This window comes from Adiantum capillus-veneris, chromosome 24, assembly GCF_014529385.1.
Source record: "Adiantum capillus-veneris isolate H3 chromosome 24, ASM1452938v2, whole genome shotgun sequence".
In the NCBI taxonomy this organism is placed as follows: Eukaryota; Viridiplantae; Streptophyta; class Polypodiopsida; order Polypodiales; family Pteridaceae; genus Adiantum; species Adiantum capillus-veneris.
In genome coordinates this window covers 79,532,886-79,677,064 of record NC_140954.1, presented here as the reverse complement: position 1 = coordinate 79,677,064, position 144,179 = coordinate 79,532,886, and the positions used below count along the sequence as shown (strand labels likewise).

Here is a 144,179-nt window from a genome sequence, read left to right as displayed (position 1 = left end):
TGTTAATTATATTAGGGTAAGTGGGATTGGGATCTATTATCGGTTTTGTTGAGCCCACTATGTGGGATATGGTGCACACCTCGGGAGAGGTCCTTAAGTAGCCTATTAATGGTTGATTTTGCTAATTATATTAGGGTAAGTGGGTTTGGGATCTATTATCGGTTTTGTTGAGCCCACTATGTGGGATATGGTGCACACCTCGGGAGCTTTGGTCTTAATAATGGGATATTTTTAGACTTGCCTACGGGTTTACCATTATTGAGCCATAAGAAGTCTGAAAGGAGCTATCCCTCATAAATTCTGTTGTGTTAGACCCACCCCTCTACTCTATAATTAACCAATTCGAGCCATGGGTGTAGATACTTAAGTGCTTATTTTCAAAGGCTAAGAGAAGTAGCAACTAAGGTTTTGAATTGCAAAAGGATACACTAAGTAAACGCCTAAGTATAATTAGCATGGTTGAAAACAATAACCAAGAGAGTAGAATGAACATTGATAACTTTGATTTTGCACATGAATGTGCTAATGATGATGCCCCCATGTTTATCAATTATCTTATTACTAGGTTGCATCAAGCTATGGGCAACCCTAAGTTGCAAGCCAAAGTTACACAACAATTAGCATGGTTGAAAACAATAACCAAGAGAGTAGAATGAACATTGATAACTTTGATTTTGCACATGAATGTGCTAATGATGATTCCCCCATGTTTATCAATTATCTTATTACTAGGTTGCATCAAGCTATGGGCAACCCTAAGTTGCAAGCCAAAGTTACACAACAACTTCATGCTTATGGGATTTCCCTTCCTCTCCAAGAGGAGAGAGAGTTTAGGAGGCCTCTTGATGAGACTCTCAAAAGGGGACTCTCTTCCATAAGAGAGGGGGAATCCAAAGAACGAGAAAGAAGTGAATCCCTAAGTTCCTCTAAAGATGTGGCTCCATGAAGACGACGGTTTAGATTATCACCAACTCGTCCCAAGAGGAAACGGTCAACCCATAGTCCTTCTGCTCGTCACTCCAAAAGAGAAGAGAGAAAACAAAGGAAGAAAAGTTCAAGAAAGAGGTCACCCTCTTCTCCTTCTTCTTCTCCTTCCTCCTTTTCCGATAAAAGCTAAAGTAGGAATGAGTGGTTGATTAGAGGAAGCCCTTTCCATGGCCTTTCTCTATGATGAGTAGAAGGATCCCTTGCATCCTCTATGTCTATACATCCTAGGCTCGTGCTTCCCTGCCCTAGCCAGGTTACCGATCCACAATTTGACAATTTTGTGGGTTGTGATTAGGTCGTGCTACAACGCCTCCTTACATTTGGCGCCGTTGCCGGAATTCGATAACTTGAGCTACTGAGTTTAGGATGTGTAGAATAGAGTAATTTCACTACTAATTTTGTTGGTTTTTGAGTGTGTGTAACTCATTTTTTGGTTTGATTTGATGATGTTGTGCAAGAAATTGATGCTAATGTTGAGTTATGAATACCCCAAACCCCCAATTCCACACCCAATTTCACTAATTTCATGCTAACCCTTGCTAATTTTGCTTCTTTCCATGCTAATTTTTACTAACCTTGCTAATCTAACCACTAACATTTGAAGTGTAGAGTATGTGAAATCCCCTTGCAAGAGGTGGAATCATCACTCTAAGTAAGTTAATTGTGCTAATTTATGCCTAATTTGATGATTTGAGTGTTTGATTTTGACCTACAAATGGTCAATTTTGGAGCCGATTTGATGGTGCACACACTTGTGTGTGTAATGATGCGTCTTCACGTGGAGCAAAGGAATAGCTTGGAGTGTAATTACGATGTAAGTGCACTCACTTATTGTGTCAATTCTTGATTGATTAATGAGGTTCAATGTTGTTAATCATTTGCTAAAATTAGGTGTGTAACACAAATTGACCTACACTTTGCACCTAATTTGATACATTTGGAATGAAGTTGATAGTCAAATTGTGACTAATGAACTTGGGTGTATCCAAATAATGCTTAATTGTCATCAAGAATTCATGTGTGTGCATAAAAATCATTGTGTGTGTGCAAACACCAAAGAGGGAAAAAACTGTCAAAAATTTCAAGTGTGTGTGCACCTAATTTTTAGTATGTGTATACATATAAAGTGATGGAATTGATGATACATGAGAATGCAATCATGTAAATGATGTGTATGTTAAGCTAATTCAATCATTGGATAAACCTAATTGCCAAAAAATTGAGTGTGTGTGCCCATCCATGACCACTTGATTTTCAATTATTGATGGTCAATTGGGACATCTAAATGGTTTTTTATTATGGATTTTTCATAAAAAGTGTGTACAATTATTAGGTGTAATCTTAAATGCATTGCCAATTGAGCCAAATTTGATATTTTGTGCTTAATTTTTGAGTGTGTGCATTGCTTGAACGGGTTAAAATAATGCTAATTTTTTAAAAATCGAGCATGTATGCATTCAATTATGCTTAATCAAGTTTGCAATTTGGCCATTGCAATGTGAAATTGATGGATTAGTTGCATAAAATTTTGGTCTAAATTTGGGTGTGTGTGTCTACTCAATGGCATGTGCAATCGGTGCTTGAATGAATAAATGGTATTTTTTACCAATTATGATGATTAATTTAGCCAAATAATTGATATGTGTGCCACAAATTGGCTTCGGGAATTGAGATTCATCACTTAATTAATGCTCAATTGTGGACATTTTTCACTCATGAGTAGCCATACAAGCCAAATGACAAATTCAATTGAGTTTGGATGAATAGAGAAATCGGAAATGAGCAATTAATTTTGCAATGATTAATACTCGAGTTTGAATTGACCATGTTTTGTGCCAATTATGGACAATTATATAAGAAACTCATGAAATGAGTGAAAATAAGTTTGGTTCGGCATATTGGAAGTATTGAACTATATTATGTGTATCCAATGCATGATTTGCAATCATTTTGGATTTCTGTATTCATTGTTTTGAAAGAACATTGGGCATCGAATTATCTATGGCTTCATAATTGGAGAAAATCGCAACAAAAAGTTGTGCTTATGTACATTGATGCCAAATCGATCAATTGTGAGTGCTTAAAAGGCTATGATTAACTTAAGAGGTTAATAAAAAGAAAAAAAAAATTAAAAAAATGCATCCCCTTGCGCTCTCGCTCTCTCTCTTGTAAGCAATTTGCGGCCTTGTTTGGCATAAACCCTACTTGCCTCTGCCCCTAGTTTGACAAACCATGCCAGTTCATTCACACACACACTACTTTGTGTGGGAACACATCTTAAGATGATTTTTTTTTTTTAAAGGGGAAAAAACACACACACAAATACCCGACACAAATACCCGATTCTGGCTCGTTCTGGACCCGCCACTTTTGGCGTGAGTGGCGTTCACAACACACACCCACACACACGCAAGTCCCGGACTCTCTCCGACTTTCTCTCTACCAAGTTGACTCGTGCCTGCGCATAGTGATAGGCTGTTTTGGCGCTTTTTGGAGATTGGCCGCTTCTCGAGTCTCTTGGCCACCTAGTCTTCGTCTGCCATAGCTGCTTGCCATTTAACACACACCTACCTTATCTTCCCAATCATCTCTCTTTCCTCAGCCCATTGCAGCGCATTCATTGCTGACAGCTGGCCACTGAGATCGGGCAGACACCCGGAGAGCTTGCCATGGCCCCTTGCAAACACACACACACAGAAGCGTTGACTGCCTGCTTGCCTGGCTTGGTGGCACACCCCACACACACACAACATGCTCTCTCTCTCACACACTCTCTCTTATCCCCGTCTCCCCTCATTGGACCCTCGAGTCGTCAAGTTCGTTGTTCTGCAGTCCGCCAATACCGCCATGTCAGTTCATGCATAAAGTGAAAAAAATAAAATGAAATAAGCTCACATTTTTTTGGAAAATGATTGCTTTAGAGGGTGTTTCCACCTCCTTTCCGGGAAAAAACCGTGCTCTAAGTTGCAAATTTTGAGAGAGAAAAACTCAAAACGGCCAATCAAGACCAAAAGTTACATTATTCTTTCACAAAGGTCATTGTAGGGACGTTCATTGAGATAAAATTTTGCAACACATTGATTTGTATCGTGCTCTATAGATCTTATGGATCACACTATATGTGTTAATTGAACAACGAATGTTGCTACTAAGAGCATGTGGGCATTGATTGTGTGTAATATGATTGTGTCTATGCACAAAGGACCTTACTCGCATCAATAATTTGACTTGTGCATGGTTTAGTGTCGGCTTGATTGAAGATCTCATTGCACTAAATAGCAAGCTCTTTTTGAAATGCACAAATGAGCTTCATTGCCTTGGGTTGAGCATTAGGAGAGTGTTATTGGCATGTAGGCATGAGAGTTACATTGGATGATGAGTAGTGCTTGCTTCATTGGGACTTTGTGCTTAAACTTAAGATTGCTTGTACATTTTGGTGCCTGAATTGAATCATTGCAAAGCACTAAAATTGAGCTTGTTTTAACGGCCAAAAGAGAGCATTTTTGGACTTGTGATTGATTGTGCATTTTTTAGTGCTTGCTTTGAATGACAAATGCTTAAAAGCACTAACAATTAAGTTGTTTTGAAGGTTGTGGCAGGAGTGTACTCTCATTGATCCAAGAAGGGGGCATATTGCAAAATTTGGCTAATTAGAGACATTCCAATTAATTGGATTAAAAGTTGTATACATGCTAGCTCATAGCTTGGTCAAAAGTTAATTTTTTTCATTTTGACCTAGTGTTTAGCCAACTTTTTGAGCTTTCAAGTACAAATTTGGCTATTGAGAGCCATTCATTTTCAATTCATCAAGTTGCAGTCATCTCTAGCTCATAGATTGCTCTAAACAATGTAAAATTTCATGTGAGCTAGTTGTTAACCAACTTTTTGAAAAGCTTTAAATTATAAAATTTGGCTATCGAGAGTCACTTCATTTCATTCAAAAGTTGCATTATTTTCAGCTCTTGACTTGCTTTTTCCATATTTGATTGAGCTAGAAATTAATCGACTTTTGAACCATGCATGAGAGATGGTAAAAATTGCAAAATTTGCTTATGTAGATGCTCATTTTATCTCTCATGGTTGTTATGTATGCATAAATTTGCTACTTTAAAGCATCATGTGCATAACCAAAGGCACTTTTTTCCCTTGGGTTTTTTCCCTTTGGAAAATTTGGGTATGCAAGACCCTAGCTTTAGGTTTTCATTAATGCTTTTTGTGTGTTTTTTAGCTTTCAATAATTGGTTTTTGTAGCTTGTGTTTTCACTTAGCTTCAAAAAGCTTGGATTATAATAAAAGATCAAGAGACTTCTCTACAAATGGGATGCTTGCTCAAGGATGCACGAAGAGCATGAATAGGTCCTTCCATGATTTTGCTCTCTTCTCATCTCTTCATTCTCTTGCTTGGCTTAAGTGAAAGTTTGCTTCTAAGCTATGGTTTTTTCATGTTTGAAAGCTAAACATCCTAAAGTTTCAACACTTTTCTTTGTGAAAATTAACTCATCAAAAAATTAGGTTTTATGTGTGCTATTCATAGGTAATTGGCCTTGACCTTAGGTTAATGTAGGTTCATTTCTCATTAGTCCTAGACTCTTAGTGATAGTCTTATTACTCCATTTATTTTTAACATGACATAGGGCTATGATTCGGCTTTAGTCCTTTCAGTCCAATTGCCATTAGCATCTCAAGTTGGAAGCAATTAAAAAAATGCTAAAAAATGAATCAATGAAGCAAACAAGTGTCAAGAAAAAGTAGAAAAAATGCTACTAGACACATGCAAAGAAAATCTTTATGTTGTATTGTGTCTATGTGAGGCCTAGCACCTTATTGGCACTTGGCAGGTGAAGGGTGGCTCGCTTGGTCAAGGCCCTAAACCTATGCCCTGGGCTGATAGCTGTTAGTCGTCCCCTTGGTAGGCTAGTAGGCTTCTGGAATACCTTCCTCAAGGTTCAAGGAGCCGAAATTCGCACCTAGACTTGCCTTGGGGTGGTAGCCTTGTGATTGTGCTTTACTTTTTTCAATGAATGACAAAAACAAAACTTCCATGATCTTCAAAAATCTTTGAGAATGTACTAATAGATTATGAGATTTTTTATAGCCCGTAGACATGCTAGAGTTGGATAATTTATTAAGATTGTTCACATAGTTTTTAGGCTAATAGATTTATGAACTTGCATTAGCATAGGGTCATAATTGATTGCTTGTGTTTTATGTATAAAACTGAAATTTCAAGTGGTTTAATCTTCACAATAGTTTACGTGTTTTTTTGCTTTATGTTGTCTAGTTTTTTACTATGATTGACCCATCTTTTAGAAGCAAAAAATCACTTTGCATAATTGTTCATTTGTGCTTCATGTTTTATTCATTCTTGGTGGCCTTTGATGCTCATTACTTGTTCTTATGTTTTGCAGCTCAACATTTCTTCCATGGACTTGCTTTCTACCATGTCACCGTGTCTTGCTTCACTGGCAAACGAGGACGTACGCCAAATTAGGAAGGGGGGAATGTTAGCAGTGGCTAACACAGGCTACACCAATTATGCACCAAGCTGTAGATGTGCTATAGTGCACAATATTTCCTTTTCATTGTATAGGGCCTTGGGCTCATTTAGGAGTTCCAAAGTTGTATAAGTCTAGGCTAGAGAGCTCAACTTTGTCCCATAGTTGAAGGGTTTGAAGCCCAAAGCTATAAAAGATCCCTATGCTTAATGAGAAGTCATTCTTGGGTGAGTTCTTCTCTTTCTAGAGTGGATGGTCATCAGGCTCATGGGCTTTCCATGCCCATGTAGCTCTTGATTTCTAATAATCAATTACACTTTCTTTCTTATTAGTCTTCTTTGTTTGATTATGTGAAGTGAGATTGTATTAGTGTGATGGTAGATCTCTAATCCCTTTTTTGAGTTCATCTATTCTATCCACACCATTGGCCATGGTGTGTGAGGGCTATGCCTTCCTTCTCTTCATATCTCTCTACAAGGTGTGTGGTTAGTGTGTGTGCATACGCATTGAGGGTTTGTACCAGAATTGACACACTAATGCGGAGTAGGTATGTTAATTGCATGCTTGTGGAGTTGTGTGATTAAGAGTTGTGAATAGAGTGATTGATGTGAGAGGTTAATTTCAACCACATGATTATGTGCAAGTGATTAGTAAGTAGGAATGTGTGGTTGATTAGAGGAAGCCCTTTCCATGGCTTCTCTCTATGATGAGTAGAAGGATCCCTTGAATCCTCTATGTCTATACATCATAGGCTCGTGCTTCTATGCCCTAACCGGGTTACCAATCCACGATTTGACAATTTTGTGGGTTGCGATTAGGTCGTACTACAACGCCTCCCTACATCATATGCAATGAAGATAAAGGGTATGTACACATGTAGACAGGCGGCCAAACAATGGACGTCCGGGCGGACAAAAGGTGGAGCGCCTTTACCCCAACAATTTGAAGGGAAAAAGGGAAAGCCCCCTGCGTCTGTTAAGTATGGAGCCTAATTTATCCCTTGTAATTTTTTGTATTAAAAACGCTCATTTGTAACGCTTCCATTATGAGGAGAAGCCATCATGCGTGAAGAAAAATCACTTGCCAGAAATCAAAATTTTAACCGGAATTTTATGGTCGGACGGCAGCCGAAAAGTGGTGGGAAAATGGCCGGACGGTTGGCCGGTGGCTGATAGTCAATAGCTATTGGCCGGTGGTTGGAAGTCAATGGCCGAATTCAATGGTTGGTGGCCAATTTCAAGATGGACTTGTCTTCTCAAGACGTCCACACATCGGCACGTTGGAAAGTCCAAGTCGGACTTGTCAACACAAGGACACTACACACGGCTGCCTCTCATAAGAGACGGCAGCCCTTTTGGCCTATAAATAGAGGCCTCTTCTACACACAAAAGCGGATTGTGAAGCATTGTGGTGCATTGTGAAGTTGATGTGAGGTGGTGAGAGTGAAGCAAGGCGGGAGCTCCAAAAGGATATAATCCCTTTATAATCTACTTCTTGTTTTGAAGTACCAAAGTCATTGAGTGGCTTTTACGTGGATGTAACCCACATTGGGTGAACCATGTATATCGTGCTCTCTCTCTCTCTCTCTCTCTCTCTCTCTCTCTCTCTCTCTCTCTCTCTCTCTCTCTACTCTATACTCTATAATCTCTCATGTGTGAAAATTATCTCTCTCCATTAAGTCAATTACTCAATTATCTACTTAGCTACATCATATTCCCTAACATCATCACCTCTATCATGTCAGTCGCCGCCCTCGTCTCCTCTGTCAATGGCTTTCTCAGCTCGTCCATCATGTCGCTCCCCTAGCCCATCGTCCTGCACCTCCCCTTCTTGACCATAGATTGGACATAGTGTCGGGCATCATCTCCATGTCAAGGAAGAGAGAGAGAGAGAGAGAGAGACCATCATTTGAACGATATCTCCCACCATCAGAGTTTCCCTTCTGTAACTGCAGACGACCGTCCCCTCGCCATGGTTGGTGTGTGCAATCTTCTTCCTCGGTCCGCATCCCCTCTCCTCAATTGACAACTACATGTACATGCCATCTCTCTCTCTCTCTCTCTCTCTCTCTCTCTCTCTCTCTCTCTCTCTCTCTCTCACACACACACACACACACACACACACACACACACACACACACATCAGGATTCCATGGGATGTCCCACTACTCATCGTAGCTCAGCTACAATCGATTGCGCCATTTTCCATTGAAATGGTCCCCCTCTCTTCATGCTACTCTCTCTTTTGGTCGACCGGTGTTGATGTGCTACCTACATATGGGAAAATCTCCCTTTCTCTACACTACTCGTGACGCATGGCATCCCACGTCCCACCTCCTCCCTCTTCCCCCAAAGCATCTTTCAACACTCTCTGTAATACTGTTGAACTCAGGGGTCTTGTAAATAAAAAAACAAAGAAAAGGTTCTCTTTTCCTTTGAATGAAAATGAAGCACCTTGCTACATTCCTATCAAAACAAATTGGAAAAAACGTTTTGGCCACCTATAGCTAGTGATCCACTTACCATGACTTTCCTTTGCATTACCTTTGCCCCCTTGAATTATTTTCATAAAGTAAGGCTAGGTTCACAACAGGCACGTACCTGCAGCCAATCACCACCAGCTAGGACAGCTTGTTCACATCAGGTGGAAGGAAGTGATCCACGAAAGTGCCAACGCATGGTAGAAAACCTCAGCCCTTCCCCCCCCCCAACAACCAAAAAAACAAGTCTTGCTTGGTGGGCCTTGCTATATAACATCTATAGAATACAATAGGACATATGCAAATTGACATTTAGTATTTAACACTAAAGGAAACAATAGCATGACTAATTTGGCAAGGGCGGCACTGCGCGTGAAAGGGATATACATTTGAAATAATGTTTATGGGAGGAGACAAAGTTAAGTGCATCAATTATTCGAGATTATAGGGATAATTACACTTGAGATTTTATCCAAGCGAGTTTGTCTACTGAGGAATGTTTTTTTTTTCTAGTATATGTGCTACATGTAAATTCTTGCAAATGGAAAATATTTCAAAAAGAAACTTTTCATCGAATGGTTGGTAGCATAGAAGGTGGATGTTGGCTGTGTTTTGCCTTTCTTCTTTTGTAGTTATTGTGAGTACAATGAATGAGGACAATGATACATATAACCTCACCTTCTTTGTTTTGTGTTATGGCATCGACAAAGCATGTTGCACCGTTTGCCACACCGATTGTCAAGTCGGTGTTTTCAATGATCATGCATGCACACACCAATTGCGATCAAAGCTAGCTTGTTGAACTTAGGGTCTCGGAGCCAATGCTGAAGGAGATTTATGTTACCCCCGTTCGTCTTAATTTCAACTTTCGTAATGTCAGTTTGACTGTACAACTTATTCGAGGCCAGGTTGTCATAGTATTGGAAGTCTCATCTGTGAACCTCGTACAAATTATCAGAGTAGAGTTGTTGATGTAGTCATGCATATGTGCTTCATCTGTAATACATGCACCCAAGGTACAATTGATCTCATCTACAGCTGGTTTTCTTCACAAATAATGGTCAAGAGAACTGAAGCAATTCAAGGTCCGTTGCATATCTACAGGCCGATTTTTGAGTCGAGCTACAAAAAAGCAATGTGAATAGTTAAACATATCGTCTTGCAATGAAATGTCATAGATTGGAAGTGCAAAGTATACAGTGCACGTCATACAGAGGTGACATGCAAAACTATGGTGGAGAGTTGGTATTGTGGTCTTTCCAAAAAATTATAAGAAATGAAAGCCGTGCCTTGCCCCGTAGCATTTATGTGTTGCGCCAAGCAAACGCATGCACGTGGGAAATTGGATGCAGATAACTAACCTTGCAATGTTGTCGAGCTGGAGTCACGCTTGTGCCGCTTGTGCAATTGGATCGTGTAGTGTTGTGAATATATGTCCTCCCTACCATACACAAAACACGTAGATGTAACTTTATGTTCTATGTCCTTTGATCAGTATTACCTTCTGTGTGTGTGTGTGTGTGTGTGTGTGTGTGTGTGTGTGTGTGTGTGTGTGTGTGTGTGTGTGTGTGTGTGTGTGTTGTAATTTGCTTCGATCATCAATTTTGTCTTCTTGCCATAGAGACGGTATATTCAAGCCCGTCACCAACAACTGTAAAAGATCTATTGATTCCTTTGACAACAATCTCATTTTCAAGAGCAATAGATTTGTTTTCTGTATTGAGCATCTACTTTCGAACTTCTGCGAGTCTCGTGCTTTGAGCAGTAACGAGCAAAAAACAACTCTAAAGATTCATCGATTTTGGGCCTCCAATAACCACTTTCCACGTGCAGGAGGCGCAACGTCCATCCATTAGAAACTAATATCTCTAGTCAAAACATGCAACTTGAAGGCTCTCAAGGTGCAATCCCTCCAAAAGATGCAGAAGTTAGTGCTTACAACAACGGTACTACTAGTTTTGTTAATGATGCAATTGAGGTGGCGGCATGAAGCCTGCGAGAAATCTAGCCCTTTTTTGCATACGACCAGATTCCATATGTTCAATCCAATTGATGTCGCCGCCACCACCCCATGCAATCAACTCTCCTTCTCAAGCCTTGGCGGCCCTCCAATCCACAACACCCCAGTCAACCCCTCTGTCTAGAAAACCCTCCTTGAATTTTTGCCGATGTAATGGATCTTATATGATGCTAAGCCAGTAATAAACAATGCAAAGAAAGCTGACTCATCTCTACAAGAAAACCGAGATAAGATGTAGCATCATGAAGAATGTATTTGTAGAAGAGGACGATTGGCACCGATCATATATGTATATTGAGTGTATAACTAAATAAAATAATTTCTGAATCTTGAGGTTGCAAAATGCATTCGATAATAGACAAACTCTGTACAACCCTCTTGACGTTGAAATTGGTCCTGCACTCAGACAATATATTAACAGCAATATTCCTTGTGCTATGGAACATTAAGTCGTTGTTGGCGACAATTGCACTCGATCTGTTCGGCATATTATAGTTGCTATATGGGGTTTCTACCTCAACTGCCTGCTGCACAAAAGACCTTTGAGAAGATGTGAATAGATTATCACTGCCCGCCCTGGAGTATGTTTCCTCCAAGGGAAAATGAGGGTTTGTGTTGGCTACAATACCAAATTAATGTCTATCATCTGCATCCATCGGAACTTGATTCGATAGCTGCTGTGTACATGGACCTTTGCTCATAGGATCTACCATGGAATCATGGCTATTAGCAAGAGAAGCTCTTTACAAGCCGCAATATTGGCCATATTGTCTATAGAGTTTCTCCTATCCCACCCGGTTGTTGAATGGGCAGTAGTGAACTGTTCCTGGAGGCTAATAGGTGCTGACATATTAGAATGCTTGTCTCCAGAAATGCATTACTCCATAGTCTGTGTTCGTCAGCTTCCCCAGCATCAAATCTTTTTGTGTGGAAAAAAGAATTACCCTCTGCTTCTGCTCTTTGACTATTCGATCCTGATAGGAGCGTAGGCGCCTGCATGATTTACTACTTGACTTCCACTGCAATGGTGTTGCATCTCCTTGGAGCTACACATTAACCAACTCCCGCAGACACCGTATTCTGCGTTGAATTGGTCATGAGAGATGTTTCTATTTCTTTGCAGATCATTTTGAAATGCTTGCGTCGTCAAATTTTCAGATAGGCTATGAACAAAGTTGGACGAAAAGTGCGACTGAAGCCAATGGCTCATCAGACCATGACTTGCACTAGTGGCAATATTCCCCAATGACTTTCCCTCGACATTGAGGTGTCTGCCCCACTGATCCCCTTACACACTCTGCTAAAAGTGCAAGTAGCTAGCACTGAAGTCGTTGGCTTAATTACTTGAGGATAACCATCATAAGCTTTGGTGTGATTGATCCTGCTAAGCTTTCCTACCCTCATGTCCACTTTGACGTTTACTCGTTCCATTTCTTCTGCCTCTGCCGTCTGCATTGCCAACAGCCTAATAGCATCAGTAGAAAAATGTGTTGAACGGGCTTGGGAAGGCAATGAGTGTTGGTGATTCGACTCCAGATTAGGCCAACTGATCTTTGATTGAAATCTGATATCTTCTGTTTCAGTAGCACTAGAATAAACCTTTGCATGGGTTGATCGCACGAAATATCTGAGTGCTCATCACGTTGGCAAGAATCCAAAGTAACCTTCAGCTTGATAATCTGCGACTCCAACATAGGCAACATAGAGTGCTTTTTTTATTTTATTCACCTGGTAGCTTTTCACGGTGGAGTTTTTTTTAGAGCTTTTCATGGTAGCAATGTTTTTTGATTAAAAAATTATATATAATGCCACGTGATGGCTTCTATGTTTAGATAGTGGAAAGAGAGCCCACGACACTAAGTGACACAGGATGGGACGTGGGGGCGAGTAAAGGGATCGACGGTGAAAGACGATGGCGGGGATCTCGAGGCGTGCAAGTCCACCCAAAAAATGGCGGCGCTATTGGAGGGCGGGGGTTTGAACCCAGAATGTCGCCCCTCAATGCTTTTTGAGGCATGGGCTAACCACTACGCCCGCCCGCGCACATTTGAAACCAAAGCCGTTTTACACAATGATATAAACAATAAACCTGGACGGCCTAGAACTAAACCCGGACGGGGCCCTTGTCCAGGTTTAGTTCTTGGCCGGGTTTAGTTTTAATAAGCCATCTACGGCCCAAAACACCTCGGCGGTCGCGCGTGGAGTTCCCATCCATTGATCCCCTCACCCCCCCCCTTAAATGATCCGTGTCATTTAGTCCTGAGGAAAGAGAGCCTTGAGCTCACCAAGTAAATAAACCCCCACTTTCACCCTCCACGTGAGCATGAAAAGCAAGAAGTATTCATTTTATATCATTTTTGTCAAATAAGGAAAGGGTATGTTCAACTCTTTCATAGTTTCTTTCACCCGCCCTATATTCACATTGGGCGGCAGAGGCAACCACCATTCCTTCTTCCACTCTCTCTCTTGAGTGAACAATTAGGCGGTGGAAGAGTGCAGAATGCATCTCTTCCACCCAGAGGATGGGATTTTCGGGGGCATCATCCGCCCCCCCACTCGTGCTTGAAAAATTAAGTGTAATCCCACCTACAAATTTTAATTTAAACTTTAAATTTGAAGGTGAGAAAACCTACAAATTTCGGAGAAATCTAGTGCAATTTAATGTAAAAACCTTCAAATTTAGTCAATTTACCTCTAGTATTGTAAGTTTGTCAAGTTTTTGGAGCAGTGCAGTGTGAACTCAGCCTAAGGTACTTGTGTTGTTCTAAAAGAGTCGAATTTCACAATCATTTTCTCATAAACCTTTTGGCCTACCTCACCTATAGGAGCGCATTCGCACGGTGGTGTTGGCATCGTTTTGCCATCGTCAACACCATTTTGTCATTTGAAGAGAATGCTGCCTGCATCCCTCAACTCAATCAATTTCGGCAAAGTTGGGAAAACTCTTCCATCTCTCTCTACTCTCTCTCATTCGGAGTCCAGAGAAGACAACTGCCATGCCTGGGAGTTAAGCACAATAGCAAAGATTGTTGATCTCAACGAAAATGCTGCTTTTGTAGTGTGCGAATGAGCCCTAACTTTAAGCATGGTCATGTGAGGCTTAGTTATCAGTTATATATAACTATGTGAATGCGCCCTAACTTAAATCATGGTCATGCGAGGCTTAGTTATCAGTTATATATAACTAAACCAACTATGCTCAAACAGAGCATTAAATGAATAACTAAGCCTCTTGCATGGTCACAGGAGGCTTAGTTATTCATTCATCCCCCAACTAAGCTTTGAACCTCACAACTATGCCAAAATATTAAATATTTGTTGGTTTTTACATTAAAACTTGTAAATATTTATAGGTGTTGGTCAAGCCCATCTCATAATCTAGCCAGGATTTTGCAAATCTAGTCACTTAAAAATACACTAAACCTTGGTTTTTTTGGAACACTTCTTAGGAAGTAAACTAAATTTCACAACTTTACAATAAGGAATAAATAAAAGATTTCTTTTAAACAGTACCGTCCCTCTCTCTCTCTCTCTCTCTCTAACTTTCTCTTTGGTGGATATCAATATGAGCTTTTACATTTTCAAAATATATTTTTAACTCTCATGACCCCTCAATAGTCACCTTTTGGCTTTTTGAAGGCCCATGTGAATACTTCACCTTGTTTAAAAAGTGGGAGGGCCGCAAGCATCATTCAACTTTGTCTTGCGAACTTCGCTACGTGGGGACTCAAGTTAGCGAGGTTGAACAAGGTGAACCCTCACCCGGTGGAGCACAAATATCCTAAAAGTACGGCAATGGTAACATGAGGGCTAGGTATCAATTACTTTTAATGATAGTTGTGGGGCATTGCTAATGATAAGTATGGATCTCAAAGGTCCTATATAAGTGCACAAAAGTTATTTGTAGCTATGCCGATTCGGCATAGTTGCACCAAGTATGTTCCTACGATTTTTGAAGTAGGTCTCATTAACAAGAATCTGGGTAGATAATCAGGTGCTTTTGAGGAGAAAAGAGGGTTTTATGGCACGTGGAAGGTAGAGGGAAGGAGAGAGAGAGAGAGACTCAGAGAGTGTGTGTGAAGGTCGCGCGTCATGATGTGGGCAAAGAGACACAATGATTTTTTGGAAACGTGCATATGATGCAAAGAGACGACGAGACAGAGAGATGCTGCAGGAGTCAAGGAGAGCGTTATGCAAGAGCAATCAAGTGAGGATGACCATGGAGAAATTAACCTCTCTAGTGGTGTTGAGTAAAGGGCGTCGTTAGAGCTCTGTGGCGGATAGGACCAGGAGAGGAAGAATTGTTAGACTGAGCACCTCTCTCTCTCTGAGGAAATCCAAACTCCGAGCGAATCTTTGCGAGCTAAAGAAAACCCGAGTAAAATTATTGGGAATAAAGTGTTATGGAAGGAGAGACAAAAATGAAAATTATATTTTTACAACCCTTTCTAGCCTCCTTGCCATGATTGCAAGGTGATGAATGGGATGCTTAGACCGAACGTAATCGATTGCGAAGGAGCTTACATACCCATAGGTTTACAAGTGCGATTGTCTTGGTATACAAGAAATAGTAGAGGGTGGTATCCAAACTAAATCTCAAACAATGATATCACATGTGTTGAAGGGGTATTATTAAAATCTTTTATCTATGAATTATCCACAATTACAATCACATCCTTTTCCTACAATCTAAATTATCTTTTCAGTTCTTTAAATGATAATTACATATATTTATAGGTGACCTCCTTGAGAACTAATTCGTGATTCTAACCTGCATATATTGAGAATCTTTGACATTTTTCCTTAATAGCCCAAGATATTGTTTGCATGATGCAAAGATTAGAGGGAGTATGCATACTACTACTGCACCACAATGACTACCACAAAAACAAAAAAGTACTAGATACCAATTACACAAAATCTATGCAATTGAGTATACAAAAAGTTAGTTTGCCCAAGTAACTCGAATGTTTACTTCGACCCCTTTTCCATGCCAACACTGTTATACCACATCCTTATTTTGCACTTTCATTCTAGCACTCTTCAATGCTTCAGCCTAATGAATGTACTCATGAGCCTAAAGATATGATCAAGAGTATGGACAAAAACATGCAATGTGCATGTAATCGAAAACACATATACAAGCAGTAAATATACTTGCCATGAAAAAGTAGTAAAAAATTAAAAGCGACGACATTATCTTTCCCTCTATTCAATCTTTCACACAAAAAATTCGATAAATTTGTGTTAGTGTAGATTACCAGGGGATGGGCAGTATTCAATAACTTCTCATCGTGTCTGAAAAAGCCTAGAAAGTGTCAACTTGGTCCTTCCTTCTCTCAACTCCTTAATGTCTTACTTTTCTGGCTCCAATTCAAAAATAAAGATAAGCTTACTTTTGTTTTTGTTTAGTGTGAGAATAATCTTGCTTAGTCGCCATGGCTGCTAGAGTGCTAGTAAACACCCTAGTTGAAAATGTAAGCTATTCATGGAATTGTAATCGCAATGTTGACATTTTGACCTTGAAAGTAAAGGTGCAATGAAATAAGCCCAGCTCATCGAATAAACAGGCCGCAAACTTTTTGAGCCATGGAGTCCTCCGACTCAATAGCAAGCCATCCACACCCTACTTGTAGCCATCAATGGTCAATGACGGCGTGCAAGATAATGACAACTCTAGCCTATAGGTTTCAATTGTCAGTGTTCCTCCCAGCTGGCAGGTACGCATGATTGAGGGGTTGTTGATAAAAAAAATTATTTACGTGGCTGCGTCCAATTCCATCCTTGCTCGTGAACCTACCTGTAGCCATCCGCAGCGGCGTGGATGGCTATAGGTAGTTGTCAAGCTTAAGGTCTCCACCCAGCGGCCATTACACGAGTGATTAACTTGCTAGTTAAATGGTTTTTCATGCGGCTACATCCACCCTATCATCTAATTCGAACCTACGTGTAGCCATCCGCGCCGGCGCGGATGGCCACAGGTAAGTTTCAAACTTTTAAGGGCTAGCCAGTATGTGCTACCAGTTTTCAAAAAATCGATAAATCGACAAATTTAGCAAGATGTTGTGTGGCGCACATGTTTGGGCTAGGACTCAAGGAGCAGAAATCAACGAGCGTCTGCAGCGAAGGACGCAAGCAAGGAGGCGATGAGCAGAGACAGGCGACCAACCACCAAAGGAGTCTGGATTCTTTTTTTATTAAACAACATGTTCGAGTCTCCCATCAAGTGTGCCTTGATGAGCCGCTGGTTTACAGTGTCGCAATACTTTATGTTACCGTGTCGCTCCGCGCGACCGAGTTCAAGTCTTGCCTTGTCTTTTGTGAAATGGTTAACATAGACTAGGCATTGGAGGAATCTCCAGAAGTATCTGTGTAATAACATAAAAGTGGAACCAGTATCCTTAAAGGAACACTTAAATTGACTTGCTAATTAAATTGTTTCCTGTGGCATGCTCCTCTTTATCCTTGTGCTTGAAACCTATGCTAGTCATCCCAAGTGGCACGGATGGCCGGGCGGGCCATAGGTAGGTTCCAAGCTTGAGGTTTTTTCTACGGCAGGAGCTTACTTGGGAAAGTGCATGACGGGGATGATGCCTTTGATAGTTTTGATTTCGTTACAAAAAGCCCGACCATGTATTGGACGAGGGATAAATAAAAGTATAGCACCCCAAGGGATCCCTTGCCCAATCTTGTGCTTATAGGAAATATTGGCAACACTAGTGCAAATCATTCTAGGTAGGGCATCCACGACGACCACAATTGCTTTAAAGGAATCGCTTGGAAATGATTCCCAGTTACTCTGCTTGAAAATTCAAGTCGTAAGTGGGTTCCTACAAAGGCAATCATCGTATGCTTGCCGGCTCTCCCCCTCGCACAACTTATGAGGACTACTTACTTCATGCCATCCAACTCCAGATTTATCTCCCTCTATTCTTCTACTTTATTGAAAAGAGAAGATGCTCGCTATGAGCTCACAATCTCCAACTTGTGGATATATTCTTATTGGCAGAAGAGAGCGGGAAAACGACCTTGGTAGAGAGTATAGACCATTATGATAGAGCTGGATTTGAGCTCGCCGAATAGAGAGACACAAAGAGGAATCTAGAGCTTATCATGCAAGAGATAGTTCGTCGTACAACATTCTAGCCTTCTGCTGACATGTAGCATTGCACATTTGTGCATGGCAATTGTTTGTGTAGTTTCAAAGTCTCCCACAAGTAATAAAGTAGCAACTAAAGAAGAAGAAGAAGAAGAAGATAATTTTTAACGTCGTGGGAAACTATCCCCAAGAGAGAAGGGATGTTTTTAATGTTGTAGAAGCAACCCCAAGAGAACTCATCAATCTATCCAAAAATCCTAAATTAACACTACGATGCAAAGGCACACATTGGACCTCAAACGCCATCACAAAAGGATTGAAGGAAAAAAGTTTTCACGAAAGATCAAACCATTAGCAAATTTAAAGGACAAAGCACATCAAGGCTATCAAATAAGTTTACAAATATGCTCGGTTATTGCCTCACTCGGAAATATTTGCTCGTGATTTGGTAGGACTCCTCTCTCTCACACTAGATGGAGTAGTAGCAAGAACACAGTGCAGGGCAGGGAGGGGAGAGAGGGAGACATACATATAGAATAGAGCGTGTGCATCGGCTCCAAGTGAGTGCCTACTTTTAAAATTTACAGAGCCGAAGGAATCTTCATGTCAAATTAATTAATGGATGCAACAACGACCCAGTATGGGATTAAATATGTCGTTACGATTCTGGATGCATTTTTTTAGTAAGAATCTAGGAAGATACAGATGGGAGCTTTAAGTGAGAAGGAAAATATTAAAAAACTCAGTGGCGCCATCTAGAAAGGCAGGCGGGGGGGGGGGGGAGGGGAGGGGGGATTTTTTTTATTGGGAATGCTGTAGAGAGCAATGACGAAAGCAAGATGGCTCCATCTCGCCACGAATGCACTATGACCAAGTGGGTTAGCCTAGCGATTCGACGTCACTCATGTAATGGGCTTGAGTGCTCTCGTATAGGCGGGATGCCCATTGTATTTTACAATTACAGCATGCAACCATTGTAAGTTTGGGTGGAATCTCTGAAGATACCACCTAATGAAGTGCAAATATAACTATACTAGCCACTTACTCGGGCCAGTTTCAAAAACTTTATCAATTACACACGCAAATTCCAAGGGAATCTCCAATTTTGAAGGGAAAAAGGGAAAGCCCTCTGCGTCGTCACCTCGGTCGTGTCAATCGCCGCCCTCGTCTCCTCTGTCAATGCCTTTCTCGGCTCATCCATCCTGTCGCTCCCCCAGCCCACCATCCTGCACCTCCCCTTCTTGACCATAGACTGGGCATATGGTCGGGCATCATCTCCATGTCAAGGAAGAGAGAGAGAGAGAGAGAGAGAGAGAGAGAGAGAGAGAGAGAGATGGCATGTACATGCAGCTGCCAACGGAGGAGAGGGGATGCGGATCGAGGGAAGAAGATTGCACGCACCAACGGCGAGGGGCCCGTCGTTTGCAATTACAGGAGGGCAACTCTGATGGTGGGAGATATCGTTCAAACGGAATGGTCTCTCGGAAAAAGGGAAAGCCCTCTGCGTCGTCACCTTGGTCGTGTCATTCGCCGCCCTCGTCTCCTCTGTCAATGCCTTTCTCGGCTCATCCATCGTGTCGCTCCCCCAGCCCACCATCCTGCACCTCCCCTTCTTGACCATAGACTGGGCATATGGTCGGGCATCATCTCCATGTCAAGGAAGAGAGAGAGAGAGAGAGAGAGAGAGAGAGAGAGAGAGAGAGAGAGAGAGAGACCATTCTGTTTGAACGATATCTCCCACCATCAGAGTTGCCCTCCTGTAATTGCAAACGACGGGCCCCTCGCCGTTGGTGCGTGCAATCTTCTTCCCTCGATCCGCATCCCCTCTCCTCCGTTGGCAGCTGCATGTACATGCCATCTCTCTCTCTCTCTCTCTCTCTCTCTCTCTCTCTCTCTGTGTGTGTGTGTGTGTGTGTGTGTGTGTGTGCGCCGTCAGGAGTCCACGGGATGTCCTGTTGCTCATCGCAACTCAACTACAATCGACTGTGCCATTTTCCATTGAAATGGGTCCCCTCTTTTCATGCTACTCTCTCTTTTGGTAGACTGGTGTTGATGTACTACCTACATATGGAAAAATCTCCCTATCTCTACGCTACTCGTCCCACCTCCCCCCTCTTTCCCCAAAGCATCTTTGAACACTCTGTGTAATGCTATTGAACTCAGGGGTCTTGTAAATAAAATAACAAAGAAAAGGTTCTCTTTTCCTTTGAATGCAAACGAAGCACCTTACTACATCTATACTTATATAATGCAACTTAAAATTTTTGAGCAAGGAGAAGATATCCACGTGTCTTTCATTGGGAGCCCTACATTGGAGTCTATTAAACAAGTGAAAGGATCACGATGGCTTTCTAAAACAAATGGCTTATATATTATGAAAGGGCCTCAATAATAAGGTAAATGGTGCACATTGATTAGTATTTTGAAACAAAATAAAACAAAAAAGAAGTAAAATAAAAAGACACATTAAAAATCAAAACAAAATAATATTTTAATGCTTTCAAATAAGCATAGAAAATAATTAAACAATTTAACGAAATGCTTTTTTTAAAAAAATCTTCAAATGAGAGAATCGTTTATCAATAGAGCAGTGTTCGAGAAAGATATGTTTGAGGTTAGACTTAAGCCGATTGAAAATTGAAATTAGCTAGTTGCAAAGGATGGCAAAGGAGAAAAATCCGATAAAATATACTAGAAAATAGTTTGAATATTTTACAATTTTAAAATTTTCTACTAGTATTCAAGCATGCAGAGAAAGTAAATACTTCCTAACATTCTAAAACAATAAAATGCAAAGAAAAGTAAAGACATGATGTGAAATGAAAGGTAAGTTTTTATCATGCAGTGAAAACTATGAAAGTCCCCCTAACCTAGCCCAACCCTAAGGTTTCTTTTTAAAAAGCCAAAAATCATCACTTCAGTCACCTTTTTTAGGAAAAGGAAAACCTTTTGCCATTTCTTGGAGCCTTCTTTTCACTTCAACCTTTGATAACACTCACTTGAAATCTCTTGGATAACAAAATAATAAAGAGAAAGGAAGGCCTCAATCCCGTTGACTTGCATTGGAGAGTATTCTCTCGGAGAAAATTGATTAGCATCACATGGGAGTTAGCGAGGCTAGGCGGCGAGTGAGAGAGAGACTCGATAGCACGGCTGGTTGTTGGCACCCTCTGCATGTGTGTGTGACAAAGAGAGACGAAAACTTGCTCGCTTCTAAGGACTCTGACTCAATGATCATATAATGCAGCTTAAAATTTATTAGCAAGGAGAAGGTATCCACGTGTCTTTCATTGGGAGCCTTCCATTGGAGTATATTAAAAAATCATTACTTCAGTTCATCGTTTTAGGAAAAGGAAAACCTTTTCAATACACACTGCCATTTCTTGGAGCCTTCCTTTCACTTCAACCTTTGATAACGCTGACTTGGAATCTTGGATAACAAAATAATAAAGAGAAAGGAACTTGGATAACAAAATAATAAAGAGAAAGGAAGGGCTACATCCCGTTGACTTGCATTGGAGAGGATTCCCCCGAAGAAAATTGATTAGCATCGCATGGGAGTCAATGAGGCTAGGCGAGTGAGAGAGAGACTCGATAGCACAGATGGCTGTTGTTTGGCGTCCTCTGCATGTGTGTGAGTGAGAAAGAGACGAAAACTTGCTCGCTTCTAAGGACTCTGACTCAATGATGAGGAACAATTACGCGTGAGATAAAGAGAGACAACACTTGAGTTGCAGCTATCGAGGTTGGAATGTGTGTGTGTGTGTGTGTGTGTGTGTGTGTGAGAGAGAGAGAGAGAGAGAGAGAGAAGTTTTATGGCACATCGTTATTTTTTATCATTTCTACCTCCAAAAAAATCATCGTTATTTTTGTCGTTTCTACCTTCAGAAAAATCATTGTTACAAACATACAGAATTTCTTTCCTTTAGTCACTATTTTTTTCTATTTTGGGGCGGAATTTCTCCTTCGTCTTTTCTGGATGTCTCTACTTAGGGAAAAGTCATTGTGACAAACATACAGAATTCCTTTCCTTGAGTTTGCCAAGAGGACATTTTAGGAAATTAGGGGTGTTTTACAAGTTTTTACACTATTTTTTTCTATTTTGGGGTGGAGTTTCTCCTTTTCCTCTTGCCCTTAACCGACATTTTTAAACTTCGGCTTTTTGCACTATTTTTTTCTATTTTGGGATGGAATTTCTCCTTTTCCCCTTGCCTTCAACCAGCATTTTTGAAATTGGAAACGGCACGCTATTAAGCTACGACACATTTCCCGAGCATTGTTTATCTTTGAATCATGCCGACATTTTCGAAATTCAAAACGCCGACAATTAAGCTGAGACACATTTCTCCCAAACAATGTTTACTTTTGAATCGTGTGTATATCAACCGTCGATGTGAGAGTATTTTTCAGGTTTTTACACTATTGTTTTCTATTTTGAGGTGGAATTTCTCCTTTTCCCCTTGCCCTCAATTGGCCTTTTTGACATTTTGGTTTTTGCACTATTTTTTTCTATTTTGGGGTGAAATTTCTCCTTTTCCCCTTGCCCTCAATTGGCATTTTTGAAATTGGAAACGAAAGGCTATTCAGCTAAGACACATTTTTTCCGAACGATGTTCCACGTTTTTTACCTTTGAATCATGTGTATATTAATCTTCAATGTGTGTGTGTGTGTGTGTGTGTGTGTGTGTGTGTGTGTGAGAGAGAGAGAGAGAGAGAGAGAGAGAGATAAGGGACGGAGGGAGCATATCCAAGGGCACCGTCAAAGTGAAACCAAGGCAGATGACGAGCGGCCCCAATGCGGCGTATGCAGACCCGAAGTGGCACAAGAAAATCTGAGGTGCAAAGGTGGGAGACGGACAAAAAAACTTGACATTATTTGAAGGTTCTTTTGCACTAAATTTCTCTACTATTTGTGCTAGACCTGAGTTTTTTCTCGCTTTAAGTTGCAATGAATAGCTAAATTTCAAAATTTAGCGGTGTGATTATACTAAACGTAGGTTTACTTCCATCTCACGTTCAAGTTACAATGAATAACTAAATCTCAAATTTATCGGTAAGATTACACTAGCCTAAGTTTGCTTCCAGTTTAAAAACCAACATATGAAAAAAAAAATGTCAACTTTATTGTGTTTCAGTGTTCTTTCCCTAAAATTTGTAGGTTTTCTCGTCTTTGAATCAAAATTAAAATCGAGACTAAAATTTCACGATGAATTTTAAATTTGAGAGTGTGGGAATATAGAAAATCTACGTTTTTTCAAGCAATCAAATACCACCTAGATAATAATGCTTGCCCATAGTGGACCGACCAAATGCGAGGTGGCAAAGGCCCGAGATGGACAAAAAAACTTGACACTATTTGAAGGTCTTTACAATAAATTTCTCTAGGATATGGTCGCCTTAAACTTACAATGAATAGCTAAATCTCAAAATTTATCAATGAGATTACACTACACCTAGGTTTAGTTCTATCTCACCTTCAAGTAATTACAACAAATAGATAATTTATCAGTAGGATTACACTAGACCTAAGTTTACTTCTAGTTTAAAAATTGACAGATAGAAAGATTTAAAATTTATAGCAACTTCATTGTGTTTCAATGTTTTTCCCCTAAACTTTGTAGGTTTTCTCATCTTCAAATCGAATAGAAATTGAAATCAAACATAAAATTTAGAGGTAGATTTCAAAATTGAATATGTGGGAATACACGAAACCTACATATTTTTCAAGCAATCAAATACCCACTCAAATACACAATGCTTTTGCTTGGACACTTGGAAAATGTGCATACAAGAAATTTTAGATACAACCTACTTTTACTTTACAACAATAGGGACAATGCCCAGTCGGATCGTGTGTGTGTGTGTGTGTGTGTGTGTGTGTGTGTGTTCATCCTCTCCTCAAGAACCTCCTCTCCCTTCACAAGGAGCGCAATAGTTTCAATTGAGAGAGAGAGAGAGAGAGAGAGAGGCTCCTAGTAGTGGTGTTTGACTCATTATGGGGGAATGTTGAATATTATGGCTTTTGCATACATAAACGAGTAGATTTGTGCGTCTCTTTATGCATGTATGCAAGTGATTGAGAGCTAAGATATTGTTACAAAGTTAAGAGCTGCAATGGTATTGAGAGTGTGCTCTTTTGGTTTGCACCAACATATGGGTCACATGCTATAGTTATTATGTTGATTCAATTCTCTATACACTTTGATTTTCATGAAAAGCTGATGTTATGATGTTTCTTGGATGGGGTTGGAATGTTCTATTTATAGATGCCACATCAAAGAAAGCATTGGACACTATCTACATTTGGTTGGATGCTTCATCATCCACCATTTTATATATATGGTAACATCTAAGTATATCCACTTTCACATCAGTGTGGCTTTGAATTGTAATGCAGGTTCAACTCGCATATGGGTTCGCGAGCTCCGAGATCGCTTGCCGTCCAATACATAATACTCTTATAGGGATAGGTATGAGAATTGGAGGATTGTATTGTACACCTTGCATAAGGAGCATCGTCGTTTTGGTAGGAACGCTCATTGTGTGGGCCCATTGGTTCTACGAGTACCAAATCCAACATGCATTTGTGTGTGTGTGTGTGTGTGTGTGTGTGTGTGTGTGAGAGAGAGAGAGAGAGAGAGAGAGAGAGAGAGAGACCCATTTCCTCAATGTGTGTGAATATAAGAAACAAAGTCGACGTGCCATTCCCCGAGGTGTTGGCGCATTGCATGAAGGCTTTCCACATTTGCATTGCATTAATGAAGTACATTGAGCTCGCCAATTTAGCGATAGGAGTCCAACAATTTGTCATGGATGTACTGCACGTATTATGTGTGTGTGTGTGTGTGTGTGTGTGTGTGTGTGTGTGTGTGTGTGTGTGTGTGAGAGAGAGAGAGAGAGAGAGAGAGAGAGAGAGAGAGAGAGAGCACCATTCACTACAGCCTGTGTGAGTGAGTGTGTGTGTGTGTGTCTATGAGAGAGAGAGAGAGAGCACCATTCACTATAGCCTGTATGAGTGAGTGTGTGTCTATCTATGAGAGAGAGAGAGAGAGAGAGAGAGAGAGAGAGAGGGTAAGAGGGATCTCACACCGGCAGTAGAGAGAGGGCAAGGAGAATAAGCATTGATTTTACAATCAGCAATCGACAAAGCGACAATCGACAAATCCACAATCGAGAATCAAAAATAAAAAACCAACATCGACATCGACATCTACAAAATTGAGAATTGAGGCAATATGGAAAGTTCAATCCGACAAATCCAAAGCAGAAGATGTGCAAGCCCAAGCTAGGAGCAGACCTCAACAAACGGCAAAGGTGGATGACTAGAGGGAATTCCGACAATTCTCATCTATTTTTGAAGGTTTTTACGTTAGATTTCTTTGAGCTTTGTCAGTGCTATCGCCTTTGGGTTGACTTGGAATTCAAAGGTGAATCTGAAAATTTATAAGTGGGACTGCACTAAATCTAGGTTTTCTCGAGCGTATAAAGGCAAATAATTTTTTTTAAGAAAGCTCAAAATTTTGTGAGGGGGGTTACACTAAATCGAGTTGAGGCAGAGTGATTTCTCCTAAAAACATAGAAAACTTGCATATGAGAAATTTTAGAGACAACTTGATTATATTTGAAGGCTTTTACACCCAATTTCTCTATACTTTGTAGGTTTCCTCACCTTCAAATCTATAATTTAGAGATAAATTTCAAAATCTGCATGTGGGATTACACTAAATTGAGGAATTTTCAAGCATTTGGCTATACCATACCTTTTTTCAGACATTTTAGAGGCAAATTTACTATATTTGAAGGTTTTTTCTCTAAACTTCTTTGCACTTTGTAGATTCTCTAGACATTAATTTATGTTCTCTAATCTTTGTGGGTTTTTTTTTAATGCTCTTAAGAGCTTGATTTGAATTTACTTTAAAAGAATACATGCAGACCATGTCATATCCTTTGCACAGTTGTCTCCAATCAATACAACATATGCTTATTTTGACCCAAAACATACCCGAACATTTTTGCAAGTATACTATATTTCTATCAAGGACCTATCTGCTTCTTCTCGGCAAGCATCTTCCTCCTGCTTGATTAAAGCCATTTGCAATTAGAGATAAACCTCAAAAAAATTAGATGGGATTATCATAGATCTAAGTTTTTTCCTCCAATCGTTGTGAGTGTCCTAACATTCAAATTAAATGTTACGAGTGTGTGGCTCTTTCTACGGATAGGGATAGAGAGAGAGAGAGAGAGAGAGAGAGAGAGAGAGACACAGAGAGAGAGAGAGACCCTTTTCTTGGCACCCAATCCACTCTCTTTCTTTCTTTGCCTTGGTCTCCCCCCCCCCCCCTCCCCCCCCCCCAAAAAAAAGCCCTCTCCTTATGTCACGTGGCAAGGGCCTCCAAGGTGCATTAGATATAGGTGGGATTATACTAAACCTAGGTTTTTCTTAAGCACAATAGATTTTTGCTATTATTCAATAGTCCATTATCTATACTCTTTATGATGGAGTTTGAAAAATTAGAGGAAGGAGAGGGCCTCCAAGATTTGTTTTTTGATTGATTTGCATGGCCTATCAGATTAACACCGAAATTGAGTTGTTGAGAGTCCCTATTGGGTCATCCTCCTTACCATAAACACATTAAAGGTCCTTAAATAATTGAGTGAAGTAGTTTAGATGCTATGCGATTCCATCCTTTTTCAATGACTTGCAATAGTCAAAATTGTACGCCTGACAACCTGTTGTCAGCCTGTGTGTGTGTGTGTGTGTGTGAGAGAGAGAGAGAGAGAGAGAGAGAGAGAGACTATGCAAATGACCTTTTTTCAACATTTGCAAACTATAGTAGTCAAAATTGTATGTGTGTGTGTGTGTGTGTGTGTGTGTGTGTGTGTGTGTGAGAGAGAGAGAGAGAGAGAGAGAGAGAGAGAGAGAGAGAGAGAGAGAGAGAGCTCTGCCACTAGCAAGTAGACAAAGAAAGAGAAAGAGTGCGGTGGGTCATTGGGACCAAGACCAAGACCTTGATCAAAATAGCTACTAATGATCATGTAGAGGCGTAGAGGGGACAAGCATTGTCCATTGATGGGAAGTGCTTGGTAGTAGAGGATGGGTGCTCAAGGCAATAGGTGTGCATTGACTTAGGAGTGAGCAGTTGTAGCCACAACTCAGACAGACTGTGTGTGTGTGTGTGTGTTAGAGAGAGAGAGAGAGAGAGAGAGAGAGAGAGAGAGAGAGAGAGAGAGAGAGAGAGAGATAGGAACTCATTCCATTGTCCAAACTAGGGGACACATTCGTCTCCATGCTCTCTCTCACCCCCTTATCAGTAGCGATGGAACTTCCCTCTACATTAGAGCACTGTGGGAGCTGACGCATTGAGAGATATTTATCTGCAGGTTATGATGGTGATGTAATAATTGAAGCAAAAAGTTAAAATGGGTCCTTTTCTTGCAATGGTGAATACAAAAAGACCTTCATTGGGGATGCAAGGATGAAGAGCATCCTAGCATTGGATGCATTTGGGCTTCTTCTATGGCGGGCTAACAATGTTGTTTTAGCTTCTAGGATCCATTAAAACCGACTACTTTAGCTTCACATATTTGGAGAAGTTGTAGATGTTTTACATCTATCCCAAGCTCTGTGTGTGTGTGTGTGTGTGTGTGTGTGTGTGTGTGTGTGTGTGTGTGTGTGAGAGAGAGAGAGAGAGAGAGAGAGAGGCATCGTTATCTTCCTAGAGTACTTACAAGGACTACAATTTCATTCTCCTTACACGTGCACACGTAGATACACATACACACCTACCTATATATAACTTCGTGTGTATGTGTGTGTGTGTGTGTGTGTGTGTGTGTGTGTGTGTGTGTGTGTGTGTGTGTGTGTGAGAGAGAGAGAGAGAGAGAGAGAGAGAGATCCAATAACTATGCTTTTCTTGGCTGCAACAGCGCACGGGTCACATACTAGTTCCTATCAAAACAAAACAAATGAAAAAAAACGTTTTGGCCACCTATAGGTCTGTACGCATGTCCTTTTAAACGGAATCTCAAAAGATCTCTTGGAAACTAAAGGTAAAGAAAGAAAAGTGATTGCCTTTTACAATGAAAATGAAGAGGTAGGCCTTGGGAAGAAAATGAAAATGAAGACGAGGAGAAGAGCGGCTAGCTGTGGCGTAGGGGATAGATGGGGAAGTCTGAGCACAGCGCTTGTTCATCAACCCATACGATTTAATTGTGGCTTCCATGTTGATGGTTCGATTGTGGATTGTTACCCGCAAGTGGAATCCATGAAGATTCCATTTGATTAATTGAGAGTGGAGTGAGTGAGTGTAGGGGGTCTAGAATTTTACATTGATTTACACTAAAGGTCTCTAAATTATCTAGGTCTCAAATTTAGTAGATATAAGCGTATTTTGGGAATTTCTGAAATTTGTGGGGTAAAGTGGGAATTTTCACAAATTAGAGGGGTATTTTGGTAATTTCCTCAATTTAAAACTTAGAGAAAAAATTAATAGGTGGTATTCCAGTAAACCTAGAGTGCTATCGAAGAGGGGGATATTTTTCCTTGTTTCGTGGAGGGTAGGCCACTTGTTTCTGTTGCCTGAGGTTCATGGTGCGAAATGTGCGCGATTATAAGATTGGGCAACGGTGTAGTGTTGTGGAGGCCAGACCATGGACCGAGGCGGAGTCAGTGCTAAGATCTACAGAGGGCGGCACAAGAGACAGAGGGGACAAGCGACAGCAGGCGCACACAACTATTGAGAGATGGGGTGGCACAGAGGACGCAAGCGAATGTAGATGCAAGTGGTAGGAGCTGTAGAAGGCGCAACCTAGATCGGAGGTCCTGTCGCAAGATGGGAAAGGTTGTTGTGGAACAAAGCAGACGGAGGTGCATGCACCTGTTGAGATTTGCGGTTGGCATAGAGTCGAGCGGGATTTCAAAATTTTGATCGGTTAATATTTATCTTTAGACATGTTTGAGAATGGGGATTTTGGAAAAACTGAAGGGCACTTGGGCAATTTTTGGAAAAAATATGGGGGGTATGTTATACTAGGAAATGTTTTAAAATTGAGGGGTATTTTGGTAGATTCGGATCGTTAGGCGTGTCGCTTTGGGCATGCACGAGAAAGAGTGCATGACATTGAACTGCAGAGCAGGCAAGGCGCGATGCAAAATTTTAATAAACAATAGAGGCTCGAAGGGTGAGAAAGTGGGAGAATTTCAAGTTTGCACTTATTTTCATCGGAAACTTACCAAAATACCCCTCTAATTGTGCTAATTCCCAAACTACCCCTAAAATTTCAAAAATTCCCAAAATACCCTTGGTTGTGAGATTATTTTTTTCGAAGGAAGACTAATTGTCTATCAATACAAGATGCTTTGGGAATGATTTTCTTCATTGCTTTTAGACATAAATACTTTGTTTTGCAAGGTGATTTTCTTTGGTGAGGGCACATGTGGCCCATGAATCGGTTGGTTACGTGCAGAGGAGAGAGAGAGAGAGAGAGAGAGAGAGAGAGAGAGAGAGAGAGAGAGATCCCATCTGTAGATGCCATGTGGCTGATACTGCAAGCCAACAAGGACCTGCGTGGTGGAAACACTGCTGAATGTGTGCGAGCGCCGAGCATAGATGAACAGGGAGAGGGAGCAATGTTGCAAGTCCTTGCATGGGCATAGAGAGGTATGGTTTGGCCCCAATGATTCTTGCTCTATCGCAATCCTAGGGGGGAGAGAGAGAGAAAGAGACATTGCCGATGCAAGTGCTCCTGTTACGGTCCTGATTGTGACGATCCGAACAATCACACACACACACACACACTAGTATACTGGTTATAACTCACTTTCTTCCCCCCGTTGGTTCTTCCCCCCCCCCCCCCATTTTGCATAGTAGTGATACCTTTTTGCTATGCCACTAAAACCCACCTTTTAATGGGGCAATACCCCCGCTTAAACAAAGCGTGAAAGAATAGTGTTATCATCATACGGAGTAGGCGGCCCCTGTCCACTCTCTATCGCCCTCCCCAGGCGATGGCACTCTCGCAGGCTCACGCAATTGAGGGCGGCCGAATGCATTCATCCTACCTGCTCTGGAAGCGTGCACACCATCCTATATAAACTGAGGTGATGGCATACCCTGGCCCTCACTTAGCCTTGGATTAGGTTTTTTTCTGCTTATTCTCATCAATGTCTGAACTTGCTAAAGAAATGGAGCTTGCAGCTCAAGCAACACAGGTGTTATGTTTTACCTTACTACCAATTCCGGTTTTGGTTTGTTTTTTGTTGTAATGCTATGCATGGTTGATAAAAATTGGAGCCGTCTGTTTTATACATTGTATATTGGTCGTGATCATAAGAAGAACAAACTGTTGTGCCATGGCATGGATGACTTAGGTCTTGAGACCTCGATTTGCATTAAAAATAGGGATGGTCTCTGTTGAATACTTGCACGGACGGGGCGTAGTTTGCTGCAGGTGGTTGTACTTGGCTCTGTACTAGCCGCTAAGGGTTGCTTTTTACACTATATAATGATCCTTTTTAAACAAACTGTTGCGCAATCGCATGATTGGCCGGGGTCTTGAGACCTCGTTTTGCATCTGGTGGCGGTTTCTGTTGAACACTGGCACGGACTGAGTTTTTTCTTGCAAGTAGTTATAGGCTCTGTGCTAGCCGCTGAGCGTTGTTGTTTTCACTAATGGTTATCATATCTACCTGGGATATTGCCGCTGCAGGTGTGTCAGGTAATGGGTTGCTCTGTACTAGCCCTGCTGAGGGCTATTTTTTTACACTATATAATAATTATAAAAAAAAACAAACTGTTGAGCCATCGCATGGTTGGCTTGGGTCTTGAGACCTTGTTTTGCATTTGGTGGCGGTTTCTATTGAACACTGGCACAGACTGAGTGTTTCTAGCAGGAGGTTATAGGCTCTGTGCTAGCCACTAAGGGTTGTTGTTTTTCACTAATTGGTTATCATATCTACCTAGTATATTGCCAATGCAGGTGTGTTAGCTAATGGGTTGCTCTGTTCGTAACCGCTGCAAAAATCTCTTGGGTATTCAATTTTTTAAAAAAAAGGGGGGGGCATGACTGGTAGGTTTGGAAACTATTGGTCTTTCTCTTTGATAAACTGTTGCCACACTTGGGCTTATGTACAGTATCACCATCGGGATTTCATATGAGATGAAGGGTTGGGGTGTTTTTTAAGTACTTATGGCTGTTGAAACATTAAGGCATCATACTCAAACAAGGCCGGACACTACCGTTCTTTATGGGATACTAATAACTTGGGATTCTGAAGGTAAGTATATGGCTGTTACTTTCGTCTTTGGCATAACTACCAAGCTATGGCTTGTGATTTATGAGTCCACTTGGTATAGATGGAGTTTTCGATACTCTGTTGATTGGTCATACTGTCATTTTAATTGTTGTAAAAAGGGAGTTATTCATTACCCTCTTCTGGTACCATTGGTCATGAACAAAAGATTGGGCATCTTACACAGTTAAAGTCGTTCTTGACCTCTCTTTGTGTAAAGGGATGCCAATGACACCTTGAGATTGTTACTCATGAAGGTAAGTATATGGTTACTACTGCAAAGCATAGCTACCAAGCTATGGTTAAATAAATAAATCTCACGATGGTTAATTTTTCTAAAAGAAAAACTCTTGATATATGGATTCTTGGTGGGCTTCACAGCTCAATATAAAAGGTAGAAGGTAACACTCATTTTTGATGTAATAAGTAAAGACTGCTAACATACAAGTTCTAATAAATAACCTAGTTTGTCTAAAGTAATTAAAATCTGTAAGATGGACATGGATAACAACTGATAGGGTCCATTGATACCTGTAAAACACATCCAAGGCTAACTGAATTGTTGTCTTGTTTGGATGGATGCAGGTAAGGACTCTATCTTATCTTGGAGGGTTTTCTTTTCTTTGGCAAGCTTCCCTACTTTAATGAAGCACTCACTGAGGACCGAGGAAGTTCTTTTACCACTTGTTTAATTGGAAGAGGCTCTCTTTCCTACAATCATTGTACCTAAATAATTCTAATACTGAGTTATTTTTGTACTTATATGTTCATTGTTCCCTGGCCAACTGTCTTTTGAATGTAAAAATTCAATTATGTCTTATTAGTTAAGATTTAAACAGCTGCACACACACACAAGGATGGAGGGAGAGGGGAAAATGGCTCTTTGAATGCTCCTACAGCCTGCACGCCTCCCTCGTGAGCTTAGACAAAGAGAGAGAAGAGAGAGGGAGAAGGACAGAGCGATGGCGTCAGGAGATCGAATTTGGACAATCATTTTCCTTTAAAAGAGGGGACCTTTGAAATGGGAATTTGTGAAGATTCGAGCTATTAGAAATGAAGTAGACCCAGTAGCCTTGCTCATGTGAGCATGAATAGCAAGAAGTATTCATTTTATATCATTTTCGTCAAATAAGGAAAGGATATGTTCAACTCTTTCATAGTTTCTTTCGCCCGCCCTATGTCCACATTGGGCGGCGGAAGACAACCACCATTCCTTCTTCCAGTCTCTCTTGAGTGAACAATTAGATGGTGGAAGAGTGCAAAATGCATCTCCTCCACCCAGAGGATGGGATTTTAGGGGGCATCTTCCGCCTCCCCACTCGTGCTTGAAAAATTTAGTGTAATCCCACCTACAAATTTTAATTTGAAGGGTGAGAAAACCTACAAAATTTGGAGAAATCTAGTGTAATTTACTGTAAAAACTTTCAAAATTTAGTCAATTTACCTCTAGTATTGTAAATTTGTCAAATTTTTGGAGCAGTACAGTGTGAAACCAGCCTAAGGTGTCTCTAATCATAGTGTTGTTCTAAATGAGTCCAGACTCCAGATTTCACAATCATTTCCTCATAAACCTTTTGGCCTACCTCACCTGTAAGAGCGCATTCGCACGGTGGTGTTGGCAGCGTTTTGCCATCGTCAGCACCATTTTGTCGTTTGCTGAGAACGTTGCTTGCATCCCTCAACTCTGCCAATCTCAGCAAAGTTGGGAAAACTCAACCATCTCTCTCTACTCTCTCTCATCCGGAGTCCAAAGAAGACAACTGTAGCACATGGGAGTTAAGCACTATAGCAAAGATTGCTGATCTCAACAAAAATGCTGCTTTTGTAGCGTGCGAATGTGCCCTAGCTTAGAGCATGGTCACACGAGTCTTAGTTATTAATTATGTATAACTAAGCCAACTATGCCCAGACAGAGCATTAAACGAATAACTAAGCTTCTCACATGGTCACGCGAGGCTTAGTTATTCATTCATCCTCCCAACTAAGCCTTGAAACTATGCCAAAATGGGCATAGTTACAAAGGGTGGGTATAATTATCCATTTAATGCTTCTTTTAGCTTGTGACCAAGAATGAGGCTTAGTTATTTGTTCAAATAACTGATAACTAAGGGCAAATTCACACACATGGTAGGAGGGGGTAAGGATGCTGTTACTCTTTTTGGAGGTTTTTGCCAGCGAAAAAGCTTGCTGCACCTACGCGCCTGTCTTGTAGCTGCAAAACAAAGCTTACCATGGCTAACTCTGCCGTTTTCGACAGAGTTGGACTAACGAAGGCAATGTTAGAATAATAACGTCAAAAAAGCTGACGTAACTTTTAACCCCGCCTTCTCTACGTGCGGATCCACCCTAAAACTCGTGTGACCATATGATTATCTTGCTCCTCTAGTTTGTATTGGCAAGATCACTCCTGAGGCCTGCCTTTGAAAGACAGAGTCAAGACAGAGGACTACCACTATTTTAATGTGTCGCTCCTTTTGACTTTCTGGGCACACTCAATATCTCAAAATAGTAAAATATAAATATGTGGAATGGAATCTTGGTGGTATATTCCAATCTCCGAGTGTTTTTGACAATTGGCTTCACAAATAGGTATATTGAACAGAATCTGGAACTCTATGCATTTCCTAACATATCTGATTTTATATCTGCGAGAGTTGCCTTTACATTGTTTTATCTATAATTTAAGAGAAATTGATAAATACATTTTCTGGTACGTAGTAGAAAATCTAACTTGAAATTGTCTCTCCTCTACTTTCCACGCTATTTTTAATCAGCATGCCAAATTTTGCCAATCAAATTTGTGGGCTTCAATTCAGCTCCTCTTCTCTACTAAGAACCCATTTGTAATGTACATTCAAGCAGAGCGGCAGAGGAGCTGCGCCTGTTTATAATCTCTGCAAATCATTTCTTATTAGCAGCTCCACTCACAATTTGTCTTTCAGTTGTATGTCAGCAATCATTCAATTCTTACTTCATTTTGTACTCCGTATGTCAGTCCTTTCTTCCTTCACAGCACCTAGAGTCTACTCTCCAAGTGTAAATTTGCTGGTTCTGCACTCTCTCTTGAAACCGCTCACAAGACGATGAGTGCAGGCCCTTCCCTCCTGCCCTCCGTTGAGAAGGGCACCGCCAACAACACCAGGTTCAATGGAGAGCTTGATTTTGCAGAAAAGCCCACAATCAACCCAAGCTTCAATGGAGAGCCTGACTTTGCAGAAAAGCCCACAGGTTGGATAAGCAGCAGGTTGAGCCCCAGGTGGCTCATCTTCTGGCAGGAGGTGAAACTTCAATGCCACCTTGCTGGCCCGCTCATAGCGGTGAGCTTGTTGCAGATGGCATTCCAGATCATTGCCATCATGTTTGTCGGCCACTTGGGCGAGCTTGCGCTCTCGAGCAGCTCCATTGCTACCTCAGTGGCTAACGTCACTGGCATGTGTGTCATGGTAACATCTCCATCTCTGGCTTTAGAGTCTTATTTGTTTTGAACTCTCTCTCTCTCTCTCACACACACACACACACACACACCTCTCTCTCTCTCTCTCTCTCTCTCTCTCTCTCACACACACACACACACACACACACACACACACACACACACTTTTTTTTTTTGTAAATCAATTTGATTTAACTATCTGTGGGAAACCTCAAAGAGAGGAAAACCGACCAAAAAGATGTACAAGGAAAGGAACACAACTCTCTCTCTCTCTCTCTCACACACACACACACACACACACACACACACACACACACACACATGCACACGCACACACATGCACACGCACACGCGTGCACACACACACACACACATGATGGATACATGCATCACGTTATGAGGATTGTTATATGCATACACAGATACATATTTATGAAATTTTACATATCAAAACACACACAAATACAGTCTGTTTTACTTTTATCATAGCATTAGAGTACTCATATGCATGTGTGCACCATACAGGCACATGCATGCGTGCAATTGCTGGCTGCTATGATCAATGTTTTTGATTGAACACTTTATAAGTTCTGTGCATGTATGATCATGGACGCATATGTAACACTATTTTCAGCTCAACGCTCAGCTGGTATTGCTGAAGCAACAGAGTCATTGTTGAATCACAATTAGTATTTGGGCGATGATTAAGCAATCGTATACCCATGATTTTTGATATCAGATGGGCATGGCAAGCAGTCTAGAAACTTTATGTGGGCAAGCATTTGGAGCAAAGCAATATCGATTGATCGGGCTCTACTTGCAGACAGGACTAATAGTATTAAATATACTGGCTGTGTTTTTGTCCTTCATTTACGGATACATGGGGGAGGTACTGATTGCTCTTGGCCAAGATGAACAAATATCGCTTGAAGCAGGAAAATATGCAAAGTATTTGATACCGACTCTCTTTGCGCATGCCTCTTCGCAAACTTTGATCAGGTTCTTGCAGACACAAAGCCTAGTCTATCCTATGCTTGTGTGCTCGGGCCTAGCGGCGGCTATTCATGTGCCACTCTGTTGGCTACTTGTCTACAAGACGAGCTTGGGCTTCACAGGGGCTGCACTCTCAACAAGCATCTGCAATTGGATTAGTGTGATTCTTCTCTACGGCTATATCATTTTTTCTCCATCATGCTCCCTGACTCGGGCCCCTCTTTCGCTGCAATCATTGAAGTACATGGGAAGCTTTTTCAAGTTAGCATTACCTTCTGCCGCCATGCTATGGTAACCTAATTTTCCTTGATGACTTATGAGTAATGACAGCCTTTATCAGAGTATGGGGAATTGCCCCTGTAGGGCTCAGTATATGGTCATCGTCTACTTGTACTTGATAAGATGTTCTTAGCTTGTAATACATGTTCATTGGTATGGCTGTGTGTATTGTGAGGTGCAATACAGAAATAAGCCCTAGTTAATTAGCACTATTCAGCTTATTCACATTCAATGCTTCTGAGAACTAATCCAAGACATACCTTGAGAGAGAGAGAGAGAGAGAGAGAGAGAGAGAGAGAGTTTTATTAACGTCTTCTAGAGGCCGAACTCGGCCTATGAGACAAAACCATGTACATGTGTGTATCCTCTGGGTATCTAAAAAAGGATAAAAGTGCTGAAAAGGAACTGAACTAAAGTGATACAAGACTAGAGGTGAGGTGGTACAGTGCTGCAGTAATCGGATAAGAGGTGGGGTAATACATGTGCCAGTATACTGAGGGGATGGAGCTCTATCTCTAGTAGATGTGAAACTATATGCTCAGGGGGTACAATGATGAGATGCAATCTAGCTCCCATCTTGTAGAAAACTGAGGGTGTAGGATATCATGCATAGGAGGGTAGGGTGTGAAGAGCCCCTATAGTATGGCAGCTGGGTCGGAGAAGACTCGCTGTATCTCTCTCTGTCTGGCCTGCTCATATTGTGTCCGAATGTGGTAGATCTCCCTCTGGTGTGCTCATCGAGCATGGTATCCCTCTGCTCTAGGTCGTCTCCTGGCTCGGATCACATCTGCCTGCTGGAGAGTGACCCCTCTCTGTGTAGTCGTAGCAAGTGGTGCTGGAGTCGCTCGATGAAAGAAATCTGTAAGCTGGGACTATCTACTCCCATTGGATGACTGTAGTATCGGGTCTCTATGTCTCTGAATCTCAAGGAGAAAGCGCTCAAGCTGTCGCTGGTCTCTGGACTCCCTAAGCTCTTTGAGTGTAGGTTGCCCTGAAAACAGAGCAGGGTAGCGGCTGCGGATATCCTGGTAAGCTCGGCATCTACAAACATAATGCTCCTCGCTCTCCGCCTCTGCTGTACATACCCTACATATCCTCTGGTCTCTGGGAGTATGTGATGCTCAGCCTGTCTCAATGTCCAATCTGTGTGATGAAACTCTAATCTGTCCAATGGCTACTCTGGCACTGTGAGACATGTAAACAATGAACATCCATGTATCTAGGCCTCTGGATGAAGCCACCCTCTAAAATGGTCAAGAACTGATCCCTGTAGTACATCATCTTCGGTGGAAGAGACTGTCTTGGTGTGATCCATGTCTCTCTGATATACAGCTGCCAGAGATTCTGTTTGAGGATCCGATTCCTCTCCGCATGAGAGAGGCGAATGAATGGTGAGTCGGGGTCGTACTGAAATGGTGGTAGCTGCTCGATATCCAAGCCATGTGTGCTAAACCATTGTGTCATCTGTGCATACCATGATCCACTCTCTCCAGCCGCAGCTAGCTGGCGGGATGCCTCAAGTGCTCTGTATGATAGTCTGTCGGATGGCAGCTGTCGCACTCTCTGGACAAAGCATACTGTATGGAAAAGGGCCTCTACCAGCATAGGCAGTGCAGCTAGCTCTCCTCTGATGATGTCGTGGGGCACTGAGGATTTCCCGCATATCAGACGGGATAGCATGATAATCTATGGCCTCTCGACATGTGTCCACCAAGAACCTGTAAGGCTCGGCGCCCAATCTGGTGTTGCATACATGAGAGCTGGGAAGACTAATGTGTCGAAAAGCCACCCCTTGGTGCGGGGCTCCTGGAAAAAAGCCTGGTGGCATCGCCATCTCTGCTTTCCATTCCTTCATGTCCCTTTCCACTTGTGTTATCCACTTGTTTGTAAGCATGAAAGTAGCCTTCGTACAGGACTTGCAAACTGGTGAATTGCTCATGACCTCCATCATAACGGCCCTTGTTGCGCAGGCCCTCAGTTCTACTCGTGTTTAGTAACACTGCTGAGTACTAATGGGGTTCTGTTGCTCCAACCCGCACTGACTAAATGCGATGGCTGATGTTGAGAGCTCCACGCGATGGGCTGGCTGGCACCTCACGTAGAGAGAGAGAGAGAGAGAGAGAGAGAGAGAGAGAGAGAGAGTTTTTTACATTCTGTTTCAGGTTTGGTATTGAGGGCCCGGTTTACGTGCTGAGAAACAATTTTCTTCCCAAGATTGTGTGCATAAGCACGCAGGTCTTTCTTCTCTTTAGGAGAAAAGGAAACTGGCGATGGGCAGGCCGACCTTTAACTGGGGTGATTGCAACATCCCCTTCTTCTCTCACAAGCTCCTCCAACTGAGCGGAAGAAAACAGGAACAAGAAACAAGAAACAAGAAACAAGAAGAAGAACAAGAAAAACAGAGAGAAGAATCAAGAATCAAGAAACAAGAAACCAGAAACAAGAAGAAGAAAGAAGAAAGAAAGCGGGTGGGCAGCAGGGCAGCAAGGGAGGGCGCGCACACAACTGGGCAGCATGGCAGCGCTAGCGGGAGGGCGTGCAGGTGAACAAGGGGGGGAGGGCGCGCAGGTGGGCAGCAGGGCAGCGGGGGGAGGGCGTGCAGGTCAGCAGCAGCAGGGCAGCGGGAGGTGGAGGGCGTGCAGGTGGACAGCAAGGGAGGAAGGGCGCACAGGTGGGCAGCAGGGCAGTGGGAGGGAGAGGGCATGCAGGTCAGCAGCAAGGCAGCGGGAGGTGGAGGGCGTGCAGGTGGACAGCAAGGGAGGGAGGGAGGGTGCGCAGGGCAGCGGGAGGGGGAGGGTGTGCAGGGCAGAGAGAGAGAGAGAGAGAGAGAGAGAGAGAGAGAGAGAGAGAGAGAGAGAGAGAGAAATGAAATGAAATGAAATGTTATATTAACGTCTTCAAAAGGCCAAAGTGACCTATGAGACCAGAAAGTTACAATGTGGTGGATCTGATACAAAGTCAGAGTAACAAGATGACAAAAATGAAATGACAAATGTCACAATAAACTATGGAATCCTAAACTGCTAGGTGTGAACTAAGCAGCTAGCTGGGATAGCTAGATCACAAGAGATCCAGCATCGGTCGCCGGCGGATCTCATCAATCTCCTCCATGGTCAGCAGTTTGACCGGGCGTCGTGCATGTCGAGCCAAAGTGATCCGAATCCTCTGATGCAGCCTCCGCCGATGCTGTGTAGTCCTCCGCAGTCGTGGGCGTCTGGATCTCCCCAGCTCAGTCGCTCGGTCGATCAGTGTGCCTCTGGTGTGAGACGACGAGCTCTGCTGTGGTAGTAACTCCTGCGGGTGTCCAGTGGTGGCAGCTCTAAAGAAATCTGTGATCTGTCTCTGAGACTGGCTAGCCTCTCCTCTCATCAGGCTCTCTTTGTGTCAGCGTAGCTCGAGCAAAAACAAACCTAAGCATCTCTGATCCTCGTATTGCATGACTCTGGAGAATGGTCCAAAGCCCTCTCTGAACAAGCAATGGAAGCGGCCTCGTATCTCGTAGTAGACGGGGCAGTGGCATCTGTAGTGCAACTTTGTCTCAGGCTCGATGTCACATAGGGGGCATGTCCTGGCCTCTGCTGGTACTCCACTGTATCTCCTAGTCTCGATCCGCAGCTGGTGTGAAGATGTGCGTATCTGGCCGATAGCACATCGTATCCCATGAGACAAGTGGGTGTCCATGTATCTGGGCCTCGTCACAAAACCATCAACCGTAAGCTGGAGGAGATGCTCTCTGTAGAAAGCCATCTTCGTGCCCAGCTCTTGTGCTGGCTGTATCCATGTCCTCCTGGTGTCTAGCTGAGTCAAGTCCTGGCGGATGAGCTTGGTGATCTCGGACTGTGTAAGAGTCAGAGAGGGTGCATCGAGTGAGGACTGGAAGGGAGGCAATCTGTCTATGCTGAACCCATGCGCGTGAAACCATGATTTCATCTCCCCATACCAGCATGCTGTATCTCCCTGCATGGCTAACTGTCGAGAGGACTCAAGTGCAAGGCGGGAATATCTGTCTCTGGGAAGTTCCCACATGCGGTGTATGAAGGAGACAGATCTGGTGAGCGCCTCAACCACTAGTGGGGGGGCCGCTAGCTCTGCTCGAACAATAGCACGTGGTACCGAGGCCTTGGCTCTCATGAGCCGCGAGATCATAGAGACCAGAGGCTTCTCCATGTCCCCCCATCCATCACTGCGGCCTGTCCTCCCGTGATGATCCAATGAAGGTCCCCAAATCTCAGCTCCATAAAGCAATGCAGAAGCCACCAGAGTGTTAAAGAGCCAGAGCTTCGTCCGAGGCTCCTGAAACTGAACCTGTGAACACATCCTTTCCAATCTACCCAATGCTGCATGGGCTCTGGTCAGTCTAGTCTCTGCTGCTCTCCTCAATGAGAATGCTGGCCCACTAAAAACCACTCCGTGGTAAGTGTACGCAGAGAGAGAGAGAGAGAGAGAGAGAGAGAGAGAGAGAGAGAGAGAGAGAGAGAGAGAGAGAGAGAGAGAGAGAGAGAGAAATGAAACGATATATTAACGTCTTCAAAAGACCACAATGACCTATGAGACCATCAGATACAAAGTGGTGAATCTAATACAATGTCTAAAGTACAAGTACAAAAAGTACTGAATGTAATATGTGAAAAATGAAAAATGAAGTGTGAAAGTGAAATGTAGAATAGGCCCTCAATGACACTCTGGGTGTCGTGCTAGAATGCCTCTGATCCTCTGATGGAGTCTCCGTCGATGGAGTGTGCTCCTGTGTCTCGGTCGTGGTCGTCTCGATCTCCCGAGCTCAGTCACCCTGTCAATGAGGGTGCCTCTGGTATGAATGTGGGTACAACTCTGTGCTGGTGGTTGGTCTCCGGGCTCCCTCGATCCAAAGAAATCTGTGATCTGTCTCTGTGAGACTGTCGTACTCCATGTCTCCTCAACAGACTATCTCTATGTCGATGTAGCTCAAGTAGATATAAGCCAAGGCATCTCTGATCCTGATACCTCATGACTCTATCAAAACCCTCCGTGAATAAGCAATGGAGGCGCCCTCGTATCTCATAATGCACAGTGCAGTGGCATATGTAGTGTAGCCCTGTCTCTGGCTCTCTATCGCATAGTTGGCATATCCTATACTCCAGTGGTATCCCTCTGAATCTACCCGTCTCAATCTCCAGCTGGTGTGAGGATGTGCGAATCTGACCAATAGCACATCGCAGACCATGAGACAAATGAGTGTCCATGTAGCTCGGACGAATCACAAACCCATCTCCCGAAAGTTGGAGAAGATGCTCTTTGTAGAAAGCCATCTTCGTGCCCAACTCCTGCATCGGCTCTACCCATGTCCTCCTGGTGTCCAACTGTATAAGATCCTGACGAATGAGTCTAGTGATCTCCGTCCGTGTGACTGGCAGCGAGGGTGCATCGAGGGAATACTGAAAAGGAGGCAGTCTATCCATGCTGAAACCATGCCTCTGAAACCATGAGGTCATCTGCGCATACCAACATGATGCGTCTCCCTGCATCGCTAATTGTCTAGAGGACTTGAGCCAATCTAGTATATCTGCCTCTATGTGTATCCCATAGACTGTGCATAAAGGACACTGATCTGGTAAGAGCCTCAATCTCTATAGGAGGGGCGGCTACCTCCGCCAAATAATCACATGTGGTATGGAGGCCTTGGCTCTAATCATCCGGGATATCATAAATACCAAGGGTCTCTCCATGCTCCTCCAACTGTCATGATTCATAGATGGTCCCCAAACCTGGACCCCATAAAGCATAGCTGAAGCAACCAAAGTATCAAAGAGCCATAGCTTTGTTCGTGGTTCTTGAAACTGAACCTGCGAACACATCCTCTCTAGCCCTCCCAATGCAGCATAGGCTCTGGACAGTCTAGTCTCTGCTGCTCTCCTCAGAGTAAATGTCCCGTGAATACCACCCCCAGATATGTATATGCATCTGTGTACTCCAGTGTCCTGACCATATACGAGTGTAGGTGCCGATCTCTTGACCCACTGTGGTGTGGTGTTAAACACCATAACCTTGGTTTTACCAAGGTTCACAGACAATCCACTATCCTCTGCAAAGCTGTGCAATGCATCCAACTGTCTCTGCATGCCCTCTGGTGACTCTGATATCAACACAATATCATCAGCATATAATAACAAAGGCATCCATGTCCCTGCTAGCTGAGCGCCTCTATCGCCCTCTCTGTCAATGTAGTGAGAAACCTCATCTACATACATACCAAATAGTGTAGGGGACAAAGGACACCCCTATTTCACTCCAATAGTGGAATGAACAATGTCAGAAATCTCCTCAAGAGTGCGTACATGGTCAGTCACTGAGCCGTATAAAGCCATGATCCCCCATATGATCTTTGTGGGTACTCCCAACTTTAGTAGCCTGCGCATCAATCTGGCCCTCAGCACTGTGTCAAATGCTTTGCGGAAGTCCACAAAGCAACAATACATCCGTCTCCCATGTGCCCGACCCTCCTCAATAATGGCTCTGAGTGTAAGAATATGGTCCAAAGTGGAGAAACCCCTCCTGAATCCAGCCTGTCCTGCTGCTCGTATGCCCTCATTTTCTGCCCATTTACTCAGTTGCTGTTCAAGAATGGATGCATACAACCGTGCCAATGTGTGCCCTATCATAATAGTACGGTAGTTCCCTGGCACCGTGGGGTCCCCTGCCTTGAAGAGACGTACAATAGTAGATAATCTCCAAGACTCGGGTAGTCCCTCACACATGACACGGTTAAACACCGTGCAAGAACCTCTGACAGTAAATCTCTAGCATGTATGAAGTGCTCTGCCACCAAACCATCATGATCATATGCTCTCCTAGTCCTCATCCTGTCAATGGCGTTCTTCACCATCTCAGTGGTAAAGAAGGTACTAGTGGCTGGACATGGCTGGATTCTGGGTAAATGTATAGTGGATATCGTCCCTTCGACAATGGAGAACGATTACTCTCATGTCTTCCGCGTATAAGATCTTTGCTCGCATGATCGGTATGCGCCTGAAACCCTTTATGCCCGATCTCATCCAACAAACAGGTTTTGTGCAAGACTGTTGTATTTTGTATAACATCTTCGCTGTCCATGAGGCAGTCTAGTGGGCTTGTCAGACAGATCAGCCTATAGCGTTAATGCTTCTTGATTTTGAGAAGGCTTAGGATAGAGTAGATTGGGGTTTCTTAAAGGGCACTATTCAGAGGATGGGTTTCTTGGTGTGTGCATTATACCGAACTGATTCGAGTGCTGTCACTATTAGAGGCCACACTCGGACTACGTTTTCCTCTGTCTCGCTTAGTCCGATAAGGATGTCCCCTGGTAGCCTACTTTCTGTTTTTTGCGAAGGCCATGTCTCTACTCTTGTGGCACAGGACCCCACCATTGAGAGGTCTTACTATGCCTTTGGCTGACACATCAGATTTGTTGGATCAGGAGTATGTAGAGGACACTATGCTCTCTGTACGATAGGACACACCCACCTTGGACAGTCTACGGGATTTCTTGCTACCTTTTGCTTGGCGAGTGGTGCTCTCATAAATTGGCACAAGTCTTTTGGTTTTCTTGTAGGAGTGGAAGAGGATTGTTAGTGGGGTGCATGAAAATTGCACTTGGTTACATAGACAGAAGACTTGCAGATATTTGGGTTTCCATGTTGGCATAGATGTGTCACTTTAGCCACAGTTTGCCCCCGTTTATAGTCTATTAGGAAGAAACTTTTCCATTGGTCATCCTTGCATTTATCTTTGGGTGCTGGCAGAGCCCTTGTGGTGAATCAGATTCTTCTTGTGACGGCTTGGTTCACCACATTCTGCATGACTCTTCACTTTGGCATTATGGCGAGATTAAGGCACCTTGTATGCAACTTTTTGTGGGGTCGCTTAGCTAGCTTTACTGATACTCGTCCGCGAGTCCATTGGAACACAATCATTTCTTAGAGAGGAGGGAGGATTGGGGATTATTGAGAGAGAGAGAGAGAGAGAGAGAGAGAGAGAGAGAGAGAGAGAGAGAGAGAGAGAGAGAGAGAGAGAGAGAGAGAGAGAGAGAGAGAGATTAATACTTGTTTCCTTTTGGCAGTTTAGAGTGGTGGTGTTACGAAATTTTAGTTCTTCTTTCTGGTTTATTACAAAACCCTGAGCTCCAAACTTCTACACTTTCAATATGGTTGGTTCAATTCCACTGATATGCTGCAAGAGTTAAAGACAGTTAATGAGTCCTAAATTTTTTATCACTTTTTGGAACAGCCTCAACTTTGCCAACATAACGTTTCAAATACCGTTTGGTCTTGGAGTGACAGTAAGGTCAGTTTTGTTTTTCCAGGTCTGCAGAGGAGGGCATTTTTAAACTGCTTGATTTTGAAATTCTTTAGTGGAACATTTGTTTGCACAAGAGCAGTCTTGCATGGAAGTCTTAAGTCTTCAAAACTTAAGGCCTCATTGCTTTTTGCATTTTGGTTCCTGCAGCACAAGGGTATCCAATGAATTAGGGGCAGGCCGACCTCAAGCAGCTTATCGTGCAGTGCTTGTTGGAGAAACGCTGACTGAAATTCAAGCTTGTATCGTGTCAATTCTCGTCCTGTCATTTCACCGTGTGCTGGGGCATGTTTTTAGTGGAGATAGTGAAGTCATAGAAGCTGTGTCTGGGATGCTGAAGCTACTGGCAATCTCTTCATTTCTAGACAGCAATCAAGCAGTTCTCTCAGGTTACTTATTTTCAGCTCTGATTTAGTATCTTTGGTATTTTTCTTCTTCAACAGGATGTCATATGCTGTATCATGAAATTTGTTGTTTCATGAATCTAGTGACCCAGAAAGTTAAGTTTCAGCGTTGTGAGTGGGAGAACGAGGGTTTAGGATTTGGCCCTGCTGTCAATGAGCTTTCTTTTATGAAATCTACTCTTTCTTTTGAGGGGGAAGTTACATAAGTTAAGGTCTAGGTACAGTGGTTTTGCATGCCAGCCTGAGGCCACAATCTACAAAGCTCAAATCACATGCATGCAAGAGTTTCTAACTGGGCAGTATGCTGGTATTTGGGCTCCCCACTACCGTTTCTGAGTTGGCATATGGCTGATTCAGATGGTACTGGTTTGGAAAGGAGTCTGGAGGGTCTTGTGATGTAAATATGTGATACATCTCTTGGGAAGCCTTCTACTTGCTTTTAGTAGGAGCAGACATGCTGTAAATATCTACTTTTTATGTAGATTATGGGCTTATAAATAGAAGGATATTTGTTCATACTAGGGAAAAACATCCTCTTAGCTAGATAGCGTAAGCCTGCAATGAGGGTTATTTTACAGGTCTTGAACCTTTGAGCCTTTAAAATTTGAGCTTGACCCAGGTCTTTGTCATGGTTGAATCTTAGTTCAAGAAGCCACCTTCAAACTTAGGTAGAAATATGTCATCTAACACTACAAGGTTGCACTCTTTTATCTTGCCAATGGTGACCGGCTAATTTGAGTATTCATCTTGATTAGTCTGAGTGAAGTTCACTCTTCAATTTTGTGATAGTGTGCAGGGAAACCTTTTGGTATAAACCATGACCCATTTGAAAAATTTGTGTTCTTAAGGTATCAGTTTATACAATTGAAACGTTCATACTGAAAAGCGTGAGCGAGAGCGTGTGTGAGTGTGTGTGCAACAATGGAGAAGAGAGAAGAAGAGGAGACCTGTGTTTGCAGGGCCAAAACTCACTTTGAATATGTGAGCCTCCTTATTTTATTATGTACATAAAAGAATAAGTGTAGTGGGTGGGCGCCTAGCCTAACCGGCCACATGGGGATTTACCTCAACAACCTCCCACGTAAAGGCCAATATGGCCGTGAGGGAGAAAATAAAAGGAAACCATACAAAACCTGTAAAAGGTCTTCATCAAGTATGACCTCAGCCAACGCCCACCACTGGCTCACTGAATCTGTGTGCATCCAGCTCTAACAGTGGAGCGATCAACCACATACTCCTCACCAAAGCCTCACACATCCCGCAGGTATCTCAACATACACTGCAAAGTGTCCCTATCTCAAGGCCAACATCAGCCATTGCATGGCTAACTACTCCCACTGCAAATGCACCTATTGCAAATGCAATTTCGGGTCTCGAGATCAACATCTCGTACATGAGACTCCCGAATGCTGATGCAATCCTGGGAATCTCTGCCAATCTCACCATCTTAATCAAATCTGGCTCAAAAATTCACTCATGGCAATCATCACGACATGCGGACTCCGATCCCTGGAACCCACATCGCATATCACATGTGTACCAAAAGCATCTGTCTGTCTTGAACCCTGTGTGTCGAGAGAAATATCCAGCTCCAACTCATACGCATGAGCCTCTGGCCTAAGCATATCCATGAATGACTGAATCACGACGAAATCCTCAGCACTCAAGCCATCCATATCCGTCATCGTATCCACGAATGACAAACCCTGCTGCATAACTGTCTGCACAACTGGCTCAACATGCTCACAAACTAGAGCATCATGCATCCTATTCGCAAAGGAGACACGTCCCGTCTCTATGCATGGTTGCATACTCACGAAGACTATACCGTCTCGAATGTGATGTACTCGCATCGCATGAATCGTGCCAGCACTAGCAACTCTCGCTATGACTAGATGTCCGCGATGCAATTCGAAACTGTGCTCGTCGAGCACCACCTGGTGTTCGCTGTTTCGTAACTGACTCATAGAGATCAAGCTCCTAGCACATGGCGTACATCTCGCAACATGTATGATGTACCACTCGACAATAATAGTCTGACATCTCATACACCAACTATGTCATGTGCTGAACCATGAGCTAGACACACACGTCTAAGCATACCACTAGCATATGTGCTAAACCACTCACGACTCGACGTGACATGAAATCTAGCACTCGCATCTAGTATCCAATGCAGACAGTCTGAATGACATATCTCAAAATCGGTGAGGATTCCGAGAAAACTTTCTTTGCAAAGTGAAGAGCATGAAAAATCGGTCAGGAATCTCGACAATCAGCCTGAACGGAAACCTTTTGACATACCAAAATAGATCTGCAAAAACATGTTGAAGTTTTTGCTGCTTCCCCCGCCTGCTTTCTTGCCAAGCTCCAATGGTGCTCTCCAATCCTCAAGCTCTGATACCGGCTGAAGTGCCCGAGCAAGAGCGTGTGTGTGTGTGTGGAAGAGAGAAGAAGAGGAGACCTGTGTTTGCAGGGGCAACTCTCACAAAGCTGTCCAAACCTGGCGAGGGCTGAAAACGCAGGTTTCTGACCTGATTTCGGCAGCACAACGGCACAAAAACCCTGGTAGGTCCAAAAACACCTGTCTAGGACGGATTCCCTCGCAATTTGGGAGCTTTCTGGTGAGCTGTAACAGAATTTCAGCGTGCTGTAATTCTCTGTTTTTCTGCTGTCGGGTGCCCAAAATCTTGTACACGCATCCCAAGGCTCTCACGGAGCTCCCCTGGTGTTCCCTTGTAGTTTAGGTGCGAAACCCTAAACCTGTAGAAAAACACAGCAGGTTGTAATTCTCTGTTTCGGATCGTTTTAGCGGAGCGAACACGCCTATGCGTCTCCCTAGGGCTCCAGCACGCAATGGGATAGTTCTTCTATAAATTGGACGAGTTTTCACCGAGAAAACTCTCCAAACTCGCAACCTTCCGCAATGGAACTATGCGTACCTGGGGGATTAGCAGGTAGCTAATCGGTTCCTGTTCAGAAGGCTCTTGCCTTGGCAAACGCGCATAAATCCCCAGAACTGTACATATTCATCTGAGTAGCCCAACTAGTAGGGCATTACCATATGTGCCAAAGTGGAGAGAGAGATGCATGAGAGTAAATCATCGCGCTACATGAGATAGAGTAGAAGGCAAGCTTTCCATTAAAGCTGTCAACGTGCACCCACAACTCACACACACACTATAGGTCACTTAATGAACAAAAATCAGCCCTTGCCTCAAAATGGGCACCCCCTCTTGCTGGGGTGTCCTGCAGATGGCGCTCCTTCTGTCAAGTGTCCAATTTGCCCCTTTGAGTTAATTCCCTAGTTCGGACTGGCCCGACTAGTCCTAGACTAACCGACCTAGACTCCCGATGTGATAAACCTGTTTGGCCGCAGCCGTTTCACATCTGGCCATGCAATATCCACTTGCATCTTTTCAAGGGTTTCGGGAAAACAAGTAAAAATAAAATAAAGAAAAATATATAATACATATTTAGAGAAGGCAACAGGAAAAATACACCTCCTAGTGACAACTTTGGCCGTAATTGTTTAGTAATGCATAAGTTTCCATGCATCATGAGAAAGTCATTCTTAAGCATATAGTACTCATGATGTTGCCCATCAACAAGCTGATCACAGATCCTTGCAAAATCTAAATCTTCAGCATATTGTGTCTTCATTTCGTCTAGTTCACAATGGTACGGAATTGACACTGCTGAAATTTGGGGCTTTCGTGACAACGCATCAACCACCACGTTCTTTTTCCCTTGCACATGCACAATTTGAAAATGGAACATTGACAAGATGTTTGCCCATCGCATGTGCTTCTCAGACAACTTCGTTTGTGTGAGAAAGGTTTGATGATATGTTTGGACAACAAAATAAGCCCCTAGCAGATAGTGTTTCCAACTAGTGAGAGCTTGAATTACTACCAGCAATTCTCTCATAGACTTGCACGTTCCCTTTGGTCTTCAAAAGAATTTTGCTCTCATATGCGACTAATCGGCCATTCTGCATTAGAACTACACCAAGACTATGGCCACACGTATCACACTAAACCACAAAAGGTTTCGAAAGATCTAGCAAAATGATTACCGGATCTGAAGTCAGCTTCTCTTTCAAGTGTTTGAAGGCTAAAATTTCCTTGGCAGTCCACTTGAAAGTAACTCCTTTTCCTTGCAGTGCATGGAATAGAAAAGCAATCTCTAACAACATTTCGGATGAACCTCTTGTAGTAGGAACATAAGCCTAGAAAGCTTCGAATTTCATGTACGGACTTTAAGTCTGGCCATGATCTAATTGCTTCCACTTTGGCGGGATCCATGCGTACCTCATCCTTTGAAACAATGTGCCCAAGGAAGTGAATCTCTTCCAAAAAGAATTCACTCTTCTTCGCATTAATGAGTAGCGTGTTCTTACATAACTCATTGAAAACTGCGGTCAAGTGATCCCTAATACCTATGCTCCTCTTCGGACTTTGAGTAGACAATCATGTCATTAAAGAAGGTACCCACGAAGTTTCTGTGGGCTAAAAATTCTGGCCATCATTCTATTAAACGTGGCAGGAGCATTTGTGAGACCAAATGGCATGACAAGAAACTCATAGAGACCAAATGTTGTCCTGAACGTAGTCTTATGGACATCTTCTGGCCTAATGCGTAACTGATGGTACCCACTCTTTAGGTCTATCCTTGTAAACATTGACGCTCCCTCAAGCTGCTCAAGAATGTCATCTATCCTTGGTATGGGGAACCTGTTCTTGATTGTATTCTTATTCAAGGCGCGATAGTCAATGCACATGCACCATGAACCATCCTTCTTCCGTACTAGGAGTACAGGCGAACAAAAAGGGGATGAACTGGGCTGAATCAGCTCCTTCTCTAAAAGCTCGTTGACCTGACTCATAATCTCTTTCTGTTGGACTGCACTAACCCTGTATGGGGGTCTATTCGGTGGACTAGAACCTGGCACAAGATCTATGGTATGATCCTCAGGTCCTTCAGGAGGTAACTCCCATGGCAAAGAGTCCGAAAAACAATCACTGAAACCACTCAAAAAAGTTGACTTGTCTTTATCTAAGGTATATCTAAGGTAGACAAACTAGATACAACTTCAGGTACTTCTTTTGCAAAGATCGGCTATTTCATCTGTAATAAAAAATCATCTTACTGCGTACTGGAACGGACTCGCCTTCAAGCTTTACATCAAGGACATGAGTCTTTCCTCTATGTACAAGGGTAATCTTTTTGTTGTAAGTATCCACCATAGCATGCAACCTGTAACATCATGGGATACCCAGTAACATATCACAACCCTCAAGTGGCATAATATGAAAATCTTCCGCATCCACATAGCTCTGAATGTGCAGACGAAGCTTCCCCAAAATGGGATTAATAGGCTTTGAATGACCTGGGCATTGCAAACCTGCTTCCCCTGTCATACCCATCTCCTCTGCATGAATGCCCAACTTTGATGCCAATTCTGGTGATATGAAATTTGCACGGGCTCCTAGATCAAAGAAAACTAGCACGGTCTGGTCTCTAACTTTACCCCAAGCTCTGCACAGTTCCGTGGCATCTATGTTTGGCTGGTCACTAACCAAATCTGGAACAAGTCCTGCACTCGGCTTTGGTTTCTTCCCTTTATGGTCTGACTTGTCATCCTTATCCTGTGACTTCTTTTGTGGGCATTCATTTGCAAAATATCCTTCCTCTTCACAAATGTAGCATTTCTTGGCCTCCCTAAGAGCTTTCCATTCTTCAAAGGTTTTGCCAAAAAGATGCCTTTTTTGTCCTTGTCCTCGTTCCCAAGAAGATTTAGACTGCTTCTTGGACGTGTTAGCTTCTTCATTGGAGGGCTTCTTTGTGGTAGGCACAGAAGGCTTTGCTGCAACATTGCCCTTGGCTGAAAACTGTTTGCCTTGGGACCCTTTCTTGTGTGTATTAAATCCATCAGAATTGCCACTCTTGCATTCTCAATCAACTGGAACATATTCATAACAGTAGTATTTGTGCAGTAGTCCCTGATTTTCTTGGGTAATCCGCAACAGTACTTATCAATCTGTTTTGACAATGGCACAAATCTGTAAGAGGTGACTAGCAACAATGCGGCCCCAAATTGTTTATTGTACTCTTCCAGATTCGCACACTGTTTAGCATTCAACTCGTGCCATTCTGTCATCACATCCACTTCAAAAGTGTTTGTCAGCCATGCAGGTGCAAAAAGCTGTTTGAATTGGACCCACGTTGTTGGGGCTTGACCCTGGTTCAACGATGCGCTCCACCATTGGAGCCCATTCCCTTTCAAGAAAGTGGCAGCCTTGCGTATCTTTGAAGATTCTGTGAAGTTTCCTCCAGCATAAGCTGCATCAAACTGCTGTATGAAGGTCAAAGCCTTCAATTGCTCTTCAGTTCCTCTGAAAGTTTCAAACTTCACTCCCTGCCCACCTTCCTTGTAATCCTTTGGCTGACTCAAAGGAGCCACATTATCATAAACAGGTGCCTGAAAAAGTGGTGCTCCACGATTGCCCATTCCAGCACTCGTGTTTTACCTGTCATACCTGCATTTTGGGCGTATGGCTGCGAAAAACCAGCCATACCAAATTGTGTTCCAGGCACTCTAAATTGACCATAGGCACCCTAAAATCCTGGTTGGACACCCATGTTCGCGTACAAAGGGTTACCCATGCCTGTTTGCATTGTCCCGAACACATTCCCTGGCATATAACCTGTGGAAGGTCAAGCCATAGCTTGAAACACTGAACCACCTCCAAAATAACTAGGATAAGTAATAGGTAATGGAAGGGTCTGACGCATAGCCTGTTCATTATTCCCTTGACCATTCACAAACGGTTCGTGTCTAGCTAAAGCAAGTTGCTTTGGATCATTGGACACGGCTGGTTGCTCAACCACATGGGCTTTCCCTCGAGCATCATGAGTCCTCTGCGCATTGGAAATCTCCTTTTCCTGCAACGGCTTAGTCATGCCCTATGTAGGAGGCTGAAAACCCTGTGTCAGAGCCTGAAATTCCTGTGTAGGAGCGTGTAAGAACTCCTGCATCCTTGGATTGCTAGCCAACTACTGAAACATGTCCATGCAGCAACGCAGTTGAGCTCTAAACAACCTGTCCTCTTCTTGAAGAGTTGAAGGAACTTTCTTTGTGCCATGTGAGGAAGATCCCTCTTCAGGTACTTGGTCTCTCTTCTCTGCCATAACGACAAGCTCTGTGTTGCTTTCACCTACAACAATCCATGGTGCACTTTTTGAAGAAAAAGCGACTATCTCGTCGATGGAACCATATAACCGGTCTGTACAACGTAGAGGGCGGTACTATTTCAAATACCTGCTAACTTTACATAGAGCACTGTGAAGAAAAGAGAACAGAGTTGCGTCTAACGACTAGAATGTCACTGCGCACATGAGACTGACACCCTGTAGGCCCCAAAAGTTGGCGTTCCTTTCCGTATTTCTTTATTCAATTAATAGTTGACGATCCGTACACTCAAACCAAACTCTTACAAAGCTGTCCAAGCGAGGGCTGAACAGTGAAAACGCAGGTTTTTGACCTGATTTCGGCAGCACAACGGCACAAAAACCCCTTTAGGTCCAAAAACACCTTTCTAGCACGGATTTCCTCGCAATTTGGGAGCTTTCTGGTGAGCTGTAACAGAATTTCAGCGTGCTGTAATTCTTTGTTTTTTTGCTGTCGGGTGCCCAAAACTCTGTACACACATCCCAAGGCTCTCACGGAGCTCCCTTGGTGTTCCCTTGCAGTTTAGGTGCGAATTTCTAAGCCTGCAGAAAAACACAGCAGGCTGTAATTCTCTGTTTCAGATGTTTTTAGCGGAGTGAACATGCCTATGCGTTCCCAAGGGCTCCCACACGCAATGGGACAGTTCCACTGTGAATTGGACGAGTTTTCATGCGAGAAAACTCCCAAACTTGCAATCTTCTGCGATGGAACTGTGTGTACCTATGGGGGATTAGCAATTAGCTATTCCGGTTCTTGTTCAGAAGGCTCTTGCCTTGGCAAACACGCATAAACCCCGAGAACTATACATATTCATCTGAGTAGCCCAACTAGTGGGGCATTAGCATATGTGCCAAAGGGGGGAGAGAGATGCACGAGAGAAAATCATCGCGCTACATGAGACAGAGGAGAAGGCAAGCTTTCCATTAAAGCTGTCAAACTGTACCCACTACTCAGACACACACGGTAGGTCACTTCATGAACAAAAATCAGCCCAAGCCTCAAAATGGGCGCCCCCTCTTGTTGAGGTGTCCTGCAGATGACTCTCCTTTTGCCAAGTATCCAATTTGTCCCATTTGAGTTAATTCCGTAGTTGCTACTCACTTATAAAGTTGTAAGTGACTTTTCGAGTGGCCCAGACTTCATTTGGCGCACATAGGCTTCCATACTCATTAGAATTCAGTGCTAACTAGCCCGACCAGTCCAAGACTAACCGACCTAGACTCTCGATGATGTGAGAAACTTGTTCGGCCGCAGCCGTTTCACACTGGCCATGCAATGTCTACTTGCACCTTTTCAACGGTTTCGAGAAAACGAGTAAAAATAAATTAAAGAAAAATATAAAATACATATTTAGAGAAGGCAACAGGAAAAATACACCTCCTGGTGACAGCTGTTGCATACTCTTCGCAGTCATTGGGATTCCTCAACCTGCTCCTCTAGGGCAGCGGAGCAATGTCGATGGGTCTTCCTTCACACATGGGCGAGAGCTTAGTTCTTTTCTGTTGGAAGTATTACCATATTACATGGCATCATGCACCCCCACATTGGTGTATTTTACACTCATCGTACAAACCACCTTGATGTTTACATAGCCTACACATTGTTTTCCCGCTTTTGTACTTTCTCTGGGTGATAAGCCATTGAGCATCTTCGGAGGTCTCTTATGTAGAGAGAATACAACTCCTTTTCTTGCCAAAAGAGAGAGAGAGAGAGAGAGAGAGAGAGAGAGAGAGAGAGAGAGAGAGAGAGAGAGAGAGAGAGAGAGAGAGAGAGAGAGAGATGATTGCACATACAGGACTTCCAGTTGGGACTCGGCTAGCTACTCTGGGTCATGATCCGTTATGTACTCGCTGTCCTTTGCGACTACTTGAGTCACCTGCACACTGTCTTTGGTCGATGCTCAGCTTCCCATGTAGTGTGGCTTGCAGTTTTCTTTCTACTTAGCAGAGCAGGTGTTCAACATGGATTTCTTACTTGGGGATCTATCTCATGGTTGATGCCGATGCTCGGCCCCCGTCTTTTCTACGAGGGCTCAGACACAGATCCAGCCTTTATGCTCACCTCGGCTGGTTATTGGCGAGGGACTTTGGCTATGTTACCACAGATTGCTTGGCAGGGGGATTCTCAGACACGTGATGAAGTTTTTTCAGTCATCACTAGTATTACACTATGGAATGTTTGGAGAGCTTGTTGTCTCCACATTCTAAGTGCGGCTCCACAGCTCCTTCAGGATACCCTCACTGCCATTTGGCTGGACATCATTCACACCCTGATTTGGCAGTGGGATTCTTCCTCAGGTACATCTCGAGCAGCCGAGGCTCGCCGATTTGCCTTCCTTCGGCGTTGGGCACGATCCCCACTCTTCTTCACACTTACAGGTGGCGAGATTACGTGGCATTATGCCCCTCCTCGGTGGTTTCTCCTCCACTTGTCACACCGACCACCATGAGATCGTTCTAGTCGAGTTGTCACTATAGTGGCTCTCCTCCTTACATTCAGCTTGTACACCCCACGTGATAGGCTATTTTGGCATCCGTTGGGGATTATATTGTACTCAGTAATATACAGCCCTAACTTTTTCCCAAAAGAGAGAGAGAGAGAGAGAGAGAGAGAGAGAGAGAGAGGGGATTGATTTTCCACTATGACGAACGGCTTTCCACCTTAAGCTGTCACAAACTACCGACGTGTCAAGCCAGTGAAGAACGAAGCCAACTTGCAGATCCCGGCTGAGGGGCCTAAACCCTAGAAGAAGCAGAAGCAACAGAGGAAGTCTTGCCAAGTGGCCTATTTTCAAAGAAGAGTTCCCACCAACTTACGGGACCCCGTCCGATGGGGCCCAGGGGACCTAAAGACAGTAATAAAGCAGGACACACACTCTCAAACTCTCTTGCGAATTCAAGTGATGACGTGGCATTGCTGTACGGATCCCCTGCAAAAGGCGTTGATATGCTGACGTGGCAGACTGGACGGACAATCCCGCAATTTACGTTGACAGTGCCACGTGGAAGCTGTATGGATTTCCTGCTTTTGTGCAACCTGCTTTGGGCCAGATGCTTTTAGAACTTGAAGCTTTTCATGTAACTGCTTTTTATGGCCAAGGGTCTTTAAATATGAACCAACGGCTCATTCTCTAGCATGCTTTCGCGTGAAAATGCAGAGGTTGGAGTACATGCGATGTACAGAGTTCAAGCGTTATAAAGAAATATCGAAAGGGGCACCAGCGCTTGGGGCCAGTGCTCTCTCGAGGTGGAACTCTGCCACTCCCTGTCTCCTGTATCGTACATCTCTTTTAGTTCAGTTGTTATTTGAAGCACAATTACTCGGAACGGGAACGGGGAACGGGAACGGGAGGGTCCGGGACGGGGAGTAGGAGGGGGGTTGGAACAGGAACGGGGCTAACCTCCATTCAGCTTACTCCCAAATCAACTCCTAAACAACCCCAAATCTGTCCCCAAACCTACCCTCAAATTGCCCCAAATATGTCCCCTAAACAGCCCCAAATCTGCTCCCAAATGCCTACTTTTTCTTGTTCCACCTTGCCCCCCTCCCCCCCTTTCCGGAACACCATTCCGGAACGGCGTTTCGTTCCCGACTCCATTTCGGGAATGCCACGGCCACTGGCCACCGGACGGCCATTTTTTGATTGTCTTCCGGCCATTGTCTGGCCAAGATATTCCGGTGAAGGGGAAAAAAAATCTTGGGGGCTTCCGTCCCCGAGGCCCCCAAAGTTGCCCCTGAATTTGCTCCGTACCATCCACGATCACAAATAGAGATCTCATCAGCGTGCAAAGTTGGAATCCACCAAATATATGTGCACCATTGGCTTCTCCTCATATGGGGGCCTTACAAACTGTGCAACATATATTGTGGTGGCAAAAATGAGAGAGGTGGGCATTGCAAGTATATCAACACCCCCCCTCAATGAACACCCGAAGATGCTCTATGTTGGCCGTGTGCCAACTCCAAGTTGATGAAGATGTCGAAGTAGCTGGTCTTTCCCTAGAGCTTTGGTGAAGATATCTGCACAATTTACTTCAGTAGGACAATACTCTAGCTCCACAATTTCATCCTCAATTAGCTCTCGAACATAATGATATTGAACCTCAATATGCTTTGTGCGTGCATGGAAGACGGGGTTCTTGGCAATCGCCATGCAACTCTGGTTGTCGCATTGAAGTGTTGTTGCTGAATGAAGAGAAACACCTAAGTCCATGAGGACTCGCCTTAGCCAAACTGCTTCACAAGCTGCTTCACAAGTAGCTTTATACTCTGCTTTTGTTGAAGAAAGAGCGACGGTTGACTGCTTCTTGCTAATCCAAGAAAACACTCCAGAACCAAGTGAGAAACAAAATCCAGAAATTGACTTTCTAGAGTCACAATCTCCTGCCCAATCGGAGTCACAATACCCACTAAGAGTATTTGTGCCAATGCCATGGCCCAAAGTACCTTTGATGTACTTAAGAACTCACATACCTGCCTTCCAATGAGATTCTCTTGGTTGGTTGGAAAACCTGCTTAAAACACCTAGTGCAAAAGAAGTATCCGGCCTAGTGTTGCATAAGAAAATTAAGCTTCCCACAAGTTTTCTGTACTTTTTACTGTCGACTAAGGGAGAAGAATCTTCCATGGAGAGTTTTGCATTTACCTCCATTGGAGTGCTCATAGGTTTGCAATCCATCATGCCAAAAGCTTTTAGGATCTCTGTTGCATACTTTTGTTGAGAGATGAAGATGCCTTTTGAGGATTACCAAACCTCAATCTCCAAAAAGTAATGCAACAAACCTAAGTCTGTCATTTCGAATTCAGAACTCAAACTCTCACGAGTTTGTTGGATGAGCTCTTTGTGGTCACCTGTGATTATCAAGTCATCGACATATAAGATAATAATGACTTGTTTTCCATTCTTCTCAAGCACATATAAATTCGCTTCAGAAGCACTTCTTCTAAAGCCAAGTTTTTTTTAAAACTTATCAATTCTGACATACCATGCTCTTGGAGAATGTTTTAGGCCATATAAAGCCTTCTTCAATCTGTAAGCCTTCTGTTTTGAATGGGGCGTCTCAAACCCTGGTGGTTGCTCAATATATACCTCCTCCTTGAGAATTCCATTCAAAAATGCAGACACAACATCCATTTGGTAAACAACCCATAAATAGATAGCAGCAAGAGCAAGCACAAGACGAATAGTTGTCATTCGAGCTGTGGGAGCGAAGGTGTCACTAACATCAAACCCTTCAACTTGAGAGAATCCTTGTGCTACTAACCTGGCTTTGTACTTTTGCAAAGAGCCATCAGCTTTATGCTTGAGCTTGTACACCCATTTTGTGCTGATGACTTTCTTCTTTGGAGGTCGATCCACTACTTCCAAAGTGTCATTCTTTGTGATGCTGTCGTATTCAGAGTGCATCGCTTCCTTCCACTTTGGATCAGCCATGGCCTCCTCAATGGAGGTTGGCTCCTTCACAGAGCCCACAATTTCTGTCATGAGAGCCATGTTGATGATATGTTCGGAGGCTCTCCTTTGCTCCTCTATTCTTTTTGACCGTCGCAAACCCCCTCCTCTTCATGAGGATTGTGAACTTGAGGTTTTCGAGCATCAAAAAGCTGTTGAGCCCACTTTGGTAGTGGCTTTTCTTGTGATGCTGCAACAGGTTGGTTAGATTTATTTGAGTCATCATCAGACAACTCCTCTTCTTGATTTTTTACCTGACTTTGGTGTGGCACATGGTGAGTTATCTCTTCATTTGATGAGAAAGTGGACGAACTGGTTTCTCCACCGTATGTGGCCCTTCTTCAAATACCACATCCCGACTGGTGAGTATTTTCTTTGTCTCTGGATCATAGAGTCTATAAGCCTTAGACTCTTCACTATATCTGAGAAATACGCACTTCTTGCTTTTGGCTTCTAACTTTGTTCGTTGTGAATCAAAAATATGTGCATAACAGAAACACCCAAATGTTTTGAAATGCAAGACTGAAGGTTTCTTACCAGTATAGGCTTCTTGAGGCGTTTTCCCTTTCAAAGCCTTTGTGTAGCTTCGATTGAGAATGTACACTGCTGTACTTACTGCTTCGGCCCAAAAGAAATCTGGCATATCCTTGGCTTTGAGCATACACCTTGCCATTTCTACCACCGTCCGATTGCGACGCTCCACAACTCCATTTTGTTGTGGTGTGTAAGCTGTAGTAAGGTGTCGTTTTATGCCATGCTCTTTGCAGTAATTGTTGAATTCATTTGAAATGAATTCTCCTCCTCGATCTATGCGAAGCTTCTTCACCTTCTTTCCTGTTTCATTTTCTACAAGCTTTTGCCACATTTTAAACTTTCCAAAAGCTTCAGACTTCTCACGAATGAAATACACCCACATCTTTCTACTAAAGTCATCGACTAACAACAAAAAGTAGAAAAATCCACCTAAAGCGGATGTAGACATTTTTCCACAAAGATCTGCGTGTACCAACTCTGGAGGCGACTGAGCTCGATTACTACTCTCTTGTGGAAATGCCTTTCTTTGTTGCTTGCCCATCATGCAAGCTTCACAAACTTCATTCATATATGAGATTTGAGGCATGTGTGCCACCATCCCAGATTTTTGTATCTCTTTTCGCACAACAATGCTTAAGTGACCAAATCTCTCATGCCATAATTGAGTTGTACCTCTTTCTGTAGTGATCGTAAGTGCAGAAAGTTTGTAGAGGTTATTGCGCCTTACGCCCTTTCCCACTGTGTTGCCTTTAGAATCCAAAATTTTTTCTCCGTTTTTCTTGAAACGGACTTCAAGATCACGATCAGTGATTGCAGCAATGGAAAACAAATTCTTCTTGATTTGAGGCACGTACAACACATTAGAGAGCTCTTTAGTTTCACGTGTAGCTGTTAAAAAAGAAATTGTCCTAGACCCTTCGGCTGGACATTTGGCATTATTCCCAACAATTACACTTATGGGTTCCTGTAGAGGCTTCCAGGAACTATACTAATCTTTCTTACTAGTCGTATGTCGGGATGCACCACTATCTAGAATCCAAGAACCATCAACAAGCGGAGTTTGTGCTGATGAGCATACCTCTTCTATGACGGCCCATAGTTCAAGGTCTGTTTCAGATTCTCTTTCCTCCCAAGAAGCTTTCATGGTGCCGTTCTTCTTGTCTGCTTTCTTCTTTCTGCAGTCTTTAACAGCATGACCCTTCTTGTCACAGTAAAAACAACTACCTGAAAATTTCCTCTTCTTGGGCTTCTTCTGAGAAGCATTTGACGTAGTCTCCTTACCTTTCATATTGGCTGTGAAGGCAGCATCACCTCCACCGTCCCTGGTCCTGAGTCGCAGCTCCTCTTCAAGCAACATTGCACTCAGTTCTTCAAACATAAAAGGGGCTGGACGAACCTGAGTGTTGAGTGCCGTAACAAGACCATTATATCTCGCCGGAGGTATACGAATGCAGCGATGAGCTAAATCTTCTGGAGAATAGCCGCACCAACGGCAGCTAATTGATCTTGGAGGTCCTTAATCCGCTTGATAAAGGCCTCCACTTTCTCTCCATCAGCAAGTTTCTCAGCAGCAAGCTGATTTTCCAGATTTTAAATTCTGGTGTGATTGTGCGCCTCATGTGCTTCATGTGCTTTAGTGGTATGCTGAACCAAAGTGAGAACAGAATCACTTACACACATGACAATGGCGCATAATGCATCTACATTCCTTCTTTTCCAGGCACATAGAAGAGTAGCATCCGGGGGAATTTCAACGCTTGGATTTGCCGGATCATTTGTTGCAGTGGGCTCCGGGTCTGCACCATTTGGTCCCAACACCGTATCCAACAATTCATATAAATCCAGAATTGGGGAAATTTTGAATTTCCACAATGTGTAGTTGGTGCCGTCAAGCTTTCCTTCGGTGAATGCTGGTGGACGGATGCGAAGTGGAGTAGCACCGGCAACAGCACTTGAAGACGGCGACATAATTGATTTTACAAAGTAATACAAGTACTTCTCGTACTTTCTTAGCTACGAGCACCTAGTGCTCTGATACCATGTAAGAAATGTGGAATACAATAAGGATCTAGTAGCAAGGAGAGTAGAGAGATATACGATGAAAGTAGATTAGTAGAAAATAAAAAAACTTTAGATTAGCACACTATTACAAAGTGATGGCGTCATCTACCCATGCGCTCTCAAGGTAGAGCTTAGATGACGATTTAGAAAACTACAGCAAGTAGGAATACAAGGGACTGACAATCCTTACACAAGGATGTGTTGTGTGCATCAAGTCTGCACACCATTCTACCGAATTACTCATGAGAAGGCGTCCTTATATAGATGTAAGGGAGCCTCTAAACACCCATATGCAGCTGCCCTTACATAGCCAAGTCCAAGTAGGACTCTCCCATGCGCCCATGTGTAGTTGCTTTTGGGTAGACAAGTCCTCCTAGAAATTGGCCACCAGCCACCGGACGGCCATTTTTCAATTGTCTTCCGGCCGTCTTCAGGCCAAGATATTCCGGCGAAGGGGAAAAAAAATTATGGCCACCGACCAAAGACCACTGGCTGCCGACCACCGGCCAAAGACCACGGACCACCGGCCACCGGACGGCCATTTTTCGATTGTCTTCCGACCATCGTCCGCCCAAGATATTCGGGCGAAGGGAAAAAATATCTTGGGGGCTTCCGTCCCCGAGGTCCCCAAAGTTGCCCCTGAATTTGCTCCGTACCATCCACGATCACAAATAGAGATCTCATCAGTGTGCAAAGCTGGAATCCACCATATATATACACCATTGGCTTTTCCTCATATGGGGGCCTTACAAACTGTGCAACATATATTGTGGTGGCAAAACTGAGAGAGGTGGGCATTGCAAGTATACCAACAGATATAGAGTAATCGGAGACCATTAATTTCTTTCAAGAAGGGGGATGTCACAAACTGTTGACGTGTCAATCCACTGAAGAGTGGAGCCAACTTTCAGATCCCGGCCGAGGGGCCTAAACCCTAGAAGGAGCAGAAGCAGCAAAAGAAGTTTTACCAACTTGGAAAGTCTTGCTGAGTGGCCTATTTTCAAAGAAGAGTTCCCACCAACTTACAAGATCTCGTCCGGTGGGGCCGACGGGACCTAAAGACAGTAATATAAAACAGGATACGCACTCTCCAACTCTCTTGCGAATTCAAATGATGACATGGCATTGTTGTACGGATACCCCCCAAAACGCGCTGACATGTTGACGTGGCAAATTGTACAGACAGTTTTGCAATTTGCGGTGGCAGTGCCACGTGGTAGCTGTACGGATTTCTTGCTTTTGCGCAGCCTGCTTTGGGGCCAGATGATTTTAGAACTTGAATCTTTTCATGTAAGTGCTTTTCTCATGGTTTCTGTTTGTTTAGGTTGCTTTCTTGTACGTGCCTTATTTCTTTTGTGTGTGATGCTTGTGCTTGTGGATCTGCATGTGCTTGCGATGAGTGCGTTCTACAGGACTGCTTGTTGTTTAGGGGGGTGTGTGTGTGTGTATGCTTGTTTTGCCTCTTTACTGCTTGTTCTTTTTTGTTTTTTCTCCTGTTTTATGGGTGTGCTGTTGAGCGGTTCCTACCTCGTCTTCAGATTTTCACCAATATTGCTTCTGCTTGTAGGTTGAAGAATTTCATAGTCCCGTTGACCATTGCCAGGGATGGTTAGAGGCTATCTCTCTCCCGGACTTTTGGTGCAGAGTCTTCTTGCGGCGGTAATGTCTCTTCTGCTTGGATGCGCCGTTGTATATGGCCTTGGAGATTTGGAGTTGGCTGTCGGAGATTCTTTGGTGGAGTTTTCGGCCTCCTCTCGACGTCAGGGTGGCCCGTTTCTACTTCAGCTCTCTGCTACTTTGTTTCCTCACTCCCTTGCTCCTAGCTTTTGTTGTGTCACCCATCTTTTGTAACTTCACGTCGGTGGTAGTTTTCTCCCTATGGTTTGTAATCATTGAATATCTCAAGGGTTTTTTACTATTAGATCCATTATGTGTGTATGCCTACGGGCCGATGTAATGCCTCCAGGCTTGTAATTTTGATTACGTAATACAAGAGGGTACCAAGCCCTACATTTTAGAGAGAGAGAGAGAGAGAGAGAGAGAGAGAGAGAGAGAGAGAGAGAGAGATGATGAAATGAAATGTTATATTAAACGTCTTCAAAAGTCCAAAATGACCTATGAGACCAAATTGATACAATCTTGGTGGATCTAATACAATGTCTAGGTAGAAAATAAAATGAAGTCAAATAAAAGCTATAATGAACATCAATGTCCGAGGATGACCGACATTGGGCGGTGTTCGAGGATGTACTGCATTGGTCGCTGAAGAGCATTGTCAATGTCCACCTCTGTAAATAGTCGTACTAGACGTCTCCCATGTCGTGGTAGAATAGTCCCGATCCTCTGATGGAGCCTCTGTTGATGTTATGATGGCCTTCCTAGACATGGGCGTCTAGCTCTATTAAGCTCAATGGCTCTGTCAGTCAATATACCTCTAGAAAAGGTGGACTCTGAAATTTGTTGTGAAGCTTGCTCATCTGACTGCCGAGTCTCTACCCTAAAGAAGTTAGTTATCTCCCTCTGTGAATGTCTCCCACAATCTAATTTCAAGGTGTTCTCAAGATAGTCTTAAGAGTAAGATTTTCTTTTTCTACTAGTGTTTTCTCTGGTACCTTGATCTGCTGTAGGTCAACTACTACTTCCAAGAAAGCCCCATCAATATCAGAGAGTAGAGATGAAGATCCTTTCTTGGCACTAGGGGATGGCTTGTGAGTTCACTTCCTAGTATCCACCAACTTGCTAAGTGCGACCGGGGGACCTACATGACCTTGTACTGAGCCTAGACATCCTCTTACTATACGAATTACAGTGCCGACCAACTTCCCGTCTGCGGGTGACACTACCGTTCACATTGGCCATACAATGTCCGACCATTGCAACTTCAAAAAGAGGGCCTTAAGAGTAAAACAAAAATCATTGGAAAGAAACCAACAACGAAGGTTAGCAATTGCCACGTCCTCGTGACATACCCCCCTCTTGAAATCGCAAACGTCCTTGATTGCATACCATAAATACATGCCACTGATGATCTTGTGCTATCAACACTCTTTTATCATCGCATGCATCCGCAAGAAGGGTCGTAACACATAGATACAAATGACTTAATAAGACCTTCATACTTTTGTCATTTCCATCTATTACACTGAATTCATATGTACATTTGATGTGCTAGCCCTATCATTAGCCCTCCTTTGGACACGTTGGATTGGGGCATAAGTAGGTTGTAACCCAAAGGCTTCAAGGGAAAGCTGCAATACATTTGGTGACTATGACAGTTCATGCGCTTCCATCCACTTTGCATCCATAGGCGGATAGTTCTTGAACTTCACCAAGTAGCGTCTTGAAACCTGTCCTTTAATTTTTCTGTCCTTATGTGCCAAAACTTGCTCAGGTACCAGGATCTCATCAAGTTCCTCAACTTCTAGTTGATCCTCATTTGGCATATCTTCTGGCACATCACCCACGAAGGATCTCAGAAGACTCAGGTGAAACGCATTATGAATCTTCCACGCATCAGGAAATTTCAGTCTGTAAGCCACATCGCTGGTCTTGTCAAGCACTCAAAAAGGTCCATAGTAACGCATACTGAGCTTAGGAAACAGCCGTTCCTTGCCCTTCATCTTCTTTAACCTTGCCTTTTCGAACCTTAACAGTACCCAATCACCAGGTGATAACAACAATTCACGACGGTGACGATCAACAGCCTTTTTCTGCTTTACCTGAGTCTTCTCCAAGGCAACTTTAATTTTCTTATACATTTCATCCATGTTCTCAACATATCGATCTGCCTCAAAGATCTTGTCCTTTGTATGCAAAATGGGACAAACTTTTTTTCCGCCTTCAACAATCTTGAAAGGTGCTTTGCCAGTTGACGAATGCACCATATTATAGGCAAATACTGTTCCCACTTGCCTTTATTATCTGACACATAACATTTCAGTTGATCTAAGACAGTAGAATTAGCCTCTTTTGACTGTTCATCAGTTTGTGGATGAAACGAAGACGAGAACTTGAGCGTAGTGCCCATGTTCTCAAACAATCCTCTCCAGAACAAACTGGTCATGCGAGGATCACGATCACTAACAATCGATTGTGGCATACCATGGTACTTAAACACATGCGAGGTCATCAAAGAACGTCCCAACAAACTGTTGATGCGAGCGGAAAATCCGGTCCATCATTCTGTTGGATGTGGCAGGAGCATTTGTTAGCCCAAACGGAATCACTAGAAACTCGTAAAGACCAAATGTCGTTCTAAACGCAGTCTTGTGCACATCCTCTGGCCTTATGCGAATTTTGATGGTACCCACTCTTAAGGTCTATCCTGCTGAAAATTGTAGCACCCTCTAAACGATCGAGAATATCATCAATCCTAGGAATAGGAAACCTATTCTTGATGGTATTCCTATTCAACGCACGGTAATCAATACACATGCGCCATGAGCCATCCTTTTTTGCACTAGGAGCACTGGGGAGCAAAATGGTGAAGAACTAGGCTGAATCAGCCGCATAAGCTGTATCAAATTGCTGGAGGAAAGTGAGAGCCTTTGCTTTATCCCCAAAGCTACAGAAATTGATGAACTTCACAGTTGCACCACCTTCTTTGTAAGCTTTCGGCTTTTCCACTGCCCCCAAATTGTCATACGGAATAGTCTGCAACATGGGCACAATAGTAGGCATGGTTTGCACATCTTGGCCATTAACATTTTGTGTGAGAGGTGCCATATCTGGCTGCTGCCAAGAAAAACCAACCATACCAAAATGACCCTGTGGCACCCCAAACTGGCCCTGGTTGCATTGAAAATCCTGTTGCATGCCGATGCTACCATACATGGGGTTTGGCATTATGCCTTGCATACCCCCAAACATTGTTCCTGGCATGTACGACTGACTTCCAGGCGCATAACCAGCCATACTTTGGAACACAGATCCACCCCCGAAATACCCAGGATGTACCGTGGGTGGTGGAAAAACTTGGTGCATTGCCTGGTAACCAGTTTCCTGTCCATTCAAGACAATGTCACAAGGCGGGCACAACGTGCCAATAGAAAAGAATAGACTGTAACACACTTTTAGCACTTCAATAACAACTGAATTGAGAGAGAGAGAGACGACACGCGACATGGAGTGGCGGAATTCCACCCCAGAGAGTATTGGCCCCAAACCTTGGCGCCCCTTTCGGTATTTCTATATATTGCATCAACACAATACAAGCCGGTACTCCAGACTCTGCACCTTCTCCAGGAAGCATGCCAGAGAATGAGCCCTAACCTCATATTTAAAGACCCTTCGCCTGAAAAGCAGTTACAGTAAAAAGCCTTCAAAACTTAAAAGCTTTTGGTCCAAAAGCAAAGCCAAAAAGCTGCTAGCGCAATTTACGAAAATCAGTACAGCTTGCCACGTCATCAGCCAGCGCAAAACGCGGACATCCGTACAGCCTGCCATGTCATCATGCCAGCGCAATTTTTGGAAATCTGCCACATCATTAGTTTTTGCGTGTGTGCGGGTCCTGCTTTATTTTAATTCTTTTGTCACTTGGGGCTCCATCGGACGGGGTCCCCATAAGTTGATAGGACTTCTTCTATTACTTGTTCTTCTTAGGGTTTAGGTCCCTCAGCCGGCATATGTAAGTTGGCTCCCTTCTTTAGGCTTTGACACGTCAGCAGTTTGTTACAGACAGCATGCTGGCTCTGAAAGGTGGCGGGCTGAATTGGCATAACCTGTGGAATAGGCGTTCTAGCCACCTGTTCAAGCATGGGAGAAACTTGTTTTGGAGCCCCTGACTCCGTAACATGCGAGTGTTCCCTATCCTGCTGAGTCGCATGAAGTACTCGGGCTTGAGCCTGAACAAGCTCTGTACGCGGTGTAGGTTTCCTATTTTGCTGTTGCACTGGTGGCACTTGCAAGAACTCCATAAACCTTGGATTTTGCACTAGTTGCGAAAAGACATTCACTGCGGCAACTAACTGAGTCCTGAACGCTTCATCCTCAAGTTGCCCAGTCATAAAGCCCTGTACTACTGGAGGGACATTCACATCAACAAGAGGTACTGTCTGACGTGGCCGTGAGCTCCCGCCAATCTCGAACATCGTAGGGGTTTCCTGTGTGTCCTTCGAAGAGGAACCCTCTTCCATAATGCCCTTCCCTTTATCGGCCATAGTGTAATCCCGCGTTCTTGTACTCTGTGTCTTTACCCAAAACAACCGAGGCTCACTCTTTGAGGAAAGAAAGTGATTGATATCCCGGCAATGGAACCTTGAAACCGGCCAGTGGGGTGGTAGGCTGAAACCGGCCTGTTCAATCCAAAAAGGGCGGTAGACTTTACTTTAAACCTTGATTTAGCTTTCACCCATTATTAGTCGTCTATTTTACCTGTACTTTCAAGACACAACAAAGGGGAGAGGGATACAGGCTGCTAGATTGCACCTGTATGAGTGGACAGACACCAGATTGGCCCCTAACTTAGGCGCCCCTTTCGGTATTTCTTTATTGTTCAAAAGAGGGAATAAACGCTGTGGTTCCTACAAGCTGCCCCGCACAAACTCGGCTGAATTTCCACTGTTCCAGCCCGATTTCGGCAGCATAACTGTACTAGAACCTTTCACGGTCAGTATTCCCACGCATTGACCGACTTTCCCGACGCATACGGGCACTTTGCAAAACCTGGCGAGAATCTGCAGCACGCTGAATTCTCTGTTTTCAGCCCTGAAAATGCACCAGATCGCCTGTACAGCGGTCCCCTTGCGTCCCCGAACCTCCTGGGGGTATTAGGGTCCGTTTAGGGCCAAAACCCTAAACCTGCAAAAATACACAGCAGGCTGTAATTCACTGTTTCGGGCTCCGTTTCGCGTGCCGGTCGCATCCCTAGCAAGTCCTCGAGCTCCCGCACCTGTAGGGCTACTTGCCCTTTGAATCGGACGAGATTTCTGGCGTGAAACCTCTCCGAATTCACCTGTACCTGCGGGGGGATTAGCCGCTAGCTAATCCAGTACCTGTGCAAGAGGCTCTTGCCTCGGCAATCGCGCATGAACCCACACAACTGTACATTGGTCAAATGAAGAGCCCACTAGAGGGGCATAACATACTGCCAAAGGGGAGAGAGAGGGCAGTGCGTAGCGTGCAGGGCATCACTCCTGGCACCGCACTGTGCATAAGAGGGAAAGCAAGCACTCCATAGCTCTTAACCTGTGACAGAGACTTGCAAAATGAGCCTCCCAGCTATAAATCACGTTTTTGCCTTCTCTATAAGTAGTAAACTGGCCTCAGAGTGCCAAGTGTCACTCATTTGTGCATTTTCCCGCTTTAGACCCTCGGGTCTAAAAATATCTCACCTGCAGCCTCTGTTGACTTGGCCACAGAGTAACAAAATGATCCCCATGTCAAACTGCACGTAATGACGCGAAGACATTTTCAGGTCCCAAAATAGCAGTTCCCTAAATTTTAGGAGATGCTGCCATTGTATCTTTCTAGGTCATCCGACCCTCTTTGTACACTGCGGCCACATCCAGAACTGAAATGTAGCCTCTGTAGCAAAGGATTCCACTTTGGCTAGTCAATGACCCCACTTGGCTAACCATAGTCCTTGTCCAACCTTAGTGCTCTCTTGCCCTCAGGCCTGGACTCCCTCTGGACAGTTCCACACTAGCTATGCAATGCAGGGCAGTTAGATTTCCCGAGGGGTGTTTCCAAAAAGTGAAAGTAAATAGATAATAAGAAAGAAATCAACAAAAAGGATAGATAGTAGTCACACGCTGGTGACATACCCTCCTCTTGAAATCTCAAACGTCCTCGTTTGCATCTATGTCGTCCATGCTTACTGTCAACACTGATGTATTCAACACATGTCGACACATATACGACACATACATGCTCATTGTCAACCCTGGTGTATTCAACACCTCGTCGACTCATGTATTGCCTGCGTGTGAACCCTGTCCCAATGACATAGTGGTAGCTTCGCACTCTGCCATTGCTTTGAGTCACTAACTTTCCAATGACAAAATGGTAGCTGCACATTTTGCCACTGTCTTATAGTACACGTTGGATCCCGTAACACTTTCGAGCATACCCAAACCGACAGTTTAAGAATGCAGTTACACATGTACTCCTGAATAGAAGCAATCATTGTATCCTTGACAAACTGACAAGAAATACTCACTTCTATAGCACTAACCAAACTTTTGGACATTCCATAAGAGCAATTGCCAAACTGACAATCTGTACAGCTCTAACATTCATGTAACAGGTATTTGATTTGAGCTCACTTTAAATACCATGTACATCATTTGTTTCAGAAGCCATTGTCACACTGACAATCCATGTAGCTTTGAAACTCAAGGGGTCAAGGTAGGTTGCAAATCGAAGGCTTCCAGGTAAAGTGATAACACAGTTGGTGACTCTGCAAGTTCACCTTCTTCCATCCACTTAGCATCCATTGGTGGATAGTTTCTGAACTTTACCAAGTAACGCCTAGCAACCTTGCCTTTCACTTTCCTTTCTTTGTGTGCCAAAATCTGTTCAGGGACCAAGATCTCGTCAAGTTCCTCGACTTCCGGCTGATCTTCAGCTGGCATATCTTCTGGCACATCACCCACATAGGGTCTGAGAAGACTCACATGAAACGCATTGTGAATCTTCCAACTGTCAGGCAATTTCAGCCTATATGCAACATCACTGATTATGTCGCACACTTGAAAAGGCCCATAGTAACGCATGCTGAGCTTTGGAAACAGTCTTTCCTTGCCCTTCATCTTCTTTAACCTTGCCTTTTCAAAGCGTAAAAGCACCCAATCACCAAGTGAATATACCACTTCACGACGGTGACGATCAGCTGCTTTCTTTTGCTTTGCCTGAGTCCTTTCTAAGGCCACTTTGACCTTCTTGTACATTTCATCCATGTCTTGAACATACTTATCTGCTTCAAATATCTTGTCCTTTGTATGCAGTATGGGAGGAACTTTCTTGCCACCTTCAACTATCTCAAAGGGTGCCTTGCCAGTTGATGAATGCACTGTATTATTGTATGCATACTCCACCAATGGCAAATACTGCTCCCACCTTCCTTTATGCTCTGACACATAGCACTTCAGCAGATCTAGGACAGTAGAATTTGCCTCTTCTGACTGCCCATCTGTTTGAGGATGAAATGACGAAGAGAATTTGAGCGTGGTGCCCATATTCTCAAACAAGCCTCTCCAGAACAAACTAGTCATGCGTGGATCACGGTCGCTAATAATCGACTGTGGCATGCCATGATACTTGAAAATATTGCTCATAAACAAGCGTGCCATCTGATCTGGCTTTATCTTCTTCCTGACAGGAATAAAATGAGCCTGTTTGCTGAATCTGCAAATAATGGTCCAAATACCATCATTTCCTGTCTGCGTTCTTGGAAGATCAAAGATAAAATCCATAGCAATACTTTCCCATGGTTTATCTGGAATAGGTAGTGGTTGCAATAACCCTGGTGCCTTTTGCCTGTCAAACTTGACCTTTTGGCATATTAGGCATTCTCGCACAAAGGCATCCACATCCCTTCTCAATGTAGGCCAATAGAAGAATGTCTCAACCGCTTTAACTGTAGCATCGATACCACGATGCCCTGCATACGGTGGGACATGACTCTCTTCCATAACTTTGCGTCGCAATGGCTTTGTGACACACAATCTGCCATGCATCATCATGAACCCGTCTTTAAGAAGATAGTGTTCATGACGTTGTCCATCCATTAGTTGCTCGAAGACCCTTGCAAAATCTTCATCATTTGCATACTGTTCTCTCATATCATCAAGTTCATGATGATAAGGAATTGACACAGCTGAAATTTGTGGCTTCCTAGACAAGGCATCAGCCACAACGTTCTTCTTGCCTTCCACATGCACAATCTGAAAATGGAACATGGACAAGATATTTGCCCATCGCATATGCTTCTCAGATAACTTTGTCTGTGTCAAGAAGTATCGCAAGGTCTGATGGTCCGTTTGGACAACAAAGTCTGCACCTAGCAGGTAGTGTTTCCAACTTAAGAGCGCATGAATCACAGCCAGTAACTCTTTCTCATAGACCTGCATGGTCATCTCTGGCCCTTGCAAAATTCTGCTCTCATAGGCTACTACCCTGCCATCTTGCATTAGCACAGCACCAATGCTACTACCGCAGGCATCACACTGGACAACAAATGACTTCCTAAGATCTGGCAACACAATGACTGGATCTGAAGTCATCTTTTCCTTTAAGAGATTAAAAGCTGAAATCTCTTTCTGTGTCCATCTAAAGGTGACTGCCTTCTTTTGAAGAGCATGTAAAGGTGAAGCAATCTCAGCGAAATTTCGGATAAACCTTCTGTAATAGGAGCATAGTCCCAAAAAGCTTCGGACATCATGCACCGTCTTCAAATTTGGCCATGACTTGATCGCTTCGACTTTTGCAGGATCCATTCTGACACCGTCCTTTGAGACAATGTGTCCCAGAAAGTGAATCTCTTCCAGAAAAAACTCACTTTTCTTTGCATTGATGAGCAACCTATGACTGCGTAGCTCTTTGAACACAATGGCCAAGTGATGCCTATGCTCCTCTTCATTCTTTGAATAGACTATCATGTCATCAAAGAACGTACCAACAAACTGCTGGTGTGGACGGAAAATTCTGTCCATCATCCTATTAAACGTAGCAGGAGCATTTGTGAGACCAAAGGGCATCACTAAAAATTCGTAAAGGCCAAACGTTGTTCTAAAAGCAGTCTTGTGCACATCCTCTGATCTAATGCGGATCTGATGATACCCACTCTTTAGATCTATCCTGCTAAACATAGCTGCTCCTTCTAATTTGTCCATAATATCATCAATTCTAGGTATAGGGAACCTATTCTTGATGGTATTCTTGTTCAGTGCACGGTAGTCGATGCACATACGCCATGAGCCATCTTTTTTCTGCACCAACAATACTGGAGAACAGAATGGAGATGAACTGGGCTGAATCAGCCCTTTTTCTAACAGCTCCTGTACTTGGCCCATTATCTCTTTCTGCTGAGCCGCACTAACCCTGTACGGAGGCTTATTTGGTGGGCTACAGCCTGGCACCAAATCTATCGCATGGTCCTCGGGTCTCTCTGGCGGTAATTGAGACGGTAATGAATCGGAAAAACAGTCACTATACTGTTGTAAAAACATTGACCTTTCTTTATCTAGCACAGATAAATTTGATTCATCACAATCTGACACTTCACGTGCAAAAACCAAGTACGCAGAAAGATGCTTTTTCATTACAGAAGTAATAGCAGAAGCTGATACAGTAGGAATAGACTCCCCTTTAAGCTTTACATCCAGAATGTGAGTCTTTCCCCTGCTCTGTACAGTGATCTTTTTGTTGTAGGCATCCATGATTCCCTGTACACGAAACAACCAAGGAATACCTAACAACACATCACATCCGTCCAGTGGCATGATGTAAAATTCTTCAGCATCTACATAGGACTGGATATGTAGACGCAACTTTCCAATGATGGGTGTCACAGCCTCTGTATGGCCAGGACATGCCAAACCTGCCTCTGCTGTATACCCCATCTCTTCAGGTCTGATTCCCAACTTTGAAGCCAATTCTGGGGAAATAAAGTTGGCTTTGGCACCTGGATCAAAGAAGATAAGCACTGTTTGATCCCTAACCTTTCCCCATGCTCTGCAAAGCTCACTTGCATCTGAATTTGGCTTGTCGCCCACCATATCTGGCACTAGACCAGCCATGGGCTTCTTTCCTTTCCTGTCCTCCTTGTCTTCAGAATCAGCTGGCCTTTTCTTTGTAGGACAGTTGTAAGCAATGTGGCCAGGCTGCTCACATATAAAGCATTTGTTCTCTGTCCATAATTACAATTCCCTGTGTCTCGTCTATGATCCCCTGTGTCTTCAAGCCGAAAACTGCCCAAGGCTCACTTCTATGGGAAAAAGTGATTTAATCCCGTCGATGGAACCATGAAACCGGCCTGTTCAATCCAAAAAGGGCGGTAGACTTTACTTTAAACCTTGATTTAGCTTTCACCCATTATTAGTCGTCTATTTTACCTGTACTTTCAAGACACAACAAAGGGGAGAGGGATACAGGCTGCTAGATTGCACCTGTATGAGTGGACAGACACCAGATTGGCCCCTAACTTAGGCGCCCCTTTCGGTATTTCTTTATTGTTCAAAAGAGGGAATAAACGCTGTGGTTCCTACAAGCTGCCCCGCACAAACTCGGCTGAATTTCCACTGTTCCAGCCCGATTTCGGCAGCATAACTGTACTAGAACCTTTCACGGTCAGTATTCCCACGCATTGACCGACTTTCCCGACGCATACGGGCACTTTGCAAAACCTGGCGAGAATCTGCAGCACGCTGAATTCTCTGTTTTCAGCCCTGAAAATGCGCCAGATCGCCTGTACAGCGGTCCCCTTGCGTCCCCGAACCTCCTGGGGGTATTAGGGTCCGTTTAGGGCCAAAACCCTAAACCTGCAAAAATACACAGCAGGCTGTAATTCACTGTTTCGGGCTCCGTTTCGCGTGCCGGTCGCATCCCTAGCAAGTCCTCGAGCTCCCGCACCTGTAGGGCTACTTGCCCTTTGAATCGGACGAGATTTCTGGCGTGAAACCTCTCCGAATTCACCTGTACCTGCGGGGGGATTAGCCGCTAGCTAATCCAGTACCTGTGCAAGAGGCTCTTGCCTCGGCAATCGCGCATGAACCCACACAACTGTACATTGGTCAAATGAAGAGCCCACTAGAGGGGCATAACATACTGCCAAAGGGGAGAGAGAGGGCAGTGCGTAGCGTGCAGGGCATCACTCCTGGCACCGCACTGTGCATAAGAGGGAAAGCAAGCACTCCATAGCTCTTAACCTGTGACAGAGACTTGCAAAATGAGCCTCCCAGCTATAAATCACGTTTTTGCCTTCTCTATAAGTAGTAAACTGGCCTCAGAGTGCCAAGTGTCACTCATTTGTGCATTTTCCCGCTTTAGACCCTCGGGTCTAAAAATATCTCACCTGCAGCCTCTGTTGACTTGGCCACAGAGTAACAAAATGATCCCCATGTCAAACTGCACGTAATGACGCGAAGACATTTTCAGGTCCCAAAATAGCAGTTCCCTAAATTTTAGGAGATGCTGCCATTGTATCTTTCTAGGTCATCCGACCCTCTTTGTACACTGCGGCCACATCCAGAACTGAAATGTAGCCTCTGTAGCAAAGGATTCCACTTTGGCTAGTCAATGACCCCACTTGGCTAACCATAGTCCTTGTCCAACCTTAGTGCTCTCTTGCCCTCAGGCCTGGACTCCCTCTGGACAGTTCCACACTAGCTATGCAATGCAGGGCAGTTAGATTTCCCGAGGGGTGTTTCCAAAAAGTGAAAGTAAATAGATAATAAGAAAGAAATCAACAAAAAGGATAGATAGTAGTCACACGCTGGTGACATAGGCTTTGGCTTTCACCCGAAATTCTTTACTTTAGACACACACAGAGAGAACGTGCAAAGGAAACCTACAACGGGAATTAACACTTAAGCACACACGGCTCAGAAGCTAGAATGCTCCGAGTAGACGCCGACAACCTGTAGGCCCCAAAATTGGCGCCCCTTTCCGTATTTCTTTATACTTTGAGAGGGTAAATTACAAAGTAGAGTCCTGGGAATTCTTTACCTGTATCTAGCTAGATACCACCTGTTTTGGCCAAATTTCGGTAGCATAACAGCCCCAAAACTTGCGCGAAACCAATTCTCCTACTGGAACTCACTTCCATTGGCATAAACCCTCTGATTCCTGCCCAAAAACAGTAAATTCAGCACGCTGTATTTACTGGTTTTTTCCATGTTTTCAGCCCTAAACAATCCTCGAACTCTCCTGTGTCATCAGTGGGGCACTGGTCCCAATGGTTCTGGTGTCCATATGGCTGAAAACCAGTCAAATTACAGTGTATACACAGCGTTGAAAACGCACCTGTACGGTGAGGTTATGACCCTCACCAGTGCCTGCTTTGGAGTAGCAATTAGCTACCCCTGTTCTTGCTCAAGGAGGCTCTTGCCTCAGCACAAAAGCATGAAACCACATAGCTGTACATCAGACAAATGAAGAGCCCTCTTGTGGGGCATCACATAACTGCACGTAGGGGGGAGAGAGAGCAGTGTCATACAATGTCCGACCATTTGCAACTTCAAAAAGAGGGCCTTAAGAGTAAAACAAAAATCATTGGAAAGAAACCAACAACTAAGGTCAGCAGTTGCCACGTCCTCGTGACATAGTTAACAGTTGCCACGTCCTCGTGACACACGAGACATTTGCTTTGGAAATACCCATATTCCCCGCATTTGTAGCACAAAATGGGCCAATTGGACGGGCGAGCCGGGAGACGAGGTGGTTGCTGCTCCTGCTGCATGGAGGTGGACACTGAGGTATAGAAGCTCTGAGGGTCTGAGGGAGCATTAGCATGATAAAAGCTCTGAGATGGAAAATTGTTTTGCATACCTTGCATAGGAGGTGTAGTCAACAGAAGGTGGCATGTAGTTTGGATGTTTGTAGGGGGAAACCATGTTGAATGCAAGTGCCGACCCTTGTTGAAGAGGAGGAGCAAGACTTTGTTGTAGTTGCCGCAATCCCTTTAGGTAGTAGCAATCTTTGTCTTCATGTCGAGACTTTTCACAGAGGTGGCAATAAGCCCAAAGGGGGTATTTGTGCGGAGGATACCCTGGAGAGCGACATCACCATACCACAGCCTTAGACTCCCGTTGAGCTCTGAGCTCTTCTAGCTCCCACTTGATCTGGTCCAAAGCTTCTTGATGTGGAGGCTTTTCTTGTCGAAGAGAGAAGGATCTCTCCTCTTGAAGAGCTCATTGTAACTTCAGTGCTTCCAGTTCCCTGCGTAAAGAAGTCAAGGGGTGAGATGGACTTTCCAAGAGTACTGAGGCTGTCTCTACGTGAGGAGAGTTGTTGAATAGCTTCCTTGCCCCTTCTATCCTAGTAGCAATAGCGACAAACTCCTCCAAAGTGGCTTCAGGTCGGAGGCTCTCTCGGAGTTTTTGGTGAGAAATCTTTGGGAGAGCCTTCTCCACCCACTTCTTGACCATGAAGACTTGTGGTTGCTGGGGAAGCTTGACGACCAGAGACTTTGTTCTTGTTGTGAGTTCTGCAAAAGTCTCATTTGGCTGGAACACTAGGTTTGCCAACTCATCTAGAACCTTCTCTTGGAAGTCACGTGGTCTGAAAGCTTCACAGAATGTTGCCTTAGTGTTGCCCATGTAGTAAAGCAAACTGACTATATCATTTATCTGCTAAGCCATTCAAGGTTGACGGAAAGAGCACCAGGTAAGCGTCTTCTCTATTGAGGCCATGACCTTTGTAGAGAGATACAAACCTCCTTGCGTGGTCGTCTGCATCCTCGGAGGAGAGTCCCTTCAAGGTAGGAAACTTTATGTTCACCTTGGTCAGAATACTTGTCAACTCCTCCATTGAGGCTGGTGCAGGAGCTGCTTGTAACATAGTTGGTGTAGAGTGTATTGGGGGAGGGGACAAGGGTGGTGGGGAGCTGGTGGAGGGAGATGCCGAAGGGGGTAGGGGAAGTGGAGGTGGAGGACTTCGATTCGGTAAGAAAGGTTGACGCTTCCTATGGTAGTATTTAAGAGGACTCTGTAGTGGGCTTTGTCGATCTTTGGACTGCCTTGTATGTGTCATGTAGTAGCAACAGACCCACCCAAGCATTGGGCACGAAGACCTTCAACTTAGTGGACACTGGACCAGACTCGACTAGACCAGGCTAGATCGACTACTCCGCTAGACCAGGGTGAGTGGCTAGACCACTGAGCTAGACCAGGATGAGTGACCAGACCAGCTGGTCGAGGGCTAAGCTGGACGAGACCAGCTAGACCAAGCTGGTCAAGGCGAAGCTGGACTAGACCAATCTAGACCAGCAGACTGGCATAGGCGAGGGGCTTCAACCAGCTAACTCCTCCACCTTTACGCTCAACGGAGTGAGACTTTAATTAAGGTCTCACAGACGTGCCAAAAATGAGAGCACTTGTAGCAGGAAAAGTGCATCGTGCTCTCTACAGTGGGTGCTCCTCATTGCAATATGCGTGAAACCTCATTCAACCACAGAAAGAAAACATCACACAACAAAGGAAAAATCAACTCAGATACACAACAGTAGACTCAGTACTCCATAGAACTCGACTAACTCATGGAACCAATACAGACGTTGGCTGGCAGCACACGCAGCTCCAAGCCCAGGACTCACAGTACAATGGGGTGGTCGAGGCTTCAATATGAAGGGAGAGTGCAGATGTGCGGTTGTGGATCCAACACTCGAGACTCAAGACGCTAGACCATAGAAAGTAGATAATGCCATACATAGTTTTTTCTAACGTCAACCATGCGGCATACGCGGGCGGGTATGGAAGCCTGCCACAAGCCCGGTTCAGGACCCTTGAAGATTCCATACGTGGGATACCATACGGCACCCTAAAAAACACTAGAGAGTAGCACAAAAACCACAGAATGCAAGTTTAAACTTTAAAACACTAGAGAGCATTGGAGCAACACAAAACCACAAAACAGATTAAAACTTTAAAGTTTGAAGTTTAAACATCATAGACAATTAAATTTTGCCAGATTATTAAATTCGCTGCCCCATGTATGGAAAAGGCAATCATACATCAATCGTGCTCGTACGCGTCCGGAAGCATGGTTGGCCAATCGGGCGCGTGAGAAAAAAACTATGATGCCATATATGACGACTAGAACCAACTACACATATATACAATCATAAAGAGCCACCAACGGCTAGCAAAATATCCCAGTCCAGCTAAGTCTATCTCCAAAGTGTGGTGGTGGTGATCTGGCCACGGTGTCCACTAGACCACCACCCGTATCACTTCCACATCACTACCCAGGCGAGAGTTTGTCCACCAAGACCAACTATAATTGTAACTCTTGTCCTGTGCCAGTGGCACTATAGCCCTACTACACCTCACACATGGCTCGGTTGAACATTACTGCAAGAAGCTCTGTAAGCATATCCTAGCATGTATAAAGTGCTCGGCCATCAATCCATCTTTTTTGCTTTACATCACATTTTGGCATTAGTAAGGATCTTACTTTAATTTCTAGAGCCCTCTTAGTGTTCAAATGGTTAAATCCATTAAAGCACATGAAAGTAATCGTGTTTCTACTTTTGGAATGCTTATAATGGTATATGGTATATTCAATTTGTGGTTGGTGTAAGAACATTAGTCCATTTTGTTAGTGTTCAAATGGTTAAATCCGTTAAACTGCATGAAGGTATGTGTGTTTCTTCTCTTGGAATGCTTGTAATGGTAAATGGTATATTCAATTTGTGGTTGGTGCAAGCACATTTAGTATATTTTGTTAGCTATGACATCCCTAATCATGGCAACAATGCCCATGACGCCATGGACATTGTATTTAGATCCTAATAAAACTTACCTTGTAAAATTAGTGAGCTGACTTTCTACCAAGCTCAGCCATGATAGAGGCTAGAATTTTTTAGGTACTGAAGATGATGATCATTCATTTCTTGTTCGGGCATAGGCAGTGGAATTGAGGATCTATGTCTCTATTTTTGATGTAAAGTGTGTTGTGTAATGCTTCATTGCAGGTATTTACATTGTAGCATCTTATTTTCAGTTTATTACTTATTTCAAAATTAAGAAAATTTGCAACTTTCTGGTATATCCACGTCGTTGTAAGAATTTGAACTTTAGGAATCAAATTTCTGCACTTTGTCTCATGTGTTCTATAAGCTTGCCTCTTTTGTTTCTAAAATCTTTATTGTTGTCTATATATATACATGCATGTACACATGTTGGTATGTCTATATCTTGGGGCGTGCATGCGCGTGTGCGCTGGAGCGTGTGTGGGTACATCTCTCCCCTTGGGTACACTTACCACACAAGTTCACAAAGCTCCTTCAAATGTCCTTTTTGTGAAGTTTATTGGATGCAACACAGATGACAGAAAGAGCCCTAGCTAGATTTATACCACGGATGCCATAGCTAGATTTTGTTAGCAAAGTCTTTGGATACAAAAGATTTTGTTAGCAAAGTCTTTGGATACAAAAGATTTGAAGTCCATTTGTCTTTTGACTTGTACATCTTATTAAAGTGAAAAAACTGACTGCATTTCTCCTCTCAAAGGCAATGTGTCCATTTTAAATTGTAGGTTGCAGATGCAATGCTCCTTGCAGACTAGTTACTTTAATTTCTGGGGATTTTCTTGAGAGGCAAGAAGTTAGTACTCACCAGAAACCTTGTTCCTAACCAATGAGAAAAAGGAACAAAAAAAAGGAGGATTTTCCAATTTTTACACCAAGTTATGCCAGTTTTCTTTAAACACAAGCTTGAAGTCTAGCCAGGATTTTATTATCTTAACCGATGAAAAATACACTTGGTTTTTGGTGAAAACTGCTAGAGTTGCTGTTTGAGCAATAACTTTTAGGAGACATGTTCTAGGAGTATGGAAATCCAAGATAAATATTTGAATTCTGAAATAGACTCGTTTGAGCTCTTTCAAGTTAGATGTTTTTTGGGATGTTATGACCTGAGTAGCATCTTCCTAGGGGCCACGCTTATGAGATGAGGTGCTAGAACGCTGGGGAGTTTTTTAGAATTTTCAAGGGAGTATCTACAATGTCATTTCCTTTTTCTTCACAAGCTCCACCAGATTAATTCAAACCTGACTTTGTAATTAATTCCAAGACACTCGTCGTTAGCTAGTTGCTGGATCTAGACCTTGAGTAGCTTTGCTTGAATTGTGTAAATGGGGTTTCTTGTAGCATTCAGCTCTTTAAATGGGAAGTTAAATAAGCTCTAGTTAGTAGTGATACACTTTTCCTTTGCTTTACCAGTACTTTTGTCATTAATTGGTTCCAAAATGAGAATGATTTTATCAGGTATTGCAAGAGGTTGCGGCTGGCAAGCACTGGGGGCTTTTATCAACCTTAGTTCCTTCTATATTGTGGCTTTGCCAGTTGGTGCTTGTCTAGGATTTCTCACTCCATTGCAAGCACGGGTAAGCAAGCAAAAATGTGCTCTTGATATCTAAATCCTCCATGTGCTTTTGAAAAGGTCATCTTTACAATCGAATATTGATAAAAGGTTCTTGATATGATAGTGCCCTGCTATTAGAATTTGAAAACTCATCATCATTTGCTGAAAGTTCTTGAAAGAAATGCCTATTTTTTTCTTGATGTAGCTTCTTTTTATTGTTTTAGGGTTTATGGATAGGAGTCATCTGTGGGCCATTTGTACAAGTTTGCTTACTTGGATTGATGACTTGGACAGCAAAGTGGGACAAAGAGGTAAGTTTATTTCTTCTACGTATGATTCCATCTAGCAAGTTACTAGAGCAATAGAAAGGTAGATCATGGAAGGTCTATGAAAGGCCAAACTGGCCTTTGAGACAAATCAAAATGCATGATAGTGCATGCCCTTAATGCCAAAAAAGTGTGAAGATATGATGCCCACAAGATGGCTAATGATGTCATTGTTGTCTATCTATGGCCAGCCTAGGGAAACTAGTTGGTGGCAGTGAAGTATGTAGGTTTTCTATGCACAAGGTGTTGAACCAAAAGGTGCCATCAGTTGTAGAGGATCTTTAATTGTTAGCCTCTGTTTTGGAGTCATTCGTTTCTGAATTTAGAGGGGAGACAGCTTGAAGTGAGGTCTCATGTTGATAGGGCTGAAATTGTGGTCCCATTTCGTCTCTACTTCAGTGGACTTCTTGTAGATATTTGGATGTGGACTTGGTCAAAAGTTTGATATTTGCATGTGGGTCTGTTAATTCTCCATGTTGCACAAACATGACATGACATTGGCCAAACAAGTACATAAAAAAACATAACGCATACTTACTCTCTCTCTCTCTCTCTCATAGGTCATTTTGGCCTTTTGAAGACGTTAATATATCATTTCATTTCATTTCATTTCTCTCCATCCGTTTCTATTTTCCCCTCAACAGGAACGCTCTCCATGAGGATCGTCTCATGGAACATGCAGGGATTAGGTGAGCCCCAGTTTCAGCGCCAGAGGGGTCGATTACGTGAGGAACTTCAGCGTTGCCTTGTGGGAGGAGAGGTTGATCTTCTTATGCTACAGGAGCGTCATCTGTGTGAGAGCCGCATTAGACGATGTGGTCAGCTTCTGCGTGGGCGATATGAGACATTTTGGTCAACTGCATTTGGACCTGGTGGTATCTAGGGAGGGATATGGATGACTATTGCGGACTCTTGGCAGCAGGCCATTGTGGATAGAGGTATTATTGTGCCTGGCAGGGTTCAGTGGATTACTATGTAGGTTCAGGGTTGCCTCTTGGGCTTCCTAAACATTTATGCGCCCAATGTGGCAAGTGCACGTGCAGAGTTTTGGTCTCACATTGTAGAGTCTCTGCCGTAGGCAGAGCAATTGTGCATTGGGGGTGACTTCAACATGCTGGAGTAGCTTGCCCCACAGGAGTGGAGCAGTGAGCGGGAGGTGTGTTGGGAGCTCATCTGTGGCCTGACACTCTGGTTCATTTGGCGGGCAATCTGCTTCCGTATCTTCGAGGCTCGCCTTGTGCCACCAGCGAAGACTGTTCGAGATTTTTGGCTGGAGTTGCTCCATACTCTCAGGGGACAGTTCGGGAGACTTTAGGGCAGCTCTGACTGCATGCAGGAGCACAAAGAGGAGTTCCTTCGACTCAGACTCCTTGGGCCTTTCTTCACCATGGTCCGGGGTGAGCTCAGATGGCACTACCGTCCACCTATGTGGCTTTTCCCTTCTCCCATCTCTTGATTTAGCCCTCATTGTACATATGCTGTTTTTTCATCGGGAGAGTCTCCCCTTATGGTTGATGTAGCCCTCTCTAGTTGAGGTGGTTGTAGCCCTATGGCCAGTTTTATGAACTAATAGAAGGATTTTTTTCTTGGAAAAAAAACGTTGAAGATGCGGAAGCGTAGAGACCAAGGGGAGAAAGCAAAAGAGAGAGAGAGAGAGAGAGAGAGAGAGAGAGAGAGAGAGAGAGAGAGAGAGAGAGAGAGAGAGACTCTGAACCAACCAACCTTAGAAACGAATTGATACTTGTACAATGGGGGCAATGGGTTACACATAGACCACCTCAATAAATTTCCCTACCTAGACTTTGACAAATAAGTAAAATAAATACCTAAAAGCCAAAATAAATAATGGGATCACTTTGGGCAATTCACTTGAGATGCCAAAACTCAACACTCTCTCTGCAGCTCATAATGGACGTAAATAGTGAGACCAAGTCGATGAAGAAGCTACCATGGATACCCCAGAAGCGGTGGACTACTCGATACACTTCAGTTTTGCTACCCTCAACTTTTTACCTTAGAAGAATGCCATCTTGAGCATCGGTTGCCTTTAGAAAACTGAATTTTAGACCACACTACGTCCAACAATCCCCATTGGTGAACAGTGAATACATCATGTCCAAGCTTTCTAGATAATGAACTTTGAAACACATCTTGTCCATAATCAGACCAACAACAATGAATTGGTCTTATCCATAGTGTTTTAGATACGTCGATTGGTTCCTTGGCAGATGCATGTGCCTTGAACTCGGACCCACGGGTTCAAACACCGATAACTTGAACTCCAACACAAGGGTCCAAATTAATTATACGGAGCACTCTTTGCCACTCACAAGCCTCTCTTTGGTTGAAGCTAGTGGCGGCAACTGCCCTCTGACTAGAAATCTGATATCGTGGCCACTATGGTTGTCACCATGTGTGCCATGCCGATCTCCTCTATCAAATCTCTATTACCGTTATCTCTGTTCAGCTTGCCTTTGTCTTTGTCTTCTTGCTTTTAGCTTCACAATCTCGAGCCAAACAGATTGACGTTTTCCTTGAGAACTTCACTAGTGCATAGGCTGCTTACTGGGCGACAGTTGATGATCTTTCCATAGCCGTGTGTTAGTTTTGGTTTATCTTTGCTTCTCGAGACCGACCTGTTAGTTGGTCGCCGTGATCGGACGTATGCAGCGTAGCTGTCGTTCACTAACATAATATGTCAATACTCAGGGAAGCGACTCGGATGGGGCACGGAGACTCTTTGAGGTTGTCAATCTCAAGAAATGAACCTAACAAGCAAACACACTAACTCAACAAGCAACCACCACTCAATGATTAGGAAATCTGCCTATGTCCTTTCTCACCGCTCTAGGCCGTCACGCCATTTCGGCACGCAAACAAAGTCGAAATGCAACGAAACTTTAGGAGGAGGTCTATCCTACCAAGTTTGGTCGCAATCTGACAAGGTACCAAAATCACAATCCATCACGATCAAGGTCCGGAAAACTGCAACCGAACATGCCAAAAAGGTCGCCCTATGGTCTAGGAACACTCTCATATAGTTGAAACATCAAAAAACAGTGATTTAGGCACTCAAATATGAAAATTAGGTTCACCAACGCGTAGTCACGAACCTCAAATAAAACTAACAATGCTTATACTTAATTGAAAGAGCATGGAAAGAGAAACATAATGCAAGTTTTAAAATTGAAAACGGATTACCCATTCATTAGCGATGTTAATTACAAGTTGGAGTTTTGTAGTCGCTTGAGCGTACGTACAACAGAGCTTATTTCTCCTCAAAAGATAAGCCTCCCTTTTCACATTAAGGTTATTGACTTTTATACCTAGAGCTTTCTAAATGGCCAAAGGACGGCTCACATGGGCCTTTACACATATCATTTACAACTCAAGGAATCGACTTGCTACTGGATTTACACACAATGTAGCTACACTAGCTCGGAAAAATAATAGAGTACAAATGTGGTTTCCGACAAGGTGGGGCGCCCATTAAGTCAATCCGCCAACATTTCTCCCCGTCCTAGCTCGTGTCGTCCCTTGACACGACCAATTACAATCTTGTTGTTAGGATTGTCTTGTGTGTCTTTAAGGTTGGTCTTTAACTTTGAAAGTGCTTTGTTGTTGATGACGCTCGGCCCTTCCTTGAGTGATTTATATTTGATGTGTTGTTATTGATACATGAGTTGAGCTTTGATTGTTGGGGAGCATATGTAAGTACCTAGTTCTACACCCACTATTGGGCACTGATGATGTTAGTGGGGATGTCGTGGTATTTAGTCAAAACTATGCATGATGGAGCTGATGGTTATATTGTCTTGTGGGTGACTACCATAGGTCTATACCTTCCACTTTCCTTCAAGGGTGACTTTGGGCTTATCCTGGATTCATCTAGGTATATATATATTTGATTGTTGAGGTAACCGTGCATCTTGTTGTGCATTCTCCTCTTTGTTGTTAGTCTTGGTTGTGAAGATGGATTTTGATTTGTCTCTTTGTGGAGACTTAGTTGCTTTCAGTCGTGGACTTGGTGATGGATTTGCCTCCACTGCAATGCTAGCCCTTTGCAATTTTGAAGCAGTGTGCAAGCTCCTTCTGATTGTTGTGGATAGCTCTCTTTGTGAATTTGTCATTGCTTGTCGTTGTAGGTCATTGTTTAACTTACCAGTGTTTGATGGAGATTTTGTTGGTCTTGAAGGTAAGATTTTCTCTTGAGAGGTAGTGGAGACTTGTAGCTGTTGCTCTGATTCGCTGATTCTTGACTTGGGTAGCCATTTCCTTATTGATGATGTAGAAGGAATATATACAAGAAGATAGTGTCGAGTGTTTCTAGATTAGGGTATGAAACATGGATGAACAAAGGGAAAAAACCCGGTGGGAAAAAAGTGCGTTTGGTATCGCTCTTATTGGAGTTGAGCATTTGAACTTGAAGTACCTATTTATGCAAGGCGAGTGCTTGGGAGAAATAAAGGAGGAGTACCTAATGCAAGTGCCAATTATGGGACACTCTATATGCATATGAGAAATTTTATATCCAAGAAGGGTTTTTGATGTAGAAGCCATTCAAACCTCATTGTGCTCAGTGCGTGAGTGTCTTTTGGAGGATTTCCTCCTTCACTTCACCAGACTTAATATACATAGACTTTGACTCTTGTGCTCACCTATACCAGCATGAGCAACACAACATAAATATGCTCAACTCCTCCAGCTTGAGTAGTACCTGAATAGCTAAGACTCTTAGAATACAAAGAATATTACTTGAAGCTTTGGGACTAACGTCTCGCTCATTTAATGGCTTAGCTGCCCGACTCTGATTTTTATGCTATGTATTTTCAATGGCGACTTGGATGTATGTGTTTAAAGCCAGAAACCGAATTCCATAAGTTTTTGAAAATTTAGGCCTCTTTCATTATGTTGGCCTATGGATGCCACCATTTTGTCCAGTAGGTTGGCATACTTCGGCTCCTCTTGACTTACTTGTCGTGTGTTGACACTGCTATGTGAATAAGTTCTTTGGATGTTGTAGTGATTGATGGCACCTTTGCTTTATCTCCCATGAGAAGCGGTTGTAGATGTGTGCGGGTTCTTTGTGATTGAGTTCCCACTAGTGATTTCGGAACCCACCTTGTCTTTGGTCCCTGTGTGACCGCTCTTTGCATTTTGCTCCGTTTGCTTGATCTTGATGAACACCGGTCTTCGGTATCCATATCAGATTATTTCCGTTGTAGAAGCTTTTGTAGTTGAAGACGAGGTATCCATAGGTATCCATTTAGAGTTCGTAGCACCCTCAGTTGTAACTGGCTTCTATTGGCTCTTGGTTGTCATTGTTGCTTACCTTTGGTTGGAGCCTTGTGCTACATGACTGCTGATCTTTGTTGTTCCAGGTTAGAGCTGCTACTTTAAGTAACCATATTTGAGTGTTACCTTCATAAAATCCTTGTGAACTAGAATCATCCATTGCTGCACCTGTCTTTGTTGGGTAGCTTTGTTGAAGTCCGACTTCAGCACCCATATTTGTCGTATTGTTTGCTTGTTTGAAGGTCTTCGCTTTTGCCTTTTGTGGTCGTTCTTTCTCTTGCTTGAGGTGGGTGTCATCCGTTGATAGCTTGGTTTTGTGCTTTGTAGAACTTTGTGCTTTTGAGCCCAAACATAAGCGTTTTCTTGGACGTAGCTCTGAGCAGTGATTGACTCATTTGATGCTACTCACCCTATCACCTTCGATTGTTGGGGTTGATTTTGTGCTCGGTGTATCCAAACTGGATCTTTCACTTTGATGTGCTTTTTGGATACCAACACTTCGTTGATTCTCTTCGGCTTCTTCTGGAGGCTTTTTTGTGATGGAAACTTTGGTTGATAAACTTTTTGCTTCGGTTTCCATTGCATTGTCGATGGTGTGGCTTTTGATGTAGAGGCTACACAGGAGGTTTGATGGTGGCTCGTTGAAGGTAAAGTTGACTTGTGAGTTTGATCTACTTCAGTGTTTGCTTTAGCTTTACCTTTATCTGCAATGGTTGGCTGCTTCATTTTTGCATGGATTTGAGATGCTTCTGAGGATTTCTTTGTTGTTGTTGTTGAAACTGTTGGTTGTTGTCGAAAGAAGATGTTCATATAGCTTTTAGTCAAGATTAGGCTCTCTTTGATGTGATGGGAATCGATTATGTAGAAAGTGTCCTTGAACTCCCCAATACTCAACTTGAGTATGGATTTTGCCACGCCAAAGCCAGGAACTTGTGAATTAGAACTTGTGTACACTGTTTCCTCTAGCTCGGTGATTGGTGGCGTTCCCATTATTATTCATGTGCCATACATAAGTCATTAGATTATCGATCACAATTGAACATGTGATTTTAAGTCTTGTTTCTCCGCATATGCTGAATTTGATCATTGTCGGAGACAATCGTTCTTTCACCTTAACCTCGGTCTTCTCTATCTCTTGAGTTCGTTGAAATTCCAATGTGGAACTTGGAAATGTTGCTTCTTTCTTTTTGTGGTGTCGGCTTCTTTGAAACAATTTTTGTCGATTCTTCAGGTATGTCAATGTTGACATATTCTCGTGGTGGTTTTACTTCTTCCGTTTGTGATTTTGCATCATGATTCCTGTCACAGTTGTTTGTCTTGCTTGTTCTACTCTCACACTCACAAGTTTCATTAGCTTCCTTCAACACCTTTATCGTAAAATAGGGAGTTATGTCATAGCCATGCTCATTACAAAACTTCGTAGTCGTTATTTTGTTTACGCACACATCTAGAGTCGTTAGTATTTGCTCCCATCCAAAGGGTTCGAATAACTTTTTAAAAAATGGCTCCTTTATATAGTACTCATCTTCTACCAATTGATCTAAGATACATCTTCCTTTCTCGGGTCTCCACATTTTGATGCTCCGCACATCCAAACATGTGATGGCTTCATCAACCAAGCAGGCAATCGTGTTCCGGATTCCGTAGTTACATCAAAGTCTTGTACTGGGTTCGATTTACGTCTCTGGAACTATGGTCCTTTGTACTGACCCGCCTTTTTACACCCTTATGCCGCAAGTAGAGGTGGTCATAGCCCCAATCTTCGACCATTTTGAGTTGATGCATGAATGGCCGTTACAAAATAACCTCAAAGTTGTTGCCTTTTCCAAAGTCGATTACAACAAAAGTGTGGTTGTACTCTATTCTGCAAGAGGATACATTAATTTGTTTCAGCATCTCTAAGGGTCTCTCTACATACCCGTCTGCTAGTTGCAACTTCATGGGCGTTTTTCTCAGAGCCGGTCTTTCCCATATCTCTTAGATTTTCTTTGTAGCAATGGCTATTCTAGCCCCACTATTAAGTAAGTCTATCATTTTTACTCCTTTGTACTCTAGTGGTAAGGTGGTGTTCCCTTCTTCTCCTTGCAATAGTCACCCACCTTATTCACTGGTACAGGCTTTGCCTTTAGTCTCTTAGATTGAGTTGTACCCATTTTCTCATCTGCGAGTTTTTCACGTGAAGAGATTTCCAACCCCATCTTTTCCAAGTGCTTGCCCATTTGGCCCCATAGATGCGGTCTAATTTTCAGCAACTCTGAGAGAGAAAGTATGTATTGTATAGGAGAATACATCAATTCATGCAAGCTTTTGGTATCCATCATTTTTGGTGTGGCTTTCCACTGAGAAGGTACCACACCTCTGATTTTGTTTCACGTTGTCCTATGAAGGATAGAAAAGTCTGTAGAGAGTGTGGTTTGTTCTCTTCAGATGCTATAGACCTGGCATCTCCGTATAGAGATCGTATATCTCCTTGGAAAAAATTATATTCCATGTTGATTTCAGGGATGGGTACTGACTGCAAAGTAGCACTACCATCTTTGCGGTTTTTGATCATTTCCCATAAGGATTAAGGCTACGGCTCGTCCACTTCAGCATCTCATGAGACTTTGCCTCGTCCGTAGTGTTCGCTACTATCCTCGTATCCAATGGAATTTCATTTCTTGGTTAACTTGGTTCACCTGTTTTGTTTTCTTTTAGTGCGCTTTTGTCCTCCTTTTTTGCAGAGGCACTACTTGTTCAAGGACGTTCAATATTTCTGGCTGCATTAGAGCTTGGGCTTTCTCTATGAGCCTTCTACATATTTCCATTCGTTTGATTTCAATTTTTGGATGTCGATACGTCAACAATCTTTGTTCTAATGTCTGATTGGGTTTCAGTCTAGCCTCGTAAGCTTGCAACATAGCATTTAATTGCTCATTAACTTTTTCTACCATGACCAAATCTCCCGATGAAATTTTAAATGATTTCTCTTTTTCCGTTTGTTCCCTGTTTTCCTTGTCTTATTTTAACTGATCTTTGGTTTTTTGCAGCTCAGTTTCTAAGGCGGTTTTCTCTTTTAGTCCTTTTGCCTTCATTTTGTCTTGTTTGGCTTTCCAAGATTTTCTTCCAGTTCTCACTGATATGTTCTCAATCTCCTTCTATCCTAGTAGCAGCAGTGACAAACTCCTCTAGAGTGGCTTCAGGTCGAAGACTCTCGAAGTTTTTGTTGTGAAGTCTTGGGAAGAGCCTTCTCCACCCACTTCTTGACCATAAATTCTCCTGGTTGCTGGGGAAGCTTGGCGACAAGGGACTTTGTTTTGGTCATGAGTTCTGATGCCTGCAAAAGTCTCATTTGTTCGGAGCAGTAGGTTTGCCAACTCACTTAAAAGTTTCTCTTACAAGTCATCTGGTTTGAAAGCTTCACGGAACTGCTGCTTTAGAGCTGCCAATCAATGCACTAACAACAATTTATCATGAGGAACTAGAGTCTCTCAGCGAGATGTATCCTCAAGATCCAGACTTCGCCACAATTTGGGCAGATCTTCACGTTGGTTACTCAAGGCCACCTTATTCCATTAGGGATAATACACTATCATCAACAAGCAATATGCATAGCTCAGCCCTTACGACAGAAGGTGATGGATGAAGCACATAATTCTCCTTATGCCGGGCATCGGGGAATTGTTTCCACCACTAGTGCCCTCGAAAGGTATTTCTTTTGGCCAACACTCCGTGCGGACATTGAAAAACATGTACGTGAGTGTTTAGTCTGCCAAAAAGTAAAATATGACAGACATAAAGTTTATGGCAAGCTTCAGCCGCTCCCTGTGCCTAACACGCCATGGGAAAGTATTGCCATGGATTTTATTATGGATCTACCTAGATCCAAGAATGGAAATGGTGCAATCTGTACTATAGTAGGCAGATTCAATAAGCAAGCACATTTTCTTCCAGTAAAGAAGACGATCAAAGCTGATCACATGGCTAGAATATTTCTAGCTCAGATTTTTAAACACCATGGATTGCCAAAGACTATTGTCAGCGATAGAGATCCCCGCATGACTAGTCTATTTTAGCAGGCATTGTTTGAAAACTTGGGAACTAAGCTTGATTTTTCATCAGCTTATCATCCTCAAACAGATGGTCAAAGCGAAATCGCTAATGCCACTGTTTTAGATCTCCTCAAGTGCTATGTTTCGGAACGACAATCCGAATGGGAACAGTACTTTTCAATAGTTGAGTTTGCGTATAATAATACCATACATTCCTCAACTGGTAAAGCTCCCTTCGAAATTATTTATGGGAAGCCACTCTTACTTCCTATTATGGTGATCAAAGAAAACATCTTCGCCGCAGATGAATTTGTGCGCAATATTGATATTGCCCATCAACAAGTAAAGCAAGCGATTCTTCGTACTCAAGAGCAACAGAAGAGAAAAGCAGACAAGCACAGAAGGAATCTCAATCTTGAAAAAGGACAATATGTCCTGCTTCGGTTTGAGAAAGCTAGATTGAAAAAGCGGGTCGGCAAAGGTAAAGTTGTCAAACTTTCCCATAGATTTTACGGCCCTTTCAAAATTACAGATAAAGTCAATGACGTGACTTTCAAATTGGATTTGCCTTCTAACTGGCGCATCCATAATGCTTTTCATGTCAGTCTCCTCCGACCATATGTTGGACCTCCTCCAGTGGCGCTAGTACAAGAAGATCCTCCGGAAGTCGAGGAGACTGAGGAAATCCTTCAACCTGAACAGATAATACACCACTCGGAGAGACAACTCAAGTCGGGGAGTCTACATCGAAAGTATTTAGTCAAGTAAGAGAATTACACTCCTTTAGATGCAAAGTGGATGACTGAGTCCAATCTTAAGGACTACCCAGACATCTTGCACAGTTATGTTGACGCTCTACAGTTGAGGTCAACTGTTTAGAACCAAGAGGGATGTAACTAAGTCAGACTCTGTAAATAATTTATTTATTTACGAGAAAAGAATTATCTAATTAGTTGTGTGCACATCAGAATAGATTTAGCAGTTCTGGGGCCTCAGGTGCGCCCAAGTTTGGGCCAGTGCACCTCAGGGAGACCCTAGCAGAAAATACCCTGAAGCCCTAGCGATTGGGAAATCGGGTCTTCAATGAAGGGGTAGATAGTAGCCTCAGATTTCAGGTTCAGAAAATTACGCGCGCTAGTGTAAGCACAGGAATGAGATGGGGTCCTTAGACTATTAACCCTAAGGCTTGATTATTTTACGGCTTTAGGATAAGTTAGTTAAAAGTATTCTGAAGTGATTTTGCACTGGACCAAATGGCCGGACAAGTGCGAACAGGTAATGCCAGAGCATTGCTGGGACGGCAATGCGCTAGGGAGCAGATAAAGTTTTCATTTGTTGCATCTATGTGTGCAGTTGTGCACTTAATTGCACATTTCATTAACTAGCATAGGATTTTTAAAGTCAAAAGTTGAATGGTTTTTAAATTTTAAAGTAAGTGTGCCACTTGGCACACTTTCCCATGCAATCTCTTTCTCTCTCTCTCTCTCTCTCTCTTCATGCTAGCGTCCCCTCTTCTGGGAGGCTATAAGAGAGCAGTCCCTCCCCCTCTTGCCAGGTTGGCAGTGCACTAACCCCCCCCCCCCCCCCCAAGTTGACCATCCTCTACGCAGTGAAGCTCTCCATTGAAGCTTGAGAGCAACACCTTGCGGTGTATGTGGAGCCTTTGAGCACCCATCACCTAGAACAAAGCCCCTCATGGTTGCATGTAGCTTTGGGAGAAGTTTCATCGCGTAAAGTAGTAGAAAACTCTCTTTCTCCCTTGTCTAGCTGCTGCAAATTCCCTGTTTTCAGCCGCTAATCACTTGTATTAGGGTGAATTTCAGCAAAGTCTTATTAGAATCTCATTCCCCACTACCTACTCTACACATATACCAAGTTTGGAGCATTTCTATCGTGAAAAGGACCTCCATTTTGGCATTGGAACGCACTCCGGTAACAATTTCTGGTTATGTGCAGAAAATTACAGCAAGCGTGTGTGTGTGTGTGTGTGTTTTGCATGTTTCTGTGGTTGGTTAATTGCAGGAATGATTACGTCCAAAGTGACACAGTTAGCGGAAGATAGACCCTCATTCGTGAGAGCTTCCGATGAGTTTTGTGGAAGGTAGACTCTCCCCTACGAGAGCTTCCCAAAATCTCGCAGAAGAGGATAGATCCTCTCAGTAGTCAGAGAGCAGTTCTTCTACTCTCTCAGTCAGAAGCAGAAAAAGGCCAAGAAAGAATAGAGGACGGGCTTTCGCCCTGTTCCTGTGCTTGTAAAGATTCTCCCTTAGTAATAAAGATATTCTCTTTATGGGGGGGGGGGGGGGGACTAGCCCATCTTCTGGTCCCCAATGAAGTGTCAAGCTTTTCCTCTCTCTCTCTCTCTCCAATTCTCTTGAGTATTTGAAGTACAATTAAAAGTCAGTTTATGCTTCCATATTTTTGTGACACCACTTGGTTGGTAGTCGGCCTCATGTTTGCTGGGTTCCCATGGCAGCGGGTCCAGCACGCTCTTTAGATGACTGGATAGAGTTTACGGTCCTGTCAGAGGAGGTGCAGGGTTTCCAACTACAGGGAATGAGAGGGGTGCAGAGCATGTGCCAGGACATCTCAAAGGCAGTTCCAGCTGAGTGGCTCACGCCTCTCGAACCAGTAGCACCCATGTGGATGGGAGCCTTCACACGAATGGAGGTTCTCATCTCAGTCAGGGCCTGCTCAGAGACTGTTCCATCCCTTTTCTTCAAGCTTCAGGGTATGGGACGCTTACAGCGAGTTGCAGTAGAGGCTCCGCAGGTGACAGAGTGCTGTTTTCAAAGGACCAGAGTAGTGGGCATCTGTGGAAGGACTTGTGTCATCGATCCTGACCCAGTAGCTCTTGAGACTGGACACTGGAGGTTGTGGGCTTGAGAGTGCTGTCCACTGGCACGAGTACAGTGGGATCCTGGTGAGTGGCTCTGGAGGGACCCTTTCTCTTTTGCAGACCACCCAGGTGTCCCATTCTTTCAGTACACTTTTCGACTGGGACGTCATATACTAGCAGCACAGAGAGAGGCTCGCCCCGCTGCAGCACCCCATTGGCAGGAGGAGGGTCTCACAGCTGAGTTCTTGGCAGCCTTCTAGAAGAGGTTGTGGGACTCCAGACAGCCGAGGCGATTCACCTTGTTTCAATGGCTGGTCGCACACAGAGCTATAGCAGTTGGGAGCTGGCTAGTGCATAGTGGTCTCTGGGCCGTATGTGCAGCTTGTGACCATCTTGTGGAGAGTCAGCGTCACTGTCTTTGGGACTATCCTTCGGCCCAGCAGGTGGCTTCAAGTTCTTCAGCTGATGCCTGCTCTCTCCACGGCTCGACAGTACACTTGGGGAACTGTCACGATCTGTGGCAACTTTACTTTTTGATTTCTTTTTGGGGGAATTTTATTTGACTTGTTTTAAAGCACCCCTCTGGAAATGCCAAGGTCCGAGTTGCATGGTGTGAGGCGGATAGTGAGAGTCTAGGATGGATAGTCAGTGAGCACTGAAGTTGGGCAAATGGACTAAGGTTAGCCACGGTGGGGCTACGAGTGTAAATCACCTGATAACTGACCGACATTGCATTTTCCGATGTGGTTCCAGTGGTGATTGATGGTCAGACGACCACTGTGAGTGCCGTGGAAGCATCTCCTAAAATTTAGGGAACTACTATTTTGAGCTGTGAAATGTGTTCGCGTCATTAGCTCTGGAATGACAAGGGGAACATTTTATTGCTCTGTTGCCAAGTCAACTGACGCACCAGTTGAGATATTTTTAGCTAAGTTTGCCAAAGTCCGAAACTGGGCGAGGTGTTAGCTCGTGAGCAATTCTGCGACTTTGGGAGAGCTAGGCGAGTTGTTTATCAGCAAAAGGGGCACCATTTTCAGACAGGCGGATTGCAACAGGTTGAGAGCTATGGAGTGCTTCCTTTCCCTCTTATGTACAGTGCAGTGCTAGGAGTGATGCCCTGCACGCTACGCACTGCCCTCTCTCCCCCCTACGAGCAGTTATGTTATGCCCCACTAGTGGGCTTCTCATTTGACCAATGTACAGTTGTGTGGGTTCATGCGCGATTGCCGAGGCAAGAGCCTCTTGCACAGACACTGGATTAGCTAGTGGCTAATCCCCCGCAGGTACAGGTGAATTCGGAGAGGTTTCACGTGAGAAATCTTGTCCGATTCATAGGGCAAGTAGCCCTATAGGTGCGGGAGCTCGAGGACTTGCTACGGATGCGGCCGGCACGCGAAACGGAGCCCGAAACAGGGAATTACAGCCTGCTGTGTATTTTTGCAGGTTTAGGGTTTCGGCCCTAAACGGTCCCTGATACCCCCAGGAGGTTTGGGGACGCGAGGGGAACGCTGTACAGGTGATCTGGCGCGTTTTCGGGGCAGAAAACAGAGAATTCAGCGTGCTGCAGATTCTTGCCACGTTTTGCAAAGTGTCCGTATGCATCGGGAAAGTCATCTAATGCGTGGGAATATTGACTGTGAAGGGTCCTAGTTCCATTATGCTGTCGAAATCGGGCCAGAACAGATGGAATTCAGCCCAAATTGTGCGGGGCAGCTTGTAGGGAATCACAGGTTTTATTCCCTCTATTAAAGAATAAAGAAATACTGGAAGGGGCGCCATCTTTTGGGGCCTACAGGTGTCACTTTCTTCTTGGAAGCATTCTAGCTTCCTGGCCGTGCTATTTGTCTTAAAGTGTAATTCAATCTCAGTTAACAGGTTCCTTTTAGGTCATTGCTTTGTGTCGTAAAGTCAAGTGTTGAAGAATCAGGTGAAAGCTAACGTCTACCGCCCCACGGGCCGGTTTCAGGAACAGCGGCTTGGTCCACCCTCAAGGGCCCGGCACTTCAGTTTGAGCTATCTTCCACCAGCAGGATGATAGTGATGCAGGTGGAACGACCTACACTCCAGCCTGCTACAGAGCTTACTCCACAGGAGTGGTGCAGTGAGAGAGAGGAGTGTTGGGAGCTCATCAATGGCCTGACAATCTGGTTCATCTGGCGGGCCCGTTGCTTCCGCATCTCTGAGGCTCACCCTGTGCCACCAGCAGAGACTGTTCGCGATTTTTGGCTAGAGCTGATCCACACTCTCAGAGGACAACTCGAGGGACTACAGGGCAGCTCCGACCGCATGCGGGACTGCAGAGAGGCTTTCCTTTGACTCTGGCGTCCTCGGCCTTTCTACACCATGGTCCAGGGTGTACTCCGATGGCACTACCGACCACCTGTGTGGCTTTTCCCTCCCCCAATTTCTTGATTTAGCCCCATTGGACATATGCTGTTTTTTTTCATTGGGAGAGTCTCCCACCATGGTTGTTGTAGCCCTCTCTTGAAGAGGTGGTTGTAGCCCTATGGGCAGTTTCAGTAACTAATAGAAGGATCTTTTTCTCGGAAAAAAAAAAATCAAGGCTCGTGGGCGGATGTGAAAGGTGCTACACAACTTGGCTCATAATCCAGGCGGGTCTATGAACGGACGGGTGCCGACTAGCGCACCTGCAGGTACCCCCTTTTTTGCCGACCGATCCGGCCCGGACCGGCAAGCAATCTATCGGCCAGCTAGTCCCACCCAAAAGGGCCACTTCCCACATTGCCGGCTAGCCAAGAGCTTTTTTTCCCTTGAACCCATTCAACTCAAGAGCACCTTCCCACAGCCACCAACCCTCAACATTGACCACTGCTTGGCTTCAAAAGGTGTTTCCCATCAAACTTGAGCCCACTTGCCATCAAAGCATCAAATCCTTTGTGCAATGTATGTATATTTTACAATACATACATCACTCCTCATTTATGTAGCCGATTTGGTACTAGTGCATCAAAGAGAATTAGGCACTGCCTTCTATAAGGACGGTAAAACCACCCTCCATAGAAGCACCATGAGCCCAAGCTCTAAAGCTCTACACGGAATGTATACAATGTTGATTAAGGCATTTGCACAAAGCTACACACACAAAAACACTTCGAATTGGACGCGCGCTCGCTGCTTCTGCTGCCCGCACCCCCCCCTCGCCATCGCTGCCTCCCCCCCCCCCCCCCCCCCCCCCCCCCTCCTCCTCGCCATTGCTGGCCCCCCCCCAGCCCCGCTCCCCCTGCCCTCGTGCTGCTCTCCCCCCTGCGCGCAGCCCTCCCTGCCCGCTGCCTCTCCCTGCCCGCTTCCCCCCCGCTGCCCTTTGCGCATCCCCCACCCGCTTGCGTGATGCACCCCTAGACCCCCCCCCCCCCCCCGCCCGTTGCCCACTGCACCCCCGCCCCGTTACATTTCCCCCGCCCGCTTCACCCCTCCCGCTGCCCACTGCACATTCCGCTCGCTGCCCTCCCATTGCTCGCCTGCTGCCCAGCCATCCCCCGCCGCTTCCGTGTCCGCCCGCCATCCTAGCCTCTTTTGCTTGACAGGCCTCGCCAGCACCTTCGGCGGCTTGGTCCAACGGGAGTTTCCCCCCTTGTCGACGCTTCTCTGCCTCTCTTCCACAGCAGCAGACACAGATGGAGGCTCAAGCTCTGCCACAAAGGAACTCCTGTGAAGTCCCCTCGCCCGACCCCGTTGAGCCCACCATTCGACTTGCTCTTTCACCGACAGAGCAAGCGAGCCTAGCTGCAGAGGTGGAGCGCCTGCACGACCTCTGTCATCTGCAAGATTCTTGGCACCAGACCGAGCAAAGGAGAGCTGCGTGATCTCCTCCAGGCCCGCCTTCTCGCAGAGGTGGGCAAGATCTTGGACATTCAGTTTCTCGGACGCGACTACTACCACAGAGTTTGAGAGCTCCGAGATGGCGTCCAAGGTCATTGCGATGAGCCCTTTGACCATTCGAGCAGTTCGAGCCCACTTTCGACAGTGGAGGCATGGCTTTGACCCAGTTTCGGATGTTCTGGTAGAGGAGGCAGACCTCCCCATCTCCGACTGCTTTCCTAGTTTGAGGAGGGAGTACTTACCACTTTTGTCCAGGATAGGATCAGCGAGTGGGACTGTCCTGGAGACACCTCGCACGGCAGCCTCATTAGCTACCAAGGCGGCCGGCATTCCCTCAGTTCGCGTTCTGGTTAGGGACACTCACACTCTTCCGAAGGTCATTCTACTTCCTCGAGTGAGTGGGGGTTGGTTGAGACAAAGCGTGGAGTATTCGGGCCTCCCGAATCAGTGCTTCATTTGTCAACAGATGGGCCATCTTGCAAAGGCCTGTCCACCGAGGAGGCCCCGACCTACACCACAGGCCCCAGCCCCAGCCCCAGCCCCAGCCTTCAAGGGCAGGCCAGCCGCCACCACAGGCAAAGACACAGAGCACACAGGCAGAGCCACCCGCCGAGCCTGGGACTGCAGGTTCGTGGTCGATGACGGCAGGGGCCACAGCGACAGCCTGGTGCTCAGAGTGGTCCTCACGCGCCTGCCCAGTAGCAGTGGGTTCCCACGGGAAACCGATTCGGTCCTCATGAGCAGGACGAGGTCCCTGCTCCAGCCTCCACCTCAGTTTCACCCCCGACAGCCCCCCCTCCCCCCGAGTTCCCCCCCTCATCCTCAACCCCCCTCCCCGCGCATCATGCTCCCGTCGCCTCTCCTCCTCGCCCCCCTACCTTTGTCGATCCCCCTCGCCCCTCTTCTCCCCAACCTCCCCCTGCTCCTACAACACCCCCCCCCCCCCTTCCGCTCCAGTCCCACAGTCGACCCAGGGGGCAGGGCCATCCCCGACTGCTAGGAGATCTCTTGGCAGCGCCTTTGCCACGAGTCGCTTGACGAGAGAGGGACAACCTTTCTTGCGACCCCCTCTTCTGGTACAGAAGTCTCCCTTTGCAATAGTCTCTCGTGGTCTGACGACTTTGACATTCGGCACCAATGGGACTTCTTTGCCTACGACTTTACACGCTTCTCGGTGACTCCTCGTCAGACCTTGAGGCAACCTGCTTCAGAGTTCATGTTCTGTTCCTTGCAGCTAGGGGGATAGAGGCCTTGGACTCAGCGGTTGGCTTCTCTTTTTCCCTTTGCGGCAGGGACCAGACTCTCGACTCAGTGTTGGAGTGGCTACAGACACAGGCCCTAGAGTTCTCTCACCACATGGGAGACCTAGGAGTTACAGACATGCTTCAGACTCTTTGGCCATTGGCCAAGTTTGCTGTGACCCCTCCAGATGCAGCAGGATGTAGACACATTGTGGTCCACTTCTTTTCTGATACGCAGTGCCCGCCATGCTATATACACATCCATGAGGACTCCTGGACAGAGGAGGTTGCTTTACGCACGGTTCGGTCTACTTGGGCTTGGGCCAGACACTCTTTGCAGTCACGCCTATCTAGAGGACGCTTGGATACGGATTACTCCCCATCCAAGCCAGCCTCGAAGATAGCATGTTTAGCTGCTGCGGCAGCATCTATTCTCTCTCGCTCCCCATGAGGATCGTCTCTTGGAACGTGCAGGGATTAGGTGGGCCCCAGTTTCAGCGTCAGAGGGTCCGTTTGCGTCAGGAGCTTCAGCGATGCCTTGTGGGAGGAGAGATTGACCTCCTTATGCTAAAAGAGCATCATCTGTGTGAGAGCCGCATTAGACGATGTGGTCAGCTTTTGCGTGGACGATATAATACTTTTTGGTCAGCTGCTTTTGGATCTGGAGGCATCCAGGGTGGGATATGTATGACTATTGCAGATTCTTTGCAGCAGGCCATTGTGGGCAGAGGGATTATTGTGCCAGGCAGGGCTCAGTGGATCACTATGCAGGTTCAGGGTTGCCTTGTGAGCTTCCTGAACATCTATGCACCCAATGTGGCGAGCGCACGAGTAGAGTTTTGGTCACAAATTGTTGAGTCTTTGCCGTAGGCAGAGCAGTGGTGCATAGGGGGTGACTTCAACATGTTGGAGAACCCCTCTGACAGGATTGGTGGTAGCCATGCTACTGTGCATGGAGTCAAGCTCGCAGCTTGGGAGAGGTTTTGTATGACTCTGAGGGTTTCGGATGTGTGGCAACACTCTAGCTTTGTGAGGCCGCCAGACAATCTGGCCTTCTCTCGTTCGGATCCCAGAGTGGGAGGAGTGAATCTATCGCGGATAGATCGCTTCTACGCTAGTGACCACTTCCGTGACTTAGGTGGGACAGTTGGCATTCTGGCAGGGACTTTCTTCTCGGACCATGCACCAATGATCCTCACAGTGACAGATTGGCAGAGGAGGGGGAGCACGATGCTTCGCATCCCTGAGAGGGTCTTGCTGGACTCTACACTTAGAGAGCGAGTGGAGGATCTTTGGACAAAGAGCTTAGACATGCAGGTTTCTCCTGTTGACAGAGTGGCCTCAGGACTAGCTCAACTTAGTCATTTCTTTCTCCAGGAGTCTGGCTCGCCTGGGTGCAGCGAGAGAGGAAGAGCAGCGTCTCCGACGGGGCGTTGCTTCCTTGCAGAGGATGCAGGAGTAGCATCCAGACAGTCCTTGGTTGGAGGAGCAGTTACAGGAGGCTCGCCAGGAGCTTATTAGCACAGAGGAGCGGCGCCATGAGGTTGCTTTCCATCGACAGGCATCTCAGTCAACGCAGGTGGGTGACAAAGTGACTGATGCTTTCTTTGAGGCATTGGGACCTCGGCATACGCATGCCGCCAAGGTCAGTCAATTGAGGAGGCCCGACGGGTCAGTTGCTTGTGAGCCAGAGGTGTAACAGACTTGGACACTCCAAGTCAAGAATCAACCGCGACAGCACCAAATAACCACTTCAAAACAATTCACAGATCACAATAGATTTGCACTAGCCCGGCAGAGTTCGAGCCTAGAGATATTGGCCCCAAAGACTGGCGCCCCTTTCGGTATTTCCTTTTATATTAATCAGATCAAGGTACAAGAGAGTGGCTAGGGTTTCACTCTCAGACTCTACGTCCAGATGCCCTGAGAAGTGAAGCCCTCACCACTTATTTAAAGGTTACAAGGGATGCCCAAAAGCAGAGCCCCAAAAGCTTCAAAATCAAAAGCTCTGAAAGCCAAAAGCATCTGCTCTTTCTCTCTCTTGCTGAGAGTCCCAAAGAAAAAGCAAAAGACCTCTTTCTCTTGCTATTTGCATAGAAAAAGCAAGAAAAACTGCCAGCGCAAATTCCGCCGCAAATCACGGAATTCCGTACTGCTGCTGCCATGTGGCACCCCCGGCAGATTTAGGGTTTGCTGAATTAGGGTTTCAGCCTGAAATTAGGGTTTGCTGCAAATTAGGGTTTCTGGCAGATTTTAGGGTTTGCAGGAATTTTAGGGTTTCAGCCAGAAATTAGGGTTTTTGCTGTTTGCCAAGTCATCACTTTGTGACATACCCCCCTCTTGAAAGCATTGTAATCAACCACGATTACGCCTGCAAAACTGACAAAAGCCATAAACCGTCTTAGCAGACACTAACTGTTAGTACCTACGTACTTGGAACACACATCTAGCACAGGTACCAAATCGACAGTCACATCACACGACATCACAGGACATCACATGACATTCAACATTCATTCGGATCTTTTTTTTTTTCCCAAGAAAAAGATCCTTCTATTAGTTAATGAAAACTACCCATAGGGCTACAACTTCCTCTGCAAGAGAGGGCTACAACAAGCATGATGGGGAGACTCCCAATGAAAAAACAGCATATATACAATGAGGCTAAATCAAGAGATGGGAGGAGGGAAGAGCCACACAGGTGGACAGTAGTGCAGCACCCCCTGGACTATGGTGTAGAAAGGCCCAGGGCCCCAGAGTCGAAGGAAAGCCTCGCGGCGCTCCCGCATGCGGTCGGAGCTGCCCTGTAGTCCCTCAAGCTGTCCTCTGAGAGTATGGATCAGCTCGAGCCAAAAGTCACGAACAGTCTCTGCTGGTGGCACAGGGCGAGCCTCAAAGATGTGGAAATAGTGGGCCCGCCAGATGAACCAAAGTGTCAGGCCACTAATGAGCTCCCAACACTCCTCTCTCTCACTGCACCACTCCTGTGGAGTAAGCTCTGTTGCAGGCTGGAATGTAGGACGTCCCCCCTGCATCACTATCATCCTGCTAGTGGAAGATAGCTCAAACTGAAGTGCCGGGCCTGTGAGGGTGGACCAAGCCACTGCCCCCCAAGTGTACTGTCGAGCCGTGGAGAGAGCAGGCATCAGCCGAAGAACTCGTAGCCACACTTGCTGGGCCGAGGGACAGTCCCAAAGACAGTGACGCTGACTCTCCACCAAATGGTCACAAGCTGCACATGTGGCCGAGAGACCACTATGCACTAGCCAGCTCCCTACTGCTTTGGCTCTATGTTCGACCAGCCACTGAAACAAGGTGACTTGCCTCGGCTGTCTGGAGTCCCACAACCTCTCCCAAAAGTTTGCCAAGAACTCGACGGTGAGACCCTCCTCCTGCCAATGACGTGCTGCAGCGGGGAGGGCCTCTCTCTGTGCTGCTAGTATATGCCGTCCAAGCCGAACTGTGTACTGAAAGAAGGGGTCTCCTGGGTGGTCTGGACAAGAGAAGGGGTCCCTCCATAGCCACTCACCAGGATCCCACTGTACTCGTGCCAGTGGACAGCACTCCCAAGCCCAAAGCCTCCGGTGTCCAGTCTCAAGAGTTGTTGGGTCAGGGTCTATGACGCAAGTCCTCCCACAGAAGCCCACAACTCGGATCCTCTGAAAACAGCACTCTGCTACCTGCAGGGCCTCTACTGCAACTCGCTGTAGTCGTCCCCCACCCTGAAGCTCGAAGAACAGGGCTACGACAGTCTCTGAGCAGGCCCTGACTGAAATGAGAACCTCTAGTCGTGTGAAGGCTCCCATCCACCGGGGAGCTACTGGCTCGAGAGGCGTGAGCCACTCAGCTGGAACTGACTCTGAGATGTCCTGACACATGCTCTGCACCCCTCTCATGCCCTGCAGCAGCTGGAAACCCTGTACCTCCTCTGACAAACCTGTGAACTCTAGCCAGTCACCTAGAGAGCGCGTTGGACCTGCTGCCATGGGACCCCAAGAAACATGAGGTCGACTACCAACCAAGTGGCCTCTCTGAGTGCTAACCATGAAGTTCCAGACGAGGGGCTACCGTAGGCGCTCCTCCGTGCACATCGGCTGTCGCTGCTCCAGGCCACGCCGTAGGAGCTCCCAAGAACGAAGCAAACTCACAGCGAAACGGTCCTCTAGTCTCGTGCTCAAACCAACTCGGCGCATCTCTGTAAAGATCCATCTGGTCGAAGGTTGCCAAGGGCCTCCTGACTGAGGCACCCTGGCACGAAGCCGCTGCAACAAGAACTCCTTCCAGGGCTCCTCACCTGGAAGAAGTCCTCTGACTATGAACTTCCCTAGAAGGGCTCTGCTCTGCTGTGCTGGATCAATGATCCAAGCCCTCCCTGAGAACAAGGAAGCGTGATGACCGACCAAGCCACCTTGGCTCGGGCCATCTGAGTGTCACGTCCTGACCAAAGGAAGTTCCTGATCAGCCTCTCTACCTGGCTGATACAAGAACTCGAGAAGATCCAGCAGGAGGTGATGTACCACATAGTCGCCAACAGCACCGGGTTGGCAACTACTACTCTACCAGCCAGCGACAGACGTGCTGAGCTCTAATGTAACAGCTTTCTCCTGATGGACAAGAGTAGAGGAGCAATTTGCTGCTCGGGAGACAAATCCAAACCAACCTGACAACCCAAGTATCGAACTGCAGTCCCTGGGGGAATCCACCTGAAACCCTCTCTTGGCATCCAATCTGGCATAGGAGCACTACCAACCGAGAAAGCCACTGTCTTTCTCCAGTTGATCAGTGCGCCCGATGCACAACAGAAGGTCTCCAGAGCCTGCTCACATTTGTGAAGATTGGCCTCCTGGTCATCTAAGTACAAGGCTGAGTCATTGGCAAACTCAATGTCTAGTAGCTCCTCTCCCCGAATAGGGAGTGCTAAGCCCCGAAGACCAACCTGCTGTGACACCAAAAATCTGCTCATCGCCTCCGCATAGAACAGAAAGAGAAAGGGGGCAAGAGGGCAGCCCTATCTGACCGAGCGTGTGAGCATGAAGCGCGCACCTTTTCCCCCTGCCAAAATCACCTGACTGTGAGCCTGCTTGTACAAAGCTGACACTTCCTGATCCAAGCATCTGAGAAGCCCATCCTGCGAAGAGTGCCCTCTAGAAAGTCCCAATCAACTCGGTTGTAGGCCTTCTCAAAATCGAGAAGAAGAATCACAAGGTCCTCACCACGGAGCCGTGCCAGGGCAGAAGCCTCCCAGAAAGTAAAGATGTTGTCAAGGATACTGCGTTCCTTGACAAAACCTGTCTGAGTCCCAAGTATAAGGCTCTCTAAAAGTGGCTGAATCCTCAAACTCAGAGCCTTGGCAAGAATTTTGTAGGCTGAGTTAAGGATGGTGATGGGGCGCCACTGTCGAATCTCATCCAAGGAGCCACCCTCCTTGGGAATGAGGTAGATCAGGCCCTCACTCATGCTGTCAGGCATCGCTCCTGTGTGCAAAATGTACTGAAAAGCACTACAAAGATCTAGGCCAAGCAGGTCTTAGTACTCCAAGAAAAAGCTGCGGGTCAACCTATCCTCACCTGGAGAGCTACCGCGAGGAAGGGCCCTCAGAGCTGTGTGCAGCTCCTCAAGATGAAGTGGCATCTCTAGCCTCTGGCGCATCTCCTCTGTCACAAGACATGGCATCTCTGCCCAAACTTGCTCCCTGCATGCATCCTGCTGCTCTGACTGAGGCTCAGCCGACAGTAACTCATGGTAGAAGTCAGTAGCTACTGCACGCATATCCTCAGGCTCACAAGCAACTGACCCATCGGGCCTCCTCAACTGACTGACCTTGGCATGCGAATGCCGAGGCCCCACTGTCTCAAAAAAAGCACCATTAACTCTGTCACCCACCTGAGTCCACTGAGATGCCTGTCGGTGGAAGGCAAACTCATGACGCCTCTCCTCTGTGCTAGCAAGCTCCTGTCGAGCTTGCTGTAACTGCTCCTCCAACCATGGACTGTCTGGATGCTGCTCCTGCATCCTCTGCAGTGAAGCAATGCCCCGTCTGAGACGCAGCTCCGCCTCTCTCGCTGCAGCCTGGCGAGGTAGAGACTCCTTAAGAAAAAAGTGGCTAAGCTGAGCTAGGTCTGAGGCCACTCTGTCAGCAGGTGAATCCTGTCTGTCCATACCCTCTGTCCAGTGAGCCTCTACTCTCTCTCTGAGTGTTGAGTCCAACAAGACCCTCTCTGGGATGCGGAGCATCGTGCTCCCACTCCTTTGCCTGTCTGCCACTGTGAGGATCACTGGTGCATGGTCCGAGAAGGAAGTCCCTGCCAGGATGCCCACTGAACCCCCCAAGTCACTGAAGTGGTCACTAGTGTAGAAGCGATCTATTCGCGATAGATTCACTCCTCCCACTCTGCGGTCCGATCTAGAGAAGGCAAGACTGTCTGGGGGCCTCACAAAACCTGAGTGTTGCCATGTATCCGAGACCCTCAAAGTCATACAAAACCTCTCCCAAGCAGCCAACTCGACTCCATGCACAGTAGCATGGCTGCCACCAATCCTGTCAGAAGGGTCCTCCAACATGTTGAAGTCCCCTCCTATACACCAATGATCGGCCTGCGGCAAAGTCTCAACAATCTGTGACCAAAACTCTACTCGAGCACTTGCCACATTGGGCGCATATATGTTCAGGAAGCCCACAAGGCCACCCTGAATCTGCATAGTAATCCACTGAGCCCTGCCTGGCACAATAATCCCTCTGCCTACAATGGCCTGCTGCAATGAGTCCGCAATAGTCATACATACCCCTCCCTGGATGCCTCCAGGTCCAAAAGCAGCTGACCAAAAGGTATCATACCGTCCACGCAAAATCTGACCACAACGCCGAATGCGGCTCTCACACAGATGGTGCTCCTGAAGCATAAGAAGATCAATCTCTCCTCCCACAAGGCGACGCTGAAGCTCCTGACGCAATCGGCCCCGCTGTCGCTAAAACTGGGGCCCACCTAGTCCCTGCACGTTCCATGAGACGATCCTCATGGGGAGCGAGAGAGAACAGATGCTGCCGCAGCAGCAAGACGGGCTATCTTCGAGGCAGGCTTGGATGGAGAGTAATCCGCATCCGAGCGTCCTCTAGATAGACGTGACTGCAGTGAGTGCCTAGCCCAAGCCCAAGCAGAGCGAGCCGTATGTAGCGCAACCTCCTCTGTCCAGGAGTCCTCATGAATGTATACATAGCAAGGCAAATACTGCGTATCAGCAAAGAAGTACACCACAATGTGCCTGCATCCTGCTGAGTCTGGGGGTGTCACCGCAAACTTGGCCAATGGCCACAAAGTCTGCAGCATATCTGTAACTCCAAGTTCTCCCATGTGGTGAGAGAACTCTAAAACCTGTGTATGCAACCATCCCACCACTGAGTCAAGGGACCACCCTGTCTCGGTCCTACCACAGAGGGGGAAGGAGAAACCAACTGCTGAGTCCAGGGCCTCTGTCCCCCTAGCGGCGAGGAACAAAACATGGACCTTGAAACAGACTGCCTCATGGTCTGCTGCGGAGTCGTCGAGAAAACGATTGAACCCGTAGTCGAAGAAGTCCCAGCGGCGTCTGATGTCAATGCTCGTCAGCCCACGAGGGATGGCTACAAGGGAGGATGTATGAATTTGCAGAGGGGGCCGCAAGAAGGGCCGACCCTCTCTTGCTAGGCGACTCGTGGCAAAGGCGCTGCCAAGAGATCTCCTAGCCGCCGGAGAGGGACCAGTGGCCTAAGCCGACTGAGGAACTGGAGCAGGAGGAGGAGAGGGAGCTGAGGAGAGTGGAGGAGAAGAGGGGCGGGATGGGGCGACAGAGGTGGAGGCGCGGGATGGAGAGGCGACGGGAGCAGAAGGCGGGGAGGATGAGGAAAAGGGAGGGAACTCTGGGGGGGGCGCGGCTGTCGAGGGAGAAGCGGAGGTGGAGGCTGGTGTAGGGATCTCCTCCTGCTCAAGAGGACCAAAACGGTTCCCCATGGGAACCCACTACTGCTGATTCGGCACCTGAGGGCCACTCTGAGTGCCAGGCTGACGCTGTGGCCCCTGGTGTCGGCGGCCACGGGCCTGCTGCCACCCCTCCTCCGCTGGGGCCCCAGGCTCGGAGGGTCGCTATGCATCTATACGCTGTGCCGCTGGCTGTGGCTGCAGGCCAGCCCTGGCAGGCAGGGGCTGAGGCTGTGGTGCAGGTCGCGGCCTCCTCATTGGACAGGCCTTCGCTAGATGGCCCATCCGGCGGCAAATGAAGCACTGGTTCGGGAGGCCCGAGTACTCCACACTGTCGAAACCAACCCCCACTCACCCGAGGTAGAAGGATAGCCCTCGGGAGCGTGTGGGTATCGCTAACCAAAACTCGAACTGAGGGAATGCCAGCCGTCTGGTAGCTACTGATGCTGCCGTGCGAGGTGTCTCCAGGACAGTCCTAATGGCGGAACCGATCCTGGAAAGAAGTGGTAGGTACTCCCTCCGTAAACCCGGAAAGCAGACTGAGATGGGGATGTCTGCCTCCTCTACTAGAACATCCGAAGCTGGGTCAAAACCATGTCGCCACTGTCGAAAGTGGGCACGTGAGGCTTGGATGGCCAGTGGACTCATAGCTATGACCTTGGACGCCATCTTGGAGGACTCAAACTCGATCTGATAGTAGCCCCGTCCGAGAATCTGGACATCCAAAATCTTTCCCACCTCTGCGAGAAGGCGGGCCTGTAGAAGGTCTCGCAGCTCTCCTCTGCTAGGTCAGGTGCCGAGAATCTTGCAGATGACCGAGGTCGCTTGCAATTGCTCTACCTCGGCGGGAAGGCTCGCTTGCTCTGTAGGCGAGAGAGCAAGTCGAATGGTGGGCTTAGCAGGGTCGGGCAAGGGGGCTTCTGGCGAGTCCCTCTGTGGCGAAGCTGGAGCCTCCATCTGTGTCTACTGCTGTGGCGTAAGAAGAGGACGACGGGAGGATGCTGCAAAAGGGCGCACCAACACTGCTCCAAGGAGTTAGAACAGATGCCGAAAGTGCCGAATCTGCAGGGAGCAACCGAGGCGGAGGGCCCAAACTGATGGGTGAACGGGCCGAGTCGGGGGGGGGGGGGGGGGGGGTAAAAGCGGGTTGGGGCTGAGGGCTGAGGGCGTGCGGCGGCAGCAGGGGGTTGAGGGCGAGCGGAATGGCTGGAACAAGGCAGCGCGAGGGGGGGGCAGCGGGGGCAGAGGGCAGGCGGGAGGGTACAGGCAAGCGGGGGCTGAGGGCAGCGCGAGGGAGCGGGAGGGGGGGGGGGGATGGCGATGGCGCAGCGGGAGAGTACAGTAGCAGCGAGCAGCCTTCGTATACTTTTCAAGACATTATCCATTCATTCGGATCTTAGACCATGATTTATCGGCAATGTAGCTAGCAATCACATCTAGGTCCAATCGGGACCTCATCGATGTCCGATTGACTAACCCCTATTGCAACCATGTCTATTCGAGATCAAGTAGACCAAAATGCTGCAGTCATTTCGTCTATCAGTTCCTGCACTCAAAAGAAGTGAAGAAACAAATCAGTATCATTATCAGGAATTCCATTTCATAAAGTCATACAGCAGAATACTGTCAGCTCTCAGTATCCCTGAAGCTCAAAGAGACATCAGTGACTCTAGTATCTAAATCAAGGCATCTGTTGACAAAGGAGTGGAGTGACTCCCCTCTTGTGCATCCCACTGCACCAGATCTCCGGCCAAGCTGAATTCTGGGTTCCATTTGGAGTAGACTATGCTAAACCAAAAGCATCGAGGTAAAGTTTCACAATCTGAGGAGTATCTGCTAGGTCCTCGTCCTCCATGCACTTCGCATCAAGTGCAGGATAATTCTTGAACTTAACCAAGAACTGCCTTCGGACTTTACCTTTATTCTTTGTATCCTTATGTGCCAAAATCTGTTTAGGAAGAAGGATCTCCTCGTTTTCTTCCACTTTGGGCTGCTCATCGGGCTCCCCATCATCAGGCACATCACCTTTAAAAGGTTTCAAGAGACTCACATGAAATGCATTGTGAATCCTCCAAGTATCTGGCAGTTTCAATCAGAAGGAGACATCATTTATCTTTTCAGTAATCTGGAAAGGGCCGTAGTATCGCATACTAAGCTTTGGAAAAAGCCTCTCCTTTCCCTTTTTCTTTCGTAGCCGTGCCTTCTCAAAACGTAAGAGCACCCAATCATCCTCCTTCAATTTCATGTCGCGACGATGGTGATCCGCTGCCTTTTTTTGTCGTTCTTGAGACTTCTGCAAAGTCTCACAAACCTTGGCAAAAGCCGTATCCAGATCTTGTGTATATTCATCCGCTTCAAAGATCTTATCTTTCGTGCTTAGGAAGGGTGGAACCTTCGCAGCACCTTCAATAATCTCAAATGGCGCCTTCCCCGTCGAAGAGTGTATCGTGTTATTGTAGGCAAATTCCACCAAAGGTAAATATCTTTCCCATTGAGTCTTCTGATCTGAGATATAAGACTTCAATAAATCTAGAACCACTGAATTGGCAATCTCAGATTGCCCGTCAGTCTGCGGGTGGAACGATGACGAGAACTGCAACCGCGTGCCAATGTTCTCCCAAATTGCCTTCCAAAACAAACTCGTAAATCTGGGGTCTCTGTTGGAGACAATCGTCTCAGGCATGCCATGTAATCTGAAAATCTGGGCCACGAACAGTCTCGCTAAGTGATCCGGCTTGACTGTTTTCTTCACTGGAATGAAATGAGCCTGTTTGCTAAATCTGTCAATAACAGTCCAGATACCATCGTGACCACTCTGTGTTCTTGGGGAGATCAAAAATGAAATCCATCGCTATACTTTCCCAGGGGCGGGTGGGTATGGGTAAAGGTTGTAACAATCCCTGTGCCTTATGCCCTTCAAACTTGACCTTCTGGCATACCAAGCAACTGTGCACAAACTCTTTCACATCCTTCTTGAGTCTTGGCCAAAAGAAGTATCTCTCTACCCCTTTCATGGTGGTAGCAATGCTGCGGTGACCCGTAAAAGGTGGACAGTGGCATTCAGTCATAACCTTTTCCCTCAACGGTTGTGTAACGCACAACATAGTCTTTTTCATTAAGTAGCCTTCCCGAAGGGAGTATCCCGCTACTGTCTCCCCATCCCGTATCCGTGTGAAAATATCTGCAAAATCTGTATCTGTGGCATACTGATCAACCATATACTCGAAGCTCCTATGATGTATCGCGGAAATAGCTAGAACCAACGGTTTCCGAGACAAAGCATCTGCCACCACATTCTTCTGTCCCTGCACATGGACAATCTGGAAGTGGAACTGTGACAAGATGTTCGCCCACCGCATCTGCTTTTCCGAAAGCTGCTTCTGTGACAAGTAGTAGTGCAAACTCTGATGGTTTGTAAAGACAGTAAAATCCGCTCCGAGTAGGTAATGCCGCCACTAAGTAAGAGCATGGATAACCGCCAAAAGCTCTTTCTCATAAATCTGTGCTGTCATCTCCGGCCTAGAGAACAAATGGCTCTCATAAGCTATGACATGGCCTTCTTGCATCAAGACCGCACCCAGACTACGATCACAAGCATCACAATATACTTCAAATGACTTTTGCAAGTCCGGCAAAGTCAAAATAGGTCCTGTAGTCAATTTCTCTTTCAATGTCTGAAAGGCAGTCACCTCTGTGGGTCCCAACGAAAAAGGTACTCCTTTCTGTGTCAAGATATGCATAGGGAAAGCAACCTCTGCAAACTTTCGTATGAACCACCTGTAGTACGAACATAGTCCCAAGAAGCTTCTAACTTCATGGACATTCCTCAAGTCGGGCCAATCACGGATAGTCTCTATCTTGGCCGGATCCATTTGCACTCCTGATCTACTGACACAATGTGTCCCAAAAAGTGTATCTTTGGTAGGAAAAATTCACTTTTCTTTGCATTAATCACTAACTTGTGATCTCGTAATGCCTGAAAGACCTGAAGTAGATGATCTCTGTGTTCTGCCTCATTCTTGGAGAAAACAATGATGTCGTCAAAGAAAGTGCCAACAAATAGCCTGTACTCTTGAAAAATCCTGTCCATCATCCGGTTAAATGTCGCAGGAGCATTGGTTAAGCCAAAAGGCATCACCAAAAACTCAAATAACCCAAAAGTCGTCCGAAAAGCTGTCTTGTAGACGTCTCCTGGCGCTATCCTGATCTGATGATATCCACTCTTCAAGTCAATCCTGCTAAAGCACGAGGATCCCTGTAACCTGTCAAGTATATCATCGATCCTAGGGATCGAAAATCTGTTCTTGATGGTGATTTTGTTGAGAGCTCTATAATCGATGCACATTCTCCAAGATCCGTCTTTCTTCAAAACCAACAACACTGGAGAGCAATACGGTGAAGTACTAGGCTGGACAAGACCCTTTTCCAAGAGGTCTTTCACTTGGTTCATAATCTGTTCATTCTGTGCTCGGCTCATACGGTAGGGTGGCCGGTTCGGTGGTGTACTTCCAGGTATCAGATCAATGGTATGATCTTCAGGACGAGCAGGTGGTAACTCACATGGAAGGCCTTCTGAGAAGCAATCGGCGTGAGAGTGTAGAAAATCTTGGCGTTCTTTATCAAGTTTAGACAGATTTGTCCTATCATCATCACTCAACTCTTTCATAAAGATCGAGTAAACAAACAGACTGGATTTCATTAATTTTGAAATGGCCGAAGCAGATACAATAGGGACAGACTCGCCCTTCAGTTTAATATCAAGTACAATTTTTCTGCCCTTTTCTGTAGTCAAAGTCACTTTTCTCGCCCGATAATCGACCACGGCGTTGTTCTTGTTATACCAGGGAATCCCTAAGGGAACATGACAACCCTCCAAAGGCATTATGAAGAAGTCCTCATGCCCCAAATGCCCTTGACAATGCAACCGAAGTGTGCCAATGACAGGTGTAATGGCTACGTCTCTGTCGGGTGCCGCTAGAACTGCCTCTGCAAGTGGTCCCATCCGATCGGGAGTAATCTCGAGCCGCGCAAGCCAATTCCGGTGAAATGAAGTTGGCATGGGCTCCTCCATCAAAGAAAATCAGGGCCTCTTGATCTTTCACTTTGCCCCAAGCTCGGCAAAGTTCTGTACTCTCATCCATGGTGTCGGGATCAGTACCCACACAATCTGGAACGAGTCCTGTTTTCATCTTGCCTTTTCGTACACGGTCCTCAGCTGCTCTCGAACTCTCAAGCCTTTCGTCGTCCTTGTCATTTTGTTCTTTCTGTGCCTTTTTAGGGCACTTCGCGGAGATGTGTCCAAGTTCCCCGCATCCAAAGCACTTCCCCTCCCTGATGAAACGAGCTCTCTTCTTAGGAGTAAGCTTGGGTCGTGCATCCTTTCTCTCTGGGTTGCTCTTTCTCTTTCTACTTCCATTCCCAGAAGTCTGTCCGGGTCGTTGTGTCGTGACCTCATCTGTGGGGTAGGTCAGACAGCCAGAGTGAGTTACAAAGCCCCGCTTCGCATGACTCATCAACTCCTGAATAGAAGCTGACTTCTGTTCCAAGCAATGATCTCGGATCTCTGTAGGTAGACCCAAGGTAAACCGCTCAATCTGTTCTCTGAACGAGATCTTCTTGAATGAAGAGGCGGGCAGAAAAGAGCTCCAGAATCTTTCACAGTAAGAATTCACTGTATCGCTCTTGGTCATCCGGAGATGGTTCCAAGCAGCTCGTATATCTCGTTCAAACTCTTGAGTCAACCAAGAAGAAATAAAAATCCTCTTGAATTTCAGCCATCTAACTGGCACAGTCTTGCTTAATAGAAGGGTGGACCACCAAGTGCGAGCATTCCCTTTAAAATAAGAAGAAGCTCTCCGAATCTTGGAGTGCTCTGAATAGCGTCCTCCCGCGAAAGCGATGTCAAACTGCTGTATAAAAGACAAAGCCTTCGAAGCATCGGAGTATCCCGAAAAAATATCAAACTTAAGTGCTTGGCCACCTTAAACTTTCGAACTTTCTTGCTTTTATCTTCGAGAAAGTCATACTGGTTGGCTTTGTAAAAATTCTTCTTGTTCGCATAAAAGTTTCCGTTGTCAGAGTCTGAACTGTCCGTAGACGAGTCCTATGTACAAGTGTCACTCACTGGGCGAGATTTAGACTTCTTTGCCTTTTTCTTGCCCTTTCCGAAGCGTTGTTTCTTGCTTCGCTTTTTGCTTTTTCTGTCTTCTTCGCTCGAGTCTGAAGAGCTAGAAGAACTGTCAGAAGAAGAAGAAGAAGAACTGGGTAAGCCTTCAAACTTGACACGCTTCTTCTGTTTCTTTGCCTTGTCGAATGTCGACCGACAACCCAAATATCCCGGGAAGTCAGTGCCTTTTTTCTACTTTTTGCCGTGCTTTTTGTCTTTCTTTTGCACGTCAAAAAGCTGAGCAATCCGTGCATCAACCACGTTCTCCAGTTCCTTCTCCGTATATTTCTTGGAGGCAGAAGGTTTCTTGAGAGCGGGTTTCGGGAGTGGTGTTGTGGTTCTCTGCCACTCCGTCTGTACCTCTTCCAGATGGAACCAGACCTCTTCCAAAGAGGTATAGACGGAACCAAACCTCTTCCAAAGAGGTCTGGTTCATATATTTTGCCATCTTCGGGTCCTTGGCAAAATTGAGCATCATCTTTGTTGCATCGCCAACCAATTGACGATGCTCCATCTCTCGCTGCTCCGCCTGAGTAGGCCTAGGCGGGCCATACTCCGTGCCGGAATCTTCGTTGTGATCCCTACCCGCATCTCCACATGCAGAGGGAGTCGACTGATCATTGCCTGAAGCCATAGGTGCCGCGGAAAAAAATTTGGGGATTGGATTTCCCGTAGAAGAGAAATAGGCCGTGCTCTAATACCACTGTAACAGACTTGGACACCCAAGTCAAGAATCAACCGCGACAGCACCAAATAACCACTTCAAAACAATTCACAGATCACAATAGATTTGCACTGGCCCGGCGGAGTTCCGAGCTTAGAGATATTGGCTCCAAAGATTGGCGCCCCTTTTGGTATTTCTTTTTATATTAATCAGATCAAAGTACAAGAGAGTGGCTAGGGTTTCACTCTCAGACTCTTCGTCCAGATGCCCTGAGAAGTGAAGCCCTCACCACTTATTTAAAGGTTACAAGGGATGCCCAAAAGCAGAGCCCCAAAAGCTTCAAAATCAAAAGCTCTGAAAGCCAAAGGCATCTGCTCTTTCTCACTCTCTCTGAGAGTCCCAAAGAAAAAGTAAAAGACTTTTTCTCTCTCTCTTTCTCTTGCTATTTGCGTAGAAAAAGCAAGAAAAGCTGCCAGCGCAAATTCTGCCGCAAATCACGGAATTCCGTACTGCTGCTGCCATGTGGCACCCTCGGCAGATTTAGGGTTTTCTGAATTAGGGTTTCAGCCTGCAATTGGGGTTTCTGGCATATTTTAGGTTTGCAAGAATTTTAGGGTTTCAGCCAGAAATTAGGGTTTCTATTGTCCGCCACGTCATAACTTTGTGACAAGAGGACATACGTGCAGTTGCTACTGACTTTTATCGTGAGTTACTATCCGCAGAGGCTCAGTCAAAGCGTCAGGATGCATGCAGGGAGCAGGTGTGGGCACAGATGCCTTGTCTTGTGACTGAGGAGATGTGTCAGAGGTTTGAGTTGCGACTTCAGCTTGAGGAGTTGCACACGGCTCTTAGTGCACTCCCCCGTGGTAGCTGTCCAAGTGAGGATGGCTTGACTCCCAGTTTTTTCTTGGAGTACTGGGACTTGCTTGGCCCAGATCTCTGGAGTGCTTTTCAGTACATCGTGCACACAGGAGAGATGCCTCACAGCATGAGTGAGGGCTTGATCTACCTCATTCCCAAGGAGGGTGGCTCCTTGGATGAGATTTGACAGTGGCGCCCCATCACCATTCTCAACTAAAACTACAAAATTCTTGCCAAGGCTCTGAGTTTGAGAATTCAGCCACTTCTAGAGAGCCTTATACATGGGACTCAGACAGGTTTTGTCAATAAGCGTAGTATCCTTGACAACATCTTTACTTTTTGAGAGGCTTCTGCCCTAGCGCGGCTCCGTGGTGAGGATCTGGTGATTCTTCTTCTCGATTTTGAGAAGGCCTACGACAGAGTTGACTGGGACTTTCTGGAGGGCACTCTATGTAACCGGCCTGTTCAATCCAAAAAGGGCGGTAGACTTTACTTCAAACCTTGATTTAGCTTTCACCCATTATTAGTCGTCTATTATACCCGCGCTATAGTGACACAAGAGAGGGGAATGGGATACAGATGCTAGAATGCACCTGTATGAGAAGACCAACACCAGATTGGCCCCTAACTTGAGCGCCCCTTTCGGTATTTCTTTATTCTTCCAAAGAGGGAATAAACGCTGTGGATCCCTACAAGCTGCCCCGCACAAACTTGGCTGAATTTCAACTGTTCCGGCCCGATTTCGGCAGCATAACTGTACTAGGACCCTTCACAGTCAGTATTCCCACGCATTGAGTGACTTTCCCGACGCATACGGGCACTTTGCAAGACCTGGCGAGAATCTGCAGCACGCTGAATTCTCTGTTTTCAGCCCCGAAAATGCGCCAGATCGCTTGTACAGCGGTCCCCTTGCGTCCCCGAACCTCCTGGGGGTATTAGGGTCTGTTTAGGGCCAAAACCCTAAACCTGCAAAAATACACAGCAGGCTGTAATTTACTGTTTCGGGCTCCGTTTCGCGTGCCGGTCGCATCCGTAGCAAGTCCTCGAGCTCCCGCACCTGTAGGACTACTTGCCCTTTGAATCGGATGAGATTTCTGGTGTGAAACCTCTCCGAATTCACCTGTACCTGCGGGGGGATTAGCCGCTAGCTAATCCAGTACCTGTCCAAGAGGCTCTTGCCTCGGCAATCGCGCATGAACCCACACAACTATACATTGGTCAAATGAAGAGCCCACTAGAGGGGCATAACATACTGCCAAAGGGGAGAGAGAGGGCAGTGCGTAGCGTGCAGGGCATCACTCCTGGCACCGCACTGTACATAGGAGGGAAAGCAAGCACTCCATAGCTCTTAACCTATGACAAAAACTGAAAATCAGCCTCCTCTCTCATTTTAGGTGCCCCCTCTCTGGCCAGGAGTAGCAGAATGCTCACAGAGTGCCACATGGCACATTTTCCGACTTTGGGTATTCCTGGCTAAAAATATCTCAATTGGTGCGTCAGTGGACTTTGCAGCAGAGCAAGAAAATTTTCCCCTTGTCATTCCGGAGGTAATGACGCCAACACATTTTCAGGTCCCAAAATAGCAGTTCCCTAAATTTTAGGAGATGCTGCCATTGTATCTTTCTAGGTCATCCGACCCTCTTTGTACACTGCGGCCACATCCAGAACTGAAATGTAGCCTCTGTAGCAAAGGATTCCACTTTGGCTAGTCAATGACCCCACTTTGGCTAACCATAGTCTTTGTCCAACCTTAGTGCTCTCTTGCCCTCAGGCCTGGACTCCCTCTGAACAGTTCCACACTAGCTATGCAATGCAGGGCAGTTAGATTTCCCGAGGGGTGTTTCCAAAAGGTGAAAGTAAATAGATAATAAGAAAGAAATCAACAAAAAGGATAGATAGTAGTCACACGCTGGTGACATACCCCCCTCTTGAAATCTCAAACGTCCTCGTTTGCATCTATGTCGTATATGCTCCTAGTCAACACTGATGTATTCAACACCTGTCGACACATGTACGACACATACATGCTCATTGTCAACCCTGGTGTATTCAACACCTCGTCGACACATGTATTGCCTGCGTGTGAACCCTGTCCCAATGACATAGTGGTAGCTTCGCACTCTGCCATTGCTTTGAGTCACTAACTTTCCAATGACAAAATGGTAGCTACACATTTTGCCACTGTCTTATAGTACACGTTGGATCCCGTAACACTTTCGAGCATACCCAAACCGACAGTTTAAGAATGCAGTTACACATGTACTCTCTAATAGAAGCAACTACTGTATCCTTGACAAGCTGACAAGAAATACTCACTTCTATAGCACTAACCAAACTTTTGGACATTCCATAAGAGCAATTGCCAAAGTGACAATCTGTACAGCTCTAACATTCATGTAACAAGTATTTCATTTGAGCTCACTTTAAATACCATGTACATCATTTGTTTTAGAAGACATTGTCACACTGACAATCCATGTAGCTCTGAAACTCATGGGGTCAAGGTAGGTTGCAAACCGAAGGCTTCAAGGTAAAGTGATAACACAGTTGGTGACTCTACAAGTTCACCTTCTTCCATCCACTTAGCATCCATTGGTGGATAGTTTCTGAACTTTACCAAGTAACGCCTAGCAACCTTGCCTTTCACTTTCCTTTCTTTGTGTGCCAAAATCTGTTCCGGGACCAAGATCTCATCAAGTTCCTCGACTTCCGGCTGATCTTCAGCTGGCATATCTTCTGGCACATCACCCACATAGGGTCTGAGAAGACTCACATGAAACGCATTGTGAATCTTCCAACTGTCAGGCAATTTTAGCCTATATGCAACATTACTGATTATGTCGCATACTTGAAAAGGCCCATAGTAACGCATGCTGAGCTTTGGAAACAGTCTTTCCTTGCCCTTCATCTTCTTTAACCTTGCCTTTTCAAAGCGTAAAAGCACCCAATCACCAAGTGAATATACCACTTCACGACGGTGACGATCAGCTGCTTTCTTTTGCTTTGCCTGAGTCTTTTCTAAGGCCACTTTGACCTTCTTGTACATTTCATCCATGTCCTGAACATACTTATCTGCTTCAAATATCTTGTCTTTTGTATGCAGTATGGGAGGAACTTTCTTGCCACCTTCAACAATCTCAAAAGGTGCCTTGCCAGTTGATGAATGCGCTGTATTATTGTATGCATACTCCACCAATGGCAAATACTGCTCCCACTTTCCTTTATGCTCTAACATATAGCACTTCAGCAGATCCAGGACAGTAGAATTTTCCTCTTCTGACTGGCCATCTGTTTGAGGATGAAATGACGAAGAGAATTTGAGCGTGGTGCCCATATTCTCAAACAAGCCTCTCCAGAACAAACTTGTCATGCGTGGATCACGGTCGCTAACAATCGACTGTGGCATGCCATGATACTTGAAAATATTGCTCATAAACAAGCGTGCCATCTGATCTGGCTTTATCTTCTTCCTGACAGGAATAAAATGAGCCTGTTTGCTGAATCTGCAAATAATGGTCCAAATACCATCATTTCCTGTCTGCGTTCTCGGAAGATCAAAGATAAAATCCATAGCAATACTTTCCCATGGTTTATCTGGAATAGGTAGTGGTTGCAATAACCCTGGTGCCTTTTGCCTGTCAAACTTGACCTTCTGGCAAATTAGGCATTCTCGCACAAAGGCATCCACATCTCTTCTCAATGTAGGCCAATAGAAGAATGTCTCAACCGCTTTAACTGTAGCATTGATACCACGATGCTCTGCATACGGTGGGACGTGACTCTCTTCCGTAACTTTGCGTCGCAATGGCTTTGTGACACACAATCTGCCATGCATCATCATGAACCCATCTTTGAGAAGATAGTGTTCATGACGTTGTCCTTGCATTAGCTGCTCAAAGACCCTTGCAAAATCTTCATCATTTTCATACTGTTCTCTCATATCATCAAGTGCATGATGATAAGGAATCGACACAACTGAAATTTGTGGCTTCCTTGACAAGGCATCAGCCACAACATTCTTCTTGCCTTCCACATGCACAATCTGAAAATGGAACATGGACAAGATATTTGCCCATCGCATATGCTTCTCAGATAACTTTGTCTGTGTCAAGAAGTACCGCAAGGTCTGATGATCCGTTTGGACAACGAAATCTGCACCTAGCAGGTAGTGTTTCCAACTTAAGAGCGCATGAATCACAGCCAGTAACTCTTTCTCATACACCTGCATGGTCATCTCTGGCCCTTGCAAAATTCTGCTCTCATACGCTACTACCCTGCGATCTTGCATTAGCACTGCACCAATGCTACTACCGCAAGCGTCACACTGGACCACAAATGACTTCCTAAGATCTGGCAACACAATGATGGGATCTGAAGTCATCTTTTCCTTCAAGAGATTAAAAGCTGAAATCTCTTTCTGTTTCCATCTAAAGGTGACTGCCTTCTTTTGAAGAGCATGTAAAGGTGAAGCAATCTTAGCGAAATTTCGGATAAACCTTCTGTAATAGGAGCATAGTCCCAAGAAGCTTCGGACATCATGCACCGTCTTCAAATTTGGCCATGACTTGATCGCTTCAACTTTTGCAGGATCTATTCTGACACCATCCTTTGAGACAATGTGTCCCAGAAAATAAATCTCTTCCAGAAAAAATTCACTTTTCTTTGCATTGATGAGCAACCTATGACTGCGTAGCTCTTCGAATACAATGGCCAAGTGATGCCTATGCTCCTCTTCATTCTTTGAGTAGACTATCATGTCATCAAAGAATGTACCAACAAACTGTGGGTGTGGACGGAAAATTCTGTCCATCATCCTATTGAACGTAGCAAGAGCATTTGTGAGACCAAAGGGCATCACTAAAAATTCGTAAAGGCCAAACGTCGTTCTAAAAGCAGTCTTGTGCACATCCTCTGATCTAATGCGGATCTGATGGTACCCACTCTTTAGATCTATCCTGCTAAACATAGCTGCTCCTTCTAATTTGTCCATAATATCATCAATTCTAGGTATAGGGAACCTATTCTTGATGGTATTCTTGTACAGTGCACGGTAGTCTATGCACATACGCCATGAGCCATCCTTTTTCTGCACCAACAACACTGGAGAACAGAATGGAGATGAACTGGGCTGAATCAGCCCCTTTTCTAACAACTCCTGTACTTGGCCTACTATCTCTTTCTGCTGAGCCGCACTAACCCTGTACGGAGGCTTATTTGGTGGGCTACTGCCTGGCACCAAATCTATCGCATGGTCCTCGGGTCTCTCTGGCGGTAATTGAGACGGTAATGAATCGGAAAAGCAGTCACTATACTGTTGTAAAAACATTGACCTTTCTTTATCTAGCACAGATAAATTTGATTCATCACAATCTGACACTTCACGTGCAAAAACCAAGTACGCAGAAAGATGCTTTTTCATTACAGAAGTAATAGCAGAAGCTGATACAGTGGGAATAGACTCCCCTTTAAGCTTTACATCCAGAATGTGAGTCTTTCCCCTGCTCTGTACAGTGATCTTTTTGTTGTAGGCATCCATGATTCCCTGTACACGAAACAACCAAGGAATACCTAACAACACATCACATCCGTCCAGTGGCATGATGTAAAATTCTTCAGTATCTACATAGGACTGGATATGTAGGCGCAACTTTCCAATGATGGGTGTCACAGCCTCTGTATGGCTAGGACATGCCAAACCTGCCTCTGCTCTATACCCCATCTCTTCAGATCTGATTCCCAACTTTGAAGCCAATTCTGGGGAAATGAAGTTGGCTTTGGCACCTGGATTAAAGAAGATAAGCACTGTTTGATCCCTGACCTTTCCCCATGCTCTGCAAAGCTCACTTACATCTGAATTTGGCTTGTCGCCCACCATATCTGGCACTAGACCAGCCATGGGCTTCTTTCCTTTCTTGTCTTCCTTGTCATCAGAATTAGCTGGCCTTTTCTTTGTAGGACAATTGTAAGCAATGTGGCCAGGCTGCTCACAAATAAAGCATTTGTTCTTTGTCCTCAGGACCTTCTTTTGCTCTTCAGACTTGCGAGGAAAACGTCTTTTCCATTTCTTCGCTGGTCCCTTTTCTGATTCAGCCGTAGCTTTATCTTTCCCTGCGTTGGCTGACTCCTGAGTCCCTTTAGGAGCCTCATTGGGAACGCGCTTCTTCGCTGAATTTTTCTTGCCTGATCCTGCCTTGACGCCAGTGTTAAATTCACAATCTTCTCCCTTGAGCAAACCATTGCCAGTGTTTGCTACCTCGATGAGTTGCGTCAAAGTAGTGACTTTTGTCTTCGTACAGTACTTTCTCAATCCTTTAGGTAGGCCACAACAGTATTTTTCAATCTGTTCTGTCAATGGCACAAACCTATAGGAAGTTACTGGAAGTAGAGCTTTCCAAAACTTCCGATTGTAATCATCCAGATTTTTGCAAGTGGCAGCATTAAGCTGGTGCCATTCTGTCATGACATCTGCTTCAAAGTCATCAGATAACCATGCTGCTGCAAAAATCTGCTTGAAATAAATCCATGTGGACGGAGCTTGCCCTTGAAGCAATAAAGTTGTCCACCATTGTCCCGCATTCCCTGTCAAGAAAGTGGCTGCCTTGCGGACCTTTGAAGCCTCTGTAAAGTTTCCCCCTGCATAGGCCTTGTCAAACTGCTGGAGGAATGAGAGAGCCTTCTTCCTGTTATCAAACCCTGTAAAGGTCGTGAAAGACACACCTTTGCCACCTTCTTTGTACGGAGTTGGCCTCTCCAGCTGCGTCAAATTGTCATATGGAAGTGACTGAAACATGGGAACACTGTTAGGGTTCATTTGTGTTCCCTGGCCGCAATTAAGTTGACCTGGAAATGCCATATTTGGCTGCTGATTTGTAATTCCAGCCATACCAAAATTTGCCTGTGGCATCCCAAATTGGCCCTGAGTGCTCTGAAACCCTGGTAGCATGCCCGTGACACCATACATGAGGTTAGGCATCATCGTTTGAGCACCCCCGAACACTGTTTTTGGCGTGTAAAACTGATTTCCAGGTGCATGACCAGCCATGCTCTGGAATACCGATCAGGCATTAGTGAGTCCAAAAGGCATCACTAAGAATTCATACAACCCGAAGGTTGTTCTAAATGAAATCTTATGCACATCCTGAGGAGCTATGCGGATTTGATGATAACTGCTCTTCAAGTCTATACGACTAAAGACACTTGCTCCTTGTAACTTGTCAAGAATGTCGTCAATCCGAGGGATTGGAAATCGATTCTTGATTGTGATCTTGTTTAGAGATCTATAGTCTATGCACATGCGGAATGTGCCATCCTTTTTCTGTACTAGCAAGACAGGTGAACAATATGGAGAAGTACTAGGCCTTATTAAGCCCTTCTCCAAAAGTTCGTTAACCTGCTTGAGAATTTCATCTTGTTGCATTAGACTAACTCGATAAGGGGGCTGATTTGGAGGAGAACTTCCTGGGATCAAATCAATTGTATGATCCTCAGGTCGCGAAGGTGGGAGTTCATTTGAAAGTTCATCTGCAAAACAATCTTTATAACTTTCTAATAACTTAAGTCTTTTTTGCTCTAAAGAGGAAGAAAGTTGTGAAACAGACATATCTCTCTCTCTTGCAAAAATCAAGTACACTGAAACACACTTTTTCATTTCTTTCTTGATGGCAATGTGATTGGCGATAGGGATACGCCAATCACTTGCATTTGCAAGTACAAGATACTTCTTTCCTTTATGAGCAAAAGATAAGGTTTTTTGAACATAGTCAGGAATGGGATGCATCTTGTAGTGCCAAGGCATTCCCAAGATAACATCGCATCCTTCAAGTGAAGGTAGTAAGAAAGACTCTTGATCCTTGTAGTCGTCAACCTTTAGATTCAACTTCCCTATGATTGGAGTAGAGTTTGAGTTTTGCCCTTTGAAAGCAGATTGTGCTTGAATAGAAACTCCAAAACGATTGGGCTGCAAGTTCAGGTCATCAGCTAGCTTGGTAGAGATGAAGTTGTCTGTACTGCTAGGGTCAAACAAAATAAGAGCCCGTTGGTTGTTGATGCTACCCCATGATTTGAGAAGAGCTCTTTCTTTTCCATCCTTGGTTGTATTTCCCTGTACATTTGGGACTGCATTGAAAGAGGGTGGTTGTGGAGGTTTGGTACGACAGTCACCCTTCATATGACCAATTTGTCCACACTTGAAGCATCTTCCTTCACTAATGTAAGTTCGCAACTCAGCAGGAGAGAGATATCTCCCTTTCTTGGGCTGATTTGGCTTTGCTTCTGCTCCGGAGGTGGTTCTTTTCTTCTTTTGCGAAGAAGAAGTAGAGGTAGGCTGCTCATGGAGAGCCTTCTACTTGGCATGGTAAGTGCTTTGCTCCATCTTCCTGGGAGTACCCTTGTCATGTATTCCATCAGCTATGCGGGTTGATTCCATAAGTATCTGCAAGTTACCTTGAGGGTAAAGCTTCATAGACTTTTGCAAGGCTTCATGCAATCCTGCTTCAAACTTGCGCATCTTTTCCGAATCGTCAATCTTCTTGAATGGAGTGACTTTCAAGAGAACGTCCCAAAACCGATCCACATAGCGTAGAACAGTTTCGTTCTCTGACTGTGAAAGTCGATCCCATTCTTTCTTTACCTCTTCCTCATAGTCTGGAGGAAGGAACTGTGCGTAGAACTCCTTGAAAACAATCCAATCTTGGGGTTTGCGATCTTCCAGGATAAGGGTTAACCACCAACTGCTGGTGGTGCCTTTCAGGTACATACTAACATGGCGAAGCTTGGATCTTTCTTTAAAATTCCCTTTAGCAAATGCAACTTCGAATTGGCGGATGAAAGCCAAAGCTTTTTCATTATCACGCCGTCCATTGTAGGTGTCGAATTTCACATCTTTGTCTCCCGACTTGAATGTTTTCTGCCGTGGTGCTTCTTCTTATGGTGCTCCTTCTTTCTATGCTTAGACTCCTTATGAACAGGAGTCTTTTCCCTTGAATGCACTTCTTGCTGCGACGGATCGTCAAGAAACATGTCTTCCGGAGCAACGATGTCATCCAGATCCTTCATGAAAGAGAACTAAGGGGAATCAGGGGGATCTTGCTCCTGAACCTTTGAGTTAAACCGCACATGACGTTCTGGAGGTTTCCTGTGCCTCTCGTGCATGGGGGAGGTTCCAATCAAAGGATCTTTCCTTGGTTCTGGCGCCTTTGGGTTCTGCGGGATTTCTCCCGATCCCATCGGCATTTTCTCCTTCCCTTTCTCAAGAGTATGGAGAATCTTTTGGACTTCTGGATGGGAGAGAGCTTTTTGCAACTCTTCCACCTACTCTTGTTGAAGGAGAGAGAACTCTATCTCGCGTCTTCCCATTTCTGCAATCTGCCAAGAGTTGTCAATCCCTTAAGGAAGAGAGAGATGACCTTGCTCTGATACCACTGTCACAAAAATATGGAAGCGTAAACTGACTTTTAATTGTACTTCAAATACTCAAGAGAATTGGAGAGAGAGAGAGGAAAAGCTTGACACTTCATTGGGGACCAGAAGATGGGCTGGTCCCCCCCCCCCATAAAGAGAATATCTTTATTACTAAGGGAGAATCTTTACAAGCACAGGAACGGGGCGAAAGCCCGTCCTCTATTCTTTCTTGGCCTTTTTTTGCTTCTGACTGAGAGAGTAGAAGAACTGCTCTCTGACTACTGAGAGGATCTATCCTCTTCTGCGAGATTTTGGGAAGCTCTCGTAGGGGAGAGTCTACCTTCCACAAAACTCATCGGAAGCTCTCACGAATGAGGGTCTATCTTCCGCTAACTGTGCCACTTTGGACGTAATCATTCCTGCAATTAACCAACAACAGAAACATGCAAAACACACACACACACACGCTTGCTGTAATTTTCTGCACATAACCAGAAATTGTTACCTGAGCGCGTTCCAATGCCAAAATGGAGGTCCTTTTCGTGATAGAAATGCTCTAAACTTGGTGTATGTGTAGAGTAGGTAGTGGGGAATGAGATTCTAATAAGACTTTGCTGAAATTCACCCTAATACAAGTGATTAGGGGCTGAAAACAGGGAATTTGCAGTAGCTAGACAAGGGAGAAAGAGAGTTTTCTACTACTTTACGCGATGAAACTTCTAGGTGATGGGTGCTCAGAGGCTCCACATACACCACAAGGTGCTGCTCTCAAGCTTCAATGGAGAGCTTCACTGCGTAGAGGATGGTCAACTTGGGGGGGGGGGGGGGTAGTGCACTGCCAACTTGGCAAGAGGGGGAGGGGCTGCTCTCTTATAGCCTCCCAGAAGAGGAGGCGCTAGCATGAAGAGAGGGAGTGAGAGAGAGAGAGAGAGATTACATGGGAAAGTGTGCAAGTGGCACACTTACTTTAAAATTTAAAAACCATTCAACTTTTGACTTTAAAAAACCTATGCTAGTTAATGAAATGTGCAATTAAGTGCACAATTGCACACATAGATGCAAGAAATGAAAACTTTATCTGCTCCCTAGCGCATTGCCATACCAGCAATGCTCTGGCATTACCTGTTCGCACTTGTCCGGCTCTTTGGTCCAGTGCAAAATCACTTCAGAATACTTTTAACTAACTTATCCTAAGGCCGTAAAATAATCAAGCCTTAGGGTTAATAGTCTAAGGACCCCATCTCATTCCTGTGCTTGCACTAGCGTGCGTAATTTTCTGAGCCTGAAATCTGAGGCTACTATCTACCTCTTCATTGAAGACCCGATTTCCCAATCGCTAGGGCTTCAGGGTATTTTCTGCTAGGGTCTCCCTGAGGTGCACTGGCCCAAACTTGGGCGCACCTGAGGCCCCAGAACTGTTAAATCTATTCTGATGTGCACACAACTAATTAGATAATTCTTTTCTCATAAATAAATAAATTATTTACATAGTCTGACTTAGTTACAAGTGGCCTCTCTGAGTGCTAACCATGGGGTTCAGACAAGGGGCTGCCATAGGCGCTCCTCCGTGCAAGTAGGTTGTCTCTACTCTAGGCCTTGCCGCAAGGGCTCCCAAGATCGAAGCAAGCTCACAGCGAAGCAATCCTCTAGTCTCCTACTCAAACCAACTCTGCGCATCTCTATGAAGATCCATCTGGTCGAAGGTCGCCACGGGCCTCCAGCCTGAGGCAGCCTAGCACGAAGCCGTTGTAGCAAGAACTCCTTCCAGGGTTCCTCACGTGGAAGAAGTCCTCTGACTATGAACTTCCCAAGAAGGGCTCTGCTCTGCTGTGCTGGGTCAATGATCCCAAGCCCACCCTGTGAACAAGGAAGAGTGATGATCTGCCAAGCCACTTTGGCTCGGGCTATCTGAGTGTCACGTCCTGACCAAAGGAAGTTCCTGATCAGCCTCTCTATGTGGCTGATACAAGAACTCGAGAAGATCCAGCAAGAAGTGATGTACCACATAGTCGCCAACAACACCTGGTTGGTCACTGCTACTCTGCCAGACAAAGAAAGTCGTGCTGAGCTCGAGTGTAACAACTTCCTCGTGATTGACAGGAGGAGGGGAGCAATCTGCTGCTCGGGAGACAAGTCCAAACCAACCTGACAGCCCAAGTACCGAACTGCAATCCCTGGGGGAATCCACCTAAAACCCTCTCCTGGCATCCAATCGGGCACATGAGCACTACCAACCGAGAAAGCCACTGTCTTTCTCCAATTGATCAATGCGCCCGATGCACAACAGAAGGTCTCTAGAGCCTGCTCACACCTATGAAAGTTGGCCTCCTTGCCATCTAAGTACAAGGCTGAGTCGTTGGCAAACTCAGCGTGCAGTAGCTCATCTCCCCGAATAGGGAGTGCTAAGCCCCGTAGACCAACCTGCTGCGACACCAAAATCCTGCTCATCGCCTCCGCATAGAACAAAAAGAGGAAGGGGGCAAGAGGACAACCCTGTCTGACCGAACGTGTGAGCATGAATCGATCACCTCTACCTCCTACCAAAAGTACCTGATTGTGAGCCTATCTGTACAAAGCTGACACCCTCTGATCCAAGCATCTGAGAAGCCCATTCTGAGTAGAGTGCCCTCTAGAAATTCCCAGTCAACTCTGTCGTATGCCTTCTCAAAATCGAGAAGAAGAATCACTAGGTCCTCACCACGGAGCCGTGCTAGGGCAGAAGCCTCCCAAAATGTAAAGATGTTGTCAAGGATACTACGTTCCTTGACAAAACCTGTCTGAGTCCCATGTATAAGGCTCTCTAGAAGTGGATGAATCCTCAAACTCAGAGCCTTGGCACGAATTTTGTAGGCTGAGTTGAGGATGGTGATGGGGTGCCACTGTCGAATCTCATCAAGGAGCCACCCTCCTTGGGAATGAGGTAGATCAAGCCCTCACTCATGCTGTCAGACATCACTCCTGTGTGCAAAATGTACTGAAAAGCACTACAGAGATTTGGGCCAAGCAGGTCCCAGTACTCCAAGAAAAAACTGGGAGTCAACCCATCCTCACCTGGACAGCTACCACGAGGGAGGGCCCTAAGAGCCGTGTGCAGCTCCTCAAGCTGAAGTGGAAACTCAAGCCTCTGATGCGTCTCCTTAGTCACAAGACAAGGCATCTGTGCCCAAACCTGCTCCCTGCATGCATCCTGACGCTCTAATTGGGTCTCTGCAGACAGTAGCTCATCGTAAAAGTTAGTAGCAACTGCACGCATATCCTCGGGCTCAGCAGCAACTGACCCATCGGGCCTCCGCAACCGATTGACCTTGGCATGCGAGTGCCGAGGTCCCATTGCCTCAAAGAAAGCACTTGTCACTCTGTCGCCCACCTTTGTCCACTGAGATGCCTGTCGGTGGAAAGCAAACTCATGTCGCCTCTCCTCTATGCTAACAAGCTCCTGTCGAGCCTGCTGTTGCTGCTCCTCCAACCAAGGACTGTCTGGATTTTGCTCCTGCATCCTCTGTAACGAAGCAATGCCCCGTCTGAGACGCTGCTCCTCTCTTGCTGCAGCCCGGCGAGCCAAAGACTCCTGGAGAAAGAAACGGCTAATCTGAGCTAGTCCCGAGGCCACTCTGTCAGCAGGAGAATCTTGCTTGTCCAAGCTATCTGTCCAGAGAGCCTCTACTCGCTCTCTGAGTGCAGAGTCCAATAAGACCCTCTCTGGGATGCGAAGCATCGTGCTCCCTCTTCTCTGCCTGTCTGTCATTGTGAGGATCACTGGTGCATGGTCCGAGAAGGAGGTCCCTGCCAGAATGCCAACTGTCCCTCCCATGTCACTGAAATGGTCACTAGTGTAGAAGCGATCTATCCGCGATAGATTCACTCATCCCACTATGCGGTCCAAACGATAGAAGGCAAGGCTGTCTGGGGGCCTCACAAAACTAGAGTGCTGCCAAACATCCGAGACCCTCAAAGTCATACAAAACCTCTCCCAAGCTGCTAGCTAAACTCCATGCACAGTAGCATGGCTACCACCAATCCTGTCAGAAGGGTCCTCCAACATGTTGAAGTCCCCTCCTATGCACTAGTGTTCTGCCTGCGATAGAGACTCAACTATCTGTGACCAAAACTCTGCTTGAGCACGCGCCACATTGGGCACATAGATGTTCAGGAAGCCCACTAGCCAACCCTGAACCTGCATAGTAATCCGTTGAGCCCTGCCTTGCACAATAATCCCTCTGCTCACAATGGCCTGTTGCAAAGAGTCCGCAATAGTCGTACATACCCCACCCTGGATGCCTCCAGGTCCAAAAGCAGCCGACCAAAAAGTATCATATCGTCCACGTAAGAGCTGACCACAACGTCTAATGCGGCTCTCACACAGATGGTGCTCCTGAAGAATAAGGAGATCAATCTCTCCTCCCACAAGGAAGCTCTGAAGCTCTTGACGCAGTCTGCCGTGCTGACGCTGAAACTGGGGCCCACCTAGTCCCTGCACGTTCCATGAGACGATCCTCATGGGGAGCGAGATTGAACAGATGCTGCTGCAGCAGCTAGACGGTCTATCTTCGAGGCTGGCTTGGATGGGGAGTAATCCGCATCCGAGCTCGCTAGATAGGCGTGACTGCAACGAGTGCCTGGCCCAAGCCCAAGCAGAGCAAGCCGTACGTAAAGCAACCTCCTCTGTCCAGGAGTCCTCATGAATGTGTACATAGCATGGCAAGCACTATGTATCGGCAAAGAAGTAAACCACAATGTGTGCACATCCTGCTGTATCTGGAGGTGTCACCGCAAACTTGGCCAATGGCCACAATGTCTGAAGCATGTCTGTAACTCCTAGTTCTCCCATGTGGTGAGAGAGAACTCTAGGACCTGTGTGTGTAACCATCCCAACACTGAGTCGAGAGTCCACTCAGTCTGGTCCTTGCTGCAAAGTGGAAAGGAGAAGCCAATTGCTGAGTCCAAGGCCTCTGTCCCCCTAGCTGCAAGGAACAGAACATGGACCCACCTCGAAGCAGGCTGCCTCATGGTCTGTTGAGGGGTCGGCGAGAAAATGAGTAAAGTCGTAGTCGAAGAAGTCCCATCGGCGCCGGATGTCGATGCTTGTCAGACCACGAGGGATAGCTGCAAGGGGGGGCGTCTGTACCTGTAGAGGGGGTCTCAAGAAAGGCTGTCCCTCTCTCGCTAAGCGACTCGTGGCAAAGGCGCTGCCAAGAGATCTTCTAGCAGCCGGAGAAGGCTCTGCCCCCTGGGTCGACTGTGGAATTGAAGCGGGAGGGGGGGGGGGGGGGGGGGGGGTAGGAGCAGGGGAGAGCGGTGGAGAAGAGGGGTGGGGGGGAACGGCAGAGGTAGAGGGGGAGGGGCGGCGGGAGCAGGAGGCGAGGAGAACTCTGGGTGGGAGGAACTGTCGAGGGTGAAGCTGGGGTGGAGGCGGGAGCAAGGACCTCATCCTGCTTAAGAGGACCAAACTGGTTCCCCGTGGGAACCAACTGCTGCTGAGTAGGCTCCTGAGGACCACTCTGAGTGCCAGGCTGTCGCTGTGGCCCTTGTTGTCGTCGACCACGGACCTGCTGCCATCCCTCCTCCGCTGGAGCCCCAGGCTCAGAGGGTGGCTCTGCATGTGTGCGCTGTGTCTTTGTCTGTGGCTGCTGGCCAGCCCTTGCAGGCTGGGGCTGAGGCTGTGGTGTAGGTCGAGGCCTCCTCCATGGACAGGCCTTCGCAAGATGGCCCATCTGTCGACAAATGAACCATTGGTTCGAGAGGCCCGAATACTCCACACTCTGTTTAAACCAACCCCCACTCACCCGAGGAAGAAGAATGACCTTCGGGAGCGTGTGAGTGTCTCTGACCAAAACGCGAATTGAGGGAATGCCAGCCGCCTTGGCAACTACTGAGGCTGCCGTGCGAGGTGTCTCCAGGATAGTCCCAATGACTGAGCCTATCCTGGACAAAAGTGGTAAGTACTCCCTCGGCAAACTCGGAAAATAGACGGAGATGGGGATGTCTGCCTCCTCTACTAGAACATCCGAAGTAGGGTCGAAACCATGCCTCCATTGTCGAAAGTAGGCTCGTGCTGCTCGGATGGTCAGTGGACTCATGGCGATGACCTTAGACGCTATCTCAGAGGTCTCGAACTCGATTAGATAGTAACCTCGTCTGCGTATCTGTACGTCCAAGATCTTGCCCACCTCTGCGAGAAGCGAGCCTGGAGAAGGTCACGCAGCTCTCCTCTCCTAGGTCGGGTGCCGAGAATCTTGCAAATGACAGAAGTCGCCTGCAAGCGCTCTACCTCTGCGGCTAGGCTCGCTTGCTCTGTCGGTGAAAGAGCAAGTTGAATGGTGGGCTCAGTGGGGTCGGGCGAGGGGGCTTTTGATGAGTCCCTCTGTGGCGGAGCTGGAGCCTCCATCTATGTCTACTGCTGTGGGAAGAAGCGGATGGAGAAAGAACTCTGCAACCCAGCGCGCCGAGCACTGTCCAAAGAACAATGCCCCAGAGCCAATTGCAGGGTGACTTCGGGAAAGAGGAGGGTGAGGGGGCGGGGGAGGGGGGGGGGGAGTGGATAAGGCGAGCAAGGGGGCGGAAGCTCAAGAGGTAGCGGGCGGGCTAGGCTGCCGCGCGCGAGGACAGGCGGGGGACAGCGCGAGGGCAGCGGGGGGGGGGGGGGGGGGGGGGGGGGGGAGCATGTAGAAAACTTCTCGATTATCACATTGCCCACGAGCCTTGATTTAAATTAGATCAAAGGATTGGAGCCCGCAAAATAGGGGTCAACGACCCTATTCAATTGAGCTAAACCTAGTCACCACAAGACTTCACATGAGTAATAGCCTTAAATAGTAACATAAAGTGACTCTTGCAGGTGACTCCTCAAGACAGACACATATGCTTAAGTGTAGATTAGATGGGCCTAATCAAATCCAATTTTCGAGCTTAAGAGCTCATCTCAGAGTTAGAGCAGAGGGTTTTAAGAACATTCTTTAAAAAAGATGCACACCTAAAAGCAAAGAAAACCTAGTTTATGAATGAAAATCACTAATTGCTCTTGGTTAATGCAACTCTCTTAATGTGAGTAGATGGCCCATGGACTTTCTCACGATGAAGGGGCTGAGAGCTAACAAGAGCTTATTCAGAGAGAGAGAGAGAGAGAGAGAGAGGTGAAATTGAATGACAACCTAGTGTGCGGTGATCATACACACTAGAGCTAGCATAGATGAGAATAGATCAGGATCAAGGGGGTTATTAGGAGGTGTTAACCGCACTAAAATCTTTGATACCAGATGTAGAGTTATGATGGAAACACAAGTGAGCCATTCATAGTTGAAATGTGCGTAATGTGGCTTCTAATTCATCGTGAAATGAGTACAAATGAGCTCCTCATAAGAGGAGGAGGTACCTTGCTTACATCATATGTGAGGTATGAGAGACTCTTCAAATCAACCCAAATGGAGAGGATCATGTGAAAAACTCGTATGCACCTTTTTAAGGGCCTCCAAATGGACTCTTATGCAAGTGTACTAGGTCTAGAAACCTATGTGGGTCATATATGTATTGATGGGCATCATCTAGGATGTCTAGGCATGCATAACTAGTTAGGGAAGGGCTCCATAAGGTGCGAATATGTCACACACGCTAGCATGCCAAGAGTATCCAAGCATGATATGCGCTCTAGCTAGTTCATCCTATACTATATACTATATTGGGGGTATAAAATGGTATACATCAAAGATAAAGGCGTCAACGGCTCCTTGAAAGCTGAGCTAGGCATTGTGTACTCTCTCAGTTAACTACTCTCTGTTCTTTGTCATCTCTCACTAGTAGAGACCGGATATCCAAAAACCAGGTGCTCTGTCTCTTGCTACTGGCTCGAAGTGTCTCTGCTCTCTCGAGCGTGACTCTTTGCAGTTTGGAGGCCGGAGGCGGGGTGGATATCTGAAAGAATGCGGTGATTAGTGTCTCACGCCCCCCGCTTGGTACTGTGTGGGCCTCTAAAGAGATCTCTCTGTCATTGAATATCGAGTATAAACCTCCCCAGTGTACGTTGGTCTGCCAACTCTAAGAGCTGATAGAAGGAGCTCTATTGTGTGAACAGGGTGGGGTATCTATCTTGGATGGTACCGTAGACCCTGCAGTGGCATAGATAGTGCTCCTCATCCTCCGCCTCCCCCCATTGCTTACCATCCACCTCCTCTCTACATAGTTTACACATCCATTTGTTGTGGGGTCTGAGCTGCTCTACTAGTATCTATTTCAAGGTGATGTGACGAAACCTTGAGCTGGCCAATCCCCACCCTTGAGGTTGGAACCATGTGGTAAAAAGCCCTTTTTGTATCCAGGTCTCCATCCTCGAAATTATCATTAGTGCTCTATTTAGTATAGCATTTGTTGGGTAGAAGTATTTTCATTAATATTTTATCTTTTGGAGAAAGTGCCTCAATTATGGTGGCTCAATTATGGTGGCATAGTGCAGGCCTAATTTTTGAAGGCTTCGATGCCCTTCGGAGGCTCTATATCTTTCAGTGAAGGGCCAAACCCTTCGAAAGAAGGATAGAATATTGAAAAATCTTTGAGTAGCTCTTCTAATTTTTGCCGAAATATAGCTTAATGAAAGATAGGTAAAAATTTACCCTTCAAATGAATGATTAGGGTCACCCTTCAAAAATGCACTTCTATCCTTCAGTGAGGGGCAAAAATATTTTTACCCTTCGAAAGAAGGATAGAATATTGAAAAATCTTTGAGTAGCCCTTCTATTTTTTGCCTAAATGAAGGATAGGTAAAAATTTACCCTTCAAATGAATGATTAGGGTCACCCTTCAAAAATGAGCCTTGGTGGCACTTACTACCTATCCATGATCGACTGATCTTTATGGTCTCATTGCTAGCTTTGTCAGATCCCGTATATCCAATGAAAGTAGCTTTTTCAGAGCTTCCGGCTCACTCCAATTTCATTGATCAGTAGATGGGTTCTATTTTTTGGCACTCTTTTTCTGTGTTTCCTCGAGGAAAGCCATTTGCAAGTGCCCATGCTTTGGTGCCAAAGTGCTTGCGGCTTTCGTAACAAGTGCAATCCTTTGCAATGAGATGACCTTCCCTGTTTTAGATCTGTGGGAGCCAACGGACGGAAAGTGAAAGGGTGCCATTCTCAAAATTGTTTGATTTGATATCTATACTATAATGGTGATGAAGATCTATACTATAATATATATATATATATACATACTAATAGATAATGGGGGAGGGGTTCCGCCCCCCCCCCCCCCCCCCCCCCCCTACACTTGTCGTAAGGACAATCATCCGGCGCATGAGCTCTGCGCACAGGCGTCACAGTGACTGTGAGAGAGAGAGAGAGATAGAGAGAGAGCCGTGCAGCTGTGGCGATTACGGGCGGTGATACAGAAAGAGAGAGAGTCTGAGAGAGAGAGAGAGAGAGATAGAGAGAGAGCCGTGCAGCTGTGGCGATTACGGGCGGTGATACAGAAAGAGAGAGAGTCTAAGAGAGAGAGAGAGATCACCCTGGCTGCGTGATATATATATATATATATAGAGAGAGAGAGAGAGAGAGAGAGAGAGAGAGAGAGAGATCGCCCCCGGCTGCCGGCTGTGTGCACGTACCTCCTGGCGGACGGTGCTCTTGGCACCCGAATCACCAATCATAGTGGCAAGTTGGCAACTGTCACCACCGGGCCACCCCCCAAGCATCCCATGTCCCCAAAAACATGGCCGCAACTTCGACTCACGCCTGTCATGCTCTCTTGCATCCGGCCAGAGTGAGACGTAGGGTCCAGGGAGTCTAGAGCTGCAGAGCACCATGCAGTGTACTATCCACGTCGTAATGTACGTGCATAGGAGTAACTCAATAGCCGAGGCTGCTACCGAGCACACTGGAGCACAGGTAGTGGCCAGTTCTAATTGTTGTTTTAAATTTGATCTTTATCGTCCCTGCACGATATATGGAGTCCAGAGATCGACACCACCCAATAGACTATCCAGCACAAGCGTCGTCACCGAGGCATTAATGAATAGCTGGCCGCTACGGACATCAAGTAATGGCCTACGCCCTAGGTTCTCTCTTCAACTCTCTCGAGTCTCGACTAACCGTGCTGCTGCCTGCACTGCTGCCCTCCTATTTTGAATGTTCTCGATTTCAGTTGGCAGACAATTTTCAAGCTCTAAGGGGGCTTACAAGTTGCATTCATCTGCTATTGGCCTTCACCCCTGGGCCCTCGCATTGCTTGCCCTACACAATCGGTATGCTCATTGCTGAGAGAGAGAGAGGAGGTGCATCTTGCGCTATTGGTATCCACTAAGAGAGAGAGAGAGAGAGAGAGAGAGAGAGAGAGCAGCCACCATTGGTATGCTCCCTCTCTGTGTGCAGTTAGAAGCTTTTTAAGGCCACCATTGGTATGCTCCCCCAGTGTGTGTGTGTGTGTGTGTGTGTGTGTGTGTGTGTGTGTGTGGGCGGGTGGTTCGAAGCTTTTTAAGGACAGCATCATGCAGAACTTGCACTAATGCCATGGCACTACAGCTCGAGGCTCAAGGCCAAGGCGTCCCAGAAGGAGTCTCTCTCTCTCTCTCTCTCTCTCTCTCCGTCCGCTGCCAGCGCGCTGCAGAATGAGCGTAGTTTGTGGAAATTCCCAAAATACCCCTCAAATTTCAAGAATTCCCAAAATACCCCCAATATTTTGTCAAAATTTCCCAAAATGTCCTTTAAATTTTCCAAAATTCCCAAAATACCCCGGTTGTGAGACCAAATTTCTCTAAAGATAAAAACTTTGTAGCTTACATAAGAAGACTGATTGTCTAGATGCTAAAACTAGAATTTGAGTTGATTATGTAGGCTTTGAATTGCTTCATTATTTTAGACCTAATGTCCTTTGTAGGCACCCTTGGACAAGGCAACGAGTGTGTCACACACACACACACACACACACACACACACACACACAGAGAGAGAGAGAGAGAGAGAGAGAGAGAGAGAGAGAGAGAGAGAGAGAGAGAGAGAGAGACTGCTGTCTCTGTGCCGATTGCAAATAGCCTAGAAAATTGACTCTTTGGCTAGTGTGCCTGCAAATGCTGAGAGAGAGACTTTTTCGCCGGCGAGTCTTGACTATCCATGCACAAATGGTGTGTGTGTGTGTGTGTGTGTGTGTGTGTGTGTGTGTGATGGAGATGGTTAGGTGTAGGGGGCGGGACAATCACGCAAAAGGTGTGGACGTTGTAGAGAGGAAGCGAGACAGAGAGCGAGCGATTCTGTTAATGCTTCAAATTGGAGAGAAATGAAATGATCTAGTGTACACAAACCCCAACAGACAGAGACGGCATGGTTAATGTGTCTCGGCTTAATATCGTGCCGTTTGAGAGCAAGGAGAAAATGAGAAATTCCGCTCCAAAGAAAAATAGTGTAAAATCTCGAAAAAAAACCTAATTTTCTAAAATTTCCTCTTGGCGAATTCAAGAAAAGGAATTTTGTATATTGGAAAAATGAATTTTCTCGAACACTGCCGGCGACTGTCCAGGCACAAATGGTGTGTGTGTGTGTGTGTGTGTGGTGAAGATGGTTAGGCATAGGGGACAGGACAATCACGCAAAAGGTGTGGTCGTCGCGCAGAGAGGAAGCAAAGAGAGAGCGATTCTGTTAATGCTTCAAATTGGAGAGAAATGAAATGATATATTAGGGGCGTTTCACACGTCTATAGTGTACTCCAACCCCAATAGACAGACAGGCCATGGCTGACCCCTCCAATTACTAGCTGAGCGTTCGCACAATGAACCTTGCACACAAATCCTAATTCTCCCAATTTTGGCGGAGTTTAGGTGGGGGAGGCAACGGGTTTTACCCCAGTCTCGATAGGTTGAAAGAGGAGATCATTTGATATTTCAAAATAATTGGCATTTTTCAAGCATATTTTCTCCTTATTTCCCTCCTTTCAACCGGCTGTTTTGATTTTTTAATCGGCTCAAGGCTAAGTTGAGGCACACTTTTTCCAAACATTGAGACGGAGAGAGAGAGAGAGAGAGAGAGAGAGAGAGAGAGAGAGAGAGAGAGAGAGACATAAAAGGGAGAGGGAGACTTCCATCAATGCTTCAAATTTTGAAGTTGATTGCCACAGGAGAGAAATGAAATGATATATTAACGTATTCAAGAGGCCAAAATGACCTATGAGACCAAACCATTACAAACTGGTGAATCTGATACCATGTTTGGGTACAAAAAAATAAATAAAATGAAACTAGAAGTGCTACTAGCTGGAACTGAGAGAGAGAGAGAGAGAGAGAGAGAGAGACTCCTGTTAATGCATCAAATTTTGAAGTTGATTGCCACATGAGAGAAATGAAATGATATATTAACGTATTCAAGAAGCCAAAATGACCTATGGGGGCCAAACCATTACTAGTTGGTGAATCTGAAACTAGAAGTGCTACTAGCTGGAACTGGGAGAGAGAGAGAGAGAGAGAGAGAGAGAGAGAGAGAGAGAGAGAGAGAGAGAGAGATGGCTTTACATGAGAGAGCACGTGTCGTAACCTCTTTCATCCGAGAGTGTGCGATGCAACATTGGCGACAGAGAGAACAATGCACGCATAGCTATAGAGAGAGAAAGGCGACGAGAGAGAGAGAGAGGGGTGGCTATTTTGGAGTATTTTTATCCTTCTTTTTGGAAAGATGTGATGATGATATGGCTGTGTCGAATTGTTTTCCAACTTCAAACATGCCTTTGCATGGTGAGACTCCCAAGTAAAGGTGTATGTCAACAAATATTCAAGTAAAAGAGATAATGTTTGTTTGAGGTTTTGGTTAGATCTTGACATCTATTTAACTTTGTTGCTTCCATTCAACACTGAAAGAACTTAAAAGTAACTTAAGCTAAAAATTGGAAGACAGAAGCCCACATTGGGGAGAGAAAGAGAGAGAGAATACTTTTCTTGATTTGCTTTATGAAATTTGTGACTAGCAAGGGGGTTGAGGGTAAAAGGGGTCATGCCGCCTTCCGTTTTACTAGTATAATATAATATAGGGAAAATTATCAAATACCCCTCTAATTTGTGAAAATTCCCAAAATACCCCTCAAATTTCAAAATTTCCCAAAATACCCTTGTATCTATTTTGGTTGAATTATTCAAGCTTATCATTTCTTTATTTTTTCTGACAATCAAGATCCGTTTTTGAGTCCTTAGCATGTAATTTGTCACAAATTACCTCGCAAAAAAGGGCAATTATATCTAAAAATAATGAAGCAATTCATCTCCAAAGCCTACATAACCTACTCAAATTCTAGTTTTAGTATCTTGTATTGATAGACAATCAGTCTTCTTATGAAAGGTACAAATTCTTTAATCTTTGGAAAAATTTAATTTCACAACCAGGGGTATTTTGGGAATTTTGGAAAATTTGAGGAGTATTTTGGGAAATTATGTGGGAATTTTTGAAATTTGAGGGGTATTTTGGGAATCTTCACAAATTAGAATGGTATTTTGGTAATTTGATATATAAAATACCCCTCAAATTTCAAAAATTCCCAAAATACCCTTGTATCTATTTTGGTTGAATTATTCAAGCTTATCATTCCTTTATTTTTTCTAACAATCAAGATCCGTTTCTGAGTGCTTAGCATGTAATTTGTCACAAATTACCTCGCAAAAAAGGGCAATTATATCTAAAAATAATGAAGCAATTCATCTCCAAAGCCTACATAACCTACTCAAATTCTAGTTTTAGTATCTTGTATTGATAGACAATCAATCTTCTTATGAAAGGTACAAATTCTTTGATCTTTGGAAAAATTTAATTTCACAACCAAGGGTATTTTGAGATACACTTAATTGATCTTAAAGGCCAATTGATCTTAAAGGATACACTTAATGGTGTGTATCACAATATGTCCTGCCAAAAAAAAAAAAAGGGAGAGAGAGAGTAAGAATGCGCTGAGTGGATCGTCTTCTGTGTGTTTATGTTTGCGCGCGCGCGCGCGAGAGAGAGAGAGAGAGAGAGAGAGAGAGAGAGAGAGAGAGAGCAACCGTTTTTTTGATGGTTGACCCGTCGTCCACGGTAGAGAAAGAAACCGTTTTTTTTATGGTTGACCCGTCGACTTGGATGGCCCTTTCAAATGAGCTTCGCAACCCCATACCACTCATTTTCACCGGCTACAACCAGTATAAAACAAGCTGGCAGCCAATTGCTTTCCGTGTGTGCATTGTATTCAATTCGAAAAGGCGGGATTCAATAGGCAATCTACAGTTTCGGGGGCGAGAGGCACTTCTGGAGGGTGGTTCAACCACCCCCCAAACTAGCAGCAATTCTCATCTCGACGGCACATTCAACAAGCCTATGAGTTTGCCTTTTTTATTCACGGGCACTATCAAAGGCCCTTTTGGAGGGTCTACTAAAAGGCCCTCTAACTTGATTACTTCTGCCTACGCGCGCGCACGCGTGTGTGTGTATGTGTGTGAGAGAGAAAATGAAATGAAATTTTATATTAACGTCTTCAAAAGGCCAGAATGACCTATGAGACCAAACTGATACAAAAGTGGTGAATCTGTTACAATGTCTAGGTACCTTAGTACTGAAGTACTAAGTGTGAAAAGTGTGAAAGTGTGAAAATAAATGTGAAAAACTAAATACAAAGTATTAATTAAACTTCTAGGAGCATTCTGGGTGTCTGGCTAGAATGCTTCTAATCCTTTGTTGTAGTCTCCTCCGGTGAAGTGTGCTTCTGCATCTCGGTCGTGGTCGTCTTGATTTCCTAAGCTCAATGAGGGTGCCTTTGGTATGAATGTGGGTACTCGTTTGTGCTGGCTGCTGGCCTCTTGCTTCTCCTTCCACTCCTGTTTCTCTCAATCCGAAGAAATCTGTGATCTGCCTCTGAGGCTGTAGTGCTCTTTGTCTATTCATTAGATTATCCCTGTGCCGACGTAGTTCCAGTAGGTACAAGCCTAAGCATCTTTGATCTTGGTATTGCATGACTCTATCTAGAGGTCCAAAGCCTTCTTTAAATAGGCAATGGAAACGCCCAAGTATCTCATAGTATACGATGCAATGGCATATGTAGTGTAATTCTGTCTTCGGCTCCATTCCGCATAACTTGCAAATTCTGCTCTCAGGTGGGATTCCCCTAAATCTGCCAAATTCAATTTCTAGCTGGTGTGAGGATGTACGAATTTGACCAATAGCACATCTCAAACCATGAGACAGGTGGGTATCCATGTAGCTCGGGCAAATCACAAATCCATCTTCAGATAGCTGTAGGAAGTTTTCTTTGTAGTCGGCCATCTTCGTGCCCAATTCTTGTGTAGGGTCTACCCATGTCCAATGCTTGTGGAGAGAGAGAGAGAGAGAGAGAGAGAGAGAGAGAGAGAGAGCCTTTCAAAGGGCCACTACATGCACATCAGTGTTCGAGAAAAATCACTTTTTCAAACATACAAAATTCCTTTCCTTGAATTTGCCAAGAGGATATTTTATAAAATTAAGTTATTTTTTCAGGTTTTTACACTATTTTTCTCTATTTTGGTGCAAAATTCCTCCTTCTCGCCCACCACCAGCATTTTTGAACTTCAAAACAGCACAATCTTAAGCTAAGACACTTTCCTTGAACATTGACGACAGACTCCGAGGAATGTTTCAAAAATCAATTTCACAAACATACAAAATTCCCTTTGTGGTAGTTTAAAAATTCAAAGAGAAAATGTTTCCGCCCCCTCCCCCTGACACGTGGTGGCATTTCCTTCCTCTAGCGCACCAGTGGCCTGCACAGGAAACAGTGAGGGCCAGTCGGGTGTCCTTTGTAGTTCTGCGCTCGCGGAGAGAGAGAGAGAGAGAGAGAGAGAGAGAGAGAGAGAGAGAGAGAGAGAGAGAGAGAGAGGGACCCTTCTTCCTAGATGCAGGCGGCATATTTATTGTTGTGTGTGAGATGTCCGACGTCCGCCTGAGAGAGAGAGAGAGAGAGAGAGAGAGAGAGAGAGAGAGAGAGAGAGAGAGAGAGAGAGAGAGAGAGACCCTTTTGTTCTTTTTTGGGAAAATTACCAAAATACCCCTCTAATATATGGAAATTCCCAAAATAACCCTCAAATTCCAAAATTTCCCAAAATACCCCCAATATTTTGTCATAAATTCCCAAACTGCCCTTCAGATTTTTCAAGATTCCCAAAATACCCCTGGTCTTGATATTAAATTTCTCTAAAGATAAAAAATTTGTAGCTTTTCATAAGAAGAGTGGTTGTCTATCAACACAAGATGCTAAAACTAGAATTTGAGTTGGTTATGTAGGCTTTGGAGATGAATCACTCCATATTTTTAGATGTAATCATCTTCTTTTGCGAGGGAATTTAAGCTCTGGGCTGTTTTCACAACCAAACACGAGTCCTTTTTATGGATTTTCCAAGAGGTATTTTCATTATCTTCACACTTTTTCTCAAAACCAATTTCACAACCATTCATGACCTCTTTTTATGGATTTTCCAAGAGGAAGTATCGAAAAATAGAGCGAAATTTTACTATTTTTACACTATTTTTCTCAAAATCTAAGCGGGAATTTTTCTTTTCCTCTTCCTCTCAGAAAGCATTTTCAAATTTCAAAGCGACGCAATTGTAACACATTTTCTCTGAATACTGGTGAGCAGCCTTTGGCAACCAAGCAAAGCCGTAGGCTTCGTGCAACTGAGGGACTGACTGAGGAACAATGCGCACAGAGAGAGAGAGAGAGAGAGAGAGAGAGAGAGAGAGAGAGAGAGAGAGAGAGATGCTTAAGTAAGAGCAAGGGATTTGAGGATAAGAGGGGCCATGCCACCGCCGAAGGCGGCACCGTTTCACTAGTACCCTGCTAAGGTGGAGGTTATACGGCCCATAGCGTACAAACACGACGTCCTTACAATCGTTTGTATGACCGTAGAGTACCACATGGTATGATTAAATGGTTCTCAAGGGTTAAAAGAAACACCATACAATATAAACTATAATTCATTGTATTTCCCATACGAAACCTTATTGTACTTTATCAAACGATGTATGATCGACAACGCTGATTTTTCTGGTGCTTGTGCATTTGGACATGGCTTTAGCATAGCCTCACTAACGGCAGCAAGTTGTCAGCTTTGATGCCGTTGCTTGAGTGAGTGTGTCGATGCTTTGCGAGCACTTTTGTTATTGATTATGGCTTCGTTTTGTTTTTTTCGTTGTTTGTTTTGTTTTTTGCCGTGGTTTTGTGTTGTTTTTCGAGTTTTTTTTTTTTGCATGTGTCTTCCTTGTGTTTACCAGTCATCTTCATCATCGACTATTACCTCTCTTTTGTGTCTCCTCAACTCCATGGCTTGAGATGGTACTAGTTGGTGGGCTTTCGCCCTCGATATCAAGCAACTGCCTTGGGAACAAATTCCTTATTGATACTATGGTGCCTTTCGAGGTTACCCTATTGGTGGGTTTCTAGTTATCTTGGGATTTTGGAGTGGAGTTGTAGAGAGCAATTTTGGTGTGGGGAGTGCTTATCTTTCAGAGGCAGATGTCATCCTCACTCAGCATGAGCATTGTATACAGTTAGTGGGAGTTGGCTAGCTTAAAGGTACCACTTTGGGCCTTTAAGTCGGAAGTTGTTGGGTATGTAAAGGCCCTCCCCTCTTCACTTTATGTACAATAACCCACACCACTAACTCACAGGGTGGGAACAAACCCTTATACTCTAAAAACCATACATAATATACACCTTGATTTTTTGAAGTGTATCAACAATTGATACATGCAAGTCTCTTGTGTTCTCTCTCTCTCTCTCTCTCTCTCTCTCTCTCTCTCTCTCTCATAGATCTTTAAGGTCTCTTGGGATAGTTTCCTACGACGTTAAAATTCTCTTCTTCTTGGGTGTGTATGTGCGCGGTAAAAAAAAGAAGAAAATGATATAATCTTTCTATCACCCAAGTGTGGTAGATTGGTTATGCCATTTCCCTCTTGAATAATAGGTCTTGAGTTCAACTCTCCTCATTGGATAGATGTTTGAGGTCTCTTGGGATAGTTTCCTAAGATGTTAAAATTCTCTTCTTCTTCTTCTTCTTCCTCTCTCTCTCTCTCTCTCGTTCGTTCAAACCTCCACAATCTCAGCGCTACCTCGTCCTGATGCTTGCGTTGCCTACAACAGGACATGACCATTCCCTACACCTGTTTTTTAGTTCTTCCCATTTTTCCATTTTGTCGTGTGTGTGTGTGTGTGTGTGTGTGTGTGTGTGTGTGTGTGTGCGTGTGCGTGTGAGAGAGAGAGAGAGAGAGAGAGCATCATTACTTTTTAATAAAGCTTATTTTGAGGTTTGCAGGCAGAGAAGGCAAAGCAACGTGTTCAATCAGACTCTGAGACAAGTCCTCTCCTCGTGCAGTAGGCTAACGCTTGACATACTTCTGCATTTCAAATGGGCCACTATACCTTTGTCCAAGCTCTTGCTAGAAAAAATCACACACACATTTCCTTTCCATGATATTTCAGAAAGGATTTTTTTCGAAAGAAAACATTTGTATAGTTTGTACTATATTCCTAAAATTTTGGGCGGGATATTTCCATTATCCTCTTGAACATGTGTCCAATTGGTTCTATCTAGCTCTCAATAGGCAATCTCAAATTTCTAAGCGGCATAGTTGTAGCATGAGACACATTTATTTTTTTATTTTAGTTGAAAATCCCCCCCCACCCCCCCCCCCCCCCAAACCGGGTTTTTCCTCCTCTATGTGCGCGCGCGCGCGCGTGTGTGTGTGTGTGTGTGTGTGTGTCTCTCTCTCTCTCTCTCTCTCTCTCTCTCTAAGGTCTCTTGGGATAGTTTCCTACGACGATAAAATAATGTTCTTCTTCTTCTTCTTCTCTCTCTCTCTCTCTCTCTCTCTCTCTCTCTCTCATATGAAGAAGCAACGGTGTACAAACCCAAGGAATAATTAAGAAAAGTAATGGATGGTTCGCAATGCTAACACTATAGTACCCACAAAATCTTGGATATGAAAAATGCACTAAGGAATGAATGTAAGTCTACAACTCATGCCATTCAACAGGTAGACTCCCTAACTCTAAGAAACATACACAATAAGTTTTGGACAGATTCTCACAATATTTTCCATATTCCGACTTACCTTAACATCATCAGCTTCTCTGAGGGAGGCGTAGCATACCTAGTTAGGTACGATTGGGGGAAGGGGACCGTCGGCCCGATGGGGGGGCTAGCAATCCCCTGCTCCCAATCGTACCTAGCTAGGTATGCGGTGCCTCTCGAGCAGAAGCTCATGATGTTATGCATTGTATGAAAAACATTGAGAAAGACTCTGTTTCCCTACATGAGAAAATTTCTAAATCTTCTTGTGATATCGTCAATTGCTTTGCGAGAGTGAAGTGCTATCTAAGTCATATATTTTGGATAGACATGTATAACTTACGAGTGAAATATGGTAGTAGATAGTGATTCTACCATACATCGAGCAAGATTTTTTGAGCAAAGAGAAAACCGAACAAACATAGCATAAAGATAAAGTGCAAACATGGGTCTTCATCAACTTGGTCCACTAGTGGTTTTTGTTTCCATAACATAAAGATAAAGTAGATAACTTTATCATGGTGTGGAGAGAAAGCAAAGGACTTGTCCCATCTTTAGCTAGTTTTATTGGTTGTCTTGCATTGAGCTTGTTTGATATCCAAGAGCAATTTATACTTTTGTAAGTGCATGGCAGATAGGCATGCATGAGTTGATGATGATTAAGCTACATTTTTTTATTTTAGCAAGCCCGGGGGTGGGCACCTACTCTCGCAAGGTGAAACTTTTGTCACTGATTTCAATCTCAATTAGAGACCTTAGACACCACTTGGGGATGGAATGGCCGTTCAATCAGCTGTAGTAATGAAAGCTAGTTGGATGAAGAAATTGAGATGGCAAGGCGATAATGTTTTAAACCTATGATAAAGAGACCTCACGAAGTTAGGCATTATTTACAAATCAATTAAAAAAACCAAAAGATGTTCTTGCGAATAGTAGGCAGCCAAAACGACTTTTTCAAAAGCCATTAATTAATTAGTTTTTTTTTGTTTTTGGGGAGGGGGGGGGGGGGGGGGGTGTTTTAAATTCTTTTTTTTTAATGGCTCAAAGGGGCTCAAGGACCAGCGTAGGCATATAGCCTAGTGGTTAAGGTTGAGTTTTATACTATATACGTGATGTGTTCAAATCCTACTCATTAAGATTGATTTTAAATGGTGACGTGCATGGACATGCTAATTAGATATGCTAAAGCAGATTCTATGTAATGAAAAACAAAAGTAGAGCAAGTAGGTGTGCCAAAATAGATACCATCAAGTATGTGGTCCTAATTTTGCAAGCACGTCACATTAAGCAAAATCTAGGAAGATACTCACTTTTTTTTGTGAAGGATAAGCCCCAAAAAGCGTGAGCGTGGCGCACGTAGAGAGAGAGACGAAGAGAGACAGATGACGTGTGGCAGGTTGTTCGTCGGGCAGTCGATTTTTTGTCTTCGTAAGCTGTTGGACTTTCTCGTGAGTGTGGGTGGGAGGGGGGACAGGAGGCGCACGCCGAGCAGAGGCACATACAGACAAGGGGAGAGAGCAAGAGAGACACGGCGTAGCTGCAGGGATGCAGGCGATAGCAGGAAAGGCTGTGTTTGTGTGTGGGTGTGGCTAGGCGACATGCCTGTATGGTTGCTCCATGTCCGTGTCATCGTGCAGAGCACGTAGGATGTGCAAGGGTAGAAGTGTGCAGGGAGTGTGAGTGTGTGTTTGTTGCAGGTACGTGCAGTTCGTTCGGACGCAGGCACATGGAGCCCACGGTAGCGCAGGAGATGTTGCAGGGGGTAGCGGCGAGAGCATCAGGACAGGGCGAAGCGATGAGATGTTGCAGGAGCAGGAGCTCGGTGCGGAGAGGGCCGTGTGCAAAAGGGCGAGACGAGGTGCAAGGAGGAGATGATGCCGGAGCTGCTCAGAGAGAGCGCCGCGTCCAAGAGGGGGAGACCAGCTTGCTTGGAGGCAACCTGGCGCGTGCACCGGATCCAACCAAGACGTTGTATTTAAGAGTTAAGCTGCAAGGTAATCTTGCCATCAAGTATGTATACATCAACACCATTGTTCTCTAGACAATTTGACTTTACTTTTCTATTTGATGCACAATGATTTTGTTTTGAGGTTAGTATTGGTAGGTCTACATGTGACTTTTATTGTCACTTTATCCAAATATTTATCGTATCTATGAACTAAAGGAAGAATTTGAGGATTGTGTCATCACTGTTGTGTTTGGAAGGCCCCACAACCCTAGAAATGACTATAAATATAGTTCTTTCTAACACCTGGAGAGCGAAAAAAAAAACTAAAAACCCTCTCCAAAAAACCTGCGCAATAGTCCACACTAGCACGGATCCTCCCACAAAACCCCCTAAAACACTCCATGCCAATGCAAATTGTTTCGGGGGCTTTTTGGGAGGTTTTTTGGCTTTTTCTCTCTCTTCGAGCGACAAAATGAGCTATATGGGTAGTCATTTCTAAGAGTTGGAGACCTTTCGAATGCAATGGTGATGTCAAAATCCTCAAATTCTACTTTTAGTTGATAGTTTGGTTCAATTTTTGGGTAAATTGGTATTGTATGCATACTCGATAAGGACATTCAATCGATTTATAGGACCCATATCCTTGATGAAGGGCTCATTGCGTTGTTAAAAAACACACATAACTATCTAAAATCTTTTGTCTTGTGTTAGAGGTCTATTTGAAAGCCTTCAGTATGTCGGAACTGCCTCTCCCAGCTAGATCATTGTTATTGTTCTCACCAAGCCGACTAGTTGTCATCATGGTTCAATATGAAGGTAGTAACTTCTCAATGCCTCTCAAACCACCTTCCTTTAAGCATGCAATTAAAGTAAAACAAAGGAGAAGGTCATTGTCTCTGCGGGTCTAAAAAGCTTCTCTCGATAGGGGTTCATCTTTTTTAAGAATACCACGAGCGCTTAAAGCAGCTCACTGACGAAGTGGAGTGATTAACAACCAAAAAAGTCGAAGGGTTGACTTCTGAAGCTGAGTGTAAAAAGTGGCTTGAACCTAAATTGGAATTGGTTGAACAACATCTTGAGGAGGTGAGTAAGGCCAAAATTATATCCAGAGAAATCTTCCTCTTGTCGGAGAAGGCCAATCAAGCTCACTTCTTCAGGCCCCTTATAAGTCAAGTGAAATCGGGGCCTTATCCACTCGCTCATCAATAGGGGAAAAAATGTTATTAATGACCCATATGAAATGGCCCAATTAATGCTTGATCACCTACGACAAATCATAGGCCAACATGAGTCCCACTCATCGGAGGTGGATGAAGCCATAACTATCCTTCTTGAAAACAGTTTCTCTCTCAGATGCCGATCTTTATGAGAGGGGGCTCATAGAGAAGGAATGCTCTCTTCCATTACAAGCTATAGGTAAAGAGAAGTCCCTAGGGTGGGACGGTTTGACTAATGACTTTTTCAAAGAATTTGGGACGATCTTAAGTCCCTGATCACGAGATTGGCTAA

General features: G+C 45.1%; 1 protein-coding gene across 3 annotated transcripts; it reads left to right on the top strand.

Moving 5' to 3' along the window:
- The first annotated feature begins 34,151 nt into the window (after positions 1–34,151).
- Positions 34,152–140,290, top strand: LOC147426641 (protein DETOXIFICATION 16-like). 3 transcript variants are annotated; one of them, XM_086499239.1, is made up of 8 exons: positions 34,164–34,814; positions 35,544–36,088; positions 44,151–44,237; positions 44,318–44,374; positions 44,537–44,775; positions 78,997–79,115; positions 79,318–79,404; positions 139,967–140,290. In XM_086499239.1, exons 1-8 carry the CDS (start codon positions 34,455–34,457, stop codon positions 140,027–140,029), a joined length of 1,557 nt encoding a protein of 518 aa, XP_086355365.1. In that variant the 5' UTR covers positions 34,164–34,454; the 3' UTR covers positions 140,030–140,290. The 3 variants fall into 3 exon arrangements, with proteins under 3 accessions (XP_086355367.1, XP_086355366.1, XP_086355365.1); XM_086499240.1 differs by lacking the exon at positions 139,967–140,290 and having other exon boundaries at positions 34,155–34,814; positions 79,318–79,473; XM_086499241.1 differs by lacking the exons at positions 78,997–79,115; positions 79,318–79,404; positions 139,967–140,290 and adding an exon at positions 61,639–62,054 and having other exon boundaries at positions 34,152–34,814.
- Positions 140,291–144,179: the final 3,889 nt, after the last annotated feature.

What these genes read in the sequence shown, in the direction of transcription:
- LOC147426641 (XM_086499239.1), top strand. Translation starts at nt 34,455, where the DNA reads ATGAGTGCAGGCCCTTCCCTCCTGCCCTCCGTTGAGAAGGGCACCGCC. An exon ending in TCACTGGCATGTGTGTCATG is followed by an intron (nt 34,815 to 35,543) that starts GTAACATCTCCA and finishes TTTTGATATCAG; the next exon opens with ATGGGCATGGCAAGCAGTCT. An exon ending in ACTTCTACACTTTCAATATG is followed by an intron (nt 44,238 to 44,317) that starts GTTGGTTCAATT and finishes TTTTTGGAACAG; the next exon opens with CCTCAACTTTGCCAACATAA.